The sequence below is a fragment of the Brachyistius frenatus genome, unplaced genomic scaffold (assembly GCF_029030835.1).
Source record: "Brachyistius frenatus isolate BFR_SWC_R1_liver_20210118 unplaced genomic scaffold, ASM2903083v1 Contig_361, whole genome shotgun sequence".
NCBI lineage: Eukaryota > Metazoa > Chordata > Actinopteri > Embiotocidae > Brachyistius > Brachyistius frenatus.
Window position 1 is genome coordinate 1 of NW_027210960.1, and position 110,000 is coordinate 110,000.

The 110,000-nt window shown below is 43.0% G+C and overlaps 1 protein-coding gene across 1 annotated transcript; it reads right to left on the minus strand.

The window, feature by feature from the left end:
- Positions 1 to 11,314: 11,314 nt before the first annotated feature.
- On the minus strand, positions 11,315 to 82,672 carry med13a (mediator complex subunit 13a). Its single transcript, XM_069724106.1, has 31 exons — positions 82,273 to 82,672; positions 82,057 to 82,159; positions 73,592 to 73,826; positions 61,890 to 62,058; positions 44,699 to 44,844; positions 39,094 to 39,294; positions 38,676 to 38,870; positions 38,415 to 38,577; positions 37,081 to 37,191; positions 34,328 to 35,083; positions 32,668 to 32,884; positions 29,044 to 29,074; positions 28,436 to 28,557; positions 28,026 to 28,116; positions 26,454 to 26,665; positions 25,065 to 25,261; positions 22,232 to 23,157; positions 21,566 to 21,733; positions 20,780 to 21,003; positions 20,344 to 20,533; positions 19,606 to 20,026; positions 19,238 to 19,469; positions 18,284 to 18,475; positions 17,259 to 17,482; positions 16,558 to 16,700; positions 16,264 to 16,422; positions 15,280 to 15,468; positions 14,613 to 14,755; positions 14,279 to 14,443; positions 12,719 to 12,819; positions 11,315 to 12,455 (listed from the first exon to the last, which is right to left on the minus strand). The coding sequence occupies exons 2-31, from the start codon at positions 82,120 to 82,122 to the stop codon at positions 12,323 to 12,325; spliced, it is 6,522 nt and encodes a 2,173-aa protein (XP_069580207.1). The 5' UTR covers positions 82,123 to 82,159; positions 82,273 to 82,672; the 3' UTR covers positions 11,315 to 12,322.
- Between the last annotated feature and the right edge of the window lie 27,328 nt (positions 82,673 to 110,000).

Consider the following 110,000-nt stretch of genomic DNA (forward strand, 5'->3'; position numbering starts at 1 on the left):
AAGCACACAACGTGGACATAAAGCACACAACGTGGACAGAAAGCACACAACGTGGACAGAAAGCACACAACGTGGACAGAAAGCACACAACGTGGACAGAAAGCACACAACGTGGACAGAAAGCACACAACGTGGACAGTCCGACAACCAGGACACAAACTGAACACAACAACCAGAGCCAGGCAACTTCTGAGCTGTCAGAAGGAGCTGGAGTTCACCGGTGTCATGATGTGGAAAGACTTCATTTATAGACGTATAAACATCAACATGAAACAGTCATATCACTTTATTGTTAACTGTATATAATACTATATATATATATATATATATATATATATTGTATATAACGGTACTTTGTGGCAATTGACTGAGTTACTGACAAGTCAGCCAAGAAGCACAGCACCATAAACACGATAGTATATATTTAATATATATCTAAATCTGTATATTAGATATATATAATCATGTTGCTAACATACTGCTAACGCTAGCTCCTACTGGGAAGATTAATTATTGTTGACTTGAACAGACGTGAAATCTTGACGTCAAAAACCCAAAACATGATCTTGTTCACAGGAAGAACTTTGGACTATTTTAATATCCGTCTTTTGAAGCACAACTAACACGTTCAACCTGGGTGTTTGATCACTTTCCCCTTTGCTTTCAGAGCGGCTCTTAGCATGCTAACGGCTACAGCTAGGCTAGCTAGCCAGGAGACAAAGCTGTCCTGCTGTCCCGGTCTGTCTCCGCCGTGTCAACAACTCTTTTGAACACAGCACTTCAAGAACAATCCACTTACCTCACTTCTTAAGATGACATCTAGTCTCTAAAAAGAAACGTGCCCATGGAGGCCCTCGGACCTCGGACTCTGTTGTGTACCGTGACCGGGAGTCCTGAGCCAGTAATGGCCGCGAGGGAAGCTTGTCGGAGCTGATGCCGGCTGGTTTATGGAAATATGTTTGGCGCTTTCTAGTTTTCACGCCCTGTCTGTTACAGATCCCGCTGGGATCTTTTACTTTGTCTGCAGGAGACACAGATGCATTGTGGAAGTGAGAGAACCGCGGAGCCGCGCTGCCTGAAGTCCTGCCTGAAGTCTGCCTGAAGTCCTGCCCTCTCTGCAGGCTGTCGGGAGGAAACAGCTGACATGTTGATATATGATATGATTGATATGTGACATGTTGATATATCATATGATTGATATGTGACATGTTGATATATGATATGATTGATATATGACATGTTGATATATGACATGATTGATATATGATATGATTGATATATGATATGATTGATATACGACATGTTGATATATGATATGATTGATATATGATATGATTGATATGTGACATGTTGATATATGATATGATTGATATATGATATGATTGATATGTGACATGTTGATATATGATATGATTGATATGTGACATGTTGATATATGATATGATTGATATACGACATGTTGATATATGATATGATTGATATATGATATGATTGATATGTGACATGTTGATATATGATATGATTGATATATGATATGATTGATATATGATATGATTGATATATGATATGATTGATATGTGACATGTTGATATATGATACGATTGATATGTGACATGTTGATATATGATATGATTGATATATGATATGATTGATATGTGACATGTTGATATATGATATGATTGATATATGATATGATTGATACATGATATGATTGATATGTGACATGTTGATATATGATATGATTGATATGTGATATGATTGATATATGATATGATTGATATGTGATATGATTGATATGTGACATGTTGATATATGATATGATTGATATATGATATGATTGATATACGTCATGTTGATATATGATAGATATATGATATGATTGATATATGATATGATTGATATGTGATATGATTGATATGTGACATGCTGATATATGATATGATTGATATATGATATGATTGATATACGTCATGTTGATATATAATAGATATATGATATGATTGATATACGACATGATATTGATATATGATATGATTGATATATGATATGATTGATATATGACATGTTGATATATGATATGATTGATATGTGATATGATTGATATATGATATGATTGATATGTGATATGATTGATATGTGACATGCTGATATATGATATGATTGATATATGATATGATTGATATACGTCATGTTGATATATAATAGATATATGATATGATTGATATACGACATGTTGATATATGATATGATTGATATATGATATGATTGATATATGACATGTTGATATATGATATGATTGATATATGATATGATTGATATATGATATGGTTGATACGACATGTTGATATATGATATGATTGATATATGATATGATTGATATGATTGATATGTGACATGTTGATATATGATATGATTGATATATGATATGATTAATATATGATATGATTGATATGGTTGATACGACATGTTGATATATGATATGATTGATATGTGACATGTTGATATATGATATGATTGATATGTGACATGTTGATATATGATATGTTGATACGACATGTTGATATGTGACATGTTGATATATGATATGATTGATATATGATATGATTGATATGTGACATGTTGATATATGATATGATTGATATATGATATGATTGATATATGATATGGTTGATATGTGACATGTTGATATATGATATGTTGATACGACATGTTGATATACGACATGTTGATATATGATATGATTGATATATGATATGATTGATATACGACATGTTGATATATGATATGATTGATATATGATATGATTGATATGATATGATTGATATGTGACATGTTGATATATGATATGTTGATACGACATGTTGATATATGATATGATTGATATATGATATGATTGATATGTGACATGTTGATATATGATATGATTGATATATGATATGATTGATATACGACATGTTGATATATGATATGATTGATATATAATATTATTGATATGTGACATGTTGATATATGATATGATTGATATATGATATGATTGATATGTGACATGTTGATATATGATATGATTGATATATGATATGATTGATATGTGATATGATTGATATACGACATGTTGATACGACATGTTGATATATGATATGATTGATATATGATATGATTGATATGTGACATGTTGATATATGATATGATTGATATATGATATGATTGATATATGATATGGTTGATACGACATGTTGATATATGATATGATTGATATATGATATGATTGATATACGACATGTTGATATATGATATGATTGATATACGACATGTTGATATATGATATGATTGATATATGATATGATTGATCTATGATATGATTGATATATGATATGTTGATACGACATGTTGATATATGATATGTTGATATATGACATGGTTGATATGTGACATGGTTGATATGTGACATGGTTGATATGTGACATGGTTGATATGTGACATGGTTTATATATGACATGTTGATATATGACATGGTTGATATGACATGGTTGATATGACATGGTTGATATGTGACATGGTTGATATGTGACATGGTTTATATATGACATGTTGATATGTGACATGGTTGATATGACATGGTTGATATGTGACATGGTTGATATACGACATGGTTGATACGACATGGTTGATATACGACATGGTTGATATACGACATGGTTGATATACGACATGGTTGATACGACATGGTTGATATGACATGGTTGATATGTGACATGGTTGATATGTGACATGGTTGATACGACATGGTTGATATGACATGGTTGATATGTGACATGGTTGATATGTGACATGGTTGATATGTGACATGGTTGATATGTGACATGGTTGATATGTGACATGGTTGATACGACATGGTTGATATGACATGGTTGATATGTGACATGGTTGATATGTGACATGGTTGATATGACATGGTTGATATGACATGGTTGATATATGACATGGTTGATATATGACATGGTTGATATATGACATGGTTGATATATGACATGGTTGATATGTGACATGGTTGATATGTGACATGGTTGATACGACATGGTTGATATGACATGGTTGATATGTGACATGGTTGATATGTGACATGGTTGATATGACATGGTTGATATGTGACATGGTTGATATGTGACATGGTTGATACGACATGGTTGATATGTGACATGGTTGATACGACATGGTTGATATGTGACATGGTTGATACGACATGGTTGATATGTGACATGGTTGATATGTGACATGGTTGATATGTGACATGGTTGATACGACATGGTTGATATGTGACATGGTTGATACGACATGGTTGATATGTGACATGGTTGATATGTGACATGGTTGATACGACATGGTTGATATGACACGGTTGATATGTGACATGGTTGATACGACATGGTTGATATGACATGATTGATATATGACATGTTGATATATGACATGGTTGATATGTGACATGGTTGATATGTGACATGGTTGATATGTGACATGGTTGATACGACATGGTTGATATGTGACATGGTTGATACGACATGGTTGATATGTGACATGGTTGATATGTGACATGGTTGATATGTGACATGGTTGATACGACAAGGTTGATATGTGACATGGTTGATACGACATGGTTGATATGTGACATGGTTGATATGTGACATGGTTGATACGACATGGTTGATATGACACGGTTGATATGTGACATGGTTGATACGACATGGTTGATATGACATGATTGATATATGACATGTTGATATATGACATGGTTGATATGTGACATGGTTGATATACGACATGGTTGATATGACATGGTTGATATGTGACATGGTTGATACGACATGGTTGATATATGACATGGTTGATATGACATGGTTGATATGTGACATGGTTGATACGACATGGTTGATATATGACATGGTTGATACGACATGGTTGATATGACATGGTTGATATGTGACATGGTTGATATGTGAAATGGTTGATATGTGACATGGTTGATACGACATGGTTGATATGTGACATGGTTGATATGTGACATGGTTGATACAACATGGTTGATATGACATGGTTGATATGTGACATGGTTGATATGTGACATGGTTTATATATGACATGTTGATATATGACATGGTTGATATGTGACATGGTTGATATATGACATGGTTGATATATGACATGGTTGATATATGACATGGTTGATATGTGACATGGTTAATATATGACATGGTTGATATGACACGGTTGATATGTGACATGGTTGATACGACATGGTTGATATGACATGGTTGATATGTGACATGGTTGATATGTGACATGGTTGATACGACATGGTTGATATGTGACATGGTTGATATGTGACATGGTTTATATATGACATGTTGATATATGACATGGTTGATATGTGACATGGTTGATATATGACATGGTTGATATGTGACATGGTTGATATATGACATGGTTGATATGTGACATGGTTGATATGTGACATGGTTGATATGTGACATGGTTGATATGTGACATGGTTGATACGACATGGTTGATATGACATGGTTGATATATGACATGGTTGATATGTGACATGGTTGATATGACACGGTTGATATGTGACATGGTTGATATGTGACATGGTTTATATATGACATGTTGATATATGACATGGTTGATATGTGACATGGTTGATATATGACATGGTTGATATATGACATGGTTGATATATGACATGGTTGATATGTGACATGGTTAATATATGACATGGTTGATATGACACGGTTGATATGTGACATGGTTGATACGACATGGTTGATATGACATGGTTGATATGTGACATGGTTGATACGACATGGTTGATATGTGACATGGTTGATATGTGACATGGTTTATATATGACATGTTGATATATGACATGGTTGATATGTGACATGGTTGATATATGACATGGTTGATATGTGACATGGTTGATATGTGACATGGTTGATATGTGACATGGTTGATATGTGACATGGTTGATACGACATGGTTGATATGACATGGTTGATATATGACATGGTTGATATGTGACATGGTTGATACGACATGGTTGATATGACATGGTTGATATGTGACATGGTTGATACGACATGGTTGATATGTGACATGGTTGATACGACATGGTTGATATGTGACATGGTTGATATATGACATGGTTAATATGTGACATGGTTGATATGTGACATGGTTGATATGTGACATGGTTGATATGTGACATGGTTGATACGACATGGTTGATATGACATGGTTGATATATGACATGGTTGATATGTGACATGGTTGATACGACATGGTTGATATGACATGGTTGATATGTGACATGGTTGATACGACATGGTTGATATGTGACATGGTTGATACGACATGGTTGATATGTGACATGGTTGATATGTGACATGGTTGATACGACATGGTTGATATGACACCGTTGATATGTGACATGGTTGATATGTGACATGGTTTATATATGACATGTTGATATATGACATGGTTGATATGTGACATGGTTGATATGTGACATGGTTGATACGACATGGTTGATATGTGACATGGTTGATACGACATGGTTGATATGACATGGTTGATATGTGACATGGTTGATATGTGACATGGTTGATATGTGACATGGTTGATATATGATATGGTTGATATACGACATGGTTGATATGTGACATGGTTGATACGACATGGTTGATATGACATGGTTGATATGTGACATGGTTGATATGTGACATGGTTGATACGACATGGTTGATATGACATGGTTGATATACGACATGGTTGATATGTGACATGGTTGATATGTGACATGGTTGATATGACATGGTTGATACGACATGGTTGATATATGACATGGTTGATACGACATGGTTGATATGTGACATGGTTGATATGTGACATGGTTTATATATGACATGTTGATATATGACATAGTTGATATGTGACATGGTTGATATGTGACATGGTTGATACGACATGGTTGATATGTGACATGGTTGATACGACATGGTTGATATGACATGGTTGATATGTGACATGGTTGATATGTGACATGGTTGATATATGATATGGTTGATATACGACATGGTTGATATGTGACATGGTTGATACGACATGGTTGATATGACATGGTTGATATGTGACATGGTTGATATGTGACATGGTTGATACGACATGGTTGATATGACATGGTTGATATACGACATGGTTGATATGTGACATGGTTGATATGTGACATGGTTGATATGACATGGTTGATACGACATGGTTGATATATGACATGGTTGATACGACATGGTTGATATGTGACATGGTTGATATGTGACATGGTTGATACGACATGGTTGATATGACATGGTTGATATGTGACATGGTTGATATGTGACATGGTTGATACGACATGGTTGATATGACATGGTTGATATGTGACATGGTTGATACGACATGGTTGATATGACATGGTTGATATACGACATGGTTGATATATGACATGGTTGATATGTGACATGGTTGATATATGACATGGTTGATACGACATGGTTGATATGTGACATGGTTGATATGACATGGTTGATATGACATGGTTGATATGTGACATGGTTGATATGTGACATGGTTGATACGACATGGTTGATATGACATGGTTGATATACGACATGGTTGATATACGACATGGTTGATATATGACATGGTTGATACGACATGGTTGATATGTGACATGGTTGATATGACATGGTTGATATGTGACATGGTTGATATGTGACATGGTTGATATATGACATGGTTGATATGTGACATGGTTGATACGACATGGTTGATATGACATGGTTGATATATGACATGGTTGATATGTGACATGGTTGATATGTGACATGGTTGATATATGACATGGTTGATATGTGACATGGTTGATACGACATGGTTGATACGACATGGTTGATATATGACATGGTTGATACGACATGGTTGATATGACATGGTTGATATATGACATGGTTGATATGTGACATGGTTGATATGTGACATGGTTGATACGACATGGTTGATATGACATGGTTGATATGTGACATGGTTGATATATGACATGGTTGATATATGACATGGTTAATATGTGACATGGTTGATATGTGACATGGTTGATACGACATGGTTGATATATGACATGGTTGATATGTGACATGGTTGATATGTGACATGGTTGATACGACATGGTTGATATATGACACGGTTGATATACGACATGTTTGATACTCAGATTGTGTCAGGATGATTGAAATCTTGTTTCACGCGCACAACAAAACGGTTTTTAAATAAAGCCTGCAGACCTTCCTAACGTTAACAATATGAATATACAGTGGGTACGGAAAGTATTCAGACCCCTTTAAATTTTTCACTCTTTGTTTCATTGCAGCCATTTGCTAAAATCAAAAAAGTTCATTTTATTTCTCATTAATGTACACTCAGCACCCCATCTTGACAGAAAAAAACAGAAATGTAGAAATTTGTGCAAATTTATTAAAAAAAACAAAACTGAAATATCACATGGTCATAAGTATTCAGACCCTTTGCTGTGACACTCATATTTAACTCACATGCTGTCCATTTCTTCTGATCCTCCGTGAGATGGTTCTACTCCTTCATTGGAGTCCAGCTGTGTTTAATTAAACTGATTGGACTTGATTAGGAAAGGCACACACCTGTCTATATAAGACCTTACAGCTCACAGTGCATGTCAGAGCAAATGAGAATCATGAGGTCGAAGGAACTGTCCAAGGAGCTCAGAGACAGAATTATGGCAAGGCACAGATCTGGCCAAGGTTACAAAATAATTTCTGCAGCACTCAAGGTTCCTAAGAGCACAGTGGCCTCCATAATCCTTAAATGGAAGAAGTTTGGGACGACCAGAACTCTTCCTAGACCTGGCCGTCCAGCGAAACTGAGCAATCGCGGGAGAAGAGCCTTGGTGAGAGAGGTAAAGAAGAACCCAAAGATCACTGTGGCTGAGCTCCAGCGATGCAGTAGGGAGATGGGAGAAAGTTCCACAAAGTCAACTATCACTGCAGCCCTCCACCAGTCGGGGCTTTATGGCAGAGTGGCCCGACGGAAGCCTCTCCTCAGTGCAAGACATATGAAAGCCCGCATAGAGTTTGCCAAAAAGCACATGAAGGACTCCCAGACTATGAGAAATAAGATTCTCTGGTCTGATGAGACCAAGATTGAACTTTTTGGCATTAATTCTAAGCGGTATGTGTGGAGAAAACCAGGCACTGCTCATCACCTGCCCAATACAATCCCAACAGTGAAACATGGTGGTGGCAGCATCATGCTATGGGGGTGTTTTTCAGCTGCAGGGACAGGACGACCGGTTGCAATTGAAGGAAAGATGAATGCGGCCAAGTACAGCGATATCCTGGAAGAAAACCTCTTCCAGAGTGCTCTGGACCTCAGACTGGGCCGAAGGTTCACCTTCCAACAAGACAATGACCCTAAGCACACAGCTAAAATAACAAAGGAGTGGCTTCGGAACAACTCTGTGACCATTCTTGACTGGCCCAGCCAGAGCCCTGACCTAAACCCAATTGAGCATCTCTGGAGAGACCTGAAAATGGCTGTCCACCAACGTTCACCATCCAACCTGACGGAACTGGAGAGGATCTGCAAGGAAGAATGGCAGAGGATCCCCAAATCCAGGTGTGAAAAGCTTGTTGCATCATTCCCAAGAAGACTCATGGCTGTACTCGCTCAAAAGGGTGCTTCTACTCAATACTGAGCAAAGGGTCTGAATACTTATGACCATGTGATATTTCAGTTTTTCTTTTTTAATAAATTTGCACAAATTTCTACATTTCAGTTTTTTTCTGTCAACATGGGGTGCTGAGTGTACATTAATGAGAAATAAAATGAACTTTTTTGATTTTAGCAAATGGCTGCAATGAAACAAAGAGTGAAAAATTTAAAGGGGTCTGAATACTTTCCGTACCCACTGTAAGTGGGGAAGTGCTTGAGAAAAGCAACTTTACCTTAAACAAATAAAAAACAATGCAGTGAAGTTATAATTACCTCGGAACTATTTCCGCACCAATTATAATTAATATAAAACTTTGTAGATGACAGAGATGATTGATTGAGCTGCTAAAACTAATACACCTATAATTTGTTTACATAATGGCCATTAATAACCGTGTTAATTGTCCAATATTAAGATTTAATTTGGCCCGGCATCCTTGGTTTCACGGTTATATGAGAGGACTTGGACATCCCAGACGTCTGTCAATTTCTTAGCATTTCCATCTCTCTCTCCAGTGTTACCTACCCTGTCACTGACATGATGTCAGTATACATTTCACTACATTTTCAAGGGCACACTGACAGCAGTTGCAGACGAATAAAGGAAAACAGAGCATGACCTCCGTTTATTCCAAGGCTGCTGACAGCAAGAGGAAAAATGCAGAAAACTCTCAAAAGAAACAAACTGCCAGCTGCTAACGACATCACCCTGGGGCAACTCAGCAATTTACAAGGAAGATATCCAAATCCAATTTTTTTTGCAGTTATTTCGATGGCTTTCCAACTTGTCAATATAAAGAATGGTAACAAGCCTGCAGACGTACTGTATAGTAGAAGCAAACTGCAAACAACCATGATTTTCCAAAAAGAAAAAAAAATGGAAAAATCAACTTTCAGAGGTTTATTAAATATTGAATGTATTTATCTACACTCCAAAGAAGACCAAATACAATTTTAATGGTCAAATTTTTCCAGCCAAAAAATGTTGGCAAATATGCAAGATAAAGAGCAATATCAATGGATTTTCATTAGTTAAAGTACAGTTTCCCTCCGAAGAGGAGAAATCCAGACAGTACATCTTCCTCTTTGCACAAACACTGCATTTCCAATGGGCAGCCATCCATGGCTGGTTAAAGTTCATTTACACCACACATTTACTTTCACACTGAAGTAAAATGGGATTGGTCTAAATGTGTCCGTAACCAATCAGAAGAGGTGCCAGATGAGCCAATCAGAGTAAGGAGAGGTACAGCGGACTAAATGGATGTGCTGCAAAGGACACTGCATGTCTGCCATTAAGACACCTCTTCTCCCATTGTAGCTTTCATTTTCTTTCTCCCCTTAAAAAAGAAAAAAGAAAAACTGAAATTCAAACCTGAGGTTGCCAATAGTTCTCCTTCCTTTCCACTTTTGGTGTCCTTGTCCAATTGCACATCACAGTTGCCCTCCCCGAAGCAATAAACACAAGCACAGGAAAATAAGTTGACGCACTTTATTCCTAAAACAGAAGCCACACCACCTGCTGCTGGCATGGCATTCATATATAATTATTTATATATATTGCCGTTTGGTTTTTGTGTCTAAATGTGTGGTATAAAATACTATATACAACAATGTACCTCTTTATTTGAACACAGTGAAGTTCATTGCTGTACAAGTCCTCTGTAGCTACAGCTTTGCTGTAAGTCCTTCATGCTCAAAGGCATGAAACATAATTCTCCACTCTAATTCTTCTGTACATTATGACAATACAAATATTCTGTCTCCATTACAAAAAATAATACTCTAAAAGCAACCTACTGGGACTTTATTTAATTTTTATAGGATTTTTCCTGGTTGTTTTATTAATTAAGACGATTACATATATCTTAGACCAATTGCTTTAAAGCAGGAAGGTAATATAAACCTTCTCCATTTTTTATATATAAAAGAGGTTAAGAAATAAGACAAATTATACATTTAAAAACTTACAATAAATAAGATAGATGCAGGCATTTCATTTGGATACTATTTCATCCAAAGCAATAAAAAGGAATTTTATGTCTTAAAACCAAAGATCCATTCTTGAGTTTTTTTTCTTGATCAAATATGTCCCTTTTCTTCCAATAACTTTACAGACAGACTCGTCTTTCTGATACAGACTGGCCAGTGACTGTGCTGCCATGCTACATACCATGACAACCAATCTGTCATTCTCTCACGATCATTAATTGCGACTCAACTTCAGGTTTCCCCCTCTTCTTTATTCCCTTGTGTCTATGTGCATGTCTTTAAATCACAGGGAGAGGACTGTCTCAACCAGTAACAGCCACGGGGGACCGGACCGGACCGGCCCGGCTTTGAACAGCCGTCTACTCCCGGTCTCGGTACTGGATCCAGCTCCGTACTCTGGTTTTCTTGGGTCATGAGGAACTCCTCTTCGGAGCCGTCGCTTTCCTCTTCTTTGAAATGATTTCCCGACTTGCCTCCTGTAACAGGCTGTTGGTTACAACATGTTCATGATGAAGTTGTACATCTGGTTGAGCACCACAAAGTGAATGGGTAGACACGATCGTCGGTCCTGCGTGGCCGGGTCACACGTCAGCCAGGAGAGGGCGTTGTACTGCTCCAGCACAAATCTGTCCACATATACAAAACACAGTTACTCTTTATATTTAGACTTGAGTTAAGGAGTCCTGCGCTATAATTAACCAATATACATAATAGCTGCGTGCTGCATATATGTTAAGATCTGTATGTTGTCAGCGCGTGCGCACAAACGCAACCTCAATCTGAAATAAAGTCCACAAACAGAAAACCCAGTCTGGAAGCACAGTCAGCAGGGTGGTAATAGTCATTTGTGCACTTGACTGGAGGCGGAGTGTGTTGTGGGGTTGTTTACCTGAGTACGTCTGAGGTCTGATTGGAGTCGAGGGGGTGGGAGTGTTTGCTGTGCAGTAGTTCATCTGATTGCACTGAAGACACATGGAGGTGCAAAGAGGCCTGAGAGAGGGAGTGCAGGGAAAGAGGCGGTGTCAAAGACATCAGAATAAACGTATCAATCCTTTATTACATCTCATCTCAATAAGTATAGCTCTTTACGCAGCAGAGACTCCAGAAACGAGGGACATCGCTGTCATTCATAACAGCAGTTTTGTGCAGTTGCAACTTTTTTTAATTTTATTTTTTTTCCAGGTTTGGTCACGTGATGCAACAAAATGCTACAGAAGCGATTTGCAGCTCATTGGCAGCTGACATCGTTGCTGCTTTTCAAAACACAGTTGTGGTTTTATGGGGTGCCCTCGGTGACGTCTTGGCTGGGGGCAGTGAGGTTTTCCAGGCAATCAGCAGAGACCCCTCATCCACCTCATTACCTTCCAGCATGTCCTTTTTATACAAGTTAAACAAACAACACTGAGGTTTTTACCTCTGGATACCTGCTTCCAGTCTTTATGTGACGCTACAGTAATCAGCTTTTGATTACAGTCCATCTTCAATGGTATCATATTCACAGTTTGGTATTGATCTTCTCATCTAGCTCTTGAAAAGTGTATAAATAAACATTCCTTTAACCCTTACAGTCCCAGGATAGATTTAGCATTTTTGTCCTACTTGCAGTTATATGACTCTGTGTCTCTTATTAGCTTTAAATATGGATGCATGGCATATTTTCTTTTTCAGAATAACCAGAACTCTTTATGGTGGACTACACAGTAAATATCGAATTTAGCCAAGTCTCAAGAAACTGTACATTTTATTATTAATAAATGTTTTAAACAAATAGCCTCAAGAATCGTTATATTCTGTACACCCTGTCTTTACACCAAGATACAAACAAAGATAAACTCCCCAAAAACCCTCTAAAGGAACAAAACAGAAGAAACTTGAGGAAGAATCCTTCTTCCTGAACACAGATGTGCAATCGATGCTGTGTGTAGATTCACCATATGAACAGTCAAGATGACAAAATTATAGACTGTAAACATGAAGAAATGTGACGTCGGAGGATGCCACCAAACAAACATGTGCACCTTAGGAACAGTAAATTAACAAATCAGTGTTGACAGGAACTAGGGGCTGACAACAGCCTCATTTCCATGTTAAGATAAACGGGACACAATCACACTCTGATGTACACATGTTGCTTCAATCACTATATCAGCATGCAACGAAGTCTGACGGTTTACTTTGCTCATAAGAAACAGGGCTGTTGATGGGTTGACTGCAAAATAAATCAGGTTGTGTGCAAGTGTCTCAAAGAGTGAGGGGGACGCTGGCGTCCTGCTTTGACAAGGTCACGAAAAACGAATAAACATCCCTTCAGCATTTGATGGAGAACAAAGAGTGTAACTGCTTTTACTGCTGTTGCCATGCAACCTATTGATAAATGACAGCCATGAAGTGCACGTGTTTAAAATGATAGCCTTAAAAAAAAATATGTGAGCGGGTCAGAGGGAGGTACCTTAAGGAAGAGTGGACACTGGTTCTGAGCCTGCGGACAGGCTGACCAGAACCAGTCGGGTAGTGGGCCGGCTTTGGCCGTGGACACAAAGTAGCCAAGTGCTAGAGGCTGCTGCAGGAGGTTGGGAACCTCTTCATGAGACTCCATCCGGTCTGTACTCTGGCCCTGCAACGAGGTGGAGACTCAACATTAGCTGCATTTCAATGTGTCATATCACATGTTGTACTAAAGGTCATTCCAACAACTGTGTGTGTGTGTGTGTGTGTGCGTGTGTGTGTGTGTGTGTGTGTGTGTGCGTGCGTGTGTGTGTGCGTGTGCGTGCGTGTTGTCTCACCTTACTGCCATCACCTCCGTGGTGGTAATGAGAGCCAGGGGAGTGTACGGGGGAAGTGTTGGGGGAGATGTTGATGATGTCAGGGTCCACGAACTCGTTCTCCTGGTCCAGCAGGTCAAAGATCCCGATACCATCAGACCCATCTGTGGAGAAAAGGAGAATAACTCAATAGAGCTAACAGGTCATTTTTAAAATGAATTAAGCTCCCTGAATCTGAAAAGCATCTAAAATGTATTCCCCCTCAAGTCTTTATGTGAAATATGATGTCAATTTTTTGTGGTAAAAACTTTCACTATGACTTTCAGAATGTTTTTCTTACAGTACCACTACGGGATCCGTTTGCTGTTCACTATATTACACAACGTGAGTAAACATGTTTTACATTTCTAGCAACAAATATATTTTTCCCACAGGAAATAATCTGAAAACCCTTCTGGGTGCTGTAGGTGCATTAAGTATGTAAACACACACTCCTTCAGTACAAACTCTTAGTGGACTAGAAACGCAAAGATTTGGAAACAGAGAACAGATAAAAAGGGAACTACTCAGTAATTTGATGCGAGTTTGTTTTGGGGGCCCAGTAAATAGGACGCGCTGCACTGAATTCAAAACACCAGAGAGAAATCCCAGGGAACGACTGCAAGACGGATGAAGGAGCGCTGCTGACCGGTGGTGGCGTTCAGAATGTCCATGTTGGGGTCGATGTTGGTGTAATTGGAGCTGGCGACTTGGACGGAGGCGGAGGTGGGGAAGACGAGGATGTGGGTGCAGGACGTGTCCTGCGGGGTGCTCAGCTGGGACGTCTGCATGTTCAAGGTGGTGCTGCGGCCAAACACTGAGCCCGTCGACACGGAGTCTGATGGGAGGCACAGAGGGAGGAGGCAGAGTCAATAAACAGCGCAACCGAGAGGAAGGAAACTAAAGAGGTGCGAACCCTTCTCACGATCCTTTTATCTAGTATCAATAAAATCATTTAACCGCTCAGCAAACTCTCCACATTTCACTGGTTTCAACTGATTCAATTTGATTGAATATATTAATAAAATACAAGTAACATCCTGTCCGAACACCAAGTTTTAATAAAACCTCTTTAACTACAGCATTCAAATTGAAGAAATGACTGCTTAAGTGCTAATATGTTTACATGTTTACAGTATTGCTTGAACTGATTGGATGCATTCACAGTGGCTGCTTTAAAAGTGTATTGTGCCAACCCCCTTAGTCATACTCATCTGACACTAACACAGGCTTGCTAATCCCTATCAGCTTGAAGAGTTTTTTTCAAAAGGAGATGTCCTCAGCCCGGCATAGCTTCACACAATCGTGGTATGATGCACTGACAATCCCCCACTCGTCTCCCAAAATAAACCCATTGATCTGCCTCTCCATCACACTGCATGGAGATCAATGGGCATCTGAGAGGTAGTGCTTTATGAGCGAAAGGTACATGATCTTCCCTGCCATCAATCTGCTGTGGACAAGCAGGGGACACGCATTGTGATATGCTGCTGCCATCCATCATGTCTCACGCGCGCAGGCACACACCAGTTGCCTTTCTGGGTTGAGTGATGTCACTGGAACAAGAACTGTATGTCGAAACAGAGAGTATGTGTGTATGTACAATCTTCTTCTTCACGGGCACACATTGTACCTGGCATGATGATAAAGGATCCCTGCGGCTCCATGGCAACCAAGCACACGCTGAGGATGCTGGGAGTGTCTGAGGCGGAGATGCCACACATTCGACACATTTCCTTCAGACGCCGGCTGAGTGACTGGAGGTTCCTCCTGCTCAACAGAATACTCCAGTCTGGGACATGAACAGAGATAAACAGAGGGATGACTGAACCAGTGACGCACTGACATGAAAACACTTGAATGTACTTTTTTTGGGTCTTTTTCTATTGGCTTTGTAAAGGCATTTCACTGTGACAGTCCTCCTCACCTTTCAACTCTCCGTGCCCTATCCTGCCCAGTCGACCAATCACCACCCTCCAGGGCACTGATGTCATCTGCACCAGCCCCAAGCACCAATCCAACAGCTTCTGCAGACCGAGCCGCCGAACCGAACCCTTTTTCCTCCGTGCCCTGTGGAACACACCCAGATATGTCAAAACCCCTTTTCAAAACGCAAAATGCACTCAGCTAGTAATCAGAGGTGCTTAGAAATTATGTTTCAGCACAAAGTCTCATTTGACAGCTAGCATGACACAATAGGTAGCAAACGCACTGTTTAGATATCAAGCAGGCACGTTGTGAGTGTCATCAATAGCGGATATGCTCCATTTGCAAGATCACAGGCATTTGCTGTGCTTGAAAAATTAACGAGTCGGGAGAATGGTGTCAAGTTGCTCTGAAACCTTGACTGTAAGACTGGTGCCAGATTGGATCAGCGGGAGAGATGCTCTGCCTGTGATTGGTTGTTACGTTGTGGGATGGTTAGGTTTATGATAAGGGTCCAGACAATATGTAAAAACTATGTGTAAGATGTCCTTTTTTCTGAGACGATACTTTGTCACACACTCCTCCATTGTTATTTAAGTTTAATGACATTCGTAAATTCCCAGAAAAATACCTCTGTGAGAAGTTTGATGGTAACAAAACCTCTGAAGATGGTTTAAACGTAGTGCCGACGGGGGGTCCTACCTGTTGGGCACGTCTATGTTGATGATGCAGGTCTCAAGGAGTTCCCCATACAGGTCAGTGCATGTAGCCAGAAGCCATCGTTGGTCGTGGGACAAACAGTAGCCAACAAACAGCACGTTGTATTTCTGCGACGCCTCACCGAATGTCTCCCCGAGCTCCGTCTGCTTGTCCTTCACCGGTGCCAGGATGAACGGCGGTGTATAAAGACGTAGACACTCGGGCCTCTGCAGATGGAGAGGATGAAGGATTTAGGACACGTGTTCAACTCTTCCACAGAAATGGATAAAAACTAGATTTGCTTCCAGGTGTAAAAATTCGGCTGCAGCTTGATTGGCTGTTAAACCTTTACATCCACAGAAAATTCATTCTTTATTGTCTGTTCAGTTCACATGTTAGATATCTTTACAACTAAAATATGCCACCGTCTCTCTCCATTGTCCCATCCATATCCCAGTTATCCATGCATGGCAGCTCCAGGTTTGCCAGTGTGTTGAAGGGAAAAGGTAGCATTTGGAGCGAAGAAGGAAGTCAACTGAATTAGGTCTTGATCTGAAGCACCCCTTTGTCTACACTAGGAGTCAAGATCCCATTATGAAGGTCTCAGGGAGCAAACCAAGCAGATAATGGAAAGAAAACTCTAGAGCAGCAGAGGGTTACAAGTTCCTTTGGTTCGGTTCCAGAAGAAAAAAAAAAGAAAAAAAAACCTCTGGATGTTTAGCGCTAAAACACTATTTATCATCGCCGGGGCAGGAGATCGGGTGCTTTCAGGTCAGGCTCATGTCTGGCTGGAAAACCATAAGCAAGTGCGACACCGCTGCTCGGGCCAGTGTCAAACTCTCTTCGCTTGGCTATCGATACGAGGACACTCGCACGTTTATGTCACAGCGCCAAAAGAGAGTTGCTACTGATCAGCTAAAGAACTGCACTGCAACTGCATGCAAACTACTGTCTCCGCTTCGCAGATGGATTATGTCAAAGCAATTAAAGAGTGCAACTGCTTCAACTTGGCAGCGTGTTGCATTTACCTCTGGGCTCTTCAGTGCAGTGTCGATGGCCAAGCCCGGACCGAAGCCAGTCAGGGACTTGACGTTGGTGGAGGTGGGCAGCGGCCGTCTGCACTGGGCGAAGACGGAGAACGCTAGAGACTTGAGGTGTTGGGTGTAGATATGGCGGTCTTCGCCTCGTACCGGCTGGAGCAGGTACTGGCACGGGACAATCTGAGGTCCAAAAAGACCAGTTGTTAAACACAGCTCACCAAACACTAACGACGCAATATATTCTGGGAGAAAAGTGGAAAGAAGTAAGGAAAACTGTTTAAAACACAGAACTCGTATGCAACGCAAACCATTACAACTCTGGACAAATTAGAGCTGCCCCATAAAAATGTATCATTCAAATTATCAGTTGAGAAGCCCCCAAAAGTCACTTTATTTCTTCTTAGATGTGTCACTTCAGAAAGTAGCACAAGACTCGGTGCCAACTTTTGTAAACAGATTAGTGAATCAAAATCACTTCATTACAAAACTAACAGTGATTGAAACAAAAGTGACTCAGAGCAGCTGCTCTGTGTGGACATGTCTTCACAGCTGATATGTGGGTTTGACATGCGAGGTGGCTGCAGTAAGGTGAAATCTGTTGATTCAAGAGAAGCAGAAACCAGAAGAACGAGACAAATATCCTCCCCCATGAAAACTTGAATATTCTGGCAACTACAGCTATAGTATAAATACTTCCATTGTGGATCACGTTGTTTAAGTTTAAGTGTTTTCTAGTCACTCAGAGTACACTATTAGTAATTAGTTAACAATGTACTGCCCCTGATGGTGATGGATATGTTAACCGTGAGGCCACTGGGAACAATCTGTTAACCATTAAGGAGTGACTGACACTGAATACACAACCAATGCAATTACCATCGTTAAAATGAAATAAAACATGGTCCGCAATAAACATGTGGCTCTCCTGGGAAGCGTCCTCACCTGTACAGAAATAGAGTTGCGGATGTGCGGGGGCAGGAACTGAAGCATCTCAAGGTAGCAGCGTAGCAATCCCAGCGTCCACACGCTGGAGTGGGCCGGCACCGGCCCGGGACCACCGTCGGCCTCCTCGTAGCTGAAGGGGTCCACGATGTAAACGACGATGGCAGGTGGATACGTGACGGCGTGGGACTCCCCGTCCGTTGGGACGCCGACCTTCTCTCGTTCCAAAGTGCTGGGAAAACACAAGAGCACACAAAGATTGTCTCTTTCAGGAATGCTGTAAAACACCTTCAAAAAGCAAAGTTATCAATCTGGTACTTGAGTGTTTTCTCTACTGAACAGCGTGCAGCTTGTGTGCCGTGCAGTACCTTTCAGGAGGCTCTGTTGGCCCCTGGGCCTGGCTACTGGAGCCGTCCCCTGAGGTGCCAGTATTCTGGGTACCAGCCTGCTGTCCCAGCTGTCCACTCTGGGGACCGGCTCCCTGGCCCTGGCTGCTCATGTTCCCAAACGGGGAAAAAGAGTTGGGCTTGGCAGACGGTATTGTGCTGCCAGGCTGGCCTGAAGATGTCACGAGGCTGTTGGATGACGCAGAGCCGTTTCCGGACCCACTGTTGCTGCTGCTGTTGTTGTTGGGAACCGAGGAGCCAGCAGCATTCACTGAGCCCTGCTGGCTGACTGTGCTGGAGGTGGAGCTAGACAGCTGCGTGGAAGGTGACTGGTTGGACGAGGGTGGGGGGCTGGGCTGCGTGAGGAGGGAACTGTCTAATGGCTGGGATGCGAGGTATGGAGCTAAAGAGAGAAACCCAAACACACCATTGAACTTATATCAATGAAACTCGAGGTAATAAAAAGCTACTCATTTATTCCATTTCAACAGCCGACTACACTGATCCTCCTCCTTAGCATTTCAAAGCTCGGCTCTTTCAAGCAGTCATGGTTCTCCAGCTAGCCTTTTTATACCAAATCTCTATTATGATAATAATAACTAAATCAAGAGGTGTTGAAGGTGAAAATTCTGCAACAAAGAGTTGACTGAACAACGCATTGTGCACCAGAAGAATTAGCGCCAGTAAAAAAAAAAAAACGCAGCGGTAAACAACACGTACCGAGGTTGTGGCGGCACACTTGTGCATAGAGTTTGAGCTTAGTGAAGGCGTCGCTGTTGCCGCTGGCAGCCTTGAGGAACCAGTCGCTGACTGGCTGATCCACGAGGTTCTTGGCCCCACTGCCGCCGACGAGGACGATGCCATCAGGGTAGCCTTTGGAAATGGGCCGGTGCTGCCCCAGTCGACATGACTGCAGAGAAACAGGGAGGCAACGTGTCAAAGACAGGGAGACAGTGTGTGGACTGATGCGTTTAAAAATGGGTAAAGAATGGAGGCTTGAGTGTAGTATAAAGTATAAAGGTATTTTTCCATCACTAATAAATCTAATTATTCCTCTATGTGTATGATTAACTCCCAAACCTGAGGTGGATGCAACTAAAGCAGTGTTATATTTAGACAGAGTGACGACTGAGATGTCCGCCCCCTTCATTCCTACCTCGTAGACGGCGGTGAGGTCTCGGAAGAAGCTCTTGGCGCCGCTCAGCAGGGCCTCGTTGTCAGGACAAATAACCAGGTACCCGATGTCCCGCTGGGAGCCGAAGGGATCCAGCAACAGTTTCTCCCAGTAGGGCAGACCGAACGGAGACAGCACTACGAAGTCGTACTCATAACCCACCAGGAAAGTGGGGATGGGCAGCGGCTCCGGGGACTCGTCTGTGCCTGTTGGAGTGACGGGAGAAGCACGGAGAGAAAACAAAATGTAAGCGGCAGTGAAAAGAAACACACGGACAGACAGAACAGCGACTGAGTGAGCGACTATTGTTAACGAGTAAGGTGTCGGCTCCCCTCGCCCCTCCATCCGTCCTCCGCTGTGCATCAGAATGTGAGGTCACTAAACGATCTGACAGCTCCTCCCAACAGAGCTGACATCTGGAGCACACCGGAGAGACCTCACTGCCTATTGATCTGACAACAGTCAAGAGTTTTTCTACCCCAAGACACACACATCCTAAATCCCAAATGTCACACGCACCCACATGTTGTTATCACCCACACCGGAGATACTGTGGATTTGACCAGTAATGCTTTTTGAAATCCGGTACTTTAGTGTTCAAGTTGTCGATAAAAGGTATTTTGTCTTTTTTACTTTCAGGGAGTTTTTCCAGGAATTTGATCCTTTACAGTCTGCAATCTTTTATGGATTAGAAACTGTATTGTAGCAAGCCTCAGTCAGAATTGTACATCAAAAGGATTAATTTCCCCAAGTTGCCCCGAGCTTTACCGTAAGAGCCCCGTCCCGCCATCTTGTGGAACTGCTGCCAGGTGAGGGGTCCCTGAACGCCCCACGAGCGCATCGTCCTCTTCTTCTGGATTGCGTCCTGGAGTACAGGCTGCAGAGACATCAGCACCCGCAGCACGTCCTGAGAGCACAGCGCACTCACGTCCACCGCTGAACAACAGGTGAGGAGAGGAGATTAATCACAACATGAGAAACCAACGTTGGGCAAAATAAAAAAAGAATGAAAAACGTCCCAAGTTTAATCCGATATTTTTCCGACCAGATTTTCAGATCTCTTGCTTTTTTGACAATAGAACTTAGTAGACGGTAGTTTTTAAGTATTTATGTTTCTCAACTGATCAGAACTAAAACCAAATACAACGCTAAAGTTGTTTACAAAAAATATCTGGTGAAATATCGGGTGTTAAAATGCTGTTTCAGTTGTGAAATAATATCAGAAAAACAATCAGAATCTAAAAAGAAATGGTTTTGAATAAATTCTTGAAATCCTTTTTTAAAATCCTGAATGATGTTATATTACTTAAAAACAGACAAAAAAAGAAAACTAATTTCTAAACATAATTTTTAGGGGCATTTGTGACGGCAACAGAGATTTGCATGCAAGAGATTTGCTTTTAGCAACAGGAAGGAAAACGCCCCGTTTCTCACCATTTTGTTTGGCCCAGTGGTGAAGGCAGGTGCTCTTCACCAGCGCCTCGTCCACTTTGCCACCCGACATGTTGTCCATGAACTGCCGGCCATGCTCCAGGGCCATGTAGCAGTCACTGTGGTAGTCCTTCTCCTCCACCCGAACACACGGAGGCACGGTGGCCCCGCTTGGCCCCCGCGTCCCGATGTCGTGCTCCAGGACCGAAATGGGTGAGAAGGGGTTCGTACACTGGTCCTGCAAGAGCAGAATCAGCTCATCTGGGACACGGTCGCCCCTCCCGACTCCAGTTCTCTCCAGCGAGGAGAGCCGCAGCTCCTCGAAGCGCTTCTCTGCCTCTCTGCTGACGTCCGAGCCGCGGCCGATGATGTCCAGCTCGTCCTCCAGGAAGAGGCCCGAGCCGTTTCCGTAACGCCGGTTGACGACGGCGCTGAAGCCGCAGCTACAGGGTTCCTGCGCCTCGCCGACGGGGTCGCTCAGGTACACGCCCACGTCGGCTCCTTTTATGTTCATGTTGCAGACGCAGATGCAGCAGCTGTCGAAGTTGCAGTCCTTGAAGAGGTTCATGACGGACTCGGAGAGGATGAGGTTGACGTAGAGGCTGTGGGCCTCGGGGATGGAGGGAACCGTGGCCGGCTCCACGGAGTTCAGCGGCCGGCAGGTGGAGGGCGTGGACGCCGGAGAGTAGTACAGATCCGAGTTCTCTTGCTTGAGAGAGCCTTGAACGCTGGAGGGGCCGCGAGGTGTGCGAGGAGTCCGCGGCGTGCGTGGGGTGGGGGCGGAGAAACGTGGGGTGGCAGGTGAAGGCAGGATGCCCGCGCCACTGTTGCTCGGTGGAGCGCTGTTGGACATGAAGGGCGTGTGGGTCTGAGGGGTGTAGCTCTGGCTGTATTCCTGGTCCATGGTGCTGCCCACACTGGGGATGTTACTGAGGGCAGAAAGATCACAGGACATGAATTAGAAAAGGCAAACACATATATTCATATCGAAGATTACGGATATTAGACTACGGTTACAACTTTCTCGTGTAAAAAAAAAAAAAAAAGTCATCATCGGCTCTTTTGTGCAGGTCCTCAGGACAAATAATGATCAGCTGGGGTCTTTATGTCCATCGAAGAAACACGTTCAGCACTAGTGCACAGAACATAGTTGTTTTCTTCCCAGAACAGCACTGCTTCAGATAGCAAGACAGTTATCTCACTGAATTTGTGAAGACAGTCGGAGTAATAAGGCAGTAGGGCACGACGACATTCATTACAAAAGGAATGCAGAGCGGGCTTCGACTGCACACATGTTTACACATGAGAAAACAAGAATGCAGGAGAGAGCGAGAGAGAAAGACAAAACGGGGAGCAAAAAGAAGCAGAGGGAGAGTTCAATAAACATTTCAACAAGCGTCCCTCTGAGGTAAGGGTTATTTTTGGGCTGGCGAGCAACTGTGAGGAAGCAGGGAGAGAAAGAGTGCGTACGAGAGAGCAGGAGGGAGGGTGAGCACATCGTGTCCCTCGCTGTATGTGGGGGAACAACTCCTGGCACAGAGCTATTAGAAGGAAGTCCAAACACAACTCTCTCTGCAGCCGGACTGCGTTCATGATGGGATGCAGATGCGAAAGCAGCACCGGCACAACATTTCAGGATCTTTACCAATCCCCCTTAGGACATTTGGATTTAGCAATCCTATGACTAAAAATAATCACTTTCTCAAATCACAGTTACTTAAAGTATTTCACTGCCTTTCTTGCTTGTTCTGCGCCACATTTCCTGTCATGCTCCAGAGTTCCTAAATACAAGGAAAAAAAAATCTAAAAATAATCTCAGCAATCAGGCAAAAAGTCAAACCCCACAGTTTCAATTAGCTCTGCAAAAAATGTAATTGCCTCTTATTTAAAAATCAGTCAACATTTGCAGCGCAGCCAGAGCCTGCTGGATGAACTGTGTGCTGACAGGTCACTAAATAAAAAAACAACAGTCTCACCTTTAATGAGCCACAACATTTTCCAATCACTGTTGTCCATGAGCAAATGCTTTGGTATTTGCACCCGGTCAGTTTATTAGCTTACAGTTAATTGAAAATTGAATGGTTTGTTTGTTCCCATTGTATGCACTAACATTCATTCAAAGTAAAGTTGTCATGGTTAAAAACTGAAATAAGAAGTGCATCATTGTGAAAGACTCCACACAGATCAGCAAACACAACGCTGAAAATAAATCAATCCGTACAGATTTAATAAGGGTCGACTGCTTTGATCACAGAAAGGCACAAAATCAATAGAATAAAACGCAGTTTGTTTGGAGATTTTCACGCTGATAAAAAAAATCCCCATGTTTGTGTGGAAAGTATTGGAGGTGTCGCAGTGACAGAGACACTAAAGACGCCAAGCTGTTATGAGCAGTGAGGTGGCATGGAGCCGCTGTGGGGGCCCGCTTCACCCCTCCAGTGATAATCCTCGGCTTCGACTAAGAAGGCATTTTACACTCATTTCCCTGCTCCGCCTGAGGCAGCCATGCATGGGAAATTGAGCTGCCTGCTAAGGTGGTGTCCAGGGAGAGACCAGAGGGTGTGTGGACAGAAAGAGAGCACACTATGACTATATGCTTCCTCGCACACAAAACGCAAAACCATCCAGTCCGGCCTCGGCGTGACTTCTGCAAATATAAATGAGAGTCCCTCAGTAACCGTCCGCAATAGACGATCCAGATAAATTAGAAGGAATGTTTGAAACGGGCTGACCGACCTGAAAAGGTTCCACGGACGTCAGAAATACAGACAGACAGTCTTTTTAGAAGAGGAAATGAATCCAAGTGACGTTAGTGATGTTGTCTACAGCAGCATACCTGTCTTTGTTGAGGAAGTTCATCACAGGCACAGGGTTGAGCATGTCCCTGCCCATGGTCCAGCTCGGTCGGTAGATGCAGTCCTCTGGTATTTTGATGGGTGGGAGACACTGGCTGGGCAACATCTTCAGAGGAGCAAACATGGAGCAGCCGACGAACGTCTGACACAGCTCGGGCTTGAACACAAAAGAATAGTCCTACAAACAAAGACAGAAAATATTGTTTTTTACGCATCCTTGCAGAAAAATCTGATTTTTATTTCCTGTTCTTTTGGGAGATCACGGCACAGAGAAACATGTACAGCAGTTAACTTCCTGTTTGCATTATTAGCACGAATGTACTAACGAACATCACTGGATTATTTTGATGCCAAAGAAAAGCGGAACGTGTTCTGGAGTCGTGAGGACACCCTTCCTCTGAAGTGTACGAGACACTGAATCTAAAAGCGTGTGCTTCACAACTGGAAACGTCCACAGAAAAAAAAACCTGGACTACAACGCAGAGGTGGAAAATCCCTCAACCTCAGATGAGCTTCAGGTCTGTTGTAGGAGCAGTGGTCTTGTACATGGGCACTTCAGCTGAGCAGATGTTAGTTGATATGATTCCTAATTTGAAGGGCGGTCTCAGGCCCGGTTTACACCTGGGATTACAATATTATTCCCAATAGACACTTTCCTAAATGCAGTGTGTGGGTCAGCGGTACAAAGGCTGGCAGACAGATCTACATAATCATCACAATAATATTCATTCAGACAGCACTTTTTAAAAACCCGTTTTTCTTTGATGGAAATAGAAGAGGAGAGGTGCAGTTGGGATGAGGGATGGTTTACTGTATTTCTTGCACACAGCGTTTTGTATGAGAAACTTTGGTGTGGTGAGTGACAGTAAAATAAACATACAGGGAACAGTGAAATATAACATAAGCTAATTGATGGCGAGTTAAAGCGAGGCTCGACTGAACAAATACCTGTCGACTTCTTCTCTCCTCGTGTTTCAGTAAATATTCATTTACATTATGTAATTATAAGTATGTTTTTGTTTGAATACGGAGCGGGGGAAGTGAGATCCGATCACAAGGAGTCACTCGAGACGCACGTGGAGTCGCTTCCTAATGCTGGGTGTCATCGAAGATGACCCATCACACACACACACACACACACACACACACACACACACACACACACACACACACACACACACACACACACACACACACACACACACACACACACACACAGCTGCCTCTCAATGAGGATCAAAGACCAGGTTTCCACCAACATCAAGTCATTCACTTTTGACTTCTGACATCACTTTTAACTGACCCAATCATTACGTCACGTCAGCTGCAGCAACAGCACTCCTTAAAACGTGTCCTGAGTCCAGACCCACCTTGATCTCAGACGGCTTGGGGCTGCAGAAGCTCTCCTCCACCTCGATCTTGAAGTGGCCTCCCAGAGACGAGGTGCCGTCCAGTGTGGTCATGCCTGTGTTGGGATCCATGCTGCCGTACTCTTTGCTGCACATGTTCATGGGCGAGTAGCCCATCATGTGCTGCTCGAGGGAGGGAGGCGTGGGGAACATCTGGTGCAGGTCTGCAGAACCTGGAGGCAGAAAGAAACAAGGAGTACATGTCAGACTTGGATTCTACTGCGTTTGAAGGGGAACTAGTGAAGGAGGTATAATGTAAAAGTCTATTATAGCACTGAAGTCCGTATCGTGCAGCCAAACAGGCAGATAATGGGATAGACTTCATTATGTTTTACTTCCAATATTTCAACAGCCCGACAGACAGCACTTTGAGAAATTTCTTAAGATAATTATGTGCATAGTGTGGCTGTCTTAATGTAAGATATGTTATTTTAAGATTCCAGTGTTACTACACATTCTGTCAAGATGCTTGTTAATCTATCATTTTTTTTGTCCTGCAACCAAAGCATGCAGCGCCATGTTTATATGACACAGAAGAATATTTATTAGACATAAATCTAACAGGCCTCTTGGCCACAGCTGATGAAATGTTTACAGTTTGTCGTAGTATCTCGGCTTTTTCCTGAACAGTTTCCTTTTCCTTCACGTATTCTTAAAACAGAGCTGCTGCAGCTGAGCGTTGCAAAGTGAAAGGTGGGTAAAAGCTGGAGCCCCTTTTTAAAAAAAAATGTTTTATTACATTTACATAAGATAAGCCCACACTGGAGTTTCATGATGAAAAGGCTAAATGGCCAGAGACGATGTCGGGAATATCCAAGACCTCGAACTCTCAAACCCTTTTGTATAACAGCAAGATGCATCGAGGAGGATAACAAAAACTATTTCAGGTGAGAGCAGAGGCTCGGACTGAACATTACCTGTTCATAAAACTCAAAGAGAACGGTTGATCTGAGACCAATTTGCTTCACAGTAAAATATGCAGTGTCCTTACATCATCTTTAGTTCTGCATTATTGTCCCTGAGCTCAACCCCAACAATAAGTTGCACGTATTTTGGTTTTCCACAGGAAATAGTGTTTGGCTCAGCAGATCAACAAACAGGGTGTAACTTGGAGGCCAGACTGGCGGTGGCTCGGAGAGCCGGCAAAACAGCAACAAAGGAGGCAACAAGACAGTAGCTACAGGATGTCTCCGGGCTGCTGGGAGCCCAACGCCGAGCGACAGAGGTTCATCACAGACATATTCTTCGCCACTAGGTGGCAAAGCCCAGAGTGAGCATCATCTAAGCATGAGTAGTAAAAACCTTGATTTTATTTAGTGGATTAAAGATGAGATTGTGAGTGAAGGGAACACCACGTTTAAAGCTGAAGTGGCTTCACTAAAGATCTCAGTGTACTTTTGTTGATTTTTCAAGGGGCTCACACGTGTGACGGATCCGATTTGAGATGAACACTTGAGGTGACTCCATTCTTGTGGTTTAAGGAGACACGGCACATTAGTGATCAGTGAAAACAGAAGATGAAGATATACATACTGATGCAGGATACAGGGTCCAGAGTGGATGTCTTCGCTTCCTTGCTGCCAAATTTATCATCCGTTCCATTCACAGGTCGCCTTGAACCAGGCTGTGGACAAAAAACAAAACAAAAAAACATTTTAGCAACTGATCATTGTAGTAACTCCAAGTTAATGAATACGGCTCGAAATTCATGCCTGTTCCATTTCTCACACTTGTTGAGCCTGGAAGGCGCTATCACACACAACGTCTTGGAGTAATAGCAGTGCAAAGTGAGAGCTGATGACAGGCAGAGTGGAGGCTGCTCTGGCCAATAATACCAGTGGAAACACAAAGTTGTACGCACACACACACACACACACGCTGTGTACAAGACCACACTGTGTAATGAGATATTCATTGCAATGGGAACCAAGGTTTCTACTAACCGCCAGATCATCCTCGTCTGAGTTGAAGAGGTTGTCCAGGTCGTTGATGGACACGACCAGGTCTGTCTCGTGGATCAGGCTGGTGGAGGCCATGCGGTTGTGAGCAGCTGCTCGCTGAGCATCTGCGCGCGCGCGCACACACACACACACACACACATATATATATATATATGATGTTCTCGCTTCTAACTTTTAATGTCTGCAAGTCAATTTTGGCTCCTTGAGAACTCAATAAAGGAAACACTCCTGCTCGGAGCTATGATTTTATATTCTGACTACGCAGGACGGCCCCAATTCACTCCTCCTTTCAATCAATTCAGGAAGTAGATTTTCTTCTAAATTCAATTATTGAAATGCTTATGGCATGACAAATCTGTTATGAGATTTAAATTAAAAATAATTGAGAGTGAAAGCTACTTATTTAGTGAATGAATGTAGTTTCTATTGGCAAGACTGAAACGCTAACTGACAATTCGTTTGCCAACTCCCCAAATCAGACTGGACATGCCACTTGTATCCTTCGGTGTCACCGTCTGGATCTTTTAAGATGATTATCATGTGTTTGGGTGAAAGCACCCAAGAGGCTGTGGGAAAATAAAGATTCTTACCATCTGATGGACCCGCTCCACCGTCTTCACCCTGGGAGGAAACAGAAAGACGGGTGGGGTTAGAAGACGGGACAAACCCCCTCAGAATGGAAAGACTCCATCAAACAGCATTTATTAAATTAAGCATTGCTGTAAATGTACAGCCCAGACGAATAAATTGTTTATAATACTGCTATCTCATATCAATGAAGCTGTATCTTTTATCTTAGTGGCGGCACCTGGCAGGGCATAGTCTGCTTCATTTACCGTGTTAAAATGTGGGTGTGTGAAATCCTTCCAGCAAAAAACTGTGATTAAGAAACTATACAAACGAGCTGGATACATTACAAAACACAAGACTAATATACACAAAGAATAACAGCATTAAATCAGAGAGCAACAAAGCAGCCAGATTCAACTTGGAAAAAAACGTTACTTTATCCAATCAGTGTGAAAAATAACAAAATGGGAGATAATAACAATGATAGTCTCGTAACAGAGAAAATTGGACAGAAACAGAAGAGCAGGGAGAAGGGACTGCTGGCCTCTGCTGTGGCAAATGAGATTTCCAGTGTAGACCGGAGTGAAATCATGATCCAAGGAATGGCCTCTTAGGCTCCCACCCAGACATCAATATCTGGGAGGGCTGGCCTTCTGTGTCTGTGTGTGTGTGTGTGTGTGTGTGTGTGTGTGTGTGTGTGTGTGTGTGTGTGTGTGTGTGTGTGTGTGTGTGTGTGTGTGTGTGTGTGTGTGTGTGTGTGTGTGTGTGTGTGTGTGTGTGTGTGTGTGTGTGTGTGTGTGCGTGCGCTCTTATGGCGGGTTGTGTGTACACTGTGTGCTGAGCAGTTCTAGCTGGGGAACAGGAATGTTATGTCCCAGCCATTGATTTCATTACGCTCCAGGGCTTTTCTCTGAGTAACGCAGGCTTTAATCTGTCTCCCTTAAAGGCCCAATCCACTGCAGAGCACAACATCCACACCAAGGCCACAATCTGTAGGTGGCAACGATGCTTTAACCCCTTATCAATAACCTAGCCCTGGGTGGGAGAGAGTGTCGGCTGGAGTCTTTCCATATTGTAAAAGCTTGTTTGGGTCTGAGACTTCCCACATTAAAGCATCATCATCACCTTTCTCCTGCCTCTCACTTTCTGTCCTCATTTATTTGAGGCTTTTTACATGCACGTATCTTGTGCTTTATTCAGCACGCAGCAATGCCTGGCCTGCTACACCGTCAATATGAGGTTCCCACTCAAAGTCAAATGTTAAAGTCCCTGACTAAAAAGCTAAAATATCATGACCTATAATAAACGGAGAAACAGGCGACCACATTTCTGTTAAAAAGGAGCCGGCAAATTCCCCTCCAGCTGCACCGATATTGAAAGAAATTAAATACATGTCTAAATACTGACTGCAGCGTAAAATAATTTATCTAACAATAACTGTAATGAACTCGCAATGAGCTACATTTTCAATTTCCGTCAGTGACCACTAACGCTTCCAAACACACACACTGACAATAACGAGATAACTAACGTTTTGTCTACATACATGGACAATATTACAGTTTGATAAATGGCAACTGAAATTTAAACATTCAAACAAACTTCCCTGACATTCCATGACTTGGCAAACAGAATGATCAAATTCCCAGACTTTCCTCGTATGGGAAAGAGTTTTAAAAGTCCCTGATATTCCCTGACCAGTGGGAACTCTGTCAATAGCTCTTTGGAGACTAATTTCATCTTTCAAAGGGAGATTCTCTTGGTGCTCCAGCTTCACATAAAACATCAGCAAGGTAGGTGGCAGCTACAACAATGACCAAGAGTCTCACGAAAAAAAGTTCCAACACTATGAAACTATTAGTTTAAGTCAAAATCATGAGGGAAACTAAATCTATTTCTGCACACACACACACACACACACACACACACACACACACACACACACACACACACACACACACACACACACACACACACACACACACACACACACACACACACACACACACACACCCTGTGGTGGTTCTACACACGGCACATAAAGCAGACAGATGGAGGGAGAGCTCCATTGCACAGACTGCCCTTTGGGAGCTCTTCAGTCCACTGAGAGCTGCCTTCACCCGAACATTCCTGCACAGATCGAGGGCACGCGGCCGGGTCGGCACCAGACAGAGGAGAGGGAAAATATCTGAGAGTGCTTTTTAAGCTGAATGGTTCAGTGAGCCAGGTTTGTTGCACTGTGAAGCCGACTGCAAGCCTGCAGACCTGAACACATATACACACACACGCACACGCACACACACACACACACACACACACACACACACACACACACACACACACACACACACACACACACACACACACACACACATCGACTCTAGCTTTGAAAGCTGGGGGCAACACCAGCGAACAGGTGGCCGTGTCTGGAACAGGAGGGAACAGCCAGAGAGGCAGAGACGGAGGCAGCAGAAGAATACAGCGAGGAGGGAGAGGAGGAAGAGGGCAGATCAAATAGGAAAAACATAACTCAAAGGAAATTAGACAGGCTACCTATTTGGTGTTCCTCTGGCTGAATATAACAATGGTGACTCAGGAATGGTTTCCTGTTCACTTGGACTCGGGCAGTGAAAGCGGATGTATGTAGAAAGTGGTTGCTCCGTTATTTTTAGTGCTGTGTTGCTGAGGATGCTGATGGCCTATTTTCTACCTGGCCTGCTCCCAGATCTTAAAATCAGCCCTCTTGTCCCGTGTTTACGCCGGGCAACTAGTGACAAAGGCACAGATGAAGTGGCTACTCTCCACTACACATTTTTCAAACTGTCGCTGACATATTTTTTAATAAATCAAACAGAGTGCGGCTGCAAGAGGGATTGAAAGCAGCCAAAAAGCCACCGTGCAAAGTGGAGTTCAACGTGTCGTGGTCAACGAGTCACAATGGAGAAGTGACAGCTTGTCCATTTAAACAGAAAGGTTGAAGTATATGAAGAAAGAGTTTTTTTTTTTTTTTACTTTAAATACTTTAAGTGCATTTTGTGAATAAGAACACCATTTTTAATGCAAGACTTTGGTACTTTGCCTAAAGTAAAGCTAAAGTCTGGACATCCTGCTGGTTACTGGGATCCAGGTACAAATGGAAGTTTGCTTGACATTTTAACTGCAAATATAATAACTAAAATAAAGGAACATTTTTATCAAACATCATTCAAAATATAAAAATAACAAACCATCTAAAACCCAAGTTCAAACAATTTTGTGCATGTTCAAACAACATGCATACAGCAGAGAGGTGGTGTGGCGCATACGTGGTAGGAGATGCAGTTTGATGTTTAAGAGCAGTACAAAAGTAATGTTTGCAGACACAGAAAGCTACTGCAGTTTGTTGTTATGGAAACAAGTTGGAAAGTCGTTTTTTTAATCTATCTGCCTTTTAATTGAGAATGCACAAATGGGGCAAAGTATGAAAGTCGTACCATGGCCGTGTATTGTACCCGGACTTTCGGATGCTCTTGTCCAAAACAACATTAAACACAAGAGGCCCTTTTTAAAGAAAAGCGGGCGTGATGCATCCATCACTGCGAGGCTCAGACGAGTGAGCGTCAGCTGGAGACACATTGGTCACTCCTCCACTTGGCTCGCCTTACCTTGTGTTTCTTGCCGGGCTCCCGCTCCCCGCCTGATTTATCCTTCTTGTTGGAGAATGTGAACTTGACATCTCCTTCCTCGAAGGCGTAAGGGTCCACCTCGGGCTCGTGATCTCCGTCAGTTACGGCAGCAGAGAGGTACTGGTTCCTCCGGGCTCGATACATCTGAACGAGCTCGTCCGACACCTTCAGCGGCCATTTAGATGTAGACATCACCCTGGGGAAATGAAAATGCAGAAAGATTTAGATAGATACCACCTATTCATTCTTAATGTGAATTCCGTGAGCTAACACAACATTATAAAGGAGCAGCCTGCCTAGTTTTTTTTAAATGATCAAAAGTGTAGTTGTATGGAAATAAAGTTATCAAGGAAAAACTCCAGCAAAAGGAATATTTCTACAACGGCTCCGCTCTGGTCGGATGCCGCCTGATATCATACGTCAGTGTTGCTGCCACGTTTATCTGCAGTAACAGAAATGGCAGCGGCTGCAAACCGTTCCGACAGCTGTCACGCAGAAGAACCGATGCGTCATATTTGTTGTCAGACAATTACATTGCTGCTAGATTTAGAAAAAAAAACATGGTGACTCCAGCGCTGACTGCTCGCACTCAGACAGACCCGGTTGTCACCTGTTGCCACGGCAGCGCTCATCGCTGACTGTGGCCTACTTGTTGCTCATGTGTAACAAACCAGGGAGGAATGGAGAAGAAGAAAAGTCACTGGCCCCCCGGCAGCAGAGGAGGGACTGACCCAACTTGTGTATTATCTCCTCCCCCTTCACTGCTGCCGACATTTCTCTGCACTTCTGTCCTCTCGTCATGCCTGTCCAGCTCTGATGCAAGGTGATGGTGCGCAGTGGCCGGGGCCAGAGATTAGCCGCCATTCAGAGCGGTGGACGGGAGGATTACTGCTCACTAGGCATCCAAGTGGCTGGCCCCTTGGGATTGAATAACCCCGATGATAATTCATACATCCTGCTGGTCACCCTGCCTGTCTGCACACTGGACACCCCACCTCCACCCCCCGCCCCACCCTCCTCCCCCTTCACTGTCCATCTGTGATTCCTTGCTAGCAGCTTTTTCTTGGTGAAAGTCTGCCAAACTGATAGCTAGCAGAAAGTTCTTCTACCAGCCTCAACTCCATTACAATAGCAGAGGTTTATCTTTATCTAACCCTGTCATTAGTCGTCCTCTCTCCGGTGTGTGTGTGTGTGTGTGTGTGTGTGTGTGTGTGTGTGTGTGTGTGTGTGTGTGTGTGTGTGTAGGAATCAATGAGTAGTGCTGGCCCTGCACTTTGGTGATGTATGATGTCAAAAGGGCACATAGCAAGAGATTAACATGCTGTGTGCAGCTAAGCGCTATACCAAACATTCGGAGGGATGGGTGGCGGAGTGAGATGAGGGGATGTGAGAGAACAAGAGGGGGAAAGAGGGAGAAGGTGGATTTTGCATCATTACTCTTTCAAAACAATTTTTTTTTTGACTATTCAAAGTGCTTCAAAGCAGCCCGGGGCCACTCTGTACTGCGGGGAGAGGTGGGATGGCCTGAAAGCCAGACTGTTTAGTCAGTCTGTGACCAGATGAAGCCTTTCTTGCCCTCTGTGTGCGTCAGACAGAGAGGGCATTGGGCGGTGATAATTAATAGGCAGGTGTCACTCACTCTGTGACCGACACCAGGTTGTCCTGTGATGCCGAGGCCTCGTCTCTCAGCTTGTCCCCAGGCTGCAGCAGCGTGGGCAGCTCGGCTTCTTTCCTGCGGGGGAGGTTGAATAACCTCCAGGGTGCGTTGGAACTGTCGTCCTCCAGGTTAATCGCTGCGCCCACGTACACAGTGGGCTCGGGAGGCTCCGAGTAGGCCGAGGATCCGGGATGAGGGTGGGGGTGATGGGAGTGGAAGTGCTGATTCAGACCCTCTGGCCCTCCGGGCTCCTCGCCGCCACCCTTCACCCCGACCAGGCAGGGATCCGGGGGCGGCTGGTAAAAATGTTGGCTGTTGGGGGTCGAAGGGTTCTTCATGCCCTCCCCTGACTCCTCGCCACGCTCACAGGGGTGGGGGCTAAGCGGTGGGGGTTGGGGGGAGTTGGCCTGTTCCGATGGCCCGGCGCTGACCCCCCCACTGTGGAGCTGGGGCGCTTTTTGGATGGCGGACGCATCTGCAGTGCGAATACTTGGAAACCTTCCTCCGTCCTGAGCCCTCATGGCCAACCTCTGGCTCGCCACTGACTCCGTCTCCATCGACGCTTCGTCGGTGGTCAGGCTGCGATGATGGAATGGTGTCTGCGGTCTTTTCTGCTGCTTGTCACCTTTCTCTGGCTTCTCTCCTCCAGTTTTGTGCTTGGTGGGAGTTTGGGAGGGCTGGCCTGCTGACTGAGCTTGGCCTGGAGTGCTGCCTGTCCGCTGCTTCACTGATTTGTGTCTGCAGGAGGGAAGACAAACAGGGAAATATAGTGAGACTGTGGGGCTTCAAGCAAAACAGCAGCAGAGACAGAGATGCTCAATCAAATGATGAAGACACCTTTTCATTTCCATGATGGACAGAGATGTTGTGCAAAATCTCTTTCCAAAGGCTCACATCTGCTTCTTTTAGGAAACATCAATGAACTCAATTACTTTCACCTGCAACAAGGCAGCCTCACTAATTCACCCCAAAGCAATTAGCAGGAAACACTTATCTGCACATATCAAGCGAGTTCCTGGAGAGAAAGACTACAACACCTAATAAACAAGGACTGTTGCACATTCATCATTTTCTAAATTAGTCACTGTCAACCTCACGACATGAACAAACTGCATTGTCTAAAAGCCTCAGAATGATCTTTTTCTGAGACATCCAAAAATTTAAATTAATAAAGCAAAAAAATAGTGCTCTCGGAAGAAAAGAGACGACGTCTCACCGTCTAAACTCTCTTGCCTCTTGCCAGTTCGACTGAGGGGGTCATTTACAGCTGTTTTATGTTTAAAACAACACAGCCTGTAGGCTTCACTGTGGTCATCGGGACCTGCTGGTCAACCGGCTAGCTATCTTTGTGACCACCGAACTCGCCAACAGACAACCGAGCCCTTCTGCTTCACCTCGTCTCGCCTCTAACCCTCGTACAAACTTCTCCATCCCGGTGGACACTCTCACAGAGTCTTGGGTCGGCATCACTGTTTCTTAAACCTCCCTGGTGCTGAGTCAGCACTGAGCCTACAGCTGTGGTCACACATTAGGGTTGCTGATAAGGAAGCAGCGCCTCTGTAACGGCCGTGGTAGTTTAGTGTCCTGACGATTAGATGTCAACATAAGCAGACACACGGAAGATTTCCATCTACAAAACAAAGCTAATGGCCATTAAAACTGGCAATGCAGAGCTCCCCATTTCTGGGTTGCCAAAGTGCTGGGTGGCTTTCAACAAATTAACATGCCCCGGCTGACTGGTCCAATCCACTCTGCTCTAATCTGCGGTCCAAGTCGGCTCTCCTCACCCGAGGTGGGGGGAAAAAAAGAAAAGAAAAAAAGCCTGGTGCAGAGGATTCCCCAGTCGAAGTGTGCACAAACTTCCCCATTGTAAACACACACAAGAAACACTTTAGATAATACTTGCTCATTAACCACAAATCAGGGTTTTCTTTCAATCTATTAGATTGGCCTCCCATTGAGGAGGCCAGTTAAGCAGCCGGGCGTTCAGCTCGCTGGTTAGAAGTCCAGACTGCTGCGGACAAGTTGGTATTCCCACCCACTCTTGTGAAAGAGCTGGTCGCAAGTGCAGGTGGTTGGAAGAGAGAGAAGCTGAAGGCTGTTTAATTCAAGAACGAGGCCCCAAAGACTCATTAACCAAAAATGTGACAAAAAACTTATAACTGAAATTCTCTCATACGAGAGAAACAATAAAGCTTTGCAGGTGTAAGCACGCACAACCAACACAAAGGATGTCATTAATATTAAGGTGTCAAATTAGTCGAAGCAAAATTATAGGCTCATGTGCGATGAGTGTATTCCTGAGGTGGGTGGCTGCAATTGAGGTCTGAAGGAGCTTCGCGCTCAGGGTTTGCTCCTTCAGAGGTCAAACTATTCTTTCTCCTGGAAATTATTCCCATCAGTTGGAGAATAAAAATGTCTGATTTACAGAAACACATAACCCAGCCGAGGTTTCAGCCACGTCACGGCTGTCACTTACACAAAATAGTGATAAATTGAAAAATATGAAGAATAATATGCTTGTCAAAGTCTACACGTGGATATAAGTTGCAGATATTTTGCTGACTGCGGCCCTTCGTGGCGGTGATCAAAGCCCTGCGGACTGTGCATAACCTCTTTGAAATGTCTTTGAGCACACATGTATAAGCCCTACCTGCGCGCGCGCGCACACACACACACACACACACACACACACACACACACACACACACACACACACGAGGAGAGTGACTGACCTCGAACAGCTGCAGTATGACCTCTGTGAGGGCTCCACAAAATCCCACGCACCCACTTTGTCATGCAGCTCCTCGTCACAGGTACCGTTGGTTGTAACCGAAAACTTTCGCCTGGGGAGGACAAAAACATAAATACAACTTTACACATGAATGACTTTGAGTCAAACAACTTCATTCGTTCTTCATGTGAAGAGAGCTATGGCCTAAAATGATACTACAGATCCTCTAAAGTCCACAGCCTTGTCTCATTTTTCTTTAGTATAAAAATGCCATTGTGCTGAGGCGGATTTCATCACCCTCCTTGGAGCGATAATACTTGGGCTGACAAGCCAACAGCTAACTACAGCCGACACGCTGTGCTTGGTCAGGGGGCAGCAGATCCCAGGGTGCTCCCACTGTGTCAGATTCACTGATGTTGCATAATACAAAAGACCAGGAGATAAAACTCTTATGTAATTACTTGTGATCATTACATCCATCAAGGTTTCTCCAGACCTCTTTAGAAGAGATAAGATATGAATCCCAAAACATGGAAACCAGAGACATTTGTATAAATGGGTACGTGGCAGCGAAAGGCAGCAGTGCTGTCGGACACACCGGTCGGGCAGAAGAGCCTTTTAGAGGGGAAGACCGACTCAACAAATACAAAACAGAATAAATTAACATGGTGTCCGGGCCTGTAAATGGACTACTGAAAATGGATTTTCAACTTTTCAAGAGAACCAAAATACTATTGTGTAACATAATTGTTCTACTTGTTACACCAACATCAAATACACAAAAAAGGAGCAGCATTAAGTCAAGAAAACATCTTCTCTAGACAGCTTCTTCTGACGGAGATGAAAGATGCCGTAAATGGTTTAAACATGTTGTTGGTTTTGCACAGAACAAGTGAGTAGAAAGATTTTTTTGTTGTTGTTGTAGAGTTTAATTTGTATCCTTTCCTGCTGATTTTACACCCACTATATCCATTTCATGTTTATAATCACAACCTTGGTGGTCTTAATTTGTGCAGAGATGATTATTATCCAGCAGCCCAAACCCGACACCAAGAAGTGTATTTTCTAATCCTTCTTCATTCCTTTAATGTCAAACATGTGCATTAAGTTGTTGTCTTATGCAGCGCCAATATGTAACTTTATGCCATTTAAATAATACAAATAAAATCAATAAATTATCTGATCAATGATCAGTTGTTCAAGGGAAGCTTAAGACATAATCATTAATACTTACTTCCGTCTTTGACACTACTGCTACTTATTATTATTATTATTAATAATAATAATCATTTTTGATCGATCTCCGTGACCTTGAAGACACAGCAGCAGACTTACTTGTTCTGAGCTCGGTTGATATTGCACTCTTGCCAGACACGCTCCACCACCTGGCAGGCTAGCCGGCGTGGAATCTTTCCTCCGTGGTGACTTGTTCTGTCCACGCTGAACGCATCAGATGATGAAGGCATCTTTACCCACTTCTGGGCCGAGTGAGAGTCCACTGGGGAGAGAGAGATCGCGGTGAACCGACCGGCCGACGAAAACGAACCAACTCTCCACGCGAGGCTCTAATGAAGTCTGAGTGTTTATGCCTCTTACCCGTCTGTGTCTCCTCAGGCGACGTGGGCGGGGTGAGCGTTACCAGAGACATGGCGGGCTCTCGTTGGGAAGCAGGCACTTGGTGGCCACCCGAGTAGACGGCAGTGCAGTGGGAGGACCCCACAGGGGCCACAACGGGGATGTCTGACTGGGGGACCAACACCAGGCAGGCTGGGTACACCATACGCACACCACCTACACACACACACACACACACACACACACACACACACACACACACACACACACACACACACACACACACACACACACACACACACACACACACACACACACACACACACACACACACACAGGGGAACCAAACCAGTCAAACACAAAACAGACAGCTCTACATTTGAAACAGGTCGTCTTGAACTCCATGATTTATAATTTGAAAAAAAAAAAAAAAACTGACCGACGAGGACCTCCACAGAGGCCAGAGAGTCATCCTCCCAGTCCATGTCCTCTGCCTTGTCCTCCGACACACCCTCCTTGGCACGCGGGCTGATGGGATAGAACTGGTTCCATTCCTCAATCAGCTTCTGGGTGGGGGGGTCTGACATCTTGAACGACTGGCCAGTCAGCGTCCCGTTCAGGCCAAACGGACTCAGGATTACTAGTCAGAGGAAAAAAGGTGAGGGACAGAAGAAAGACAGCGTTAGTTATCGTCGCCGCATCTTACACTCTGCATCATTCTCGCATTTTCTTCCAGCTCTGCATTCATTTCCTTCCCCTTTCTTTCTTTCTTTCTTTCTTTGCAGTGGCCATGTTTTGCTTCTACTTTTTCATACTTTCTTTCATCTGCTTCCGGTTATAGTAACTCTCTACATCCTTACACTTGCTAATTTTAACTTTGTTTTCTCCTCTCATTCCTCCTCAGACTTCCTTTCCATCTTCTCACTCTGACCTTTCTTTTCTTTCCATCCTTCCAGTACCTTTCGTCCTCTCATCCTTTTATCTTAGCCGTGTTCCCTTTGACTGTTTATCCTTCCTTACACCGTTTTCTTATCCTCTATAGTCCAATTTACACCTGCAGCGAATTCTTCTAATTCCAAATGTAATTCGTCTTTCATTGATCATTTTTTTCATTCTTTCTTCTTACATGTGTTTCCCTTTCACTGCCATTCTGCCATCTCTAGCCAAATCCGCAGTGCTCTGACCTTTCCAGGCGCCAATTATTAGGAAGTGGCTGACTTTCAGAGCCCATAAACAGAGGCTTTAAAAAGGGCTACTCCTTCGCAAACACACTTGACCTCACAGACATACGAGTCGCAGAGAAAAAGCCATCAGTCTGCTCATAGAACAGGCCGACATTCATCAGCCAGCGCAGATATAACCATAAACTAACATGCATAATGCATACATATGAGCACAGAAACCATATGCACATCAACTGGCAACACACACCCACACACACACAACCTGTCATCTTGCTATGCATCCATTCTCTTTCTCTGTGTCTATTATGCATTGGAATGTGAAGACCTGGTGTAATGGTTCTACGAGCACACTGGCGGGGTGGTGTGTGTGTGTGTGTGTGTGTGTGTGGGGGGGGTGTTAGAGCGAGGATTTGTTAATCTCCCTCTCTGCTCTGCCTTTCTACTATGTCATTACTAGACTGGATGGCCTCGGTCCCCAGGTATTGATCCAGTGGCCGGACCGCAGAACAGCTTCCATGATAGAAAAGAAGCCCGGAGACAATGGAAAACAAAAGGGTAGGAAGAGGAAGGCAAGACTCAGCAACAGTGTTTCTAGAAAGAGCTCAACATTACAACATTCAACTAGATTTCCTTAAGATTTGCATGAATCTACATCTCAATATCAGCACCACAAACTGTTTATCTTGAGGCATTTATCTTATGAGCATCTATTGACATTACCATCATGGATTACCACGGCCCCGCTGTGGGCACATGTTGGTTTTAAGCCATTTAGGTTGTTTGTTTATGTCATTTTCTGCTTTAAGCAGTATTATATATTCACAAGGCCCAAAAAGGCAAACTGTAATGTATTTATTATCTAAATGTTGCCATGTTTAATGACAATAATTGTCTCTTGGTGGATGTGTATTATTAAGCTCTGATGAGGCTTGTACTTCAAATAGTGGCACAAAATGAATCAAATAAAACTATTAAATTGTTAACAGCAATTATTTGTATGACGATTAATCGTTAACTAGTATTTCAAGATTGTGACAGCCGTACATGAAGAATTCACAGGATACGACTCAGAGGACAAACTTATTGATATCAATGACTGGCTGCTCAGTCGTCACTCTCTCTACATTATGTTAAACTTCCTGCGACTGTAAACCAAGACTTCCACCGCTGCTTCACATTAAAAGCTTTAAGCAGTGGCTTTTACTGTGAAGCAGCCACAGGAAACACAAAGCCACCGTGGATCTAAAACACAAGACAACGGACAGTTTTAGCATTTTGTCCATCAGTTGAACATTCTGCTTGTGGTTTTTATTAAAAACAAGCAGTTTGTTTGGTTGCACTGCAAACAGATACACCAACTGCTCCTCTGTTGTATTTCTGACAAAGTAGGTGCTCAAGGAGCGCTGCAGTATTTAAACACACTTGCTGTTACCACGGTAACCTTCCTGGTTGCCAAATCAACCAGGACTGAAATCTTAAGGATTACAACTTTAAACGAGAAGGTCTGGACATGATTGGTTCTGAAAGAAAATTCTCATACACATATCCAACACTTCTAAAAAATGTCGAGGACGTGGCTGGCAGGTGGTAGCGAAAGATAAGTCACACAGTAGTGGAGCTCGGTTGAGCTTTACCGGGCAACGTCTGGTACCTGGAGAAATAATATTCTACTTGTCAAATCAACCCGGGTGGCATTCAGAGCATTTAATACCAAAATATTATTTGAAAACATTTCGAGACACACGAGTCCTAAATGCCCCTGAGCATACCGTTTCACTTCGGCCTCCAGAACATACTACCTCAGCAGAAACAACCCGACACAGAGAAGAACAAAAGGATATTTATGTTCCGATACACAATAACATCCAGCTATAGCCGATCATATTAACCTTGATTAAATTCAACTGCACTGCCTTTCATTTCTGCATTTCTTGCTGCGCACACACTTGCACGACCCGAGGCCAGTTGTGGAGGAGAGATCAAATTCAGCGCAATTATGGAAATGGTTTACCGTTTTCCCCATCCCCATCCCCATCACCACCACCACCCAGCCTCCCCCTCCCTCTCTGGCCGTGAGTCTATCTCTGGCTCCCTGAAGACATGTCAAATGTGCTCAGATCAGTGTAATGGGCTGAGAGTTCATTACATTCACTCTGCGCCCTTTTATGAGGTCACATCCTGGAGAGGTCTGCCTGATGGAGCGCTCTGCCGCACAGTAAACCAAGCTTGGCAGAGGTGAGTGGGGCGAGAGAGAGAGAGAAGGGGGGTGGAGGTGGAGGTGGGTGGTGGATGGATGAAGGGGGATGGAAGCCAGCCCTTCCTCAACGCTATGCTTGGTTAGCTAGGAGGAGACACATTGCGGCGGTGAAAATACACACCTGCGCACAGACACACACCGTACTCAAAGCGCTGATCGTAAAACACACACACTCTCTCTCTCTCTCTCTCTCTCACTCACACACACACTCACACTATAGAGACACATGTCTGCTTCGTCTGGGTACATATAAATCAGTGCTCTCGAAATGGGACGCAGGTACCTCTAGGAGTGTTCAAGGGTGTTTCGAAAGTGCCCCATCAAAATGAGAATTTATTGTAACAGTTCAATATCAAGATAATCAAAAAGAACAGAGTACTCAAACATTAAGTAGCATTATATCACCATGGGAAAAGGAGGTGTGTGTCTGTGTGTGTCACATTAAAATGTTGAGAACCACATGACAAAGGAGCAACAGCAGGTATTAATAGACCAACAGAATTAGCCATAAGTAACCATCTACTGGCGACTGGGGAGCATTATGATCGTCCTAAACGATCAACTTCCCGAGAGGACTCCATATGCCAAGTTCCAATAATCCCTTTATTTATGTCCAAGGCACTAGTCTTTAACTGAGGGGCATTATCAGCTCCCTTCAGGAGGGCTCCGGAGACAGAAAAAGGGGGTCAGCTATGCAGGAACTACTGTGGTGAATGGAGGAAGTGATCACTATTATTACTCTGGAGGAGGCGTACGGGGAGCGGGCGACGAGATCACATCTCTCTTAACTATAGATGAGAAGGTAAAAAGAGGAAAACCTTTCCTCTGCGCTCATGTGGCAAACCATTTTGTAGTACAAAGAGTAAATTCAGAGAGTTTAAGATAAGGAAATCATCTAATCAAAAGTTTTACAAAGTCCCTCCTTTTGTAAAAGTTTTCTAGGCAACTCTAATTTTGGACACGCAGGGTTTTGAGGAGTGTCTGTTCTGGTGCTGGTGACATGCTGTTAGGTCTAAGTGGAGCCCACCTCTGTGGCTTAATGCCGCCAAGGGAACATTCAGAAGAAGTCAAAAAAGTATGCAAATGAAATGGCTGAGTGCAGCTGGATAATGCTGGCAGAGTCATACCTCTCCTCCGATACAAATATCAACAGGTTGAATGTGATACTTGTGTGAAATAATTTGAAATCTAATAGTTTTTCAGAAGGCAAATCATTTCCTTCCCCACACGAGTAAGACAGAGTGTATATTATAGTCATTGCATTAATGTTTGTGTGTGTGAGTGGAAGCGCAGGCTGACAATGGTTTTGGGATTACACAGTGTTTGGCTGGGTGGGGGGTAATTAATTTAGAGCCAATGATGGAATATCATTAGAGGCACAGATTTTTATAACTACACTACAATATAATTTAAAGTGACTACGGAGGCTTTTCTTTTAAACTGGCTGTGAGCCAATCTGCGATGAAAGACAGCCTGGCTGAAGATTATATATGCTTCGTCTTGGCAACGGCACCAAACACAGCACACGCAGATTGCTAATATACTTCATTGAAAACTATTACACCCGTGCACTTAATGCTGAGCATTTAATGTTTTATATTTACAAGAAAACATTAAAAAAAAAAACATGTCTTATCTTACTTATTTATGGGGGGATATTTCACTTTATCTCCTTGGGCCAACAGGTTTGTGGTTTGCCTTAAGTTCCTTTGAGATAAATGGGGTCCTTGAATTGTTATGACTAACCTGTATTTTAGTACTTTCCCTAAAACGTAACACAATAAGTGATGTGTGTACAGAAGCAAAACCACAGTGCAAACTGATATGAATTGATTTTCAGATCACGTTGGTTTGGACATAAACTGTTCCTCTTTGGGGTTTGGACTGTTGGTCGGCGATGGAAATGTCTTAATGGTTTTATCATAGTTTATAGGGTACATGATTAATCAATTAAACAGGAACATAACAGGCTAATTCATCATAAACAGCCTTACATCTGTCCAACGACACACGCTTTCAATGCTGTTGTCACCTCAGTGGTTTAACAATGAATTTCAAGGTGTGACCGAATTGACAAACACGTTTCGTAAGGGAGAATAAAAAAACAACAACTCATGTCTCAGCCTTAAATACGGTATTCTTATCTTAAACAGTCCAAAGTATGCTTGGTTGATTTTCTTAAAATGGTGTAAATGTTAAATATGCAGCTGCTACAGAGAAGAAGGTTTCCACAGTTTTGAGTGTGACGGGGATGCTTGGTGGCCTTTCTCATCAGGGGCCATATTTTTTTCAGAAACAACAAATATTAACATTTAGTAATTTATCACAGTAATATGCAGCATACAATATTTTCCTCAGATGACCCTAAACTTTAAATAACTAGTAAAGTAATAGAATAAAAAAGAAAGAAGAAGAAGAATAAAAAAGAAAGAAGAAGAAGAAAGAAAGAAGGAGGAGGAAGAAGAAGAAGAAGAAGAAGAAGACGAAGACGAAGAAGAGCAACACACGTTTCCTTTAACTGTTTCCGCTCTAACTGTGCTTGAGAACATGACCCAGCGCGTTGGGCGCCGCTCACAGAGCTGCCAGGTGAAGCGGGGACCCACCTTGGAAGGGGCTGGACGCCTGCTGAGCCAGAGTGAGGTGCTCCTCCGTTAGATGGTAGACGGGCTGGTGCTGGTTGATCTCCACACTGGTGCACACGTTGCTCTCCCCGTGCAAGAAGAAGGTAAAGGCGCAGGATAGGTGCTCGCTGTGAGGAAGAAAGAGGCAGATGAGTCATTTGGGATCCCACCACTTCAACACGTGCCTTTGAAGAGAAATGAGGCCTGCGATGAATAAGTCCAATAAAAAACAGGAGCAGATCAGATAGTCTAGTTCATGTTGCTGTTCACAGAGAAAGAGAGAAAGAAAAAGAGAGAGAAAGAGAAAGAAAAGATGGCAGACAGCGGTAGAGAGAGAAAATATGATTATAGAAAGCTGTGTCTGTTTTTGTCAAAGAATCTCTTCTTTCTGCTCCAACATGAGACGCTCCGAATAGAAAAGATGAAGCCAGAGGAATATACAAGAGAGCAGAGGAGGAAGCTCCCAAACATGACAGAAGGACGCCTTCTTATGCCTGTACATCACCATGGATGAAAATGAAGTGTGTGCTTCATCTTATAGGTGGGAATTTGCAGAGGTTCGGACAAAAGTCAGTCAATAGAGCAGCGCTCAAGTGGTTTTGTGAGTGTCCTTCTGTCTGTCCAGTGTGGACGGAGCTGTGTGTAAAACAAAGGGGCGAGCCCTGACTAACCCGGGTGTTGCAGCCAATAAGCTCAGCTACAAAACAGAACCTCTCTCTCTCTCTCTCTCTCTCTCTCTCACACACACACACACACACACACACACACACACACACACACACACACACACACACACACACACACACACACACACACACACACACACACACACACACAGCTCTTCTGCTTACAACAACGCCTGCCTGTATCAGTCTGACCTCAGCAACACAACAAGAAAACACAAGTTAAAGAGGGAAAGCAAGGACGAGGCAGACGGAAAGGAAAGGGAGAGGAACAGAGCAAAATGCAGGGCATTGTCTGCAGGCTTTCCTCTCTCTGCCAACACACGCCAACACACACACACACACACACACACACACACACACACACACACACACACACACACACACACACACACACACACACACACACAGAGAGACACAGAGAGCGAGCAGAGACAGCACAAGTGACGAATGACCAAATGAGAGTGGACACAGTGAATTTGGAAGTGGATCAAAGAGGGTTGCCTCCTCTGAGGATTTGGTTAAGCAAATATCAGTCTTCTCTCCTTGTCTCTGGCACTCTGACACACCTACTCTGCAGAGGATTAAAGAAAAGGAACGGAGAAGGCGAGCCAGGCAGATAGAGAAGGGGGGGGGGGGCACTTCAATAAGATGATACCACCTACATAGCGGAGAGATGCTGTAAGTCCCCCCCCAGAGCTCGACATTCATCTTTCTTATTTTTTTCCTGTAAAAATAAGGTGGCTCTTGTTGGTTAATGTCTATGATCGTACAATATTATACATTTAGAGCCAGTACTCTAATGAAGGCGAGTCAGAAGCTGCGACATCCTCAGCAGTCCGACCATAACATGCATATTCAGTAGAAATGTGTTGGACTGCTGCTGCCATGAAATTAAGGTTGAGGGTTACTGCAGTACTAACATACACACATTGACTGGTCACTGATCATTTGTCCTATCAGCCCTGGCAGCGGTGCGCCCTCCTAATGCAACTCCACTGTAAGTGATGAGGGACAGTTCCTCCTCTGTGGAAAAAAAAAAGAAAAGGTCTGCTAAAGTTCATCTGAGGACAATACAGAGTTTCGGCGGTGTGAGTTACCGGGTGCTCAGACAGAAAACAGCTGCGCACACTTCAGTTTGCCGGAGGACAACAATGGGAGCAAGAACCTCCAAAGCTATGAGGTTTTAGTGCAAAATTCACATTTCCTTGTTTAGCTGCACGTAATTATTGTGTAATTGGAGCAGTCCTGACTCCAAGGGTCAGTATCAGTGACCAGATGGACTCATTTCAACAGATTCTATCTGCTTGAGTAAAGTCAATCAAAATCCTTTTAATGTCTTCTCCCATGTTGTGTGACCTCAGCCCACTCGAGTCTGCAGTGTTGCTCTCCTACATGTCAGCCAGCCTTCGACAGTGCAGAACTCCTCCGCTTATTCAAGTAATAATTACTGTTATGAGACTTATTATTTGGTCGCACTAATGTTCAACTCTACTGTACAGATTCCCTGAACTCTCATTAGAAAAGAACAGTGAAGAAAACCTTTCACCAGCTTCTCATTTTTATCTGAAAGCTTTCTGAGGTTCAAATGATAAACATGGCAGGTCGGAGGTCAAATTCTTTCTAGGTGTAGAAATGAAGGCGAGGTGTTCAACAGAAGCACAGCAGAACGCAAGTCACAATGCATTATTTGTGTTGTTTGTATACATATACAATGAAATTACACCACTCAGATTAGTTAAATAGTTAAAAAAAAAAATTTTTTTTAAAAGTTGGGCATTTAAATTAGGAAGTGAACAATGACTAAAAGTCCGGTCTACGCTCATACCCCTAATTAACTTGTTTTGAGTTATAGTTTGTAGTAAATGTGATTACAAGAAAAAAGGAAACTTTTCTGTTTTTTGTTTTTTTTTGCAACATCCTGAGCCGGACCCGAGTGTAATTGCATGTTTCATTCATTACTGTCAACATGGCTGTATTCTAGCAGGATTAATTGCCCAGTGGGAGACGTGGGATAAAAGATCAAATGCTCGGAAGAAAACAGTGGCTATTACCAGAAGAAGAAAACAACACTGGTATGCAGCCAGGTGAGGTTGTGAAAAGACATCTGGGGAATTAGGCCACATGCTGGCGCACAGAGCAAAGATGCCTTTGTTTGGGAGGTGTGTCACAACTGCTCAGGTGCCCAAGTAGTAAATTACATTTGGCTCCTTTGGGTGTGTGTGTGTGTGTGTGTGTGTGTGTGTGTGTGTGTGTGTGTGTGTGTGTGTGTGTGTGTGTGTGTGTGTGTGTGTGTGTGTGAAACACCCCTCCAGTCCTGAGGCAAGACATGTCACCAAACCACCCATAGCATGTGTGGAGGTAGGACGGCAGGCAGACATGAATCCTTCTTATTTGTGCAGCGTGAAGCCAAAACAGGACGCAGCGGCGAACTTGGACTGAGCTGTCGGGTTATTTCAGGTTCTGTTCTCCGTTCATTTTTTTGTTGTTTTGTTTTGAAATGAATGAATTGATGAGCCAATCAAGCAATGAAAGCATTGTGTTTGTTTGTGACCGACCGACCGTCCTGCTGATACTGTGGTGGATTTATGTACGTGGAGGGAGAAAGGGGGGCGGGGGGTGGCTGGAGAACGACAAAGAGAGGGAAGGAAAAGCAAGACGTGAGAGACTGGAGAGGCAAAATGTGCCGTGTATTCTGCCGACATCAACAGAAATGCGGTGTACCGTTCTCCTCTCACATGTGCAGAAAAACCTGACGCTACACATTCGCACACATCTGTGTGAGCTGGAGGTGGAGGGCTGCCATCTGTGGCTCAGCAGGCAGAAGTACAACCCAGTTCTCACAAACATGTGAAATCACAACAGATGGAAATCAATTTCTTTACAAATGTGACCGCACAGATTGCTGCGTGTCAGCTGACAGGTTAAGAAGATTATCAGACGTGCCAGCTGTTGACATTAAAACATTCTCGTGCTGAATGATCATGTAACTACCGACTGATTAGGGATTATGTGTGTCAATCTGAAAATATGACTTAATTAATATTATTAATGAATTTCCCTATTTTTGTAGCATTAAAAAAAAAACACACAAAAAAACGTGTTTTCACCAGTTGCTTCTGTAATTTTGGAATTTGAGGTGAGCCCATGATAGAAATATAATCCTGTAGGCCGGTCACATCACATGACATCATCTTCATGCACCATGAACACCAAGTTGAAGAGTGACTCTCCAGCCAGAGAGGGATGGTTCAAATGTCAACAGGTGCTTGATCAGCACTTGGCCATGTAAGCGCCGCAACATCGACGACGACAACAACAACAACAACAGCACATGACACATTTCATCACACCACTCTCTCGCTCGGTGACACGCACATACACACACAAAAGGAGCCGGATTTAGTAAAGCTCGTACTGTGACAAAACACAGCAGCAGCTCAGAGGCTCTGTCAGCCGGTCGGTGCCCTTCCCCCCCCCCCACACACACACACACCAGCATGTGGGGAAACACATATACCAGTAAACAGCAGCTGGGAGGCACAGTGGGAAAGTGTGTGTGGTCTCTGAGCTGAGCGGGTCAAGCGTAGGTACTGAGAAACCACAGCACTGATTAAACAAGTATTATCCGACACATTATTATTGTTATTGTTGAGTTAGGTGAGAAATGGAAACCTCTGTACGGTGCATATAAAGCCACAGCCAGCAGCTGATTAGCTTAGTTTAGCCCGTCTTCGTACAAAGGGAACAAAAACCACCGAGCAGGACCTCTAAACCTTTTATTTTTAGTTTATTTTGTGTAAATTAGACAGGTTGCAGTTTTACACAGTGTTATGTGATTTCCTGTAGCATTCCCCTCCACATTAAATCATAAAATTCATTTGGATTTCATTTGAAACTAGTACTTTGCCTAAGGGTCCCCAGGAGTTCCCCGCAGGACCCCTTGGGGCCCCCAATCCACGGCACATTGTGTCTGTTATAGTGTTGAACCTGCCTCAAGACTCAGGTTCTCTGGGACTTTAGAATGTCATCTCCCCTGCAGCGAGATTCTGCTTGCACTTTACAAAATAAAATAAAAAAAATAAAAAAATTCAGAAATCCAAAGCCTGTATTGAGCACCACAGAAGACTGTACAATTAAAACACCACCTGTTTAAAGGGAGATTTCTGTGTCCTTTTGCTGATGATGTGCTTTTGAGGAATAAATATTTCTCATCTCATTTGTTTGGTAAATTCTTAAAAGAATTCAAAACCTTATTTCAATAGTGGAGACAAATGATGTCCTCCAACAGGCTGCAGCGCATGTCAAATACCGAATACAACAGCCTTCAGAACAGCCGTGATACTTGTCAGAATATTATGCTCATTAACAAGATATGAAGGATTTCACATCCCATTTTTTATGTTGCCTCTCTCGGTGTCTGTCATGTTGAGAAAGAGTAGAAAGGGGAACGGGCTGCCATTGTAGCCTTAAAAACAGCCACAACATCATTTAATCATCTTTTTTTTTTTTTCCTCTCTGTCTCCACCTTTCCTCCCACTTCCCTGTTCTCTGCTCTTCATCTATTAACTGGCAAATGGCTCGGGCTGCTCTCTGATCTGCTCTCTCTGGCCGTCGCACACAGCCGAACGCCGAGGCACTCCCCGCTCCACCTCTCGGATGCAAATGGCCAGTGGCCTTTGGCTCGGTAAGGACACAATAAGATAATCCGGGGAGTATTTGAAGCGGGCCTCGCACAAAGGAAGGCAGGTGGGCACATTTGCCTTCAGCTGGCACGCCATGTAAATGAGATGCCAAAGACCAACGGCGACCTGTGCGGCGGCAGCGGCGGGAGAGACCAGAGTGATGGAGGGAGGCGAGTGGGACTGACAGCCTCGGTCATTGTCTCATGAATGCTCTGCTATGTGTTACAAAAACAGATGATGCACAATAAAAAATAATAATAATAATAATAACAATAAAAAAAAAAGTTTAGTCAGGGCGTTTAATTATAAATAACGCTGTTTGCCATAGCTCTTGTTTCTACAGGCTGCAGCTGCCTATTATGCGTCATTATTGATTAATCTGACAATTGTTTTCTCAATTGATCAATTATTTGCTTCATGTGCAAAAAGGTCATTAAATTCTCATCAGAATTTGTCTGAGGGCGAGAAGACGTCATCAAAGTGCTTGTTTTCTCTTACCAATGGTTCCAGATTGTCCGTTCAAATCAATAATCAATTATTTTATTCCGCTTTAAAGAATCATCCTATATTTCCTCAAACTTCAGTTCTTAAAAGAGTAATTTCTTACTTCCTTCAAATCCATTGTGCTTTTCCTATCTGACAAAATGACAATGGAGCCCTGCAGTGGAGGAAGGAAACAAGACTGTCCTTTCAGAATAAAACAATTACTCTGTGGGCAACACCATCTCATTATCTCCTCTGTGTTATCTGTATCCAGACTTGCACAGCAGATGAATGTGTGGCTTGTTGTTACAGCAAATGGTAACAAAAGCAGTTCCCATGTAAACCTACAGGGACCGAGCATCCACATTCATTCATTCACTGTCTGAGCGGAGATAAATTAATGTGCATTGTCATTCTTTCCATCTCGGGATCACTGTGTCCCTGTCACATTTTGATGCACCAGTGGCATTTTCACACTATATATATATATATATATATATATATATATATATATATATATATATTATATATATTATTATTATTATTATTATTATTATTATTATTATTTTCAGTAGTCGGTTTTGGTCTTTAGTTACATTTCCCCAACAAAATTATTCCCCAGCATGACACGACTTGTAGGTATGTGAAAGTTATGAAAATTTAGTTGATGACTAATTATCATACGAATAATTATACGTGATGATTTAATTGTTGTTTACTGTTGATTTTCTGTTTCCTTCTATTTCAGTTTAATAATACACCTTATGAACGATAAGAGCCTTTTATTCATTGAACATTTCTGTTCGTCTTTTAAGTTTTGTAAACAAAACTTGCACACTGCAAGTATGACATAATTAAGCTAAATATACAAAGCCTATTATTGAAGTATAAAATGAAATTACTGACAATGACAGGTACCCATAATCAAAATAAACAATGTACTTTGGTGGCATTAATTCTCCACTTGTGCCATTAAACCATAGCAGGGAAAGGCAGCGCTATCAAAAGGTGGAAAACAAAACTGTGTAAACGGTAACGGAAATATGACTTTTCTGTTAGTTTCATGCAGATTAATAGAAACATTTCTAACCATTATGCAAAATGATTGCAGACAGTTCAAATAATCACTATCGAGCGATTATGTAATAATTGCGACAGGCCCGTTTGGTTGTCTTCTTCGTGTGCGTTAAGTAAGCTCTTTGATGTAATAACTTCAAAGCAGCACTTTATTAGTGTTAATTTAGTCACTCCATTTATGAGTTGCATTAATTTGGAAGAAAATGTGAAACAAATCCTGTCAAAGCTGTAAAAGATGACAGAACTCTGACAAACCATTAGTGCTCAGGAGTCATGTGCTTTTCTGTTTCGGTATGATATGAAAGAGCTCGCAGAGCTGCAAAAGTAACGTGGAACTCGATCTGAGGTCAATCAGGAGTCGGCTGCAGGCCGGGAAGCCTGAAGTGTTCAGAACGGTTCTGGGAAGATATGACGACAGAGGGTGGTGGGGGGGGGGGGGGGGTACTGCAGAGCTGTGACATTCCTCACATGTTTGTTGGGCTCGGCTGGCTGCGTTCGACGAACCCAGCTTCCGTTTGGCTGAAGTTACACTTCCTCGGCACAACAACAACAAGTGTGCCTTCTACTGGGAGAGAAAAGGGGGACTCTTTCACTTCGGCCCATTTTGCTTTAGCAGTCACCTCTGGTCTGTCTCGCGCATGGAAATTTGCCATTTGTGGCAGCTTGTTATTACGATCTGGGCCGCGTAAACATGTTGTGACTGGTCATGTGCTGCTGCAGCGACAGGACAAGCTGCCATGGCCGCAGTTTCTGGCACAACATTAATAAACAATGATTCTGGAATTGGAGTTTACAGTAATAAGACAGCATGAACATGGAGAAATTGTTATGACAATGAACAGTGAAGACTTTCTAAGAAACCCTGGGTGGTTGTTGGAGCTTTTTCTTGGGAAGAGAAAGGAGGGTGTTTTCCTGAATAACACCGTTAGTGGTTAATTTGCATAAATGTTAACGTCATTATCATGAAAATATTTCCACATACACTGTAAGGGGGCACACATTTGACTTCGTGGTCAAATGACACGTTAGGTTTGACCGTAGGACGTGAAAAGTGGCATAAGAATAAGCTCAAGAATGAAAAGATGAAAACAAATAAGGGAGTCGAGACAGAAAAACAGAATGCAGGTGGTAAACAGCAGTGAATCAGAGGACACGTTTCCAGGGTCATATTATCTTCCCTACTGTCTAGCCACCTGACCACTGGGAAACAACAGCACTGTCTACTGCCAAAATACCACAAACACAAAAACACACAAGACCCGCAGAGACACACCAGATCTAGCTTTAGTGCACGGTTTACACAGGAGACTCGATGCCGCAGAAAACACTCGACTAAAACTCTTAAGGCCAGCACTTTCACACATGCGGAGCTCTATTACTTTGAATTGATTTCCCTGTGCCACAAATGGAGGATGGGGGAGGGAGGGAAGGAGGGTGAGGGTGGGGGATGAGCCTCTTTATATATGTCAGATTAAACTTGGAAGGGAAAGAGAAATGGAAAGAGATGGAACGACAAGTCCATAAAAAGAGGAGAAATCCGATCCTCTACGAGTGTATCACAACCACACGGATCCAGACAGAGCCGACTGAAGATAATACTGACATAACCCTGACAACAAGTCAGGTTCCAGCTCCTCCTGCGTTTAGGAGGGAGTGTATCACACACAAAAGCACGCACACACACACACACGCACACGCACAGAGGCACCCCAGGGTTCCTCTCGTCGGCCTGCCGTCAGCTGAAACGTCACCGTCTGAATCTGAGCCGTGTACCTTTCCTCTTCTGAAAAACACATTTTCAGTAATCACGCTCATTACCACGTTTACATCATCAGTCTGCAGCTGTATCACAACTGAGATGCCACATCTGTTCCTTCCTGTGAAAGAGGCACTTACTATATCACTGAAGGGTGATACGCCTCTCATTGTCAAAATATAAATTTAATAAAGGTATAAACAACGAACTGTGTAGCTTGAGACATCCTGTAGAACCTGGGTGTGAAAAAAATAAGACTTCTTATGTTAGTATGTTCTTGTGAAATAATTCTAAGGCCGGGTAGAAGCATGTTGAGTCATTAGGTCATCATGACATAAGTAATATTAGTTGTGCAGTTGCAATAATAAAGATTCATTACTCAGAGCCACGAGCAATTAGTCAGCCTTATCCTGGATTAAAGATGGCTTATGCAGTTAACCCAGAAAGCCACGGCCTACTGTACCCTTTTTCTCTCTAATAATGATGAAAAACCATGTTATAGTACTGTTATATTGGGGTTTAATGTGTTGACCACCAGCTGGGACACATTCTACACAGAAACGGGACTAAACGCTGTGACCAAATTGCGGCGTTGTTAAAATGTGTCCGGGAGAAGCGAGGAAAGGTTAGCCGGGCGGCATAATCTCTTTGTCTTGCTGAGCAAATTAATTAACTTGCAGTGAATGTCAGAGTAAATATCAAAAGGCCTGCTAACTCTGTGGAGGCAAATTAGGCTTCAGTATCAGGTGAACAACATAATGCTGCTTCTACAATGCAAAAGGACGAAGGAGGCCTCCGATCAGTCAGGGATTCATCGTGCAGCATCGCCGTGACCCCCGAACATGAAAACGTATCCCGCACAGACGAAGGTGGCTCGACGCCGACCTCAGCGTCATGGAGTCGCTCGAGATTATATGAAGAGACGGACGACACCGACACAAACTAAATCTGCAAGATGCTGAACAACCAAGTACCGTTAAAGCTGTGTGCACGTGTACGAGGAGAACTGGTGCTTCTTTAAAAAGGCAGAGGGTGCAGAAAGTAAATATTGATTTGATTTTTTACATCGTATGAAGTTAAGTGATAAAGGGCAGATGGGGCTCAGATGGTACAGCGGGTTGTCCACTAATCATAAGGTTGCCGGTTTGATCCCTGGTTCCTCCTGTCCACCTGCTGAAGTGTCTTCGGGCAACGCGCGCGCGCGTGTGTGTGTGTGTGTGTGTGTGGGAATGCTTTGAGCTGATAAAGTGCTACATCAGCATTCTCCTCTTTTCTTTTAGTTTCGTAAACTTTTGCATAGTAGAGTAAATTAATCATTTTAAAAAGAGGACTAAGAATTACATGTGCTTTATTTTGTGGTCATCTTTATTTTCATGTCAAATCGAGGGGAGGTGCCGTATACACACCTTATGAATTTCAACAGTATTAGCGGGCAGCATTAGCTCCAGTGGATAAGACTGTGTAAGCTTTCTGAGTACATCAGCTACGTGTGTTATTGTCCTCAGTGCAACGTAAACAAAGATGACTAATTGGGAAGAACTAACCAAATTTCAAGTTGCAACTTCTCTTGCTGCAGAAATAAGCCTCTCTTCTTCATGCTCGGCGCGGCAAGTTTGCTTGTTGCTGCTTTGAAAACATCTGTTACACTAATCACACTCACAAATAATGGCGGGCATAATGCAGCGTTGAAAAAAGCAGCAGGTCCTCGTGCCTCTTAAGAGAAGGCAACATCCTCCTCTGTAGTCTAGTTCTATTAAGGGAAACTGGAAAATCGCTGTGTACAATTCATTTGAGAGCTCAACTCAGCTGAGCAGTTTGAAACCACAAAGTTCAGTATTTCTAAAATTCTCCCTGATAATGGAATCATTTTAAATACACCTTTAAAACCCAGATTTGAAGGAGCAGGACGAAGTAAGAATTGTTTTACCCGATTTACCACTGTGATCCACTTCAACAACTATCTAAAGTGTCTTAAGAATTCTTGAGCTGCGTTTTTAGCCCCTGCGGGGAATTTAAACAGGCTTGCAGCAGATGACTGCTAGTCCCAGAAAGTAAAGGACATTTTTGGCTAGTTCAGATGACACCACCGCCACCACCTAGTGTTCTACAGTGATGAGGTGAAAGGTTGAAAACCATATAAGGGCTTAGCTTTAAATGTGACCATCTGCCTGAACCTCTGGATTAAAGACAGGAATCACAGTTACTGAGAAAAGGACAGAGAGGACGGGAGGGGCAGACGGGGAGCGAGTGACGTGACGCCGCAGATTAACTATGACGACTTCTTCAGAGCTCCGCTTGGCCTGGTGCTCCGCCATAGCCTCTGGTCACATGGGATGATGGGAGGAATGGGAGGAATGCAGGGTACAGCAGCTGAGGAGGCGGCAGGGTGAGAAGAACAGGGTGACGGGGGAACTCTAAGGACACAGGATTCCCTCTTTGAATAAGAAAACGTGTCCCTGCTGCTACTCTTGAATTACACTACTGACACTAAAATGGGTTTCCTCAGCGCTACAATACATAAAAAGACAATGAAGCATGTTAACTTTAGTAATGGGAGATGAATTCTTTGTTCTCCCTGAGCCTCTGGCTGCCATTAGAGGAAATGAGGAAGGCATTCGGGAGCAGAAATTAGTGAATAATCTTACAACAAGATGCAGGGAGTTTCTGATGGGCTCTTGTTTCCTTCTGCTGCCGAAATATTCAAAATGTTTTGTTCACCGCGCACAGTATCATGAGAAGTGTTCATCAAAGTCGTATTAGCTCCTGTGCTCTCATAATGGTAGAAAGCCGCAATCCATTCTAGTAATCTAGTAATGCAAATATATTTAGAGAAAGTGTTCACTTGTTTCTCTCAGGCACTAACTTTATATATGAATAATATTTGAACCCATGCGGGCAACACAGCTAACATGGCCTGCATCAAGTGTGGGCATGGAGTTAAAATTAGCAGATGACAACAAACTGTAGAGTCTCTCCAAGATCAGTGGAGCCAATAGCTTTGCTTTAAATTGAAAAGCTGAAGTGACAAAGGGGAAGTGGATTATTAATAAAGTATAATTGTGCAGCAATTAAGCAAATGAAGCGTACCAATGGAAAACATTGGTATTTTCCTTTAAGAGCCATATTTATCTTGTGGACAGGATCTCTCCAGCAACATGATATATCCAGAGCGGCAGGTCACATGGTCCCACAGCCCAGTCTCCCCAGAGTTCCTGTTGCGAGAGAGACTGATGAAGTATCAGCGAGACCAGGGGTCAGAGGGTTGAGTGTTAGGGGAGGGGGGGTGGGGGATTATTGAGGAAGGGGGGGCAGGGGATTTGGGAGAGGTGCCGAGTGGTCCCGTGCGTCTAAATCAAATCAAAATGTGCAACTGGTCTGTGTGCGCAATATGCGTCACCTAACTGTTTTTTTCCTGCATTCCAGGTGCAGCACACCGAGCAGCATGCGAGCCCGTCCTGGGATGCCGATTGTTGACGAGCACGTGTGTGCCCGTCTCCCTGTGTGTTTGTGTTTGTGTTGTGCTGGGAGCAGGGAGGGGATAAATTTAGCACTTTAGCCCCAGACTGGAGGCAGTGGCCCTTTATCCTGCACTGTCCTACTTAACAAGAGTGCTGCTCTCTGCTTCCGCCTGCCACAGCACCAGGACTAGCACATCCCGACGTAGAGCCAAAACAATAGAGGAAGAATGTGCTCATCCACGTTACCCGTCATGCAGCAAAGTGCAGACATTTGCATGCGTTTATACAGCCGTATTTGTTACCGTATGACTATGTTTTGCATTAATTCGCTCTGGTAATAAGAGCCGCTGCAGACTGGCCTCATTTCATAACAGCTTGATTTGTTAATGATGCGTTCAAGTCACTCAGACAACAACTAAATGCATAACAGCATACACACGTATTTAAATACAGCCGAGCAGGAATCTAACACCGTCCTGATTGCAGCGCAGTCGGAATAGATTGTCGATCTTGTAAATGTGGCTTTAAAGACAGGGCGCATATCAAGCAGATAAAGACATGATATCCCTTTTGTCCTGATCAAATTGAAACATCAAAGCAGGCCGGATTTAATGTTGCTCTGCATTTTAGCAACGCAGCCAATTAGGAGCAAGTCAACGAGCTAGTCTGCCTTAAGCTGACCAATAGGGCACGAGCATCCCGCTTCACCTTGGAAACACACGATCCCAGGGTGCATTTCCCTGCTGCCATGACAACCAAGAGGAGCTCTCCCTCTCTCCCTCCCTCCCTCCCTCCCTCCCTGGTGTTCTCTCCCGCTCTTTCTCTGTGTTTCTGGAGCCAGTCTACCTAGCAGTATAAGGTTCACAGAAACAACCAGGCAGCACAACTTGGAGCCGCCTGCACTCCAGACAAAGAGAATTACCGTCATCTGGATCAACACAGACTGCTGCATGTGCAGTTCATGTTAAAAACAACAGCTGTCACTAATCAATATTGATTTCATTTAGGAATTACATTAAAAACAGTAATATTATTTTCAATATTAAATTTCAACGTTAATCTTGAAATATATCTTTTTCTCGTAAAATCATAAAAACAGGCGTCTGGACAACATAATAAGCCTTTTTTTTTTTTACATAATACCTTGAGAGGATTTCTTTTATTGTTACCGTGTTCAGACTGTGGACAACCCGTTTGGTGTTTACCACGTACATCAGGCTCAAAGGAGAAGCAAGGCAGAGGAGGGGAGAGATGATGTAAGCATTTCAACACAGGCTGAGGTCTGGGTTGAGGTTATGAGCCTGTCAGCTGGCTACAGCCTCGACCAACTGGACACTTCCGACGCTACCAGGAGTTGTGCAGTATCTGGTGTTTCCCACCTGCAGATCCGATTTGAGCTGCTCACACAAGAACATCTTTCAAGGATGCATCATTTCTACATTTTAATGGTATGTGTGAAAATGTTATTTTAAGTTTGGGCTGATGACTGACAATGAGAAGCATGCCACATTCATGCTTTGATGATTTATCAATTAAATACCAAAAGAAGGTGAATCATCAATTGGTGCTGTGACTAACAGTGATTTTATTAACTGATTGATCTTCTGATTATATTGTCATTGATTGTTTATAATGTATATCTTTAAAAAACAGTGGCTTATCATAATTTCTTATATCCAAACAGATCTTCTTTTGTGCAACAACCTTCCAAAACAAAAACATGTTTTGTGATATTTTTAAAGCTACAACATACATTCGACTGTGGGAAATTATAAAATGAATTATTCACCATTTTCTTACATATCATGGACAAAACTATTAATTAATTATTCCAGAACATAATTGATGAATCAATCATGAAGATAATGGTTAGTTGTTGCCCCACACTCACAAGTTAGATACACGTTTGGTAACGGACTCCTGAGAGAACTGTGTCTTTGCTGTAAAATCCTCATGTGTTTTAATGGAAGAGTGCCTGACCTGCTGTCAATGAAAGGTGAACAAGGTGCTCAGAGACAGATGAGCTCAGGTGCTGGCAAACCACTGCTTGGTAATCAGCTTATTGAGTCTTTCAGTATTTAAAAGGAGGGAAGGAAAAGTGTCCAAGAACGGTGGCCATAAAACAACCTACAGTTAAGTCGAGTTTTCACAGGACTATCAGAGTGGGAATTCCCTGAAATTTTTCAATCTGACTCCCAGTGGAAGCAGCTCGTCACTGAGAATGATGTGATTGCCGACATAAAAAGCTCGGTCATGCCACCCGTGAGGATGGAGTCTCCCTCGGGGTTAACACTCACTACTGGTAGGACAAACTTGACTATCTCCATGGAGACCAGATGCAAAGAAGGATACGGAGTAGGACTGCACTCTGAGTACAGTTTTACTTTGTCCCACGGAAACAAAACAACAACACTTGAGCCATTTAATAATTGCCAACAGCACCACTATACATCAATAGCAGCTCAGGAAATGTTTCACTGTCAGACCAGCTGGTCTGGACACAGCAGCGACATTAAAAAAAAAAAAGCACAAAAGGAGTCCAGTAGATTTCCGTCACAGTTTTGTGCTGCTTTGTTTGTTGAAATCCCGGCGTGGCTGGAGCGCAGCGGATCACACCAAAGGAGAGGGGGGGAAAACATCCTTGACGACAACTGAGATTCAGGGTGGTTGCACCACTATTTATAACCTGCCCAGTCTGCTTCATGACAGCAGAGGGGGATGGAGGGAAGAGGAGAGTGAGTGAGGAGCAAGCGTGAGCAGCAGACATACAGACAGAGGGTGGCCTGTGAATTCCAGAGCTGAGGAAAAGACCATTGTTTTTTTTCCCCCTTGACTGGGGGCCCTTTGTGATCAGCATACTGGGTAAAGAGGCAATAGAGCTAAAAAAAAAAAAAAAAAAAAAAAAAAAAAAAACAAGGCATGTGTACAGCTCTGGAGAGAAGTGGCTCGATCTTCCAGTATCATTTTGTCAAGTCTTTTGTCTATTATTACACCATTTACATGAAAATGCATCACGCTTGTCCAGAGAAATGCGACCCATTGTCTACAGATGAGAGGCCATTAAAGAGTCCCCATTAAAGCTTGCAACCAGCTCTGCTGCCCCACGTCACGGTAATGATTAAGACAAGCTGACAGCAGATACAGTTTGGGCCGTTTCTAACTTGGACCGTGCAAGCGGCCTGCAAACAAACACGTGTCTGTGCACACACGAGATCAGGCTGCTGTGTGACCCCGCTGAGCACCTGACTGAAAAATCTGGCAACGCCACCAAAACAACCCCAACAACAATAACACACTGACACATGCACACACAAAACAGAGCAGGGAGTTTGCTGGGTGTTAACAGAATACACCCGTTTGATTCTAGAGCTTTTTTTTTTTTTCTCCACAATCGCCGCCCTCGTCAAAACGGCACCCTGCAGTTGGTACACCAGCGTTAAATCTGTGGCACCTGGCACTGCGACTGAATCTCAAAACCAAAATCTAAAAAGATCTCCGTTCGAGTTCTCAAACGATCGCCGCGTGTTCAGTGGGGAGGTGAGGCGGCGACAGTCAGGGAGCAGGTGTTTTTTGTTGTTTTTTTTCCCCGTGGAAAAAAATAGCTGCTTCGGTCACTTTGTCCTCGCTACCCTACTGTTATCAATAAACCCAGACACTGACTGCAAGAAATCCAGCTCGGCAGATAGCGAGAAGGTGGAGGACGCCTCAGCTCTCGGGAGTCAGACGTGAGAAGGCAGACAAGACAGCGCCGCCACCTCTCATGTCACAACTGTAATGTTGTGTACAATGCCAGAATATACCAGGCCCAGGACCGGGGCCAGTCCAGGCTTTTCTGATGCAGCAATTATGTCCGATTTGTTTACAATCCTTCGTTTGAATTGGTTACAGCCGATATCAAATGTCTCTATTTGTACTCCATTAAAAATAACTACAGCGCAATTTAACCAGGAAGTGCAAAATAAATTAACAGTAAGTAGTCAGCAGTTGTAAATGAACTAATAATATAACAATAAGCAAACCAGTTGAGCTGCTTTGACTTAATTTTGCGAATACTTCAGCAGGATTTTCAACCTTTGCTCTAAAAATGCTGCTTGAAAACTGCATTTGAAGTATCAGTAATCTGTTATGTGTGAGATAAAGAATCCCAGTTGAGGAATGTATTACAGGAACCAGCAGATGAAAGGTTGATGAATCCGTACCGTTTTCTTTTCTACATAATTTATTTCCTTTAAAAATGACAAAAATATATATAAAACTGGTTATTTTATTTGTGTATTCGATGGCAGATTACATTTTCCCTTGACAGAATTATAGCAGTTTATGTTCATGCTCCTTCTGCAACAAATGACTCATGCAGCTAATGTAATAGATCCACCTGTGATAAACGCTGACTTGCTTCATTTATGGTTGAATGAAAGCACTTTTGATGTTGTCTGAAAATATTTTTTTAATTAGCACGACAGCATCTAATAGACTGCCACCTATTTGTGTTTTGAGATGGAAATCATTGATTGTTGGGATTTACATAGTTACCTTCAGAATTTTTTTGGCAAAAGTTCAGAGGCTTTTTAAAAATGACAAAACCTAAGCTTTTCTTAGGGGCAGAAATATTTCTGATGGACAGCTACTTGCCTGCCACTGCTCTCAGTTAAATGTGCACAGTGCAGTTTAACGTTGAAGAAGGTCTTAACACAAATGTTTCATTATTGTCGGGATCTGCTGCTGCTGCAAAAAAGACACAACAGGAAATCCCTGGTACAATGCACACTACTTTATATCTTCCAAAGCAGCCATGTCAATACATGCATTTATGTCAGGTGTCCAGCGGGAACAGAACCCCTGAAGTGAAAGTGCTGGTTTAATAGCCCACATGCTGAATAACACATAAAACTGGGACCCTGTGAGTCAACCGTGGAATCTCTGGGGGGGGAGGGGGGAGCCAGGAAAATGCCTATTTCCACAGTGCAGACCCCGGCCATAAAGAATAAAACTATGGCCAAGAACTTAACAGAACAAGTGGTGCCAGCGTACCTCTTGTTGATGGGCTTCTCGTCCTTCTCGTAGGGTTTGACAAACCACTTGCCGATGCGAACAAAGCTGCGATTCATGAGGCAGCGCTCCAGCAAGTTGTGGATGGCTTTGAACAGCAGAGTGCGACACTCGTAGGAAAGGCCGTTCTCCCACATCCCATCATCCTCGGCTGGAAAAGAAAAAACAAGAGAGGAGAGAAAAGGAAAAAGGTGAGGGGAGTGGAACGCTTCGAGGGTTTTTGTGTCATTTCGATAAAGCAGTAAAAACTCTCCGGCGCAAATGATGTCAATCTTGAGAGCACAAAATCTTCACTTGCAACTGCAGCGAGAACGGTGTGTGTTGCTGCTGTGACGAGTCAAAGCGAAGCACACAGCAACCGAACACTTGATCAGATGGCACGCTCGCTAATAGGCCATTCACCAATGTTTACAAATGACATATGGGAGCACCAGCTGTCACACTTAACATATTGTCACACTTTACTGTATCACCACTATATAGCTTCAAGTTAAATATTATTTATCACCGTTTCCCTTGTTTAAGTTTAAAAAGTGACTCAAAGGTGTCGTTGGTAAAAGCGTTTATTTTATGAACATGTCTGCACTGATGAATATGTATGCACAGAAGAAGAATTGAATATTTATACAGTCGATGAGGACGACACTGAGAAATCACATCTAAACGCTCAATGAATTCAATCACGTAGATGAAATTGTGAAACGTGCCACAATTCCAGGCAGATACTTTGTGTAATAAAGACAGATGTAGCTCAGAGCCTCCATATCCACCCATTAAGCACACGGGTAACTTGTTCATTCACTTTTAAGAATAATCACTGAAGAGGAACTGGGAAAAGTTTAGTCTCCTGCACTCTGATGAGAGTGACGCTCTGGACACCTCGGTACTGAAACTGTGCATTTCCTGGAATGCAAAACACCAGATCTAAAGTGACCCAACAAGCCATGTAAATGTGCTCACTGAGACAGAGAGAGGTTGAGTAGGAACCTGATGCTTTTAGTCTGTGGAGGATTCAGATGCTTCCTGCTCCTCCACACATGCAGTTTGAATACAAGGTGTTTAAGAGTGGAAAAGTACAGACAATTCTCAGTTAAACAGAACTTTACTTTTGTTTTCAGTGAAGCCGAGAACCAGTATTTCATTTCTTTGTACGTTACAGTAAAATGTAAAGCAGCATGTTGCAAATGGTTTGCAAGTCACAGTGCTGGGAATCACCAGAAACCCTACAATATATCACAGTGACTAAATGAATTCGCAATATGTTGAGTAATAAAATAACGTACATTGCAATCTATAAAATGTTTCCCAACTGCAAATTATTTCCCCAAAGAAAAACTTAACCAACATGCTATAAAATCAAGTTTCCAGTCAGTTCATCTCACTTTAATCCTTTTTATTGCAATAAAAGGAGACTGTGAAGCTGACAGACTGACCAACACGGTCACAAAAAGCTGCCATAACTTTGCATGCACCCGACACTTTTATTCATATATGAAATGATAGATATTTGATGCCCATGTGTTGATACAACATTACAATTCTCTGCTGTAATGATTTTTTTTTTTCCTCCGCAAGTAATGTAGAATAACACAATAGGCAACAGATATGTGCAACAAATCTTTGCGCACACGCGAGAACATTATAGTGTTATTAAGATACTGTGGGTGTCTGCTACAAACACAACTGGGTCTGCTGCATTAATGTGTGATGTCTCTGTCCTTGTACCTCAGTCAGCTCCAGCCTGCTTCCAGTAACAGACAAACCCGGTGATGCTGTCGCAAACAAAATGAAACAACATGTCTGATGTAACCGTTTCCAGGAAGAAAAGACACAGCTGCTATAATTCACTGCAAAACCACGATGCTCTCAAACAGGACCTGAAGCAGGCAGGTAGCTGTACGCTGCTAACTAGCACTGCTTAGCTACCCAAAAACAAATTGGGGGTATAATGTGCATTTCTGAATGTGTGTTCCACACCTGTAACGAGTTCAGACTGTAATTACCCCGTGTTAGACTCACAGGACTATAATTACTTTGTTCATATGGTGCCCCGGAACAAAACAAGTCACCCGTCAAACGGTATGTAGTCGCTCAGGATGAAGAAATGTACCGACAGACACGTATCATGGTTGCTTTCTGAATCACATTCGGCGCTGGCCTGAATGCTGGTCTAATCTCATTAACAGCCACTGCTCACATCTTACAGCACTTAAGCTCCTTTCAGTCAAGCCTGCAGCAAACATCTCCCCAAGTGTGCTGTCTGTGCATGAGCACAGACCAAATAAATACCCAGTGTGACCCACCCTTCGTGTCAGCCTGCCGTGTGCCAGAGAGGCACAAGCCAGCCCAGAAGCAAGTTAATCAAACTTTTATTGAATGAATAAGTGAACCTTTGGCTTGCTGTTGTAATGCGAAAGTGGTTAACGATACTTTAAATTTAGTGACTGATTGTAAGGCTATCAACATAGGAAATTACATTGGTTTCTTTATTTGGATGAGAGAGGCTATATAGGCCCCGTGCCATCTTGGCAGGTATGAAAGGCTTGTTTAAGGAGATGCTGAGAGTATTTAAGCTATTCCTGGGTTTAAGCAAACAGCAAGCTATGTTGCAAGGGTGCAATTATAAACATCTGCTGGAGAAATGTAAATGAAGGAGTGTCAATTTTTATTTCAAAAAGGTCAAATGTATCCCCAACCCTATCAAATCCACGTTCAAATGCCACAGCTCTACGAGACACCGCAACTTCAGCTAGCATTTAATTCACGACATCCCACCAAAAGAAAACAACCTCAGGCCAGCCGACAAGTAGAGAGGGCTACGTGCCCGACGCTTTTGAGAGAAACAAACTAATTCATCAGGTGCGCACACATCTTGAGGGATAAGATCAGAACACAGAACAGCAGGGCAGAGTCAGGAAAAAGGAAGGAAAAGAGCAATTTCCCATTAAAAATCAACAGCAACCGCAGAATGAAAATAAAAACAACAACATTATAAGTCACTTAACTTTCTAGAAAAGGTGGATGGGAACAGAGCATGCGTGGGATCTTTTTGTTTTTTACCAAGCCTGCTTGGGGATTTAGTGATTTAGAAGCTGGTCAGGCTGAGACATGGCAGGCATGAGGGCAAAAAGTCAACAAGAAAGTTGGCTCACAGAGGTACTGATGGCAGATTAAGAGAAAGGACGGGATGAAAGAACATTAAGTAGGACTTTGACCAAACTCTAAGATTCAAAGATCTGTTTGACTCATAACGGTCGAGAGACGGGAAAATAGGGAGAGCGGTCGGACTCAAATCTAAGACGAGAGTCATCGAACCGGCAGCTGAACTACGAGTCCGACTCCAACCTGCTGTAACACCGGCGCAGACCTCCCGACACCTACGGTTGCATCACCCGCCACGGTGATCTCATCTGCTTTTTCTCTGTCGAGACCACCTCGGCCCCGTGCGTCCTCCTGCCTGCCGCCTGTTCCTCCTCAGTCCCTCCTGGAAGCGCCGAGCAGCTCTAAAGCCGGCGTCTGGCTTCCATCAAGGGTCCCTAACCACCTCGTGATCGCCGTGCACGATGCCCGCTGCAACATTCCTCACTCCAGACAGACAAGACACAAAACTGTTGCCGTGGAAATCGTGTTGCCATATAAATAATACAACTCTCGCTCACAAGAACTGACAAGATCTTTTTCTAAAGATTTCACACGATTACATTTTTTTTTTTAATAAAACATCGAGGGGGTGGGGAGGTGGAGTTGAGCTTCTGGGGCAGACGAGACTTTCGGTTTAATGGACGACTCCCCCACCACGACACACGTCTCTGGACTCGACTGACACAACTACAGAGTACCAACTCCAGAATGGGTTCAGGGGAACAGAATAATACTAATTACAAAACACTTAAAAGCCTGTAAACAAGTCCCTGAACATGTTTGTTGTCCTCGTTGCACTCGTCTGCCCGCGTCCCTGAGTGACACCCATTAGCCTTCTTTGGGACAAAAGCAGCAACAGAAGCCTCAGCTCTCATTAACATTAATCCACATCGAGCATCTGAACATGCAGCAGCTTATGAGGTTTGCCTAAACAGGTACGCATGTTTCACTCCTGCAAGACGGCAAATTACCTGCATATATTGACAATTTCAAAGAAGTGGGTGATTATTGTAGAACCCGACCAATACTTTGATTTTTGATTCCGTTCCAATATTAGATGGTAAATTTTACTGTTTAGTTATTTAATCATTACGCAAGAAAAAACTATTAAAAAGAATTCAGTCTAAGAATCTTTTTCTGTATTATATTCTGTAAAAAACTCTGGCAAGTGTGAGTAAGTATTCCAGGTAGTTTCACATGAAATGTGTCCACCTGAGTTACATGCATATCTGTATGTTGTGCATTTGTGATTTGACCGTAGACTTTAGAAGAGAGAGCATCAAATTTGGTTTCAAGTTCAGGAAATCTGCAGCAGAGAATCTACGGCGATGAAGCCACGAACCGAGCGAGGTGTTCAGCGTGAGATGTCAAGAGGGCCAAACCAGGAAGGTTTTCTTTGACATTCGTAAAGTCGCGCACTGAGAATTTATGTGCATATCTGCAATTTATGTGCATATTACAGAGCAGAGGGAATCAGTGCACTCTAGATTACATGCAACACAGTACCGTTTGAAACATGAGCCACAGAGAATATTTGTAATTCCTGCAGTCAAGGTGCCAAATACAAAAAAAAACAACAACAAAAAAAAATTAACTATTTAACATACAGAACAAGTTGTAGGTTTAACCTTTAACCTTATTAAATATCTTCTGTTAATTAGAAGTGTTCTCGGGCTGCAAGAAGCAATTATTACAGATGAATCTGACAGTTACTGTTTTGATTCATTGATTAATGACTACATAATGTCGAGAACACAGTAAGAAAAGGGCCATACCTTCTCAGAGCCTCAAGTGAAATGTAGTTATTCTTGATTTGTTGTTTTGCATCAACTCGGCAATATAAAACCTACAAATATTTTGTTTACCGACATATATAATCCCAATTAGCAGTAGCAAATGTTGGGCCTTTTTGACTGGAAATTACTGAGCCAATTAACTGGTTATCAAAATATTTTCAAATGAATTTGTTGGTGAGCACAGATTAACTTTAACATTTTCCAACCTGTAACAAATGTGCTGAAGGCGGGCACATTGATTCTTTCAATTTGAACCTGCTCTATTTAATGTCCAAAGTTCCAGCTTGCAGACAGATCTGAGTGCACATGTGGTGGGAGGCGGGGGAAATGGTGGGCGGTGGTCAGTGCAGGGCGAAAGATGAGTGGCCTCATTTAGACAAAGATTTATGGGCTTGGCCGATGGTTAGGACACTTTCATGTCTCTACGTCCTGTGAAGCAGACCCAGATGAGTTGACCTTTATCGTGCTCAAAGGCGGGAGCACGGCAGCTCTATTAAGAAACCTCACATCTACCTCTGTAGCGAGGAAACACCTCCTGACACAGGGGAGCACAACACCTTCTCTCCAACACCGAGATACAACGCAGCATCAGTCCTCTATGAAGGGCAAAAACACAACTCGAGACCAGTGAGCGGGACGTGGCACGTGGGTGTTTTGGAGCTGAAGAAACATTTTTATAGGTCTCCCTCCCCACCCCCCCATAGTTTCTCAACTGTGTATAAGCAATTAGAGCAGCAGTCGGTCATTAAACAGCAAGATTAATGCCTTGTGATCAACTGTGCTCAGGGGGATTCTACCAAGTCTGGCCAGAAGGTTTTCTTCTCTCCTTCCACTTCCTCCTTATCTGCAAGGAAAGAGATAGACAGAACTAGTGGTGCTCTGTAAAGTCTCCATTACTAATTAATGAATATTCCTTCAGCAGAGAGGGAAAAGAGAGATAGAGAGCGAGAGGATAGAGGGAGAGTGCACCCATGGGCCAAAGCTGCATGCATGGCCGAGTCCCTGCGCTGTGCCAGCCAACGGAGATCCATCAGAGGGAGCAGGAGGAAAAGAGGAAAGCGGAGGGTGGTTCACAGGCAGGAGATTAGCCCTGGAAAATTGATCCCCAAGCACAAAAGCCATCGGCCTCCTCCACTTTTTCCTCCTAAGAGCTGGTCTGGGTTTATCTATTCATCAATCTCTACATTACACACTGAAGTTTAGAACCATCTTTGAAGGAAGGAAGAAAAAAAAAAAGAAGAGAGAAAGCGGCGCAAATCCTAAGCTAAGGTTAACTAGCTGTATCTAATTGTCTTTGATACAGATCCACAGCCTCTCAAATCAGGTTTGAGGCCCAACACACCTTCACAGAGCGAGTTGTTGTTTTGGTTGCAATCAAAAACTATTAAAATTACAATCTGATTTGCCGAGATAAACAAAACATAGCTTTTACAGTGTCTACAGGACATATAACGGTCATTCCTCATTATTATAAGCCACTTTTCTCCGCTGTTGCACATCCTTTGGTCATGTTGATACATAAAGTGTAGCGATTTCAAAATTCAGTTTGACTTTCACAGGCTGTCCAAGTCAATAACATTTAAAAATTGTAAAGACTGAGTGGCATTTCTCCTTTCTGAATCCTTGCCTGGGGCGTCCACTGGGCTACATTGCTTACAATAGCCATTATATCATTATAGGACTGAATCTGTATCAGTCATTGTTGTGTCATCACTTCTGTCACTATCGAGAAGAGCAAATACGCCATTAGGGTGTTTAAAATGGGATCGCCAAGTGCAGATCCACACATCCACATAACGGAGGGTTTGACATTTTGCTTTGAGATTATGGCTCCGTTATAGCCAAATATGACCCCAGATTTTCATTTAGTCCAAAAAAAGTCAAGTCATAAAGATTAGGCCAGTAAAACCTCAAGCAAGCTTCTCTATACAGGCCACTGAGAAAAAACATCCTGATATGGGTGGAATTCAGGCTGATGGAAAACGGCTGCATGGTAGCGGTACCAGCCACCGGTTACTGAACGTAACCCAGATGAAAATCAGTCTCAGATTACAAAAAAAAAAAAAAAGGAAATTCAAGGCTACCGCGTGCAACACATCACCGAGCCACGCAACTAATGAATCAGCATGCAAAGCAATTTCAAAAGGGTGCGCTGTGATTTAAACCAATCACACCTCAGGAAGATTGTTTTCATTTGATTTGAGTCATCTGCACGCGTTTTATTTTAAATTCAGACATTATTTCCATCATTGTTTACAGAAGGCTGGAATAGTCCTATGATTATTTAAAGAGCAGGAAACAGATCCATCCCTTTAAACTACAGACTCACTGGTGGTCAATGCAAGCTGATGCAACAAAAGATGTGTAACAAAGCCAAAGAGCTGCCTATTAATAACAGCCTTCTCTGCTTTACTTTTGAGTCTGTTCAACACAAAACAAAAAAATCTTTCATCTCACCGTCATTGTAAAAGCAACTAAAATCCACAGCGCCCATAAAGGGATAGCAGTTTAATTTAAACATCATTTCATATTTAAACAGTGTGGACATTCGTTGGCAACAAACATCTGTATGCTGCAGGTAGAACTTCAAACAGGGCGCCTCTCACAGATATGAGGGCAGTTCAATAATTTGAAGTTGAGAGATCTTCACAGAAGAAAGACAGAAAAAAAAAACCATCTGACCTGTAAGAAAGAGAAACTTTCAGGCAACACGCCCCTCACCCCCTACTGAAATATGCCCTTTGGAACTGGAGATTCTGCCCTGAGGTGCAAAGCAGGGTTGTTTTTAGTTCAACCTTGATCCAAACGCACAGAGGAAAGTCGTCAAGCAAGAACAAAAAAAAATCCTATGAACCTGGGAAAGCTAGAAAAAAATTCCAAGAATTACTGCACACCAGCCAAAAGTAAAACAATTGTCAGAAGACGACTGTGACAACAAGCTCGCAGAGTGCCACAAAATTAAGCTTTTCTTCCCTCCATCACTGAATAGAACTCAGACAATGGTGTTCATCATCAAACTGGTGGAGGAGATGGACATTTTAAATGAAATCATCTCCCCTCCCCCACAATCCTTCTGTCTCTCGCTCTCAAGACGTCTGACCCGACACCCAGTAATGAATAGACATGGGGCCTCCGATGACCACGGCGGAGATGGCTCGCTGATAACCTGCTCTGGACAGCAGATGACTTTCTTTCTCTTTTAACCTTCCCCTTAACAAATAATAATCGCGGCTTTGCTGCTCAAAGACAGACATTAGCACAGATATGTCTTCCGTTTGATTACAAGATGGCAAAATTAGAATTAAACATACTAAAATTTGAGTTTTCCCCTTAAAATGAATTAGAAATATAAAGGATGATGTCAATGTGGAGCCCACCACTCTACAGTAGTATTCAGCTAACTAGAAAAGACCCAAGAGAGAAAGATGGTGTCAGAAAGCCAGCAGTGGGAGTCCCAGTGGGACTTGCAGTGCGGGGGGAAGAGACCAGGTCAAACTAGTAAGAACTTAGGAGAAATGTGCCACGGAGCAATTACCCTCACAGACAGACATCCACCCCTAATTTCTATGGAAAAAAAAAAAAAAAGATCAGTGGGTCTTTGGGAGGAGGAAAAGGCAGCCATTTATCTTTTGCTTTGGATGCCCCTGGTCAGGAGACTCCACCAGCTTTAGAGGGGAGAGGACGATGGAGAGAGCATGACATTTGCATAAGAATACATGTCTATATTCAACCGCTGGGAGGGGGGAGGCGAGCCGTTTAATTCAGCAATGGCATTCGCTTGTTGGGAATAATTTCTGTGCGTGGCCAGGGGAAGATTAGAATTGGTTTTCTCGTTGTGTTAGTGCGAGCAAGGCGGGTTGTCCAACAGTGTAGAAAAGGGGCTTGGTGGTTTGTTCCCCTTACATGCCTTCAATGGCGATTAAGAGTCTGACGTTAAAAGATCCCTTAAGTTTTCCGCCCTTCACTTCTCCCATCTCTCTAGCTCAGTCCTTCTCCCCTCATCTCCCTGGAGAGAAGGGATTACTGGCACACTGGTATACAGAAATGGCACTTGCTCAAAATTAAAAGACTTTCACAGGCTGCTAATCTAATGAGGGTGGAAGAGGGGTGTGGGGAATGAGCAAGCGCCATTTCAGCTGCCGAAATGAAAGGACAAGAGCGGATTTTCATGTTTACCGCCAACATTGCACTAAAGACTATAAAGAGACTGAAAACACAAAATGAAAAGAAAGCTTTTTAAAAATTCCCAAGAGGCTAAGACCAAAGGAAAAAAAAGAAAAAGAAAAACATCAAACTGGTGGCAAAAAGAGTGCAGCGGTAAAAAGGCGACAACAGTTGTGACATTCCAGTTGAGTGCACAGGTTGGCCTGCTCCTGCTGGGCTCTGCCCTGCCAATGCTAGCTGGTATTTGTCAATTCACACCTCCACAGGCACAGCATCCAGGAGAGTCCAGCACCGCAGCCGGCTGTCAATCATCATCCTGCTTCTTGGGGGACTCGCACACAAACACGCAGCGAGAGCTGTGATCTTAAATCCTGGTGCTCGGGACGCAGATCATTTTCTATTCTATCAGCATCCGCCTGACATCCCACTTACCACGAGTTAGACGCTCACAGTGAAAACCAGCAGAAACCTGGGGCCTTAGAAACCGCTGATATGTCCACTGTGCTCAAGGGCTCTAGGACGGGCCGGTAGCATCAGCCCCCCCCCCCCCCCCACACACACACACACACACACTCCCAGAGGAACAAACAGCTTCACAGATCCAGGTAGAGCCATCTGGACAGAGGTCCTGACATTCTTCCATCACTGTCTCAGCTGTGTATTCAGGTCTCAGGACACCATCCTGAACAGACCGATCAGCGGCTGCAGATCAGAGGTTGGGGGGGAGGAGGAGAAAAGAGAAGCCCTCTGGCTTACTTTAGATCCATCGAGAGAGACCGCTCTGCTTCATTTCACTGGTAGAGCCCCACAGAGGGGAAACGGCTCAGGGAGGAAGAGGAAGATGTCTTCTACTCACAAGAAGCAAGCAGCGATTTCCAAAACAGAAAACATGGATCGCACCGCTCTTGTGGGACCCGTTCACTCAGAGACACTGTGGAACATGTGTGAGTGAGGAATTTGTAAAATATCATCAGGTGCTCACGATGTGACCGTCCGTGTCAAGATCACTCCCAAGAGGAATAGATGCACCACAGAGGTTTATTAAAAATTCCAGGAACGCCAGATCTAAAACAAGAAACTGCCAAGAGTCCTGCAACAACATGACTCATCTTTTTGTGTTAAAATACCTGGAAGGAAAAGACACTGCAGATTTACAAGTCAATTATATAATTTTCTCTCTCCTGAAACACTAAAGATATCATGCTTAATCTCCCCAAAGCCAGAGTAAGAACATAGCAGTGACTTCAACAATTTCCAAATATAGATTCTCCATACCACCCCCTCCAACTTGAAATGTAGCACACTCCATTAGAGGGCCTGAGCCAAGCGCTTCAGGTTATTACCAGGACCCGTTAGGCTTGAATGAGCTGCCCATCGTAGCCTTCAGCTCCCATTTTCAGTCCACTTCAGGCACAATGTCCTGTAACGAAGGAGGGTCACAGACGGGCTGTGTTCGGCTCAGACTCCAAAGTTCAATCTACATGGCAGAGAGCATGCATAAAGATGGCCTCTTTCATCTTCCACTGCTAATGCTACTGTTACTCAAGAGGAAAAAGAAGAAGTGTGTGTGTGTGTGTGGGGGGGGGGGTTGTTCGGGGTAGATGCATTTGTCTCATTTCTGCATGGCTGCTCTTGCTCTGCTTCTCACTCAAGTTATGAAAAGACTGAGCTCAGTTTCTGCTACCTTCCTCCTTTCCTGTTCATCTCCTGCAGAACAGTGACATGTGACTTCAGCTCCGTTCTTCCATCGCAAACCAAAATGCAAGGAGCCGTTTCCTCGGCCGTAGGGCCACAGCCACTTCGGCATGTCAACTCTCAAACACGCAGGTAGTACTAGCCCAGCATGATGCCCAGCGTCTCCGGGGAGAGGGAGTTGCCCCTCAGGTGTTGGCACTACCAGTCCGACTGAGTAGATCATCAGAGCGGGAGGGTGAGGGCGCGGGGCATTAGGGAGGCATCAGATTACACAGATAGTAACACTTCCCTGAGGCTCCCACTTACAGGGTACCTCCCATGTGCCTACCTGACAATCAAGCGGAGAAATCTGTATCATTTTTCATTGTACAACCAATAACGTATCTTGACAAGGTGATCTATGTTCAAGTGCTTCTTTTACAAAAGCGGTGAGCCTTCCGCTCTTCCTCTTATCGTTTACAGCCATCATTCTTTTAGCTATATAACCTTGGGTGAATCTAACAAAAGATGTGTTGGTAGGCAGGTGAATTTCATATACTCATTTTTTGTTTTTTTTGCCAGAATAATGACTCAGACGTGCAGAGTAATAGCCCTCTTCTTCAATTCCACTTTAATCATCTATTTTGTGAAAATAACTAACTCTCTCCGTGTTGCAGCAGCAGAATAAATGAACTGCTGTGAACCTGGAAGAACCATCTCTTCGTCGGGCAGCACCCTGAAGTCAATTACCGAATCCGTACAAGCACCCTGGGTGTTGTTCTATAGCTGACCCCGACCTCCATGAAGTGAGGAAGCAGCATAAATAGGATGTACCTACACAGCTAAATAAAACATGCATTCTTTTTTTTCAAATGACATGCCCTTAAGTGTGTGCCAAGGGGCCCCCACCTGCAAGCTCGTGGTGGATGAGATCAGCGAAGTTGGGGTCGTCACCCCACCAGAAGAGCCAAAGCTCCCTCCGGCCCGGCCGCTGGCTGCGCCGCCACACACTTAATATGTCGGCCTTCAGGCAGCGACTGAAGCTGCATAGGATGGGGTCCTCCTCCGTCACCGGGAAGAGGATGGGTGCAGAGGTGGGACCCTGCCACACAAACCTCTTCCATTTGATCCCTATCAAGTCAGCCTGCAAGACAGAAGGGGGAGGGAGGAGGGGGGAGAGAGAGAGAGAAATGGGGGAGGGAGGAGAGAGAAGGGGGTGGGGGGGGACAAAAAGATCGTTAGTGTGCAGAGTCGCTGTTTCAGGAGCCACTCAGCACCTCGCAGTAAACATGTGCTGAGCGGCGTGTTAAGAGAAGGTATTAATCCTCTTTATGGGGCAGTTCACCCACCGACTACTTCTGACAGCAGCCAACGCTGTCAAATATGGAGAGGAAAAAAAACAACTGAAAATGTTGAGAAGCTGGAAGATGGCAAAGATATTCAAAACAAAAATGAAGCACAATTACATGTTGCTAGAAAAGAGAAAGATCCCCTCAAAACTGGGACATGCATTTGTTTCTGTAAAAGACTATGTGCTTATGCTACAGGTGCTTTTAACATCACCAAGAACAACATGTTCAAAACACGAATAGGAAAAAACTAATGCTGGAAAATGTGGTCTCACCACCTTAATCCTCATTATCGGTGAGTGCTGGGGGGGTGCTCTGCCTTTCTGTAAACGCTGTCTGGCTTTTATAGAGAGAACAAAACACACAGGAAAAAGCCTCATAGGCAGTAAATCAGTGGCGGGGTTATTAAGTGTTAAAACGGGAACATCACGCTCCACTGCTAGCTAGCACTGCTGCTTATCACCCATGCACCGACACACTACACGCGTCTACCCAAACAGATGCACACATACACATGCTAACTACCATGAAACACACACACACACACACACACACACACACACACACACACACACACACACACACACACACACACACACACACACACACACACAAACCACACATGGAATGCCTTAGGCGTACATCCCCATTTCCGCTGGCAATCTTGGACCTCTATCTATCCTTGTAGACATTTCAAGTAATCTGTGAGCACATGGACGGTTCATTTTCCTGCCGTTTAGTCCTATTCCGTTCAGGCTGAGTTGGCAAGCTGTCCCTCTGTATATTCAACCAATTAATCCATTACAATTCAGGGGATATCTGAACTCGAGTGCAGAGACGCTGAGCCTGAACAAGTGATTACCCGTGGTTGTGGCGAAGCAGTGGTCTTTTGCCTGGCTCGGGATAAGCTGAGAGATTTGTGGTGTTAGTTGGGAGGCTGAGGGGGAGAAATGGGGTGGGGGGGGGGAGTGTGTGTGTGTGTGGGGGGGGGGGCAGTGTCAAAACACAGCATTGTGTGGCGTCAGCGGGCTAAAAACAACAAGTTGCTAAGCCATAAGTTACAGCTATGATTTCTTCACACAGGTGGACAAATGAATAACAAGCCGGTTTAAACAACTGTTCCGACTACATTGAGGATTTCTGTACGTTTCCATAATGCAACACAGCACACAACATACAGACCAAAACGCAACCAGGCACAATCAATAAACACAACGCATGTCTTTAATTCGTTACCCACCACTAACTCAAGGCAGAAAAAAAACAAAAAAAAGTGTCTGGCAAGCATGCAAAAGCACGAGGCTGCATTAAAGTCTCGTCATAACTAAACACGGGAGACGTCGGACTGTGTAATCGAAACGCCGTGAACTCCGATGAACAATTCGGCTCCCGAGGAACTCAAAAGCTGCAACGCACGCTGAAGACGAGCGTCAGACAGCAGAGCCACGGTCTGCGTGTAACGACCGAGCTGCAGCAGTTGGGCTGCTCCTTCCTGCTGGAGTGCAAGAAGCTCTACTTTACACCTGCATCTCGCTCGGAAACATCTGTGCACACAATGCAAAGGGAGGGTGGAAGCAACGGTTAACTGTGAAACCAGATCACAGGCGGGGACAGAGAGGCAATTAGCAAGTGAACACTTCCATCATCTTTACTAACCATGATCCAGCCCCAAAGGTATTGCGCGTTTCGCCATAGGAGAGGTTTAGTTCCTAAGTGCCCTTCAGAGTCTATTACAGGCCTCTCTCTCCTCATATATATTGGTTTCACACTTTTGGTCGTGATTATGTGCTGCACACAGACAGCCAGGAATCACGCCGGTCACACCGATGCCGAGGTTTGAATAACACGACTCGTATTCAAAGAAGTGTTTCAGTAACTCTCGTCCTTTTGTAGCCAATTCCACCCTGACTTTAACCTAAAAGTACTTTTCTCTCTCAAAGTTTCCACGTGCACCGTCTGAAACAGCCCTTACGGATTCACATCATGTTTTTGCGATCACTCTCGAGCCTCATAAGATGACCTCACTGTAACCAAGGAGCACTGAATACTGAATACAAAGGGACGTACTGTACACATTACCACGGCTCTTGCAGGTCAGATCTGATACAGCAGCGAACCAAAGTGGACACAGGAAAGTAACTCTTGGACACGTTGTTACTGCTGCACGGGTCATTTGCAAAAAGCAGCGGAGTCAAAAGGTTTTCTTGAATCTGAGCAAACAAGCATCTCCGTGCGCACACGCAGTCAGGAGAGGGTTAAATAGTCAAATTAACCGCCAGGCGACATATAAAACACGGGGACATGCTTCTTGTTATTATCCACAGTTAATGCCGTACGACTGTGCAACTGGGGCAGAGTGAATCAACTGACCACATCCTGCGGGCACAGAGAGTTCGACCTGGTACATTTCGGAGATTTAGCGACCGAAGCAGCAGTCGCAGCTAAAATACTGATTCATGCTGCTGCTGTGCTGTTAATGCATGAATGAAATACAACAACTGACAAGAGCAGCAGGCGAGTCTCTTCATCTTCCATTACAGTTCTAGTCATCGCCGTTTCTGTCATCATCAGGACTTTGCATCTCTACTGCAGTGTCCATGCTAAGCAGGCAATTAAAAGCATTAGAAATCATTCCTTTGAGGAAAAAAAAAAGCAAAACTCTTCACTATAGATAATTGTGTTGCACAGGAAAAGTATAACTTTGTGTTAACGGTTATCCTCTAATCAGTTATCATTATTGAATGTATTGTCGTTGCTTGCTCTCAAACTATATAGGACGCCTTCATACTTAATATGTGACCTTTATCATTCAGTGTCTGCAATAGGTTGAGAATTTACTTGTGGCGGTTGTTGTTGTTGGTGGTTCGGGGTCTTATCGTACAGATAGTTATTGATACTCATCAATACAACTCTCCAAAACTTGGTACAAAAGAGCAAATAAATACATAACATAAAGATGAGATATGTTCAAGATGTTAATGATTCTGCATGTTGATCCAACACTGCAATGACACTTGGTGCTTTTGTTTTTTTTTTAAAGAGAAAAAACACCACATGTACTGTATATACATGTTTGTATATATAAGCTATAGACACATGTAAATAACATTATTGAGTAGCAAACTGCAACAGGAATGTTAAACAGGACTTTTTCTTTGACAGTAGTTTTACCTGCAGCCCCTCATCGCTGACTGATTGATCTGCTCCTGCTCTGAGTGATATGAAACTGAGAGTTTCTGACCGACAGCTCAGACGACCCTTTGACCATGTCAGACTGAATTCAGGAACCATCAGCCGGTTACTGGTAACTTTAATTGTTAACCCATGTTGATATATTTTAGTTGACTCTGTGTCTGGCTGCAGGCTGATTTCATACCGCAGCACCGACACATGAACTTCCAGCTTGTCTGTAACTTCCATCCCTCCGCCTGTCTGCGACGGCCTTTCTGGATGTCTCCACGGATTAACTCGTGTTTTCTGTCTTTACATGCAAACAATTGTCAACATCCGACTGCAGTGAAGAATAACGTCACTTTTGTATGTTTAGTCTCTCCGCCGCTGCCTGTCCAGCCGGCGCGTCTCTGCGTCCGAGTGCTGCAGCGGACGGACAGCTGAGCTGTCCCCCTCCGCTCGCTCACCTCGTCCTCTCGGACGGATGGATAAATAAATACATCAAAAGTGCCAAATTTACCTGGGCGGGACGCGTATTGCTGTGGGTTGCATATGGAAAACACTGTCGTTGCCAGAAACGTGATCAAACTGCCACAGAAACCTCTTTTCTTTACTATTACTCTGCAATAAATGATCACTGCAGATGCATCCGCACAACACGTATCTAAAGTTAACAGGACTGTCAACATCATCATAGTTGCAGACTGATCCTCATCTAAAACGTAAAGATGATATTATGAAATCCCTTCAATTTATGAAGTGCCACTACTAACAAAAACTACCACCCATAAAACAGTAATCAATAGCTGTTCACTGCTTGTACAAACGTAGATGGGCTACACTGAAGAAAGGAAAGGGCTGCAAAGGTTTTCACGATGGTCTCATATCTGTTCGCTGACAGAGCAGTTTCTCCTCTCCACAATCACCGTGACAGCAAATTTACCTCCAGTGCCAACGCTTCAAGTGAGCTACTCAGCTCACTGCTGTGGGGATGTTGTGACGAGGACTTTAACTGGTCCCAAACTGAAAATACATAAAGTTGTGAAGAGACTCCGCTGACTTTGTTTTTTTGTAGTCTGCCCTGTTTTGGTCCGATCTCACTTATTACAGTATGGCTACGGACTGGGTGACAAAAGTATGTCATGTAGCTCAGGAGCCAGATGAGTCCGTTTTAATGACACAACACGTGTGTGTTTGTGTGTTTGTGTGTGCACCCGCTGAGCTTATTTGCGAGGATTAGATAAGAACATGTCTGAAGTCACTTTCAATGAAACCCGTCTCGTCCTGCAGGACTTCAAGCGGAAACCATTCTGTTTACACAGGAAGTGAGCCAAGTGTTTCCACTGCCGATTCATAATACATGTAACCTAATGATGAGGAGTGAAAATATGCTTATGGAAGCTATAACTCTACAAACAATACAACAGTACCGATTGTCGCTGTTTATTTATGTAGTGCTGCTGGGTTTAAAACAGAAACAAAAACTGACTAAGCATTTTAAGAAAGAGTTGCCTCACAGATAACTGTGGCAACACGGTGCATCGGGACCCATTCATTTCAGGGAAAAAGATATATCCACTTTTCTGCAGTTGAACGCTGCACAATCTTTTGACATGATTTGAGAGGCTCTTATACAGCTGACTTATTAAACAAGCACACTCTTCAGGAGCACAGATGTACAGTTGGCTACATCACTTAGAAATTACACTGGTGTTGAATTACATTTCCAAATCATGTAGTTAAAATGTAAAACCCTTCGGTCCGTCTGCCCGTAGTTTGCATCTCTGCTTTAGTTGCCATAATTGTCTTTAATATGATCTTTCAAGCCAAACTGTACAGAGACATTTACTTCTGTCCTCCCGTTCGCCTGAGCTTCACGAGGTCGAAGTGAAAAGCCCCTCCATCAAAGACCGGACACGTCAGTGCTCCACTCCCCGTCCACAATATCCAAGAGGCAGTCTGCTCTATCAAGGATAAATGTGCCTTCTGCAGTTGTTCTCTCTGTCCTTTCAAAATAAATGAATTGCAGCCTGTCTGCAAAAACAGAGGGTGCCAAGGATATCTGTGGTTTTCCTTCCAACATTCATGCTTTCCAGCCTGTGCGCACAAGTGTGCCTCAAACATTTCATGCTCTATGGATGTGCAGTGTTTTCTCCCCGGTCTGTGTCTTAGTAAATGCTCATGGTATGCGAGCAACTGCTTATAAGATTGTCCCGGCAGGGTAAGCAACGCGGGTCGTGAGAAGTTTTAACTTTCATACGCCGAAGCCAAAAATCACACCGCTGCATTTGAGGAGGGGATCTGAGGCCAAAGCCTCTGGATACAGACAGGAAGTTTTCCTGAGGTGACGTGTACTTCGGAGGGGGGGGGGGTTATGACCCCTGGTTTTGCCAGCTGCTCACCTTCCCTCTGCCTACCGAGGCTCGTGGGTCTCGGTAGGGAACACTGTGTTCAAACAGCTGCCTTCCTGCCTTTCAAGATATGCGACAAGCAACAGGTGAAGCTGCTCAAATCCTGCCACAGATGCTCTTCTTCCACCAAGTCTCTGTGTCCTCTCCTGCCTGTCACCTCTCTCTCTCCCTCACTTAACCCTGTCACAGAGCAAACATGAAACTAACAAGTGTGTGTTTGCATTTCTTGTTAAGGGGGATGCAAAGTCAATCAATTTCATTGAAGCTAGTTTATACCCAGCTCTTGTTCATGTACTGTACTCCACGTTGGATGCCGTCACTAAACCCATGATTAACGCCAAAGGATTCTTAAAAGGCTGAGAACCTTCTCCAGCACTTAAATGCACAGCAGCTCAAGCTATAAATTTCATAGAAAGCCAGTTACAATGGTGTATAGTAATGCAGGTGAAGATAAACTGAATTTACTCTCCGAGTTAATCCCAATAAACCCACTTGAAAATGGAAAAAAAAAAGAAAAGAGCATGCAACAAGTAGTATCATACTTCAGAGAAGACTATCCAGAGACAAACGAAGGGGGGGAAACTACCACAATGTGTTCACATTCTTCCACCATAAAACCACAAAGTGGAGTCTGTTCAGCAAGTGAGTCATAACAGCAGTGGTGTTATGCTTAGTCTCAGTGTGCAGGAAAATGTCAGCCAGACAGGCACAGCACCACAACTACCAGCCTCGATGTCGACTGTCCACTGTAGCCAGCTGCCTTCAAGTGCTGTCGTAAACATTGTAATTACAAGTTCAGCACACACAATCGACCCACCGGAGTCGTATTGAGAGAGTGGGGATTTTCTGCAGTGAAACTGTACCTTTAGGGGGCGGACAGCTTCGATGCCATGTCAATTGGTGGTAAAAAGCAGTGTAGTATTTCACTATATTGTTACTACACTAGATACTATGTCTGCATTTCTACCGATGCATTTCTACTCTCACTTAACTTCTTTTCTTTTTTTTTGACATAGCTACATTAACAAGTAAATCTACAATCTATGCACTTTGTGGTCTTGCCACTCCACCACAAAGTGGTTGCGTGTCATTTAATCTATAACAGAAAAATCTACTTTTTTCTCACGGTTGCATTTCAGCACTTGACAAATCACATTAACAACTTCCTACCGTGGAGGCATGATGGCAAGAGGAGCACATTACGCTCCTCGGCTAACCTACAAGTGAGTTAAGCCTGCTGACAAGCCAATTAACTGCAACAACAAACACGTTCAACAACGTGCTCTTGATTATCCGGCGGGAGGAGGGACTTCACAGTCCAGACGGCACCTTTACATTTGCTGTCGTGGCTGAGACCGGAGACCGGAGACCACACGGTGACTCCGACTGCTCCCTTTCTCTCACAAGGGACTTCAAGAATCGCTGTGAGCTCCAGAGTGGGAAAGTGCACAACCACAGCTACTAAAGAGGAGCAGGAGTCAGGAGCAGGAGTCAGGAGTCAGGAGCACGTTGTACAGTTTCCTCCCAGTTTAGGTGCAGCTGAGGTACAGTATGCAGCTGCCCGGGTGTTTGTGATGCCCAGGAATGAATGCCACTGATTATATAATCAGCCATGGGGCCTGTGCCCTATTTGGTGTGAATACAAGAAAAACATCAAGTCCAAGGAAATGAAGCCGCTACTAACCAACACGGTGACATAACACATCGATAGTTAACGTTTGCAAACAAACATTGCTCCATGCTTGTTGCAAAGAAGAGCTTTCTAGGCAAAGACTCAAAGGGCGTGCTTTCACCGACAGGCTGTGCAAGTTGTGCAGTGACATTCGTCCACGCAGGAGTTTGTCGGTGTTCAACAAAAACAGTATTTAACTAGAAACGCATCGCGGCGGCCAACTTAACGCTGAAACCCAAGTGTTGGGTTGACGGCTCGATCCCCGGCAGAACAGGAGTGGAAACGCAACGAGAACCAGATAGCAAGTTAATAATAAACAAGGTGTTGAGGCGAAAGGGGGAGAAAGTGCTCCAACAAGTCGGTGGGAAACACGGCGGAGCTTCTGGCAGTGAAATGCACAACGTTTTCTTTTCGTGCTAACAGTCTGTGAAATGTAGTTAAATGAAGCTTTGTGAGCGGCTGGCGTTAAAAAAAAAAAAAAAAAAAAAAAAAAAAACCTCCAGCGGTTTGTTTGCAAATAGAAAAAAAATGGAAATGTGGCAGGAAAGCAGATTGTGACAGACAGGTTGTTACACGGCGAAGAGACAACGTGTTAAAAACACGATAACATTAGCAGAGTGGGAGACCTTGTTGTCCTAAAACGATGTCGGCTCGACAGGGCCGTAAGCCTGGCTAAGCTACGATCAACTGATGGCTCTGTGGCTAACGTTAGCTTAGCCCCCGTTCAGCTAGTTAAAAATGGCTGCTTTCCTTTAGTTTTAAATCTCTTACCAGACAGAATAGATTGGAGTGGCAATCCTCCAAGCTGGCCCCGTTTGGTACAAAACAAGAATTCATCCTTCTTCACTGCGAGATCCAACTCTCCATCGTTACGCTTCCCGGGAAATAAAGAACAATTTTCGGATTTGTGTTTTCGAAGATGTGCAGGCTTAATCAACGAGAAATATGTTCTGTAACATTTGGCTGGAGGATAGTTAATTCAACAACCTTCCGACTGCAGTTCCCCCGCCGGAGCTAAAAGCGGACAAAAGAGACTGTGTGGCCTCTACGTCGACATCTCAAAAGCACACCAAAAAAAACTATTTCAAGGGAGCGAAAAATGTTCATAAAACAAAAAGAAAAGGAGAGCAAAGAAGCAACTCTCCCCCTCCCCCTTAGCCCTGACACGGTCTCCGCTTAAAAAAATAAAAACGTCCCGTCTTACTCCCCCATCGCAAAATTTGGTCTAAAAACGAAACACATCCTGTAACAGCCTCTCGAAATCTGGCACCAGCCTATAATTTAACGATTATTTCGATCATCATTTCAGCCTCGGTTCCTGTTGGTTTCCATTTGAATTCATGGATTCCTTTCTTTAATGGCGGCCACAGGGACAACTCTGCCTTCCACAGCCGATTGGCTCATTCGTGGTCAAAGCTTCGTCAAGCCGGACGAGCATTTACAGACACACGTCAGACCGGAAGCGATGCATCCGGCAAAATAAAAGCATGATGTTATTATTCCTTAAGAACACTTACGATATCATGAGCATAGCGTTAGGGAAAAAAAAAAAGATCATACCTCACAAGTATATCGTATATCCGTTTTATGTAGTCACCAAATAATATGTTGACTTTTCCTAAAGTACAGTTTGTCTCAAAAAGAGGCAGCAACATGTCATTATTGTAGGTGTCTTATTTTGATAGTCTCAGTAAGTACTTCCGTGTTCTAAAAGTGCTGCCTTGACACTGTCGTGGTCATGAGGGCTGTAATAACACAAGACTGATAGGTATTGCCGCTGGGCCAGCGCAAGTGGCGCTACTGAGCAACAGATTTTGTTACTAATGATCAAACCCTATAAACTTGCTCACTTACACAGTGCACCACCTAGCGCATGTGATGTTGCACTTGCAAGTGAAATGTGCAACCAAGATGCATTGATGCGCCTCTTTGTTATGCTTTATTTAAATCACGCATTTCTGCTTGACTTGTAATTTTTTTTTGTGCGGCTCAAGTGAGACAGAGACAGCAGTAAGATTACATATTTATTTGGTAGAGAAATGCATACTATAGTAGATAATAATAATAATAATAATAATAATAATAATAATAATAATAATAATAATAATAATAATAATAATAATAATAATAATATAATAATAATAATAATAAGAGGCGTGAGGACAAAGTGAGAACACTTCAACGGATAAAACGATTGAAATGTATATTTATTGACAGGACAGCAGAGGGTGTACCAGTGTGCCTTGAAACCTGACAATAAGGATGTTTCGAAGGTCAAAATACAGTCAAACATAGATAAAATAATAGATGGAGGTAAATGAATTATACAAGTTGAAAATTAAAGAGAGAACAACTGACTCTGACACACTGTCAGTATTCATTACTTTGTGATAAAGCATCAGCGTGAAACACATTTATCCATTCAAAGTTTTAGGAAGGGAAAATAAATATATAATAATGTATATATAATAATAACCCAGGGTAATTTCTCCACATTAAAAAGTATTAATATCATTACTGCACCTTTAGTCATAGCAGAAATCAGACCACCTGAAATGTCACATTTCATTTTATTAGCTATAATCATTTTAACCATTATATTATTTGTTTTGCCACTGCTAAAGAGCACCAATCTAATCAGGGTGGATGGTTGTAGTCTAAGAGGCCTCAATTAGACCTCCAAGTCAATGACTGTCTCTCTGATCATCGCCACACCCGACAGGTAGAACTGATAGAGTTCAGGTGGAAGACGTGAGGTATACAACGCAGCCAAAATGCTGAACCATAATGTTGTGAATAAATATTGAGCTCCCAATTCAGGGAGGACTTTTGCGTTTGTGCAGTGCTGATATAAGAACATTGATGAGAGAAATTGTTTGATGGGCCTTCACTTTGGAAGATGTGAATTATGTAAGAAAAGTGTTCAATAGTACAACCAGCTTTAAGAGATTTTTCTTTGAAGTGAGGTCGTCCTCCACTGACAGTAATGACATAATGTCACTGTAGAATTTCCTTGGAAAATGACTGAATGAGGCTTTTAGGGTCTGCACTGCTTGTTTTTGCTACAGCCTGCATTTCCTTCTAAATACAGTTGTACATCAGATTGTTGCCGCTGAAATAAACACTGCCATATATCTCTATTTTTTTCCACAATATTGCAAAACATTGCGCAACTCACTGCTCTACCTATGATCTCATCCAACCAGCATCCAAGCCGGTGTTGGGCCAAACCAAAAAGGGTTTCAATTAGAGCTACAAACTGCAAAAGAAATAAACCAACAAAATATTTTCCCCCTGTTCTTTCGGCTTGTGTAGTCTGCGTGAAGCTCGAGGCTACCTGATTTAAAGAGCCTTCGTGTCCAACTGAATCTATGTAACCAACAGCTGTTTCTTCTGCAGGCTGTGCAATTTTTCAAATCAATACTACTAGAGCTGACATTTATACATCACTTCAGCTACAACAAATACAGTACATGCACTGTAGATAAACCTTATTATGAATTATTTTGCGCGACAATATTGTGATGCAACACTGGCAGACACTGCATATTTTAAGCATTTCTTATCACTCTCTGCGATTCTTAGTTTGGGTCTAAGTATTTGGTTTCGTACGATTTATTCTTCCAGTAGCTCAGTTCAGCCAACACAACTTTCTTTCCATTTTTACCCCAAGGCACATTCACAGCCAGCCTATTGCTTCTTTTTTTTTTCAAGGTGTGAGCACTGTAGGTTTATGGAATATTAATCATGAGTTTTTAGCAAGTTCTTGTAAATATTTATTACAATTATAATACAAAGTGACTTCTCTTTTTTTCTAGAAATGAATGGCAGCTGGGTGGCTGGCGAGCCCATAATTTCTTCTGTTATCCTGTGATTCATTAATGAGTAATTACAGTCCACAAGTGCTGCTTTTGTTTAGTAGTTTTCTTTCCAGTAATATGACTGTTGTTGCCTTATGATCCCAGCATTACAACGTGTCTCTGTTATTCTAAACTGCCATATTTATGAACTCGTCGAGGCCTTTGTAGTTTTTGTAGATAAGCTGTAGATATCTGATTATGTGCCCATAAATCAGACGTGTACAATAATCTTTAACAGGTCTTTTTCCTCTGTGCTCAGGATAAGCTAAAAGTGACATTTCCTGTTTGCAATGCTTACAGAGAGAACTGGTATAAAAGTGGCGATGATAGCACGTCCCGAGGCCAGAAAACAGCTGGCTGCTCCTCAGACACCGATGGAGTCGTGAAGGTGTAGCAGTCTGAAGAGAACAGGTGAGGAGATCGATTTGTTCCAAAAAGTCTTCGGGAAGATATTTCAGTGGGATATCACAGAGATACATACTGTGTGGACACTTGAAGCAGGTGACATTCTCTTCAACTATTTATTCTGCCAACCTACAGTGGTTATTCATACATTGTTACTCTATAACCCCCAGGCCTCCTCCAAATGTCAGTGCCTCATCTTTGTTTGAGTAGGGCTCACCCCAAAACACTTTTTCTTGCCGTTTAGATTCCTCCAAAGCAACAGAAACATTTGTCCCTCGCATGCAGGAAATAGTTCACATCTCTGTGATATGGTCCAGCATAAATATGTTAATTGTGCAACCCTTTAAATACAATACCAATACAAAACATAACAAGAGTTTTAGCTTGCATTGTTCTGACTCCAATGCCGTACAAAATCAGCTTTGTGTCTTTCATCTGATCCTAAAGGACTGAACAGCTTTTTAAACCTTAAATCTTCCCATAGGAACAGATGATAATCTCACATTCAGCACTTCCCACGCTTTATCATCACTCCTTGATACAAAAAACAATTGTAGCATGATACCATCTGTATAAGACTGTTTGACAAAAAAAAAAAAACATCTAATGGTGCAGTCGATGAGCACAGTTGTCATAGCAGAGTTACTAATGTGGATCCCAGATTGTTATCATATCTGGCGATGGTTTTCCCTCACTTATCTCAGCTCCCTCTTATCTGAGTCCCACAGAGACATTCTGTCACATATATTCGATCCCAGCAGCACTCAAGAATATTGGGGAAATGAAAGTGCAAGTTAGTTTGAGGTTGGCCAACTGCTCTTTTGACATTTGATTTGACATGCTCTGTGCTCCCTGCCAGTGTGCTATCGGAGCATTTGTCTGAGAGCACTGTCTCACTGTTGTGTGACTAAATCCTGCATGAGAAAGTGAATAATAAATCTGAGATTTAGCCAGAAAGAGAACATGGGCTGAATTTAATGAGGGCCTATGGTCAGATAAGACTGAAAAAACATTAATGTGGTGGATGGAAAATTAGACTTGGTTATCATTAAACATGCTAAAGTAGTAGAGCATGAAACACTCCAGGTGAGACTATTGTAGTGTGGAGAAAGTTATGTGTGCCCTATGACCTCAGACGCAGGACAAGAGAAGGGATGAACAACGCTGCTACTGAAAGATCACCAGTCAGGCGACATGTTGAAAAGCTTTCTGTAATGCAATGAAATTGACCACCGAGACAGGAAAAGGTTTTCTTCCCTTTGCGAGGCAGACATAGCTGAGGCGTAGAGCAGTTACAAGCGTGACTCCGAGGTTCATAGTTCAACAGCATAACTTGTGTTTACAGAGGTTAAGTGGTAATATCCCACTCTTAGCCTCTGCAGAGGAGGAATAGCTACAAAGAGGGTCAACAACCGTGCCATGTTCAAATAAAGTGGCCCTCCTCCCAGCCGCCACCTTAAAGCACACACAGATACGTGCTCTTTGCATTCCTTCCCTCCTGTCTCGCATTTTTCTCTCACAAACATATGATGCACACTGTTTATTTTTTAGCATTTTTGTCCATAAGCCTCGTCTGCAAAGATGGATTGAGAAGCACTTTTAAATATAACAAGCATTATTCCACTCATTTACTCACATAATGACATTTGGCACTGACTGCAGCGTTATTAAAATGAGGAATACAAATATCTCGAGAGCCAAGGTTGTGCTTGAATAACATGTTTTATGAGCCACATGGTTGATCTGAAATACACAAGTGAGACTCAAGTAAGTTATTTGGTTCATATTCTCTAGATGTAATCAGCCCTATCATAATCACGACTGAGCGAAAAAAAATATAAAAAAAAAAAAAAGTGGATAAATAAATATACAGGCCAGCTTTTGTTTTGGTCCTTCAGAGCATTGACCACATTTCACTGAGTTCAAGAAACATAATTTGCTTCGAAAGGAGGAAACTGACAAGTAAATACATGTAACTACGAGCAGTGTTAGTGTCTGCTAATGAAGGTACAAGGAAGAACAGAGTAAATCTGAAATGCAACATAATACAAAATGATGCAGATGGTTAGCAATGAAGAGAAAACTTGACCTGTGAACTGGACGAAACAGAACATCATGAACATTATTTAATTAGCTTATGTTTGGTTCAAGTTCAGACATATTTCAAATCCATTTTTAAAAGGAGTTTTGGAGGAGAACTAATTTCCTTTCACCACAAACACAGTGTGGGGTATATGGTAGCACTGCTGCTACAATGATGTTTATTTAGGTAGTGGGCTTTGCTGTGTGTTCACAATTAATACAGTTATTATTCACAAGCTTACTGAAAAGTGAGAATTATGAAGAGGAAGTGTAGAAATACAAGCCACAATAGTGAAATGAAATGTTTAGGATTTAAGATGTTTGCAAAGATGCAGCCATTTCTTGATCACTGCAGAATAAGCTGTGTACCTTTATAATGGCCTTGAAGTAGAAGATCCCAGCGAGGGACTCCTTGTGGAAACCTGATTATAAATTAATGAATGAAATGAAATATCTGGGATTGATGGCAGGTGGTGTGAGCTGGAGGCCTGCAGGTCCAGTTTGTGCTGCCGGGTTGGTCTGATGTGACAGGGAGGCTGGGTGGCAGCTGGTCAGAGAAAATTGCAAGGTTCATAAAGTAACACGCAAATCAACGGGTTCTGAACTTGTGGAACGAGAAACAAACAAGTTTTGAACCAATTGATACTGATATGCTGCTGATACTGCCACAAAGAGGTTCAGGGCTCAAACTCAGCCTAAACCTAAATGGGAATCTCCCGGCTCCTCCCACATACAGACAAGAAGCAGAGAAATGCCAAATAGAAAAATGTTTGTATGACAAAGCGGGAGCAGCCCCCTTGTCATTAGCCTGAGAGGGCTGCAGAGTGCTGAAGATGCAGAGCGGCTGGCTCTGAGCAGCCGAGTGCGTGAAGGCTCGCTGAGTGAGGGGTCGTGTGTAGCTGATTGTGAACCAGAAGAGCTCCAACTGAAAAAGTGTATGCTCGTGGGCTGTCTTCACAAGGAATGGATAAACTTTCTTTGTCAGCTGACACCTGCTCAAACCCAAGCTGCTTTGTAAGAGGGCCAGAGTGGTATAACACCAATCTCTTTAGAGCGACGTCAAACAGTGTTATTCAGAAGCAGTTAGGCAGAGAGCTGCTTTTTGTTGAGTAACTTCTGTAGTTTTATAGTGTGAAGTGCTTGTCAGTTCAGTTATTGCTATAATGCTTTGCTTCTCTATCTGGGGTGAGGTCTAGCTGAGGTTCGTGCCATGCTCCCTCCCTTGATGAAGCAGAGGGTTAGTTGTTGGGGTGCTGCCCCTGTGCACGCAGGAACATTCCAGGCACACAAATAAAGCCATAGCTGAGCCTTTGTTACAGTGCTGACTAGACAAGAGCCTTTCTGCAGGGCGGCTGCCTTTAAAAAGACGAAGTCGTGCATCCCCGCTGGTAAATGATCTGACACACTTTTTACCGCTGCAGTCTTTTCACAAGCCCTTGTTGTGAGGCTGTCGTTGTTATTCTCCCTCTCCATTCCCGCCTTCTGGGTTCCTTCTCTCTCCCTCCCTACCTCCCTCCCTCCCTTTTCATACAGTTTTGCACACACATTGCAAGCAGATGGAGGAAAAGGTGTCTATATCGAAGATATTTTCCCCTTCTTAAGCAGCCTTCCAGCCTGCAGAACCAGCATGGGATTAATAAATTCAATATGAATTGAAAGCTAATGAAATGTGCACCCCCACCTCTCCCTCCTGACTGCCAGCCGCCGGGGAAGAAGGCTGAGCGCAGAGCTCCTTCAGATCAGGCAGAGAGGGTGAGAATGAGATCATTGTCACAATTACACCATTAAAACCAGCATTCAGCAAAACCATAAAACGGGCCCGCTGTCAGGAGGCTGACCTGGGTGACTGGCCACAACATGCCCGGCATTCCTCTGTGACATGGTGCTTTGTCATTTTCTTCGCAGTGACACTGAGGGACGGGCCACATCCGAGAAAGCAGCATTCACACTGTGTGAGGGTGGTGTAATTATTCAGGATTACAACATCCGCTTCTGTGCGGAGAAAGAAGAAATAAAAACTTCAAAAGGACAAGCAGTTTCACCCAGAGTGTGAGATACTGCTGCGGTTCAATCCTGAATCTTTACTCTTGGATTATGGAAGCTTGTGCCATAATAAAGGACACAGCAGCCACAGGAAATACATACAGGCTTGCAGACACTGCAGTTTTCCCACCATCCATATGGACTGTTGCAATTAGATCAGAAACAGAGGCAGAGACAGGAGGGAAGGAGCAAGAGGGACGGTAAGACAGAGAGCGATGGAGATGTTGGAGTTCAACTGAAGGGCATGCTGAGTGACTCGGAGTAAGGCGTCTGAAGGGCTGTTGATGCAGTGGAGGCTCTTGTGCAGCAGGACCGGCTATGTTTCCAATTAGAGCAGCCTCGGTCCCTAATTGTTTAATTGGAGGCTGTGTGTGGGATGGAGGAGGCTCCAGAGCCCGTCTGTTCTCCTCTCCTTGTCAGCTGATTGATATAGAGGCCTGTTTACCGCCCAGTAGGCCTCCAGCCCTCATGATACTATCTGATTGCCCCATCAGCAGCGCCACCAACGCACATCAGCACCCACCCCCCACCCCAACCTCACCCCTTAGTTTCCTGCATTGAGCTCATTACATTAGTTGATCATGCTGGAAAAATGCAATACTAGCAGAAATGTGCAAATTAAAGTGGCATAGTGATTAGTGGATATCGCCGCCCTCCATTTCAAACAAACAACAGATGAGAGACACAACGAACCTTGTTTGAGTCACTTAACGCGTGAGGTCCGAGTCTCAATTCAATTTCCAGCTCATAAATGTCAGAGACTGATCTCCAGAGTGACGGCAAAGTCGAGTCACTCGTGAGCAGAATGTGAAACAAGTGGAGTCAAATCCCGTTGTTATATCACAAACATTTAGGAAACGAGTTTATTATTACAAGAGTCAATTAACTGTTCAATACAAAAGTTCTTCATATTGTCAGAGCACAGTTTATATTGTGTGCTTCTGTCACAAACTATATTAGCTAACAATCATTTGGTATTTTAGATATATTTAGATGTATAATAATTGTATAAGTGTATAATTATAACTAGTTTATTTCCACAAGTTTTCATACAATTATACACGTTTATAATCATGTATTAAAAGTTAGGTTGTAGTGATCAGATGCACAATCAACTTGATCAGAATTTGATTTAGGTTCTACAGTTTGCTAAATAACATCATGTTTGAAATTTGAAAAGGCAATGCAAATTTTATATTCATAAAATTCAACAGAAACTCAGAGTACACTTTGGAATTTATTAGGTCTGTAAAGTAATAATTCATTTCTAATTCAATATAAACCCTTGAACCTGAATAAAATACAGAAAATATAAGTTTACCTGCAGGTTTTACAGACTGCTTCTACAGGAAACCACATCAGCAGGTTCCAGTCAAAACTACAACTAAAATGAATATCTTTTAATTGTTATCTTTGTTTATTGAATGATGTTGAGACTGTTTGCAGAAAGCTGTCATGCTCATGTAGATGCATTTGAAAAGATTTCCATCCGTGTGTGCATCTGCAGGGAAACAAACAAAAATGCACCACCAAGGATCCAACGCGGCACACTCGTCAATATTTTATGGGACGTTGGTCAATATTCATGAGCAGGGTTTATTTGAACATACTAGTAACTGGTCAATAAGTTTACCAAGTGCAGCATCCAAGGTCTCTGTAAACAGTCTCTTTCCCAGTAGAGAACACGGAGTGATGCAGCATCCGCCTCTGCTCAGGGATCAATGGATGGAGTGCACTAAATCTGTTCTGGATGTTAACAACAGCAAAATAATAATGACAAAACACAGAGTAGTGAGGACTCTAATGTTAATTTCTAACAGCACACATAATAATATTGTGTACATGTCAATACTTGCATAGTGCAGGGAGTTATAGACACAGGTTGTAAGCTGCCAAGAAAACATCCGTCTGTGGTCCCTGCAGAAACCGGATTGTTCAGCGTGCATGATTGTGTGTGTGGACAGACGTGTCCATCAATGTACATGCAAATGTGTGCACTCATATGTATTTTTTGAGTCATTATTCACGGTGCAATATGCCATAAATACTCTCGGCACGGCACACTCACATTGCAACATGAACACTTGCTCAACACTCATGCATTATGCATGTTTGCATCTGCGTCTTACATTTACTGTGTAGAGTGTCTTGTTCTGAGGGGCAATATGGCTGGCATAATGCGTATGATCGGCCTGCACCCTTTCCTGTGCTGAAATAAATTTACAAGACTCAGAATTACTATTTTAACAATAATAACGACTCATATCTCCAAAAAGGCGAGTTAATTTCAATGCATGGTTTTGAATAGGCAGCCTTGATGATGAACTCTCAATGTAGCATGCGTGAATAAGTCGAGCGTGAAAATTACAGCGTGTTTACAGCAGCAGTGCTCTTTTCTAAAGCTTCTGTCATCCCGATCTCGAGGCGTCTCAGAAATGTGTCACTCTGTCAGTTTATCTGCAGCTTGTAGCAGCGAAGAGGCTGTATACCAACTGTAAGTGATATAAATCAGTGTCAAATGCTTTTTTAATATACTCCACTTGTGAACAACAGAAAGAGACTGTTTTGGCTGAGGGCATTTGGTTTGCAAATCAGATATGCCCTTACATGTTTGAATGCTTTCATGATACCACTTACAAAGCTTGGGAAGGGCGCAGCTGGCTGAGTTCACTTCATTATCATCATCAGAGCTTTGATTGAAGCGCTGCCACTGAAACTCGAAGCTGCACACTCAGCCGACTGCTGCAAGTTTTACTCCCCACAACAGGTGGAGCCGACAACAACAGTATGTTTACCGGAGCCACTCGGTAATAGATGTCAGATGGAAAGACTTTGCTGTAATCTCTTTGTGTTCATATTGATCAGAGATAAACATCTGCCAGGTGCTGTCAGCCACACAAGCTCGGCGTTGATGTGGTTTTGAAGACTTATTAAACCCTTTTTATTGCACTCTTGGCACCTCCACCCACTGCCTACACACATACCCACACCATTCACTCCGGCCTTTTCTCTCTGATTCATGGCCATCTGTGACCTGATGAGTCAGGTTTCACTAAAGCATAAATCAGGGGTGGGGGTGAGTCAACTTCTGTGCCACTCTGTGACCTTTTAACCCTGATGACAACTACATCACAGGATCCCTACATCCCTTTATGCAAGGCATTGCAGAGCAGAGGTAAAGGCAAAAAAAGTATGTGTGATAAACATTTTAGTAATTACGTGATTGTACTTTCAAGCCCCATCCTGCATGTTTTCATCAAAGCGCTGCAAAAACTGTTTCTTCATCTGATGATGGAGATGAAACTGTGAATGTTTGTTGTCACACACAGTCTTCTTTTCATTTAAATTAGACCTTGGCAGACATTTGATGTTCGTCATGTGGCTAAAAAGCGTCCTCTGTTGAAATCAGTTTAAATGACTGTCAGCACGAGGAAATTAAAACAGTTATAAAATAATGAGACATTTACAGAAACTGAGGGTTCAACAATTAAAAACAACAAAGAAATGAGATTTCATTTGTGATTTTAAAGGCTACAGACTCATACTTTGTAATCAGTGGGAAAGTAGGCCATTATTAAAACTACAGCCAAACTAAAATTAAAACATTTTTCTATAATAAAAAGGAACTAATAAAGATATTTTAAAGAATTTAGATCTGAATCCACATCATACAAAACATGAGAATTCTGCTGACTGGCAGAAGCCACATGATTTTTTTTTACACTGCAAACTTCAAATGAGTCAGACCCATGTCTACTAAGTTATGGTCATTTCATTTATCATGTTGCTGTAGCACCACCTTTAGGTGAGACGCCTTCCAAATTTGCAAGATCATCCAATCTGATGTACAGCACACATGTGAATCCCAAATGTGGTTGTAATGGCAAAATTACAGTTATAAGAGCTGATATATGAAATATGTCTGACCTACATGAATTTAATCACCAAAATGAGGGAAACACAAGCCCTCACTGAACTGTATGTTAGCGTGGTTTCGCTGCAGACTTTGTGAGATCAGACAAACAGGGAGGAGGAAAGCTGCTCTCTGTGAGCTTGTGAATGCAATTTCCATGTTTTTCCAGCCATCAGTCACAGCAGGGAGCCCTCCATACTGGACCTCCACTACCTGTGTTCATCAGGATGAGCTCCAGCTGAGAGTCAGACAGGTCCTGCAGCTCATGATTAACCCTTCACAGAACAGGAACTGCCCTCGAGATCGAATTTAAAATCCCGCCCACTTGTTGAGAAGATGCGCATTAAGTACTGAAGCTAAATCAGACCGGCGCTGACGGAAACACTGAGTGCTTCCCCGGATTACTTTTACAAAGGTTTTTTACAAAATGACTACACATGTCTGGCTCTCCCCTCTTAAGGATTTTCAAAGTAAGAGGACGTAGACATCATAAAGTGGAAAGCATAATGGTGCATATCAAAAGTCAATTAAAACTCCAAACAACTGTGCACTGATTTACCAATCTGTTCAGCCAATATGACAAGTTTTGATTATCATTTGACAAGTCCAGCTCTGTAATCAGAACATGTTTGGATATTTTGGTGAAGATTTGTTTTCTGATGGAAAATGTGCAATCCTAAACTCACAAAGGGACATTAGAATTCTCTGTGTTCAGATTTAATATTGGTTAAACCGTTAAATCTGCAAATGTAGACTTTACTTTTCTTTCCTATGGACACAGATGAAGGTACCAGAGCAGCAGAGTGAGCGCTAAATAATTTACGAGAAATGTTCCTGGAGTTCCATGAAGCCTTTTTTTAGGCCAAGTGGACATTTTATGACATTCTTGCATGTAATCATTTTTAAACCGACCAAGGAGCCCAGCTGCACTCAAATCATTGCTGCACAGTAAAATCAGTTCCAGCCGGCACTGAAACTAACATTTAGACATAAAAAAAGAACTCCAGACAACTTGCTCCGAATTCTGATAACAAAGCCATAGTGACGGATATTCAGCAACATTTGGATCCTGGTCTTATTTTAGGCTATAATGCCTGATCTGTTCAACTATAAAGAAACAAAGAAAAACTTTACTCACACCAACGACCTGGAATAATTTTCACATTTGTAATTTCAGCAGTTTGCCAGAATATATGTGTGACACATTTGGTGCATTTATGTATCTGAACGCAGTTGATTCTTGACAAGCAGACAATTGATGCTCATCAGCAGTTTGTATGCGGTACAGTGATGCTGGGACTGTTTTCTCATCCATCTAAAACATATCTTGGATTATTTTTTTTTTTTTTTTTTTTTTTTTTTTTTAAGGGAATGCATAATCAGTATCAGCCTCTTTCTATGCTGTAGTCTCGTTTGTGTCTTTACAAACCAGAAACATTCTGCGACTTAGTGATCAGATCTAATTTAATATTGTGAACAGGTTAATAATGTTTTAACATGCAACCCACTGTCTTTCCACACATTGCTGCTGGTTTGCATTCCTCAGAAAAAGATCCCATGTGGCCAGGTAGTGACTGAAAATGACTCCTCAGGCACTTCGGGGAGTGTTTATGTTCTTCTACTTCTGTCTTCATGAGGCCCATGTCTGCATAAAAAGAAGGACAGTCCGCACATGCAGCAGACAAACAGTGACTTTAGAGGTTCTCAACCTCATCCATCATCATCCTAAGGATAATGAACCCTAATGACTGGAAATCCCCGGACCTTTGTACCTCACTAGCATCGCCATGATGATGTTGACATGAGTAGTTTTTCATCACTTGAAGCATTGTCACAAACTTATCACATATTCATGTTTACCCCAGAATAAATTGAAAAACCTCTGGTGAGTCCTTCAAATTTAAAATACTTTGTCCATTTGTTGGTTTATGACTGAACACACTAAACTATGATGGTAAACATTATTCCTGCTACACCATCAGCATTTTTGCATTGCTTCTGTGAGCCTGTTAGTGTGATGATGTTTAGCTCAAAGCACAACTGTGCCCAAGTTCAGACTCACACAGATGCTACCATGACTACAGACGAAAGCCATATTCATCATCATCTTCTTTGATTTTCCTTCAGCCCATGTTACACATTTTCTACATTTTCTCCCAAAAAGCTGATTTCAACCTGTTGCTTTCAGCTGCTGGTTTGCACGTAGGTGGAGAGAGCAGCAGAAATAGCAAGGTAAGAAATGAGAAGAGACAGGCCGAGAAAAAAAAACAGAGTTATGCTTCTTACAAAAGAAAAAAAAAAACAGTAATGTTTGTAGTTTCTTCCCTCTGGTTGACTGCAGCTGATGCTGTAGGAGAAATACATGTATTGTGCACCTTCTTTGACGAGTTCCTGACTTTGCATAGTTGTTGAATAATGATGCAAACTGATGAATCTGGAGTTTGTTTTGAACAACTGGAGTTGACTGAACTGTAAAACATGTCCTTAAAAGACGTGGAAATTGCAGCCTCATAAAGGGAGCTGCCTCTGCTCTGTGAACAGGTAAATGAACACACACTGGGAGCCTCTCTGGAAATAGACTGCTAAGCATACAAGTCCAATTCTGACTGCTATAATTAGACTCGGTTATTAATGAGTGTTAGCTGTGTAGCTATGTGTAATCTTAGCTGTCACACATGTTCCAGTTCTCTCTCTGGAGCAGCAGCTTCAGTTTTGCCTTCACAGGAAATCTGATGAAGGGTTTGAAGCAGTATTTGTTTAAGAATACTCCCATTTATATTTCAGCGTTTCTGCCATTGTTTACTCTCTGAATATTTAACACTCACACATTTGATTAAAGCTCCATTAACTGGATTGCCGGCTCAGCTTTTTTCCCTCCAGACAGCCTCCCCTGCCATTGTTTCTTATTCCTGTCAAACACATTCTCCCTTCTCTTTCTACTTCTGTTTGTGTGTCTATCTTTCTTTGTGTGTCTGTCTTTTTCTCTCCACCCACCCGCCCTCTCCCCCCCACACACACACAGCTCGGAGGATACCAATTGAATGTCAGTTCGGGGAGTGCGTTTAGAGGGATTTCTGCTGAAGGAAATACATATTTAATGACAAATCTGCAACCGTGTCTCTTTCAACCTTACCCAGTCAGCCAGCTTCGCTCATCCCTTCTGCACCTCTCTGGGGATAATGTCTCTTCCTATCCTTCTCTCCATCCCTCCATGACTCTACACTGAGACAAAAGGGGACAGGGTGGGGTGGGGTGGGGTGTGTGTGTGTGTGGGGGGGGGCAATCATGCACTTGCCTGTTTTACAGTTAAGGCTTTAGTAGCAGTCAAGCTCACAAAATGCAGGATCATACGTCAGGGCTAAATTAGATTTGTGCCTTTATTTATTTATTTGCCTTTCAACAACTGATTAGTCTCTCATGGCCTCAGAGTTTCATGCTAGACTTAGCATTTCAATTCAGCACACATCTAGCTTTATCCTGGAGCCAAATAAGTGTCTGTCTCCAGTGGGAGTTTCAGCCCACAAGAGCGCAACCACTTCTGTGAGTGGTGGAGGGGTGCGTGAGGAAGGAGGGAGGGGAGGTGAAGAGGAGGGGAAAAAAAAAGGCATCGCACGCTCACTCTGGAAGATGAAAAATGACAATGAGTGATCGCCGTGAGGGGAACGAGATTTTCTGGTTTGGACGGCAATGCAATTACGGCAGACAAACTGGACAACACATAATACCCTTCCCTTTCTGTGTGAGCTACACGCAGCTGGAGAGGCAGCAAAGCTCTTCTCTTCTTCTTCCTCCACTGCTCTTCACACCACAAGGCCAGGAGCAGCAGCAGCAGCAGCTCAGTGACTGAGGGGGCTGAGGGGGGCTATTTGTAAGAGGAAAACACCTTACCAGTACATCTTAATGACAGGTGACAAATGAGCCTCAAGTTCGGCTAGGTTATTCCCTGTTCATAAATCAAGGCAAACTGCAGACAGGGGTGTATGTAAGAAGATTGGTTTACTCACTGCTCCAGAACAAACCTAAATGACACCAATGAAGCAAGCAATCTAGATCACAGATGTAGTCTGGGGGACATAAAATTCTGCCTGTAAGCACTTTGTCACGCCAATAGTAGCTCACCTTTTATAACCCACAGAGTGCAGGCTCAAGTAAAGCACACTACATAACCATTTAAATGTCCTAATCACTGCGGCGAATAGATCGCAGTCGTTGTGATTTCAGGATTCAGTTGAAACTTCGGAGGTGTGGCGGTGGGAACGCTCCCTCAGAGGAATCCCTTCTGAATCACACAGGAATTCACCTCCAAGTTTGTCGCTGTATCTACGGCTGTGGTTATGAACATCTGGAACACACAGCTCTCTACTACGCCGAGACTAAACAGCCTTTAAAAAAAAAGAAAAAGAAAAACCTTGCTTATGATTTAAGGTCTTTTCGTTTGGCCATCCATTCTCCCTGAGTCCCATTTTTACTCTTCCCTTGTCCTCTTACTCCAGGCTGTGCTGGATGAGACGGATGCTTTTTGCTGGACTTTTCATTTGCAAGTGAGCTTGGCACAGGAATAATTACCTGTCTCTATGATCAATTACCTGATTACTCACCAGAGACGCACAAGACATCTGAAGAACGGAGCCTGGGCTGTATAGTGGAGGACGGGGTTGCTGCACCGCCTGCACACACAAAACACACAGAAATAGGACCATAAAGAGACCAACATTTACATTGAGCATGCATACGCACTCCACAGAGACACCTCTCTCCTGCAAAGACATCACACACACACACACACACACACACACACACACACACACACACACACACACACACACACACACACACACACACACACACACACACACACACACACACACACACACACACACACACACACACACACACACACACCTCACACAAGCAGAGGATCACATTCTCTTTATGTTCTCCAGGCAGCTGACAAAGTCAAGGGCACACTGACTGGTGGGCCATCGAAAATACAAGAAAGTCATTACGGGCCATCCTGACACATCGCAGCGAGGAAGCATCCCTCTGTGGGGTGAAATAATCCCCCTAAACTGCCTTGTTATGATGAGAAATGTTTACCTGAGGGCACTTCATGAGGAGAAAATGAGCCATAAAAAAGGGAAGCGGTGGACATTGTTATGTGATATTCAGATATTATCCCCACGCTCTGAGTAAACACTTCGGTCAGATTACCATCGTTTTGTTTAGGGCCCCTGCAGTACCACTCACAATATACAGCTTGACCTCTAAATAACACGTACATATGAGCTCAGCAGCCTCCTGAAGCACAGACGGATCCGCCACACACACAAACACAAACATACACGATGCAGATGGAATCACCATGACATCCCCTCCATGTCACATCTAATCCCACACATGGCATACAGTAGTAGCTTGTCTTATGTCGGGTTGTGAAGCGATGTGGAGGGAGGCTTTTCCTGACACCACTGAAGGAGAAATTTGTTCATGCACGGTGGATATATTTGTCTCCCGCGCAGCATGTGACACTCCACACAATCTGTTTCTCTTAATCAACGTTAAATCCAATCTGCCCTGTAGTGAGCAGAGCAGACCTCACAGGAAATGTAGATTACACACCTGTGTGTCAGCATATGTGAAGTCAGTGTCAGTGGAAAACTTGTCTTCCACGTTTCCATTGACATTTGAGTTCCAGGGTTTTTACAGCGGCTGTAATGTTCATCTATAAGTGGGTCCCTGAAAGCTCTTGTTACAGTATATGTCATCCTTCTCTGCAGAAAAGGGTTACAATAGGTGTGCAATCCATCCAAACAGCCTCAAAAATGATAATGTGCCAACTGTAAGTTTTAAATCAAAAACAGAACAGTTTTGACTGTGATAATGACAAACAACTACATACAGTACATTCAATCCTGTGTGTTAAAATATTTCATTTCACACAAACAATTTCCACATAATAGAAAATCTGTCTCCACCTTTAATGTCTCATTGACCCTGTGTTCCAACATCCATACTACCATATTATTTATTATGCCAGAAAAAGATTTAGGATGTCCCTATGCATAGTTTGTTAAATTTAGTATGCCAAAAGTACCAGGATGTCCTACTACATTCAGTCGTATTTTGCAGTCTGCAGGCCAGCATGCTACTCTGGCTGTTCTGACCCACAATCCTCTGCACGGCAGAGATACATCACATCAACTGGGCCGCAGAAAGAGTTGGTGGTGCTGATGCTCCGCCCACAAACGGAAGAAACAGAAGAAGAAGAGGCGTTAAAAAGAACCGCACTCCTTCCAAATCACATTCTTTTTCTTTTTACTATAAATGTAGGAAAAAATAAGGCATTTTTATGATGAACTAGTGTGTCCCCAATTGTATACATACTACATGAAACAGTACATACTTTTTATGGGAAGCTGCAGTACGTACTAAATGTAAAAATAAATAATATGCAATTTGGAACACAGTTCCTTCCTTAAAAAAAGCACTTTCATTCTCTCCCACCGGCGGTCACTGATCAAATCCAGGACATGCCGCTACATGGCGTCCAGATTCAGGTCTTCTGATGTAAACTCTGATGGCGACCTGCCAAGTTCAAAACTGGTTGATTTTTATATTGCTTAATGAACAAGCTATGTAACCAACTGTGAGTCTGCATCAACCCTGTTTCTATTCGGGCCTTCAGTTTGACGGTGAACCAACTGCCAGGTGGGATGATTTCAGGGCTGCTTTATTGGATTGCCCAATATCCTCATTTGGTCTTATTATTTTATCCACTCACTGCACATGTGCATGCGCCATTACACAGTATATATACCTCATTTAAACATGAACAGGCAGAGATCAGCTCCCAGGGACTCAGCTCTTTCACTCAGAGAAAATAACAAAATCTTTTCAATCAATTTACTCCATTTCAGCCTGTAATGAAGACTGGCAGGCTTGAAGACAGCAGCTGTCTTCCAGTCACTGCTAAAGGAATAAAAATCCCCACGTCTGAGTGGGAAAGGTAGACTCGCATGTCAGAGGCTGACTCAGTGGTGGTGGCTACTTCAGCTGCTTTGAACAGATTCACTCCGCTCAGTAGGAAAACTCACAGCCTGTCTTGCAGAGTTGAGTCCAGATTCCTAAGAATAACTAAAGATGAATGATTTCAAATTTTCTCACACACACAAGTTAAAAAAAATAAATACCAACAACAAAAACACAGCCATTCCTCAGACATAGCGTCTTACACAGTTTGGTAAGTCAGTCACACAGACAAAGCTCTGCTCAGGGGCAATCAAAGCTATGAATAGCTCTGGTTAGTACACACACAGAGTGAAAACCTTGAGGCTGACTGCTTTCATGAGATGCAGACTCTGAGTGGCAGGAAAACACAAATACTATTCTACAGTCCTTTCTTCTCTTCTAACAGATGCCACATTAACATAATATAGTCTGCTTGGATTCCTTCGACTCCACACAATTATTACTCCCCATTTAGACTTGTACGCTAGTCAATAAATCCACAGTAGTGAGTCACAGCCGCTCTCTCTGGCTCATAGATATGCACAAGTTATGATCCAAAGGTTCTCTTATTTCCCTCTATGGGAGAAGCCATTGACCTTTTCCAGTCCCTGCATGTGTCAACGCAAACAACAACAAAAGCAGTAGCTTGGCAGAGAGGCCCTCTGGTCCAGTAGCACATCATTATTCAGGTTACATACAGGAGGAGATCATAAAATAATTCATTGCACAAGGACAGCAGCACCCTCGTGGTAATGCCAAGAAGATTTAAAAAAAAACAAAAAACAGTGGAGTCAAAGGTGTTGTTAAAGTGATATGAAAGATCGCTGAGATGTCTCAGAGTGAGCAAACAGCAGAACCAAAGAGAAGCAGCAGCCTCTTGGTGAGAGAAGCAGGTTCACAGCCAACAGGTTGCTGGTTCAACTCAGAACAAATACAACCAAGGTGCACCAAAGAGAGATAGATTTCATTGTATAAAAATTCACAAAATAATGGTGTTTGGCAACATAAAAATAAATGATTAAAAATATATCAAATATATAAATATAATAAGATATGCATGTCTGTGTACAGAAACCATAAACAATCAGTTCAGTGTTTGTTCAGTCGAAGAGGCTCATGCACCAACAATTGTAATAGTTGTAGTTGTAATAACCTAAATACTGAGCTTGTGAAGCATCTTAATGTGACATGTTTGTTGACACTGTCACAGAATCAAAACAATTATATTGTATTATATGAATTTTATGACAATCAAATTTAATTTTCACTTTAGTTAAGTCTTATTACATAATCAAAACACAGTAAAACTTTTGAATAATAGTATACAAAGTGTTACATTAATTTATTAATCATTTGTAGACTGGTATTGCTAGGCTTAACGACTCACTGCAATGCAGACTTGACTTCTACTGTCTCATCCTGAGCTAATATTAAAATACATATTTACACAAAACAATTTGGTCCTCACCTGTTATAGCTCAAACACATTAGTGAGGAATTTCTTCACAGGATGAACAGGGAAGTAAATAAAGCAATAACTAACTCTCCCAATGTTCATATGGCAAAGTGAGCAGAGCAGATATAATTCAAAAACTGTGACAGTCATTGTGCAAGTGTTGGTTGCACTGCATATCTTCCTCTGTGAAGAATGAAACCTATTTAAAAAGACAAATAAGTTATGACAGGGGAGTATAAACAGAACCCAAAGATGTTTGCACACCCTACTATCCCATGCTGTTTTTATCCTGACTCATTACCAACCTGTTACTGAAGTACTGAACTATTTTCAAAGATTGCTTGATCAGTAATCTTCTCTTCTTCTCTCTGTGTGTCCTTTAGGATTTATACCAAGAATGGAGAGACAGCCATCTCAACCTCAGACTTTTCCAATGTCCAACTCATAATTCTCTGTCGGGTCTGACAGTGTATTTTAAATGCAAAAGGACTCAGATAGAGAGCCCTGTTATATAAAGAAATTCACGTTTCCCAGAGACAGCTGTGTGGCTGTCAAAAGCCTGGCGAGTGGGAGGTTACCATTGCTGTTCACTACACAGTAATTACAGATCTTTCATTACTAAGCCTGATGATACTTTACCTTTCTGTAGAGGGTGTATATTTCCAGACAGCTCTTTTGATCACACAACGCAGACACACTCTCATAGGACAATTTCTGTATGTAGGCTACGGTTTCATTTCAATTCCTATCCTGGCAGCACCGCTTATTTTCTAAATGTAAGCTGTTCTCTGTAGTTCTGAAGTGGTTGGAGGTTTTGCTTTCATGTCTAACTACACTGCACTGCATCTTAACCAGCACCCCCCCTCTCTCCCACCCCTTCCCTGTCTTCACATGCACTCCAATAACCAGCCTCACTGTGAGAGAGTGAAGTGTGTGTCTAATAATCATCAGGGTAGGTAGTGTTATTCTAATGACTGCTGTATCTACAAGCAGTGTGAGTCATTGCAGTTCCACAGTGAAGGTGGTGATGCTCAATTATACAGAGATCCAGGAACGGGTGAGGGGGATGGTGGGGTAGGGTGGGAGGGAGCATGGCGCCTGTTTCACAGCACGCCTTATGCCTTCCTGGGAGCTTTCCGCCTGCTTTGATTCTTGACACTGCGAGATGCCATCAGAGGAGAGAAAGAGAGGAGGGGTCAGGAGAGACGAGAGGCTGGGGGGGGAGGAGATGGGAACAGAGAAAGTGAGAGACACAGACAGAGAGGGTGATGACAGGCAGAGATTAAAAAGAGCCGAAAAACCCACCTCGTAATATCTCCTGTCTGGCTAATCACAGCGCTAATAGTGATCTAATTATCACAGGCTACATCTGTAGATGACTGGAGCCTCTGTAGAGAGCAGAGGCTGAAGCTTAATCCCACTTTCATCTTTGGTTGCACTGTAACTATAAAGATATTTGATGTTGTACACAGTTGACATCCTCTGTTTATATCTATCCATGTTGGCTTCATGTTGGTCGTTGGGTCCTGAAACATCTCAACAAGCGGTTGGTGGATTCTGTGGAAGGTTTCTTCCTGTTTAAAGACAGTTTTTCCTTCCCTATGTCGGAGGTTTTTTTTCTCCTTAAAGGGGAGATTTTTCCTTCTTGCTTATATTGTTGGGTTCTTCTGTATAATGTTATAAAGTTCTGTTAAGTGCCTTGAAGTAGCCTGTGTTGTGATTTGGCACTATATAAATTAAATAAAGTTTAATTGAATTTAAATGAATTACCCTGAAATGGAGAGGCATTGATGGTCCGAAGGGTATCAATCCTATTGAATCCTACTGGTGATCACGCCTCTTCTATCACTACCATCTTGATATCACTGATATCTGTGGTTCAGACTGAAATAGCTCAATGACTAATGAATACATTGGCATGAAATATAAAGGTCTCTTTAGATACATTTTAATGACTTTGGTAATCCCCTGACATTTCCACCAGCACACACAGGACAAAGTTTCATTTATTCAGTTCAACATGATGTATAAATTTGCATTGACATTCACGGTCCGCAGAGAAGATTTTCTAAAAACATATATTTGTAATATTGCAAATGGCCATAGGCTAAATCTAATAAACCCTCTGTTACTTCATTTGCTGATAGACGGTGACCTAACAGACATTTGTTTAAATGAAAATCTTCCAGATTATTACTTTAAATTGCTGACATTAGCATTCAGTTTAAGCTGCTTTAAGCCTCTCTCTTAGTCTCTTAGTCTCTTGGACTTGTGAAGATCAATCTGGACTTGGTCACAGTTTGAACCACGAGAGCAGAGAGGAGGACTAAAATTCTGACTGAACCAGGCAGCAACAGTTTACAGGTGGTTTACTGAAAAAACAGAAGCTCACAAGCGAAGTGATCCAAAGATCGTGGTGCAAACAGGTACACTCGAGCAAAGAGGCAGAAAAACAAGACCAAAGACTTCAGACCAACACAGAAACACAAGCAGAGAGGTGGATGTGGAGACTAGTGCTGTGTCTCTGTTCGTACTTCTATTCATACATTTACATGTTATGTCCAACTTCTATTGGTATAATGCTGTGTTCTGCTACAGCTACTGCTTCCTCAGTCACCACAATGTGATCATAGTCTGGTTCTAAACATGGAATAATATTAATAATAATGATATATTTTGGTTACCGCCATCTTGCTAGTTTGGAGCGGTTTGGAGCCAGTAGCGACTATATTTAGAGGAGCTGGGCAGGAGCGAGCGGTGGGTTTAACTCGATCTGATTGGACACCCGACGACATCATGTCCCGCCCACCAACAGCCGAAACCTGATTGCACCACAGACCTGTCGATCAAACAGACATGCCCCCAAAAACACTGCTTTTCGAGGCTTAATATTTAATGAATGAAAGGATTATTTTCAGATGGACCACCAGGAAACTAGTAAGAAAGAGGGACTTTAGCTACCAACACCAAAATAACTTGTGGCAAAAATATATTGACTTCATAGTTTATGTGACTAGTTGAATGGGAGTCTATGGCGACGGAGGTTTTTTGGAGCCAACCTCTAGCGGCCCTCGGTGGTACTGCAGTTTATGGAACTTCCACATTGGCCTCAATTTTCCAGACCTGGAAGCTATGTCCACTTTCAAAATGCTGAAAATGAAATTGTGGCTTCCAGTCCTTATTAATCAATCAAAGCTGGTGTTCAGCTGCATCAAGACATTTGGACCAAACTTGTACTGGACAAAAGTGAGTGTGTGTTCCTTTTGGGGTGGTGGGGTGGTGGGGTGGGTGGGTGAAGAGGGAGTAAGTTGAGGACTGATTACACAAGCCAACGATTCAGGCAGCTGCACAGGCATATTCCCCCCTGGCACTGTTGGTTCTGCCTGATTATTTAACAGGAGCAACTGGAAGTGGTTGACATGGTTTCATGGGCTTTGTGCAGTGCACACTCCTCAATTATGGATGGGAAAAGTGACACTGTGACAGCTGTAGCTCTCTGGGGGTCGGAGAGGGAGGCAAAGTGAGAGACGGAGAGAGAGTATGCAAGGAGTAATTCTTTCCTCCTCGAGCGGGGAGATATGAGAGGGTCTTCAGCATAGATGTGACACACACACGCACACACACACACACACACACGCGCGCACACACACACACACACACACACACACACACACACACACACACACACACACACACACACACACACACACACACACACACACACACACACACACACACACACACAACCTGTTCTCCCTCTTCTCCCTCTTCTTGTTAAATTAAATATGCCCTGAAAATGACGGGATGGGTGGGGGTAATGAGGAAATTATTCACAATCCTTGACATGCTTTAAATCAGATTATACTCTCCGCCTGCCTCACCGGGCCCAGTCTAAAGACACAGACCAATCCATTTCTTGCTTAAGGCACACCGCCTCCTACACACACACACACACACACACACACACACACACACACACACACACACACACACACACACACACACACACACACACACACACACACACACACACACACACACACACAATGAGAGGTATAGAAAAGCTCATCTGCATCCATCTCTGTTAGAGACAGGGGAGTGGAGGAGAGGTGACTTATCCACAGCTTTCCCTGTGGCTGGATGCAAAGCGGAAAGTGGGTTTGGACCTGCTGCCATCTTGGAGAATCATTACCTCCAATCCTGGAGGGAGCCGTGCTGCTAGTGGAAGAGATGAGCCAAAAGAGCACGGTTCCCCAACAGCAGGCTGTCTAATGAAATGCATATTAACCAGTTGAGAGGGAGGCGGAGAAGAGGGTGAGAGAGACATCACAGGCTCCAACCCACTCCCCTTTTCAGCAGCACACATGCCTTTACATTCCTCCACAGAGGGCCCATTGTTTAGCATTAAGGGCCCTCACACCAAGAGAGACATCTTCACCAGTGCACCCTGCAATTATGTGGTAATGAGGTCTATGCATTTCACATGTCTTGAGCACTTATAGCAGGTAGCGGGGACACTACATACACTACAGCCCACTGCAGTGTCACAGCTCGTGTGCTGTAGCTCCTCGAGTAAATCAAGCTATCATACAATGTTTCCTCCATTTATACGGTGGAGCTTTTCAGCAGTGACCTTGCAAGCAGCCTCAACATGTATGGTCTATGGTAATGTATGTAAATTGAGCCCTGATTGTATAAATTAGAGCTAAAGATTTGTGTTTAGACATGCATGCATGCGTGCGTGCGTGTGTGTGTGTGTGTGTGTGTGTGTGTGTGTGTGTGTGTGTGTGTGTGTGTGTGTGTGTGTGTGTGTGTGTGTGTGTGTGTGTGTGTGTGTGTGCACAGTTAATGTGGCGGGTTACACAGCCCACAGCAGCTTGGGTTTAAGCCCACAGCTGGAGGCGCCGGACGGGCCAGGTCTCAGAGGCAACAACATTCAGCTTACACAAACACAGCCGGGTGAGAGAAGTCAATCACACACACACCCACACACGCGCCTAATTCACTCGATTTTTGCTGTGTGGGCTCATTTTCAAACACACACACAACCTCTGACTATTTATACAGCAGTGCAGTGCTGCCGTATTTACCTGCATCCCTCTGCACAACAAGTTAATCTGCATGGAGGCATTATCCTCACTCTTCAGTTACTGGGATGAATTCCAAATCCATTCTCGTTAGTGTGATTCATCTTAGAAAATAAATACACTAAGTAGTCCTTATCTGAAACAGCGGTAAGCTCCACTAACAGGAATGTTAACCATCCTGCAAGCCCCTGTTTTCCAGGGCCAAGAGCATCAGTCTGTGTTTCTCCCTGAGGACGGAGGAGGAGAGATGGAGTAAGCTGTTATCTTAGATATCTACCGCCACCGCTGAGGCCAAGGGCAATGACAACAATTATGACAGAAAAAAATGGTACAGACATTCTGTGGAGGGATTAAAGCAGGGACAAATGTACAACATATAAACAGAGTGAGAAAGAAATGGATGCAGAGAGATGGTGGAAATGTCTGCCTTCAGTGTGAACAGTAACAAAGCTTTCTCCCAAGATGAATGGCTGCCAGTGGATGTCCTGAAATAACCGCAGACACTCAAGGAGGACTGCAGGAAACAGATGCTGACGGCTGAGTGTTTTACACACTGAGGGGAGAGATTGGTCCACACTGGACGTTCACTATCTGGAATTTTGGAGGGGATGTGAGGATGTTACAGCACAGGGCTCATATTTCAGAATACGCAATCTCCATGTCTTTATTTTTCATGCCTTTGTGCTGGTGAGGCAGTTTCTTTTTTAAGGTCGTCTGTCCGTCCGTTTCATCCTCATGAACATGATATCTTAAGAACACCTGGAGGGAATTTCTTCGCACTTGGTACAAACGTTCACTTGGACTCAAAGATCAACTGACAATATTTTGGTAGTCAAAAGGTCAAAGGTGAAGGTGACTGTGACTTCATGTTTATCCCTATTGTGAATGTGACAGCTCAGGAACACCATGAGGGAATTTCTTCAAATTTGGTACAAACGTTCACTTGGACTCAGGGGTGATTAGACTTTGGTGGTCAAAGATCACTATGACATCACAAGACAGGTTTTAAAAACTCATTTGCTACTTGTGAACAAGTTCCTCACAAATGCTTCATAGGTTATAATAGTGACATGATGACATTTTACATCCAAAGGTCAACTTCACCGTGCCATCAAAATGTTCTGCAAAAACACTTTTCTGTCCATTATTCAGCACCATAACTCAGGAACAGAAGGGTGTACTGTGACCACATTTCACATTTAGTCAGATACTGAATTGGTGACACTAATCGGGGGTGTTCACCTTGAAACTGTGCTGATTGTGTGGATATTCTGTGCTATTGGCCTGAAGATGTGTGTGAAACATTCACATTTTAGAACTTGAAGCTTTTTTATAGCACCATCCATATATAAAGATCTGTCTTTTATCAATCAGCTGAATTGGCCAAGCGTGTGAACACATACAGAGAACGATGACTTCTATGTCTTGACTACATATACCATATGAGTTTGGACAGATATGGACGTAAACCACAACTTGACCACCTGGCGGAGGAATACAACCACGAGGCCGTAATTCTAGTTTTTAGTTGACCAAAGTCAAACTTCAATGTTTTTGGTCTTTCATATTTTTCTTAAGTTCTTTAACTAACATGCATTTCTCAATATTAATGGTCCAGCAATACAAGTAAAGAACACACACATTAAAAAAAAAATGCAGATTTATTTATATTTACCTCACTTTAAAATGTATGAGTGAAACAATATTTATACTTTTAATTCATAAGGTTAACCTAAAATCTGACACCTACATCTGCACCGAAAATGTGTTAAATTCATGTTTCAAGTGCATCATTTTATCTCCAGAAACACAGCAGAAATACCAAAGTTTCTGAAGATATCAACAAGTTTAGCTAAAGTTTGCTGATATTTGTATAAACCACGAGGAATGATGCAGCTATGAAAATATTTTGTGTAAGTATTACAAATGTCAAATGAAGAGTTGAGAGACAAGCTAATACAGAAATATCTACTATATGTGTGTGTGGTAGTGGAGAAATGTGAAATAAAAAGTGTTCTTCAAGCTATTTACTGGGGAAAAGTGAACTGTTCGGAAAGGTTTAACAGTTCCAAATAACTGGGTTTTATATCTATAGCACTACTTTGATCAAAAACATGACCAAATCATGACTTAATCCGTGACTGGACATCAGCACTAAAGTTTATTTAACTGATTTCACTACCAGCTGAAGTATTTTCCTCTTGAATTAACAGTGAAAACATTTATTCAAACACAAGTCTGAGTCAAACTGAACCAGGATCACATGTGGCACGTTCTTACCTCGGAGGATCTGACTCTGATCCGTGTAATTTGAGCACTCAGAATTTCTAATAATACCATGTCTGAGCACATTTCTTTGATTTTGTGCAGTAGTGCTCAGATGTAGCACACTCACCGGTTATTTTAGATTTCCATCACTGACTTTACAACATAGCTGAGCTGAATGCAACACGGGCTGCTGCATCATCACCCTCCGTTGATTCTGTCTCTCTGTTTCATCTGCACATACAATACGTTTCGGGGAGCATGCTGTGGGTCACTTTTAATACTATCATTCTGCAAGCCTGTGAGAACGGTGTGGAGGATAGGATCGTATTTTAAAGCTGACTCAACTTCTTGTGAAGCATTAAGGATCTTTTGCTTCGACTGAAGAGCTCTGATCTCAAGGTTTTCTGCATTAAAGGCCTTTAGACCTTCAGAGTGATTCAAAAAGTGTCCTCTTTACATCTTTACATTACCACAACTCAAGAATTCAACTGTCTTTTAATATAGTCTGACAAATCTGTTTAAGTTCAATGTAACACATGAACAGCCACACTGTGAAATATAACAAGCCTTCCTGGTTATTTTTCAAAGGCTTT

Bases quoted from the DNA above. Each gene is read 5' to 3' on its own strand.
- med13a (XM_069724106.1), bottom strand. From the start codon at position 82,122: ATGAATTCTTGTTTTGTACCAAACGGGGCCAGCTTGGAGGATTGCCAC. The intron at 62,059-73,591 runs GTGGGGGCCCCT...TTTCTTTTCCAG, and splicing joins CATCCACCACGAGCTTGCAG to CCGAGGATGATGGGATGTGG. The intron at 28,558-29,043 runs GTAAGAATCTTT...GCGCGCGCGCAG, and splicing joins TGGAGCGGGTCCATCAGATG to ATGCTCAGCGAGCAGCTGCT.